At 38.1% G+C, this 144179-nt stretch overlaps 1 non-coding gene across 1 annotated transcript; it reads right to left on the reverse strand.

Annotated features, from left to right (window-relative positions):
- Positions 1-24890: 24890 nt before the first annotated feature.
- LOC143862763 (small nucleolar RNA R71) lies at positions 24891-24997 on the reverse strand. The gene has a single exon (XR_013240473.1). It is a non-coding gene; the product is annotated as a small nucleolar RNA R71 (small nucleolar RNA).
- Positions 24998-144179: the final 119182 nt, after the last annotated feature.

Raw genomic sequence — 144179 nt, forward strand, 5'->3', positions numbered from 1 at the left:
TAAAACTTTTAAGAATTTTAGTTGTTATCTGATGTCAGTAACAATTCCTCCAAAAGCTGGTAAATTTCAAAGAAAGCATAAAATAATATACCAAACAAATTCTCAAAATTCTCAAAATTTCATGGTAGAATGTACTGGTATCATATTAGTTTCCCACGAAATTTCATTAATTTTGGAATTCATTTAGTATATATTTTATTTTCGAAACACTCATGGAGATCATGATTTTGAGCATACATATTTAATTTTCAACTAAATCCAATTAAATACTAAAAATCATGCAAATATACCAAATAATTCTAGAAAAATCTAAAAATTAAGTACCTACCTGTGATCGAAATCCTCGCCGAATCCGAGAGCCGAAAAATTCGAAAATCGCACCGCCGCTTGATCCGCTTCCGCTTTCTTTCTCTTTTTCTTTGTTTTATTTTCTTTTATATTTTTTTTTATATGGAACAAGGGAGAGAGATGGGGAGAAATAAATAAGGAGAGAAAGTAGATAATGATAGTGTGAGAGTGAGAGAGTGAGAGATATTGAGGGAGAGAAAGAGAAAACTATCCAAAAACAATGTGTTGTTTTTTTTTTCTCCTCCTCTCATCACCTCTCTTTATATAGTGAAAAACTTAGTGGAGAGGTGGAAATAAACAATGAGAATGGTGGGTGTGGTGGAGAATAATGGAAATAAACAATGAGAATGGTGGGTGTGGTGGAGAATAATGGAATATATAATGGTAATGGTGGGAATTGTGGTGGGGAATAATGGAATATATAATGTGAATGGTGGGTGTGGTGGAGAATAATGGAAATAAACAATGGTAATTGTGGGAATGGTGGTGGGAATAATGGAATATATAATGGTAATGGTGGGAATGGTGGTGGGAATAATGGAATATATAATGGTAATGGTGGGAATGGTGGTGGGGATAATGGAATATATAATGATAATGGTGGGAATGGTGGTGGGAATAATGGAATATATAATGGTAATGGTGGGAATGGTGGTGGGGATAATGGAATATATAATGGTAATGGTGGGAATGGTGGTGGGGATAATGGAATATATAATGGTAATGGAGATAATGGTGTTATTTTAAAGGGAAAAATGAAGTTAGTGGAAATGGTAGAGAAAGTTAAGTCATGCTAATGGTGAGTCCCACATCAGCGGGTTCCGCACAAGCGGGTCCCACATCAGCGGGCCCTACACAAGCGGGTCCCACATCAGCGGGTCCCACACAAACGGGTCCCACACTAGCAGGTCCCACACTAGCAGGTCCCACACCAGCGGGTCCCACACAAACGGGTACAAATTCTCCCTAGTTTAGATTTTTCTGAATAATCCTTCTCAACATTTAGCGGGAAAATGCGAAACACGACGGAAATGACCAAAAATATTTAGAAATGTAACAAACGGATGCGGGAAAGAAAGACATTGGAAAACCGACGGAAAACAAACCCTAATTTCTTTATCGATTAAGGTAGAGCAAAATGGGGTGTCTACAGCATGTCTCGGAGATGAATAAGAAGCACACACAAAAGAAAATAAAAGACATGTCACCTAAGAATGGCTAGGTTATGAGTGTCATGCCTAATTGGTGTCTAAGTTCTGATGGGCAAACACATGCACACTACAACTAAAGGTATAAGGTCTGTACAGGAAAGTAAGAAAACACAACAAAACATACAATATAACAAAGACTTGACTCTAATGCGATACTTGACTCGGACCAAGATGGCCATCCATCCTAGCTGCACTACGTATCCCGGCCTCGGGAAGAATCAGAGTCAACGTAGTTCGGTGACCTATGCTAAACTACAATGCCTAACCCTCTAGGACCGCTATCCTAGACTCGATCAACTAGACCTGACTAGTTTTTAAAGCTTCTTGCGCCATTACTTAAGTTCAAGTGAACGGTAATTTTTAGGACTCCCTATATGCCCTAACTAATGCAAGCGGACCCTACACCCTATGTGTGACTAGGCTGTGCGTCCTAAGGAAAACCATGGGCTATCTAAGCGCATTCTAGTCTAGTCATCGGATCGACTAAGTGTCTAACCGATCACGACTTGAGGCCTCCTAACTCTGAGGACACTCACACGACAAGACTCAGCATATCAACACAAATAGGACAGACTCCTAACTCTAAGACACCCCAAACGCCTAAGACAGACTCCTAACTCTATGGGAAGATCTTTTGAAAATTGTTGGTAAGGTTATTTTGAAGAATTTTTGTAGTTTTGGAAGGCTTGAAAGGTTTTGAAGCTTATGGAAGTTTTGAAAGTTGTGAAGTTGTGAAAGTTGTGAAAGTTGTGACTGAACTCAGGATGCCAGCTGCACGCCTGAGCTGCCTATGTACCCCTCAGCTAGGGATCAAGCCATCCGTAGTTCGGATAGGATTTCCTAACTACTACTAATTACTCTTGATTTTTGAGATTTTTGGTTTTTCAGATGTTTTTAATATTTTTGACACAAGAGGACAGAATTCTATCATCATAAGAGTATGACAGACTCCTGATATCCCGCAAAGGTTGGACAGCATCCTATGCTTTGCAGGGGAAAATGATAGAATCACGATTCTACAAGGGTTGGACAACATCCTATACCTTGCAAGAGCGGATAAAATCACATGACATGATGAGGGGTTCGACAGAATCCTAACCCCTATGATGATAGGACAGACTCCCGAAAGACTGAAGGACTGACTCTGAAAGATGGAAGGACAGATTCCTATGCCAAAAGACTGGCTCCGAAACTAGTAATTCTAAGAGGAAGGTGCTAATGAGACAAGGCATGTCTCTTAGAAGAAAAATGAGACAAAGAAGGGGGTTAGTGAGACTAGGCAAGTCTCCTAGAAGAGAGAACACTATGAACAAAGAGACAAAGCCTGTCTCCAAAAGGCTTGGCCTTTCTGCTGAGACATAGCTTGTCTCCCTGAAGGCGAGACATTTCATGCTGAGACATAGCTTGTCTCCCTAAAAAGGCTCTAGATAACTCTTTCATTGCCCTTGCAATGAATGGGTTTCTACTGCATAAGGGATACACACCTAAGAGACTGGGCAAGTCTTTTAAGTAAAGAGGGGAGTGCTACTTGGACTGAGCAAGTCCCCTAATGATGGGCTTGGGCTAACGCCTTCATCGCCCTTGCCCTACAATGACAGGGAATCTAACGCCTAAAAGGGATGTCTAAAAGACTTAGAGAGTCTCCTAAAATGAAGAAAGAGAAATGGGTAAAGGTTAAGATCCAGGTGAGGAATGACACATTGCTCCTATCCTTCCCAAGTTGTAGGATATTTGCATCTAATATTCATCAAGTGTGATGCGCTTGATCAACAATAAGTTGCCAAATAAAATCCAATTTGGGTTTGGGGTCTAGAGAAATCAAGTACACAGTTGGGAAATTCATAAACTTATTTAATTCACAAAACAAGTACAGAGCTTTTGGGTAAATAACAGGTTCGGTATGTCATCTGAACCAGTCATGGGTAATACCAAATCAAAGGTGTTTAAAGCTAGAGGAACTGCTCATGCACCACAAAATTATCTTGACTGTGAATTTACACCAACTAGGCATTTTACACGTCTTGGCATTAGTGAGAAGAACACGGGAACCATATGCCCACACAGCACAAGGATTCCTAGATTAAAGACGATGCCTCTGTGTTCATTCGAAACACATTAGGGTGGCAGAAAATTGGAGGAACACCTTAGTTAAAATGCGACCTGATCTCATCTCAAATGTAAGCCACAAGGACTCCAATTCAAACTCATATTATAAGCGAATTCAAAAAATTGTAAATATACAACACCTGAACACACATCATCATATACCACTAACCCAAAGCAAAATGAGAAGAATGGACAACTTTTGTTACTACCCTTTCAAACAACATTGAAACTGAAGGTGGGATGTAATCGGTGACAAGATTCCGACCTTGTTTTCCCATTTGGGGTCCAAATTCCATGGCCAAGAATTAAAGAAAAATCAAATTTATCAAATCCTTTTATTCGTAATCTGAGTTTCTCTTCTTTTTAGCAAATCACATTAGCAAAAATCCCCACACTAATTCCACAAATCACCAAACGATGGCTTCCCATGAAAATCTTTTTATAGAAAGAAAAAAAAAAAACATCATTGATAATGGCGACTAAATCGGATTTTCAAGAAAGAAAGCTCACAGAGGACTATACTAGCCATCGCATATATATCAGAGGAAAGAGATATCAAATGAACAATCAGTGAGGAGAAAAAATAAAAATAAAAATAAGAATAAAATAAAATATATAAAAAAAATGAGATGATTTGTTTACCCCTTTAAAACCTTCTTCTTACAGTAACTGAGCGGGCTACGGATGAAGCCTCTTTCTCCTCCTCTTGTTCTTCCTGTTAGATTTTCTTCCAAATGAAAACCCCTCCTCCTTTCTTCCACTTCACATACCCTAAAACCACAACCCCCTTTTCTTTTCCCACTTTTTTTTTTGTGCCAAAAATCCTAATTATCCCCTTAGATATGATGAGAAAGGAACTCGAAAAAAAGATCGCGGCCAAAGGATGAAAATCGGCCGGAGCCTCAGTAATGTCACCGGAGAAGATGGAGAGCTTCTCCTCTCTCTCTCTCTCTCTCTCTCTCTCTCTCTCTCTCTCTGTGTGTGTGTGTGTGAGAAGACTTCAGATTTTTAGGGTCTGCTTGGAGTCGCAGGGAGGGAGAGTCAGAAATGGCTCACCGGAGATGGGGCGAGCTTGCCGGATTCCGGCTGGTGCTGGAGCACCTACGGTGGTTGAGATGGTTGGGTTCAAGGTGGGAGTGGAGGTGGCGGTGGGTCGGATGGTGGAGGTGATTTTTCAAAAATGGGTTTAGGCTGGCGATGGCGGCTGCAATGGTGGAGGAGAAATGGGTTTTTAATGGGGGTTTTGACAGAGGGTTTAATGGGGGTTGAAGATGATGGAGGTGGTCGGAGATGGTGGCGGTTGGAATGAAAATGAAATGGGTTTGTTGGTAGAAAATGGGGAAAATCAAAATGAAATGGGTTTTAGATCTAGGAACCAAGGAGATGGGTAAGATGGAGGAGGGTGGTTGGTGGCGGTGGAATGGGATGGGCTTGGTGGTTTCGATGGAAAACGAAAAATGGGTTTTGAGGGGAGGTGGCAGAGATGGAGATGAAGGTGAGAATGGGTTTTTGCCGACAGAGAGGGAGGTGGTTTGGCCGGGGAAAAATGGTGGAATGGAGGGTTTTGGTTCTGCAGAAATGCAGAAAACGGTGGAAAGGGTGTGGATGGGAAAGGGTTGGATGGAGAGGGGCTTGGTGGTGGTCGGTGAGGGGGCTCGGCCGGAGGAGATGGAGGAGGAGGGTGGCCCTTTTTTGCCTTTTTCTTTTTTTTTCTCTGCTTCTCTCTCTCTGTTTTTCTTTCAACAAAAATGAGCCCTCCTCTCCTTCTCTAACCCTAATCCGATGGTATATAAGAAGGAAAATGAAAATTTTTACCCCCCCCATCCTCCCTGGACAACCGCCACCTAGTGCATTTTTTGACAATTTTTAACAAAAAAAATGGGGGCCGGGTAGAAAATAGGGGGGGCAAATTCTTTTCTGTTCAAATGATCCTAATCCCTTGATTTGATCCAAGGGCCATTAGGGTTTGCTTACACCCTAAGTATTGTTGGAATTCCAAAATCGCCCCTCCAAGGATGGCAAATCACCATTTTGCCAAACAAAATATCTTGTCTTTTTTTGGAAAAAGGAGGGTGATATCCACACAACCATGCTTTGATAATTCACCCTACCACAACCCAGCTTTGATTATCGCACATACTTCGCCTGTCTTATTCTTCAGTTTTCGCCCGATTGCCCTGAAATTTTGCAGGGGGATTCTTGAGAACACCAACAATCACTTGGGGAGCTTGTACCCACAAATACGCACAATAAGATGCTCGAAACTCGCGTCTTCTTCTCACTTTGAGCCCAGTCCTTCAGGAATTAATTTCGGGACATCTTGGGACTCGGAATTTGGGAATTTTATTCAATTTTGGGGACTTTAGGGTCCGGTCAAAATGGGGTGTCTACAACCGGGAAACTCGCGCCAAAATGGGAAGGACCCTACAGGGTCGTTCGAGCACTCCGCCCCGGGGCCTATCAGCTAGAACGCCTCGACGGGACCCCAGTCCGTCGAAGTTGGAGCATGGATAACCTCCGACAATTTTACCAGTAAGAAGGTAGCGTAAGGTCCGTGTTTTTCCTTTAATATATGACGTATGTTTTGTTTGTTCTTCTTCTATCATTTCCAGAAACAAAGACATGTATTCCCCGCGGCAAATCAATGAAATGGCACTTCTATCTGAGCCATGTGTGTATCTCTACTTTCCGACCCACGATAAAACAAGGGCCGGAAAAAGACAGGGAGTGGGACAGAGGTAGCATCTGGACTGATCCCCCCGAACATACCCTAAAACGCTCCCCATGAAAAAAAGACCTCCCCTTAAAGGGCAGGCGGGACCCATTAACCCCGAACTGATCACTCGAGGGGAAGATAGTCCTTCCATAAACAAGACGCCCCACGGGGTGCACTAGAAATATTCTTGCCAATCAAATTGAAATTCAAACACCAAAAGGCTCAAGTGGCCTAGGGCACATTGTATATAAGGAAAAGGAGAACGAGAAAAGAAAGAGAATTCGAAAGTTATTACAGACCAAGCATGATAAAACTATGAAGAAGGGGCAAAACTCCAAGGCGTCCGAACCTCACTGGGCCCCTGCAGAGGGCTCAGTAACTACGGGTGCTTCTAAGGCAACCACCGGTTCCCCGACCGGAGTCGGTGTACCCACCGGCGCCTGCAAAAGATCCTCCGGAATGCCTTCCTCGGCCTCGTGCACCAACTTCTCGAGAGGGAAGGTAGGGTCAACCTGGCGAACGCGCCGCCGGCATCCAGCAAAGGCATCTATCTCAACATCCACGCTGAACAAAGCAGCGGCCTTGAGAAACTCCTTGGAGTCGCGCCATTCCTCCCGCACCTTCGCCAGTTCCTAGGCATGCGCTCGTCGAGCCACCGCCAATTTATCCTCCGCACGGCTTCTCCCATCCACGGTTGTTCGGAGGTCTATCCGAAGTTGAGCAACAGTATCATCAAGCGCCACTTTTTCCGCCCGAGCCTTGTCCAAGTCCACACTCAGCTTCCGGACTCGCTCCTCAAAAGCACCTATCTCAGACTCATCCTCGAGCAGGTACTGCACCATCTTCCTAGCATAACTTTGAGACTGCAAAAAGCGCACCATTAGGAAATTCCCGCTTACGGTCTCAAAGGCAGCAAAAAGGGAAAAGCACAAGCAGGAAAACCGGCCACCCGGTACTTATGCGGGACGTCGACTGAAAATATTGAGCCCCCAGGGCCCTGCGATCGAAGCCTTCTAGCTCAGCCTCATCGCCGGGAAGAGCGGTCGTCACCCCTAGCTCCACCGCAACCCGAGGATTCCCAAGGATGCTATCCTCAACGCCAATCCTCCAGTCGGGTTTAAACAGTTCTCCCCCCGTCCGAGAGCACTGCGGAGAAAGCTCTGTCCGCTCCAAAAGCAGCTTGGTCATAACCGCCCCTTCTAGACGACTCGGCACGTCCTCGGTAAACACAGGTGGAGGCACCGCACGGCCGGCTTTCCCCTACTTAGCGCCAGGAAAGGCAACCCTCTTGGTGGGAGGCTCCAAGTCCGGGTGAGGAGACCTAGCCGTGCCCTTTTCTCCTACCGATCGACCAGAGGAGCTAGAAGGTGCGGATGCAGGAAGCCTCGTTTGCGACAGGTCCAACCTGGGCGCGGCCATAAAATCAGAGGGAATCTTCTTACGGCTCACCAGACTCTTTGTCGCTGCCGCGATCCCCTTTCCCCTGCCAGCATCACCGGAAGAAGACATACCTGCTGCCAAAACAGAAGAACAACAACCACTCAGAGCAAAGAAAAACAACAACTCAATAAATATATGCCTAAGGCGCATATGGACAAACCCAGGAAAAAAGGCTCACCGCGATGGCTGGCGGAACTCTCCCCCGTTCCCTCGCCCGTACAACGGGCCCTCCTCTCCATAGCTCTAAGCAAACCGAGCCTCTTCAGACCCCTCTCCCATCTAAACTCGAAAACATCGATGGCCTCCCCAGAGGCGAGCTTCCCCAACTCAAACTTGGTACAATCGAACTCGTCAGGGAGGGACTTCCTTCACCACTCAACGGAGCGCCTCCAAGAACGAGGAAAACCCCAACCAGCGTCCGACAGAGGGATAATAAACACATACTCCTCCTTCCACTTCTCAATGGAAGAAGGCAAGTTCGCCGCAATTTTCACCTGCGGACGTTGAGTCAGATACAACCAGCTGTCCTCCCCTTCACCAACGGGCTAAGGGCAACACAAGCCCGGAGCAAAGGGAGGGTAGGCTGAACCTTGTGAAGACCTGCCTTGGCCACAAAGGCCAAGAGAGTACGCCAACTATTAGGCGAAATTGGGAGGGGGCCACCCGCTACTATAATACCCAATAGCGGGAACCTAATCCCTACCCGGAAAGCCTCCACGTAGAAAGCTGCTTCCTCCTCCGTGCTACCCTCACACACCCCCTCCGCAGAGGAAGGAACCCTAATCCCATAATCATCGGGAATGTGAAACTCCCTCCTAATCTTCTCCGCCGCCCCTTCTCCCACGATACTCCTATAACACGTCACCCGACCAGGACGGATAACGGCACCGGACCGAATATCCCTAATCTCCGCCTCACGAGCGGAAGAGACTCGAGCAGGAGATTCCAAGGGTGCGGCCCCCGACGACGATCCAGAAGCCCCGGAACTATCCTCCAACTCCCTGGGCAGCTGAATATCTCGAGAGCCGTCGCCCCCGCCCTTTACCAACCGCCTCCTCTTCCTTGGCGGGACCCTCCCCACTACTTCTGCTGACTCGGAAGACGGACTCCGAGAACCGGTTGCGACAGACATCGTAAAATAATGAAGTGGCGGACAGAATAAAAAGCACAGGACTCACCAGGGCAGACAAGTGAGAAAAAAAAGCAAGAAGGAAGTTGGTGAGGAGCAACACGTAGGAAAATCGCTGCAGGAGAAAGCCCGCTTCACCCGAGGAAGACGAAGAAATAAGACAAAGAATGAAATCCCCAAAAAGACTTTTAAAAGAGCTAGGGCTTCAACATGCGTCGATTGATCTCCTTTCCTTCTAATCCGATGGGACGCGCACACGTGGCGCCGATTGGGAAACTCGAGGGAACCGCCAAAAATCGAAACGCCACGCCCTCGACGGAAAAGAGGCTGCTACCCCTACCACTAAGTGACTTCCCCAGCAAGCCATCCCTAAATTCTCCCCGCTCAAGGGAGCCCAGATAGGAAATACCACGTACGGCCGGGAAAATGCTCGGGACCTATCACAAGGGCCCTGCATACAATTCCACAAGATGGAAAATACCACGTACGGCCGGAAAAAGGCTCGGGACCTATCACAAGGGCTCGACATACAATTCCACTAGATGGAAAATACTACGTACGGTCGGGAAAGGCTCGGGACCCGTCACAAGGGTCCGGCGTACAAAACCATCAGAAGAAAAATACCAAGCGCAGCAAAAAGGGCTCGGGTCGCATAGCAAAGGCCCGGTCTTACCCCTACCGCTCCGCTCAAAATATTTAAGCTACCATGCAAAGAGAAAGGAAACATAAGGCACAAGTCGTAGATACAAAAAAAGGGAGAGCCATTCATAAACTATTTCCTTCTGGCCCACGGGCCTACAAAAGGGGGGAAGGAGGGCGAAGACAAAAAAAAAAAAAAAAGGAAAACAAGAAAAAAGAAAGAAAGAGAAGGAGCACACAGGCCCGGCCCCCAAGGCCCCCAAATAAACAAAAAAGAAAAGAAAAAAGGGAAAGAGCCCCTCCAAAGTCCCCCTCAACCCCCTCGCTCCAGCTTAAAGCGACTAGCCACTGAAAGAATTTTCAGCGTCAGAGAGCTCTTTGTCACTATGCTCCGCCTCCGAAGAGCTCCCCCAACGTGGACCCTCAGCAAATCGGGTCTGGTCATTTAACCACCTCACCCGGTTCCTCAACAAATCATTCTCCGTGCGCAAGGCGTCTATCTCTCGATCCATGTCGATCATCCGGTTACAGACCTCCATTTTCCTACGAAGGACATGAGAGGAGAACGAGCGGTGGCGACGAGCAAAAGCTTCATGGGATTCCCTCTCGTAAAGGGGAGGAAGATGAGAGCGCGGGGAAAGCCCTTGACGTGGGTTCCTCTCAGGAACCGATTGCCGAGGCCCCAACCCGTCAGGGTTTGCCTCGGGACTACTGGGAGGACTCCCCTCGACAGCAACTCCCCCCTCGCCACTTATAGAGAGACCCTGGAAAGACAACGACATCTCCGACGAGCCCAAAGAAAGGCCAAAAGAAAGCGAAGAAGGAGGGAGGAATGAAAACGCAATCTGCATAAAAAGCGGAAGGACTCACCCCTTATAAACCCTACGGGAGACCCTTGGGTAGGAAATCGAATCAACTTGCCCTACGCGTGTCCGTTTCCTACTGGATGACCAGCCGGCACCGCATAATGGCACCACCATTCCTCGGGAAGGAACCGCCGAACAAAACTGCATGTCCTCTCGTACCCCAAGGCTCCCATAAATGCTGTCGTCATGATATTCCTTAACCAGGTAAACAAGCCTGCTCCCTTGGACCATTCAATGGACTAAAAGTGGTGTTATGATGAGATATAAAAACGGTGCTGCTCTCAGCTCTCGCCACGTGTCGCCCATGCATCCATACAACCTTTATAAAGAAAGGTGATGGGAAACGGCAAGACCGTACGAATTCGACACGTGTCACTTCCTCGCCGTCCAGGCCTCATCATCACAAATCACTCCCAGCTCCTCCCCACCTAATGAAGGGGAAGAGTCCGGAGGTGGGAAACCAAGCAGAGAGGTCCGACCTCAATCCCACCAGAGGAAAAATGCGCGCCCAGGCCCGGGGCCCCAGCACGAGACCACGACGCACGAACACAATAGGCGAAGGAAATTAAACGCGCTAGGAAAAGGCTCGGAATCCCGCACAGGTCCAAACAAAACGTCACCATTCCTTGCAACAAAGATAGTTTATGCCAAACAGATGGAAAAAGCAACACAAAGAGACACTGCACAAATTCATAAAGATCGTCAATTCACATCCTCCTGGCCCACAGGCCTACAAAAAGAAAGGGAAATAAGAAACAGAGCACAGGGCGCGCAGGCCCCTCCTCTTCTCAAGAGCTCTCCAGCAGGGGGTCCACCTCATATTCAAATAACTGCTCATTGAGGAAGTGAACCTTTTTCTATAAAGCCTCATTCTCCCGCTTCAAGTCCTCGATCTCCTTACCCATCTTCGAAACACGGCCGCGCAGTTCCATTCCCTGGTGATAGGCTCGGGAGAAAGAAGACCACTCCCTGGTGACCCGGGATCGAGACGCCTTGTCTCCCCTAGGCAAGGAGGAAAGGCGAAGGGGGGGAAAGCCCAAGGAAGGGCCCGAGTCCCTCCTAGTCCTCTTCCGACGAGCTACAAGGTCCTCCTCCTGATCGGGAGACAAGTCGGGGTCACTCGACGACTCCTGGGAAAGACAGTCCTTGCCCCTGACTCGCGGAGGGGAACCAGACATGTTGTTGAAGAAGGCATGGAGAAACACCTACAAAAAAAGAGAAGGAGAGGGGGAGAGAGAGCCACAACAAGGCGCCAGGGTAATTTTCCTTTTTCAAGCTCAAGAAAGAAAACCTCGTGCCTCGAAACAAGGCAATCCACATAACGACGCTACCACTTCTCGGGGATGGCCGCCGGACAAAACAGCACGTCTCCTCGTACTCCGGAGCCCCCATAAATGTCCCCATCATGACGACGCTCAAACAAAACGTTACTCCCTTGGCCCATTCAATGGACCAAAGGAGTAAGGGGGAGTTATGATGGGACACAAATACGGCGTTGCCCTCAGATATCGCCACGTGTTGTCCATGCACAAATAAAGCCTAACCATCATGAAGAAAGGCGTTGGGAAACGGCAAGACCATACGATCATGACACGTGTCGCGCTCTCGCCGTCCAGGCCTCATCATCACAAGTTATGGAAGAAAATATTCGGCAAAACCACGCGCGCCGGCAGAGCAGGGGAACGGCCCAATCCTGCAAAAGAAGATTTTCTCTCCATAATGATGAAAAGGCCCGCGCGCCTCCCTTTAAAAGGGGAGGGAAGGGAAGAAGAGAAAAAGGGGCTTTTTTTTTTAGGAAAGACATCCTTTCCTCAAGCTCCCGCATAACAACCGGAAAAAGAGGTGAGGCAACAATAGAGGAGAAAAGGAACTTAATCCTACTCTCCCTGCTAGTCCTCTCCGACCCATTCACCCCCGCACCCAGAAAACAACCCGCGCCTTTGGTCCTGGTAACGCCGATCAAACCCCTTCCTCTTTTCGCTGTCCTTTATATTGATTGGTCGAAGGATCTGACTTGGGTGTCGGAGTGATCGTCCGGGACCCACCCCTGACCCCCTGACCCCCTTTGTTTGTGATTGCAGACCCCGCGGAGGCCCTCTACCGACCGCGCGATCACAGACCCGGATTCAGACGCCATCACTAGGCCATGTCCGTTTTGGATTTTCAGAATTGATTTTGTGTCCCAAACTGATTACTGGAATCAAATTTAAACATAATTTTCGTCTAATAATCAGTTTTGGACGCAAAACCCATTCTCAAAATCCGAAACGGATAGGTCATGAGGCTAATTTTTGTGTTAAGAAAACAAAATTACTTGAAACTTATTTTCTTCCAAAAAAATTGGTTACGTATTTAAGGACCTTATGAAAATATTTTTACAACTTCTTCTTTGCCATTTCATATTTCAATAACTAATAGCAAATATTTTGCAGATTAAAGATTTATGGGCAAACAACATTTTTTGGTACAAGTTTCTAATAATTCGCTACCAATATTTACTTATCCTTTTTGTTGCGTACATCAATACTTGACGTTGACATTATTTCCATTGCGTTATCATCGTTTGGCGATGATTAATCTGAATCAATTGGATCATAGACGAACCAAACTCATATAATCTAGGATTTAAGTGATTGTATAGCTAACCTATCAAGAATTCATCACTTTTTCAACCTTTTTCTTTCGGTCATCAAAAGATATTTCTTATTCTTTTTCCATCATGGGTATTCCAAGGAGACTAAATGGTGATTGGCCTAAAACGGAAAGATAAGCCATGAAAGCGAAGTTAGAACAGCTAAAGAACTTTCAAATAACAATGATAATAATGCAACTCTACAAGAAGAGAATCTATGCACGCTTTTCGTGGAGGAAATTGTCTCGAGTGCGGTTTCTAAAAATGTAAAAAAGGTAGCTTGGGAAATAAGCAATTGTCTCAACGAGGAAAGAAAGAATCTTATATTTATGAGGTTGTAAAGAAAACAAGGTGGAATCCCTTCCATTGTCCCCACGTAAAAGCTGACAAGGAATTTGAAAATGCAAACGTTCGGATTTTTCATTCTTTCTATTTCACGATTGTCGTTTTTTATATATCTTGATTAATTAAGGGCAGTGATACCCCCCCCCCCCCCCCCTAACAGTTTTCTTTTAACTTAACGATTTCTGTTAAAGTGGTGGGGGGGTAATTAAATGTTTTATCTTTTAAAGTATAAAAGATTAAATAACACCTTCTCCAAGAGCTTCAGCTGTTGGACTAACAGGTTGTTTCACATGTTAAATATCATAGCAAATGCCTGGGTTCAAATCTCCTTGATAGCAAAACTCAACAAGCAATGGCCAAACCCAAGAAACAAGGGCCAGATGTGCCGTGTAGGCCAACCCTAAAAAGAGGGTCCACACGTGAGGGGGAGTGTTAAAGTATAAAAGATTAAATAACATCTTCTCCAACAGGGTAAGGAGGGATCCTCTGGACCTCATGCCCCAGGGCCTAGCGGGCTATCCGGTCCGGTAGGTAAAGCACCGGCCCCATATGACAATGCAATACCGCCATCCCCCAGGAGCATCGCATGGAGTGTGCAAAATCCTCCCTCAAAATCTCTGGATGGTCATCCAGAGGTCTCCACCGGACCTGTCGCGACACGGATGGTATGTCAGAGACATGAATGAAATTAAAAGCAGACGAAAGAGTACTACGCTGAAAGAAAAGCAAAATAAAATACTCACAATGTCAGGCTGAATCCGGACAATAGCTAGGCGGACCTCGTCCATCATAGGTATGGGGCGTGTCCCCGTGTGTCCTGTCCCTCATTATATTAGTATATTACCCTTAGAAATCCCTAAAATCTCTCCCTCGAACCATCAACATTAAATTCTTTGAAAATCTCCCTCCCCCAAATAAAGGCAACATCTCTCTGATGAGTGGTGAGATTTTATATGGTGTGCGCTCGTATAGTCCATTATTTTTCAAAAAGTAATGTATTGGCTACGCCATAGGATGATCCAAACCGTCCATTTGATAGGCTACAATTTAAAAGTACTTTACAGGCCACACCATAGATCATCCAAACCGTCCATTTGATGGGCCACAACGTAAATAGATTGCGGCCCAAAAATCATTTCCATAGGATGATTGCAACCCTTCGATCTATAAAAGGTACCATAATATGCAATTCCTCTATAGATCAGAGGGTTGGGATTATCCTATGGAAATGATTTTTGGGCCACAACCTATTTATGTTGTGGCCCATCAAATGGACAGTTTGGATCATCCTACAATGTGCCCATCAAGTGAAAGGTTTGGATCATCCTATGCCTATGGTAGTATGGTGTGCCCATCAAATGGACGGTTTGGATCTTCCTATGGTGTGGCACGTACAGTACTTTTTGGCAGTGGGATTGGGAATTAGGGATCTGCTAGGGACTAGTGATCAATTAAATGAATATGAGAGCAACCACCTTTGTCCCCAGGTTAATAAAATGAATAAGACAAAATCTTAGCCTATGTGGGTTGTGTGGCTACTCTCACATGCAACAGCCAAGCTGCAACATGCCTGAAGTGATTGTCCCCGAAGGATGCGGGGCGGGGAAGGGGAGGGGAGGGGATGGGGATTAGATATTCCCGGTGGGGAGGGGAGGGGGATTCCCCACCATCCCCGCAGTGGGGAGGGGAAGGGGAGGGGGGGAATTCCCCGCAGAGGGGAAGGAGTAGGGGACCCCAACATCCGGCCCCGACCCGCCCCGTTGCCAGCCCTAATTTGCATTTTAGTACTATATCTACTTAGGGATGCATTTAGCTATATAGGGGGAGAAAAGGTTTTTACAAAAAAAAAGAGGGGGATTTTCACATGTTTTATCTTTCCCCATTCCTTTTGATGTGACTAAAGGGGGAGAATAATGGTAAATTGATTATGTATGCATGTATGCTCACTTTTAAGTTCCATGCATATGATTCCCCTAGTCATCATGTTAGCTCTACCTGTGCTTATCTTGTGTTCATTGTCATATGTCATAAATGAATGCATAAATCTCTTAATCATCATACTTATGATAAGCATATATTGAGGGGGAGGCAAAATTTGCGTAATTGTTTTACTAAGGAGGAGCCTTGATGAGCACATTTATGTGTGAATGGTAGGAGCTAAAAGCATGTATTTTTCTCATTTAAAGCGGTGCTACTAGGGTATTTTGTTTGTTGTTGGTGTTCAGTGTAATTTTCAGATTTTCACAGAAAATGGAGCTAAATAGCTGAATTTTCCACGTAAAATTCCTATTTTTTTGGTATGAGGCGGCTCAACGAGAGATTAGTTTCCATTATGGATAGACATAGAATTGGGCATTATTTTTATTTTATAAATTCCTCTTTTGGCAACAAGAGAGTGCCGGGTAACTTGGAAGATTTTCTTCTTTGTATAGCAATCTAATAAGGGAAAGGTGGTGACTTTTTTGGGTGTTCGAAAATAATTTCTTCTCTTTAAAAAGAGAGAAAAACCGGCAATTGAGGGATCCATCTCGTTCTTTAAAAATTTGCTCTCTCTTCCTCTACATTCTCTTTACTCTCTTTTTACTCTCTTGTTCTCTCTTTTTCTTTTTTAAGTTCGTTTTCCATCTCTCACATCCTCTACCTCCAAGGCTATTCCAACTCCAATCAAGGGTGACACAAGAACGGAGAAAGGCTTGTCCAAGGCTTAGAAGACAAAAGAATAAGTTTTTATTTTTGTTTTATTTAATTTCCAGATTTAATTTATGTAATTTGTCTTAAATTTATTTAGTAAAAGCATCTCTCATTACTTTTCTTTTTAATTTGTGATTGATGACACTTTTTCCTCTCTCCTCGCTCTCTTTTATTTTATCTTCTTGTAGACACCCCATTTTGACCAAACCCCATTTAGTTGGTTTAACTAAAAAAATCGCTAAATAAATGAATTAGAATCCCAAATTACGCCATAAGGTAGGTTAGGATCCCATGTGGGTCCTTTTAAAATTTCGTAAAAATCCGTTGAGGTTCGCTTAACGAACTAGCGTAGTTTGTGAGCATAGTGTAAAATGGTGTAGCAGAAGGGGGGCGGTTTATCCAGTTTAGGGGTAGCCCAGTTAGTGTGTATTGCAGCATAGGGTGTCCCTGGGTAACCAGAGAAGTACGAATTTATCTGTTAATATTTCACTAAAACTTTTCCTGTAAGGCCCTCCTATTTGAACACAAACAAGTGAAAGTACATAAAGGAGGGGTGTCTTGTAACATAATGGGGGTTAAAAATCTGCTCGAAGACCTATAAATACCGATCAAGGGCTTTCATTAAAAAAAAAAAAGGAGAGAGAGAAGAAGAGAAAGAGAAATCCCCAAACCCTAACCTCAATTTTCTTCTTCTCCGGCCACAATTTCGGCCAACTTCCGGCGATTGCATCCATGGCCGACGAATCGGAGCTTCGGTGAGTGGCATCACCTCTTAGATCTGGCCATTGCATCTCTCTGTCTCATCACTAAACCCTATCTCTAGATCTAAAATCCTAGATCCAACCTCCTCTACTAGCTGGATCTCATCACTAATCCCTCTATTAATTTCTTACTTGCAAACCTTATCCTATAAAACCTGACCTCAATCTATTATCCTTTATTGCTAGCAATTCCCATCCGATCCGGCAAACTCTCATCAGATTCCAGCCATCCGCATTTAGATCCGGCAATCTACACCAAAATCCAACGATCCTGCGCACTCCAATGCTGATCTTCCATAGATCTATTTTTCCTTTGACTTGAAAAGCTCAGATCGGGCAATCTTGCCTCGTATTTGATTGAATCCTTTGAGATTTCAGCAAAGGTGTTGAAATACGATCATCCTGGAGTGGAAACAGTTGAAGCTTCTCAATTTTTCTTGAAGAATTCAGATCTGAAGAGGATTTCATTGAGTTTTTAAAAGAATTTAAGAGAAGAGAAAAGAAGCTCAAGTTCTACAGGCTCTGATAGGGAGTTTGTCTGAGGAGATCAAGTCGGTTTTTTCTCCTTGCTTCTACTTTTGTTCTTGGAGCTGGATTAAAAAAAAGAGAGGAAGAGAGGAAGTGTTGAGTTCCATTGACTCAGGTATTTTATTTTATATATATATATATATATATATATATATATATATATATATATATATATATTCGTTTCTTTTTTATCCTGTTAGGGCTAGCTTGATTCTTCCCCTTCAAGATAGTGTATACTCTATAGTATTAGTGGTTTGTTTAAAAATTGGATCTTTGAATTGATTTGGATTTTAATCCTTTGAATATTTATTATTATTATTATTATTTTATTTTGATATACGATCTTAGATTCTATTTTTATTTTATTTTTATTTTTGATCTTACAAATTGATTTCAATTTTTGTTATTCTGTTGTTACAAGAGAATTAAACCAATGTGATATGAAATTTGATTTTAATTTATATATTTGGTAATTTAGTTTCTATTGTTGATATCAGTTCCTGAAATGGATATGCTGTGTATCTTTTGGATGAAAAACCTTGCATTTTTCTTTTAATCTAGCTCAATAATTTATGGCAATGTATGGTTATATTTATTATACTTTTGATTTCTCATTATATGTTTGGAATTACGATTCAATGAAGATGTTCTGTCATAAAAAATCAGTGATCCTGTTTTTCTATTATGATTGAAGTGATTGTTAAGTCTTCAAAATATGTAAAGATAAGAAGTATATGTTCAGTTTCTTTGTTTAGTTGTCTGAGATGGTTTAATCCCTTTTGTTGACGTTGTAAACATTTAAAGCCATGATTTTTATCTTTATTACAGAATTTAAGTGTCAAAATTTCATCTTTCATTTAATTCTTTTCTTTTATATTGTTTCCATGCTTTATTATAGAATAGTTCTAGTTATAAAACTTAAGGTTTTTGCTCGGTTTTTAGTTTTGATTTTTCAGGCTGGCTGTAGTCTATTTATATCTCTCTTGAATATTTTTTTTCTGATAAAATAAAAAAAAAAAAAATTCTTTCACACAAATGGATAACTCTGCTGATTTGATTTCCTTTTGAGATGAAAATCATTGGATTTGTTAATATGAAATCTTTTGTGCAATTGAGTGCTGAAATCATGATGCTGAATCAGTTTATTGGGATCTCCTATACATGCTTGATGATAGTGGAATTGCTTTTGTCAATATTCATAGATTGAATTTTTTTTTAGATGACCCTTTTTTGTTAAGCCTCTGGTGAAACTACAGTTATTCATGTCTTCCGGCTAAAGTATGAGAGAATTCAGAGACGATTTTGGGGTCATTCAATGTATTTAAATTTTAAATTTGATAACTACTAAGTAAGGAAAAGAGGCAAATTGTTGAAATTCTTGTAGTTTTGTACGTATATGACTTACTTACTAGGGTCCCTCCTTGGATTTTCACTTTTCATTTTGTTTGGTAAAGACTTTGTCAAAGGATTTATTGCACGAATTGATGAGAATATTGTTTGGAGTTTTGGAAACGTTTATTGAAACAATTTAATATTAAAGCAATAACCTGTTATGTGTGTATAAGAAGAATCTTTATGTTAAAGGTTATTATCACGAGTCAGAATGTTTTTAGTACATTACTTTTGAGAATTTCTATGCGTTAGTATCATTAATTGTAAAGAAGAGTATTAAATCATTCATTGTATTGAATTGTTTGTTTGAGTTCTTTAAATGGATTGGGTTAATGATTTGGATATTTAGATAATTCTTAATTGTCATATTGAAACTACTATTTTGATTCTATGCATTTCCATTTTTTAGTATTGTTTAAGCTGTTATCTGTCCATGTCTGTTAAAGCTGTCCTGTAATAATACCTATACATTGCTTATGTAAGATTCTCAACCTTATGTGATTACAGATATTCTATTGTTTTTTTAATATGAATTGCCTGTTAAGTTGAATAAAAATTTGTATTCATAAATTATTCTAGTTTTAAAGGTTTGCATCCATGATTCAATTAGATAATGACTCATTATTTTTAAATCAATTTTAAGGTCAGGACCATGTAATTGGATACTACTCAGAGATTGCTTATAGTGAAGAGAGTCATCTACATCTTTGTAGTTAATTGTGGAGTTAGATTTTGCAAGTACATGGATTGAATTTAAAGTGGCCAGTTACCTTGACATTTAATTCAAAGTTAATTACTACTGACCATTTGACGGAATCTTGAAGAACATAATAGGACCTGTTGACTTCTTGTCTCATTTGAAATATTCTTTTCAGTTCTAGCCCATCTTGGACTCTTATAGCAGCCCTTTAATTTCTTCTGGTTTCGTTCCTTAATTTTTATTGGATTTGAAAATAGTGGAACTCTTGATATGTTCATTGCAAATTCAGGGACTTACAAATACTATATCTAGTTCTAAAGTAGAAAGAGTTCCTTTACTTTGTTTCTGTCAGAAATTGCCTTGAAAGCTACCTATTTCTTGTCCTCTGAACCAAGCCATAGAATTTGAGTACCCTGTGTGGCAGAATTCTACTGCAATAATGGCCATGGCTTTAATTGTTCTTGCAAACTTTACTACGTGGTTTAGAGTTAGACTTTTCAAGCTCATGCTCAGACATTGTTTCCAAAACTGCTTCGAGTTTCAACATTGAAAACAGTTCACCTAACCTGAAATCAGCTAGCCCCAAAATCTGAAATTAGTCAGTCCAAAACCTGAAAGCAGATTACTTACAACCTAAACTAGTTACTATTAACCAATAACTTGAGCAGTTAGGACTCACATTGGCTTATGTTATATGTATAAGAGGGTGTGTATGTGTATTTGTACATGTGAAAGTGATAACTATGGAGTAATAAAGGAAATATTTTCATATTATTGGATAATATGTGTAAATATGTACAGGGTGTGATGCATACATACATGTTATGCGCTGTAGGTTGTACAGGCCCTAAGGTATGTAGTATAATACATCTCAAAAATAAAATGTGATATGAAATGATTTTTGTAAAAATCTTATATGATTCTATTTGCGCAGGTCATAGTTAAAGATAAACCTTTATGCATTGATAGCTAGTGTATTGAGTGAGAATGGGGGTGTTAATAATAAAAATAAATAAATGATGATCATGTTTATCCTGGTAAGAATAAAGGTTGGAATGAAGTTTTTGTAAATACTGACATAGAAAAGCTCTCATTATTTTATTTTTTATTCAGTGGCTTGTAATTCTTTGATTAAAGTAAGTCATGAAAACTAGTTAAGAGTCATTTGAATGTTGTGGGAACAAGTTGATTAATGCTGTTATGTCAATGCCATCTCCTTGTTCAAATGAATTTATAGATGTTTGGGAGCAACAGTAGTATTTTGGCAACATATTTTTGGTTAATTAATTGTTTTCTTTTATGGTAAATCTTCCCTGATAATTTCTTCATAGAATGCTTATAGTATATGGTTTCAATAGGATAATGGTATTTTATCTGTTCCGTAAAAAAAAGGAATATATATGTAGGTATCCATTGATTTTTATTACAGCTTGAGAGTAGTCCAATAATCTCATTAGCTCATTTTTTTTATGGCTTGTTTAAACAATTGCTATACAATATCAACGTTCTGAAGGAAAGTTTCTCTTTGATTTATTTTGATAAAGTTGAATGTTTAACTGAAGTCAGTTTTAATAAATGTTGAAGAATATAGGTTTTTATACTTATGCTTTCCATTACTTCATTGAATTCAAACATAAGAGTAATTTGTAGGAAATAAGCTTCCTGTTGACAATATAATTGGTAGAAATTTCAGGACTATTTTTAATGTGATTTTATGATTATTTTGTGGCTTTGGAATTTATCTAGCAATTCATTCTTAGTTTAAAGATAGTTCATTCATTTGATTCTCATTAGGTTTGTTTGTCATATTATATAGATAGTTGTTGTTCATTTTTATAGTGTGAGGATCATGGTTCACCTATTTTTAGCTTTCATAGTGTATTCATTGCATGGGCAATGAAAGAGTTATCTAGAACCCCCATTAAGAGACACACTATGTCTCATTAGGCAATTCTCCATTGGAGACAAGCCTCATTTAAAGGTTGCCCCTAGGGAATTTATCTTGGTTTGATAAACAGTGTACCCATAGGAGATATGCCTTGCCTCATTTTAGAGTCCCTCTCTAAGTTGTACCCCTTCTTTGTATTTTAGTTAGGAGTTTCTCCTTTAGAGTCGTGGTAATTCTTCTTTGTTTAAGACTAACTCAGTCTTATTGGAGCATTGCTTGCTTGGGGCTTAGATTATTTTCACTGTTTGTGGGGCATTTGTTTACTTGTTGCGGATCGTCTCTTGGAGACGTTAATAGTTTGTTCGGGATTTTTCCCTTTAGCTTTAGGGCTTCGCCCTAGTTTGTGCTTGTGCTTGCATGTCCTCTTTAATAGTGAATTTTTTTTTTAAGATCTAAAGCATTGTAATCGTTTAAAAGTTCAAAAACATTGAAGAATTTTAAGATCCAAAAGCATTTTAATTTTGAAACATCTAAAAACATTTGAAAACATAGAAAACCTTAAAAATCTCGAGTGTTGTGTTTTTAGGAGTAGTTTGAAAAGTTTGTTCCAAACTACGTTGGCTTGATCCCTTACCACAGGGTACGTAGTGCAGCTTGGGATTTTTATCCCAGGTCCAGCCAAACCTTTAAAAATAAATATTTCAAAGTTTCCAAAAATATAAAACTTCTTCAAAACCTTTTCAAAAAGATCTTCCCCTAGAGTTAGGAGTTTGTCCTAGCTGTTTGGGGTGTTTTAGAGTTAGGAGTCTAGCTTATTTGTGTTGATTTGGTGTGTCTTGTCGTGTGAGTGTCCTTAGAGTTAGGAGGCCTCGAGTCCTGGTCGGTTAGCATTTAGTCGAACCGATGGCTAGACTAGGAAGCCCATGGTTTTCTTTATGATGCATAGCCTAGTTACACATAGGATGTAGGGCCCACCTGCATTAGCTTAAGGCTAATCAACTTGCATTAGTCAGGGCATATAGAGAGTCCTAAAAATTAGAATTCACATGAACTTAAGCAATTGTACAAAAAGCTTTAAAAATCAGTCTAAGATAGCGGTTCTAGATGGTTAGGCATCGTAGTTTAGAATATGTCATCGAACTACGTTGATTCTGATTCTTCCCGAGGCTGGGATACGTAGGGTAGCCAGGGTGGATGGCCATTCTGGTCCGAGTCAAGTATTGCATTAGAGTTTTAGGATTCGTCGTGTCGAATCGTGTATAGAATTAAATTGTGTTGTGTGTTTTGCTGTGTTTTCTTACTTTCATTCGCATACCTTATACCTTTAGTTGTAGTATGCATGTGTTTGTCCATCAGAACTTAGACACCAATTAGGCATGTCACTCATATCCTAACTGTGCTTAGGTGAAACATCTTTTATTTTTATCTTGTACGTGCTTATTATTTCATCCCTGAGTCATGCATGATTAGGTAGACGTCCACTCGGGGATATTTGTTCTCATTTGACATGATTTTGCCCAAAACTCTTTGGATTTAATAATAAATGGCATAAGAGACCAACTGCTTGCACTCGGACGAATTGGGGTGCTCTTCGGACCTTCTCCATTCGTAATCAGGCACGAGCCCATACATATTTCTAGTTATCCATTGCAAAGAGGATTTATTTTGGGGTTCCATGGCCTATCCATGGATGGCGACTCTGAGTTGTTTTAGGTGCGTCTTGGTTTCGAGCCTTGGCTCCGGATCAAGAGGTATCTCTTCCTTTTTATATCGCCACTCGTGCTATGCTATGAGGGTGGCACCGTTTCGAGAGTTCTTTGGTAGAGCTCTCTTTTATGTGGAGATCTAGAGGATGTAGGGACTCGTCTCCTCATCATCCTCGGATCGGGGTCCACACTTCTTCTTCTTTTTCCATGAACAACTAAATCTTAGTTACTTAGGGTTTAGTTGAAGCCATGGGGGAGGAGAAAAATATTCAATTAATTCCATCGAAATTTTTTGTATGAATTATGTAGGGTTTTGTTTTTGTACAAATCCCAATCATCCATGCCATTGGCTTTCTCCTTTCGTATGGATGATTGTTGATTAACCAAGATTAAATTCTATATAATTAATATAAATTAGAGGGTTAATTTGATTAAATACTCATAAATACTGAGATCTTTTAGATCTTATTATTTATTGACTGTTTAGTTGGATTTTCAACCTAATTCAAAAGATTATTTTAATTAATCAACTTTATCCAAACCCATGGTGGATACTAACCCTAAGTAATGTTTTAAGAGAGTTTTATTCATCTTCTAATCAATTTTAAGTTTCAATTTAATTTCCAATTACTACTTTCCCATTTTTAATTTTCGGCTTCATTTTTGGGTAGGTAAACGGCTAAATTAGAGAAAGTAATAAACTACAAAGTTGTAGATCTTTCGAACTTACTCAAAATCAAGTATTTAAACTTTACTTTCTGATCAGAAATGAGTGAGGTATGACTATTTTGGTAAAACTTGTCTAAATTTACAAGTTTTTGTTCAATTTTAGGTTTTCTAAATAGGATAATTAATCGAAGTTGCTAGGTATTTAAATCTGGAATTTAATTATATTTTAGGTATTTAGATCATTTAAAAAGTTGGTTCACTTTGCCTAAATATAATAATTAGAGTAGTAATTGTTTTGTGTTTTCGATTCTTGTTTTGTTTAGTTTATAAATTTATATTAAATTATTGAATCCGAGGTCTTAGTCCACGGAAATCCTGAGATCATGCCAGTCAATGATTTATTATAAGTTTATCTTCTAAATAATATAAGAATATAAAATCACAATCCTCTTCCTTGAGTTCGACCCGTTATCGCATATGATTCGTGCACTTGCGGTTATGCTAGTTTCACAATCAAGTTTTTGGTGCCGTAGCCGTGGAAGAGATTATTACTTTAATTCTTATATTATTCGGAGTGATTTCTTGTAGTTACTTCCTTTTTAAGTATTTATTTCTATTTTTGCTTCTTTTGGTAACTTGGCTCTTTTCCGTTTATGAACGTAGGTTGGGTGGAAAACTCGGCCAACCGTTTGGAGAAAGCAAACCGGTTAGAGACGGCAGACAACATTGAACCAAATTAAGTAGTCATGGCGGAACAAGAGCCGCCGAGAATTTTACGCGATCCCTTCTATCCTACCCGAACTGCACAACCCTCTTGCATTAGATTGCCAGTTGCGCAGGACAATAATTTTGAGCTTAAATCGCATTTTATTTCTATGCTTCCTCATTTTCATGCCCTCCCTTCAAAGGATGCATATTTCTTTTTGTGTGAGTTTGAAGAAGTGTGTGCGTTGATTAAACTGCAACAACTTTCCGATGATGCGGTAAAGTTGCGCTTTATTACTTTTTCACTCAAAGATGGAGCCAGAAAGTGGCTCTATGGCTTACCAACGAACTCCATCTCCACTTGGGAGGAGTTCACAGTCGTTTTCCTAAAGAATTTGTTTCTTTACATAAGACTAACAAACTTAGGAACGATATTTTGCAATTTAAACAAAAGGCATTATAGTCATTTTCTAAGTTTATGAAGAGATTCAAGGATCTACTCCAAGAGTGTCCTCACCATGGTTTAGATTTGTGGCCCCTATGCCAAATAGTATATGAGGGCATTGATTATCAAACAAAGCAATTACTTGAGTCCATGTGCATGGAATTTCTTGCTTGATTTGGCAGAGAAAACACGTGAGTGGGAATCCACTCAAGAAGGTGAGAGAGCCACTGCAGGTAAGGAATTTCTTATAGAGGGTACCGTGGCTAAGGAAGCCCACTTTGATAGCCTAATAAAAAGGCTAGAAGCGATAGTTGTCAAAAGACCTTCACAGGTCTATCAAATTGCACATAGTGTTCCCATGTGTAGTTGATGCCAAGCCACGGACCATGTCATGGAAGAGTGTCCAACTCTTACAAAGTTTGGTAGTTCTACGGAGAATGTGAGTGCTCTTTATGCTAATAATCCTTATTCTAGCACTTATCAACTTTTCTTGGAGTCAAAGTGGGCCATCCAATTTCCAAGGTCAGGGTCAATTCGGCCAACCTAGGCCCACCTAGCCTCCCACTTATGTTCGGCCACCCCCTCCCCGTCCTACCTTCCAAAACCCCATTCTAAATAGTGATTCAAATTAGCCCCACTGGGTTGTAAAAAACAAGGGGAGTCGGCCCGCATCGCTTCCTTAGAGAAGAACATGGAGCTTCTCATGAGTACCTTCATGACGGGTCAACACAATTTGGAGAAACAAATTTCTCAACTCGCTACGGCCCTAAGTAAAAGGGAAACGGGGAAGATGCCTAGCCAGCCCATTCCTAACCAAAGGAATGTGGTCATACATGGAAATCAACAACCACAGGCTAATCAGTTGAATGCCATTCAACCCAACTTACCGCAACAGGATCCTTCAAACCAATGTAATGCAGTTTATGCTTTGAGGAGTGGAAAAGAATATCACAAGGAGGAGGTCAGATCCGAACCTTCCAAAAATGCTCAAGATCCTCCAAATATGGTAGGTAAAGACCCTCCCTCCACTGGCTCAGAAGAAGAGCCCAAACAGGTAAGTACAGAAGAGATAACTTCTCCGCCTGAAAAGGATTACATTCCTAAGGCTCCTTTCCCAAGGAGACTTGCTATTAATAAAAAGTTAGACCAAATTGATAAAGTTTTGAATATTTTTAAACAAGTAAATGTGAACATACCATTTGTAAGCCCAAGGGTCTACTCTCCTATCTTGTTTTGATGATTCTAAACATAATTGATTGTGTTTTTGAATACTAATCAATTTGCTTTGAAGTGTTGTGTTTGAGATAGGATTGATCATTGAAGAAACCAACACACAACATGGTCATGCTTGGAGATATCCCATACAAGAGTCAAAGGAGCTAAGTGAAGCTCACCTCATCTCTCAAGCAAGCATACACAAGATGGAAGATCAATTGAAGACCAAGACTAAAGAGAAGTTGAAAGCTACATAGGTATCATTGTACATCATTTCTCTTTAGATCTCCAAGTCAAGGCAAAGTGTTTTCAAAATGTTTTTCAAAGAACACTTAAGAACTTAAAATGGATTAGTGAATGGTTATGTGGTGGACCAACATGTTGGGACCCTCATAAACATTCCAAAATAATCATAGGAGTTGAGTTCCAAAAGCTAAAAATCAAATAAGCAATAAAAATCAAAATCTGTGGATTTTTAGGCTTCTCGGAACTCCGAGAATTTTTCTCGGAGCTCCGAGCTCGGAACTCCGAGAGTTCCCTCGGAACTCCGAGAAAAGGTCCAGTAGCATCTGGACATTTTCTCGGAACTTCGAGAAATGGTCCAGTAGAAATTTTATTTCTTCTGGCCGTTGTCTCGGAACTCCGAGAATTCTCGGAACTCCGAGAATGGTTCTCGGAACTCCGAGAACCTTGCGACAGCTCAAAAAAGAGCCGTTGGGTTTTGAATTAAAATTTGTTTTTTGTTATCTACACCCCCAAACGGTCATATTTTGAGGAGAGACTATTTATACAATATCTAGAGGATTATTTCCTCCCTCTTGATATTTGAAAAACATCCTTAAGCATCAAAAACATTTGCAATCCATTCTAGCTTGAGTTTTTGTTTTTCATCCCAAACTTGCCTTTCACTTGTGAATCTTTTGAGTTTGGATATAGTAGTGCTTTCACTTGCAAATCACCATCTTTGAAGAGCAATCAAGGGTCTACAAAGAGCATCAAGCTTTCAAGAAGAAGCCAAGCTATTCTCTTTCAAATCTTGTATAGGTGGCTAGGGCATTCCCTTTTTAATTCCCTAGAGAGCAACCGCTTAGAACTCGGCGGAGAAGGAGAGTCTTTGTAAAGGTGTAAGGGCATCCTTGTTTAATATCCCTTGGATTTGTAACCGCCTCGGAGCCGGGCATCGTGGAGGTCTCCTATAGTGGAATCCCTCAAGTGCGACCTTGAGTAGAGTGGAGTAGGCCGTTGGCCGAACCACTATATATCGGTGTGTCATTTCTCACTCTTGCATTTCCATTATTGTCTTGGTTTGGCATTTCACTTTGTTCTTTCAATTATATTTGCACTAACCAAATATTTAATTAAGTGAAGAAAAATTCCAATTAGGGTTTATAGATAATTTTTCAAAAGGCCTAATATTGAGTTAAATTCAATTCACCCCCCCTCTTGAGTATTTCAATTGGTATCAAAGCCTCGTCTCTATTTTTTTTTGAAAACCCTAACCGGTTTAGAGTAAAGATTCAAAAATGGCAAACTACCCTCAACATCATGAAGGTTATTCAAACACTAGGCCACCCTATTTTGATGGTACAAATTATGGTTTTTGGAAAACTAAAATGAAAATCTTTTTAACTCAAGACTATCAAATGTGGAGAGCAATTAATAATGAATATATCCTACCCACAAGAAATTTAAATGATTGGACCGAAGCCGAACAACAAGCTTCGAATTATAATGCCAAAGCCATGAATTCTCTCATTTGTGCTCTATCTCCCGGAGAATTCAATAGAGTATCAAATTTGAATTCGGCTAAGGAAATTTGGGACACTCTAGAAGTCACCCATGAAGGAACCAATCAAGTTAAAGAATCTAAAATGAACCATCTTTTTCGGCAATACGAACTTTTTCAAATGACACCCGATGAAACAATTGCCGACATGTACACTAGATTCACCAATCTTGTAAATGGATTAAGGGGACTTGGAAAATAATTTTCCAATAGAGATTTAGTAACTAAAATTCTTAGGTCCCTACCTTTGTCTTGGGAATCCAAAACCTCCGCAATCACCGAAGCCAAGGACATGAACACTTTGAACCTAGATGAACTTATAGGGTCCTTGATCACACATGAAATGATTTTCAAAACAAAAGCACCCGAAATCGAAACTAAAATCGAAAAAGGAAAAGGAATTGCTTTTGCTTGTAATGTAGGTGAAAGTGAAGATGCAAAGGAAGACATCGAGGATGAAGTAGCTCTCCTAACAAGAAGGATCAAATTCTTGCAAAGAAACATGGGAGGCATGAGAAATAGAAGGACCAATCCTCCATTCAAGAAGAAAGAAGAAGTTGGTGATGGATCTTCTCAACCCCGATGTTACGGTTGCAAGAAGCTTGGACACATTCGCCCGGATTGTCCACTCAACAATGAACCTACTTCAAACAACCGCTTCAAGAGAAGAGAAGGCAAGAAAGGAATGTCCGCCACATGGGATGAGGAGATTGAAAGCGAAGGCGAACAAAATGATGGGGAAGATTGCCTATTAGCAAGAAATGTGTGCTTCATGGCCTCAACAAACGACAACAATGAGGTAAACACTTTAAATGATGTCATTATCTTACAAGAAGTTTTAGATTCCTTACAAAGTGCAAATGATGAACTTGAAATTCAATTTGATAAAATTGCATCACTTGAAAATTCTCTTGCTAACATGACAAAAGAATTTGGTTGGTTAAAAAAGGATCATGAATTCTTAGATGATGAAAATGAAAAATGCAAAGTAGAGATTCATGAGCTAAATGCTACCATTAAGACTTTGAATGAAAATCGACAAAATCTTTCTATTGAAAATAACAAACTAAAGCATGAAAACGGTAAACTATCTTTTGAATATGATGAACTCAAGAAACTCTTTGAAAAATTTGAAAATAGTTCATTAAAATTGGATAAACTTGTAAATCTTCAAAGAATGTCAAGTGACAAAAGTGGACTTGGACATAGATGGAATACCACAATATCTAACTATAAAAACAAACTTGAAAAGACTTCCTCTAGTAGTACCAAAATTTGCTTTTATTGTGGATTGTTAGGTCATTATAAAGTTGCTTGCTTGCATGCTAAACAAGATAAAATCAAATTGAACTCTAAAGTGAAAACAAATGAACATAGCAAGATTAGGAAGATTTGGGTACCTAAGGGATCTCACTTGCCTATTCCTATGTAGGTATGCCTTAAAAGCCACAACAAGAGGAACACATGGTACCTTGATAGTGGATGCTCTAGACACATGACCGGAGATCTCACTCAATTCGCATCCCTATCACTCAAGGATGGTGGAGAAGTTACCTTTGGAGATGATAAGAAAGGAAAAGTCAAAGGTGAAGGCACCATAGGTAACTCTACCTCTCCCATACATGATGTACTCTTTGTTGATGGCTTGTCCCATAATCTTATTAGCATTAGTCAATTATGTGATAATGGTTTTGAAGTTGTCTTCAATCCCGATAAATGCATTGTTAAAAATAAGATAAATGGAGAAGTCAAATTCATAGGTTTAAGAGACAATAACATTTACACAATCGGATTAGATGATCTTAGACTTCAAAATGTAACTTGTTTAAATGCCATAAGTGAGGATTCTTGGCTATGGCATAGGAGGTTGGGTCATGCCGGAATGGATCTCATTTCGACCCTCTCCTCAAAAGAAAGTGTTAGAGGATTGCCTAAGTTCAAATTCATCAAGGATCACATTTGTAGAACTTGTCAATTAGGAAAACAATTGAAAAGCTCATTTGCACCTAAAAATATGATTTCAACTTCCTACCCCTTGGAGCTACTTCATATGGATCTTTTTGGACCAATGAAGACTAGTAGCCTAGGTGGAAAGAGGTACGTGTTTGTAGTTGTGGATGACTACTCACGATTCACATGGGTCATATTTCTAGCACACAAAGATGAAACTTATGAAAACTTCCTTACATTGTGCAATCAAATACAAAATGAAAAAGGTGTTGCTATCTCTTACATTAGAAGTGATCATGGAACTGAATTTGAAAATGTACATTTTGACACTTATTGTAATAAACATGGCATAAAACATAATTTTTCGGCACCTAGAACACCTCAACAAAATGGAGTAGTAGAAAGAAAGAATCGAACTCTCCAAGAAATGGCTAGAACTATGTTGCATGAAAATGATCTCCCTAGATATTTTTGGGCGGAAGCGGTTAGCACCGCTTGCTATATCATAAACAGGGTATATCTAAGGCCAATTTCTAAGAAAACACCTTATGAGCTTTGGAAAAACTTGAAACCAAATATAAGCTACTTTAGAGTGTTTGGATGTAAATGCTTTATTTTAAACATCAAAGATAATCTACACAAATTTGATAGGAAATCGGATGATGGAATATTCTTAGGGTATTCTTCTCATAGCAAGGCATATAGAGTATTTAATAGGAGAACCCTAGTAGTAGAAGAATCCATGCATGTGACATTTGATGAAAGAGAGCCAACACCACAAGAAATGCCACATGATGAGGATGAACCCATTGAACATCTTTTTCCAAAATTGAGTGCTCCTCCTCATGCATCAACAAGTCATACATTACCTAGTGAGGAAGTAGAAAATGAAATTGATGACTCATTGCCTAGGGATAGGAGAACATTGGTAGATCATCCTGAATCCTAAATTTTAGGTGATGCCACATTGCCAGTAAGAACTAGATCATACTATCGTAGTGTGAGTAACAATTTGGCGTTCCTATCCGAATTAGAACCAAAATCCATCAAGGAAGCTGAAAAGGATGAATATTGGTTGATGGCCATGCAAGAAGAGCTAAGTCAATTCGAAAGGAACAAAGTGTGGAGGCTAGTACCTAGACCTAGTGATCATCCAGTCATTGGCACGAGATGGGTGTATAGAAATAAATTGGATGAAAATGGAACTATCACTAGGAATAAAGCTAGGCTTGTAGCCCAAGGGTACAATCAGGAGGAAGGGATAGATTATGATGAGACATTTGCTCCTGTTGCCCGTATGGAGGCTATTAGGATACTTTTGGCATATGCATCTCATAAAGGATTTAAACTATATCAAATGGATGTCAAAAGTGCCTTCCTAAATGGCTATATCCAAGAGGAAGTGTATGTTGAGCAACCTCCAGGTTTTGAAAACTTCAAACATCCAAATCATGTCTTCAGGCTTGATAAAGCTTTATATGGATTAAAGCAAGCTCCTAGAGCTTGGTATGAGAGGCTTTGCACTTTCTTAGTTGAAAAGGGATTCGAGATGGGAAAGGTGGATAAAACCTTATTTATCAAAAGAGAAAATCATGATATCCTCCTTGTCCAAATCTATGTGGATGATACCATCTGTGGCTCAACTAATCAAAAATTGTGTGATGAATTTGCAACCTTAATGAAAAATGAATTTGAAATGAGCATGATGGGAGAGTTAACCTACTTCTTAGGACTCCAAATTAAACAATACAAAAATGGAATATTTTTAAATCAAGAAAAATATACAAAGGAGTTATTAAAGAAGTATGGCATGGATAGCAGTAAGACATCAAGAATTCCCATGAGTACTACTGCTAAGCTAGAAAAAGATGAATTTGGCAAATCTGTGGATCAGAAATTGTATAGGGGTATGATAGGTAGTTTGCTCTATTTGACAGCCAGCAGACCAGACATTATGTTTACTGTCTGTCTCTGTGCTCGATTTCAATCGGATCCTAAAGAATCCCACCTATCAGCCGTTAAGAAGATCTTCAAGTACTTAAGAGGAACCCAAAGTCTAGGACTGTGGTATGAAAGATCATCTTCCTTCACTCTCATCGGATATTCAGATGCAGACTTTGCTGGATGTAGAGTAGATAGCAAAATTCCTAACTCTGTTTTTGTTTTTATTTTTGGTGGGCTAAAGAGAGTGAGAGATATGGAGAGGTGGAGAGGCTGTGTGTTAGAGATTAAAAGGAGGGTGGAGAAACAGAGAGAGGGGATCGATAGACGGCTAAGCTGTGTGAAAACAGAGATAAGGGAAATCTGAGAGAAAACAGAGGGTGAGTTAGGAAGAGGGAAAAAACAGAAAGTGGTGGGGAGAGGAAAAGACACAGAAGGTGGTGGGGAGCGTGAAAATCGTGGAGAGTGGGGGAGATGCACAGAGGAAGAGTGGGGAGAGGGAAAACTGAGTGAGAGTTTCTATGGAGAGGGTTGTAGAGGGATTACCGATACTCTGCTCTTAGTTTTTCTGTTTTTTTTTTTTATTTTTCTTTTTCTTTGTAACAGAAGGTGAGCAGAGGGCTATAGGGGATAGAGAAGAAGAATGATGGCCTAGGGAGGACTGAGAGGGATGAGAAGAGAGTATAGACAGAGTTGGGGAAAGGTTGATGGAGAGTGTGAATCGGGTTCTTCCTTCTCTTTCTTTTTTTCACAGAACTGCTCTCGAATAGCAGAAAAAAAAACCGACCCTTCTCTTCCTCTATTTTTTCTTTATATCAGATTTTCACCCTCTGCCAGTTGCCAAGAGGATTTCTTTCCTTTATGGAGTCCCGGTTCCCTTGAATAATAAGCTACTTTCTTATTATCTAGCACTCGACCATACAAAGTTGCCAAATTCATTTTTAGCATGCCAATCTTCATCCACAGCTGAACGTATTCTTCCTATGAGAAAATAATATATTTTCAAAATTTCTCTTTCTTTTTCTTTCGTTTCCAGAGAAGGCATCTGCCGAAATTGTCTTCAAATTTCCACTTAAGAGAGATATTTTTGGTTCTTTCTCCTTCCTTTCCTTCATTGCCATCATTCTTAATTCCCAAGCATATTTTTCTAATTCTTGTGGGAACCATGCCAAATATATAGAGTAAGAAACGTGAGAATTCTTTTGTTCTATACTTGGGTCCACTAATGTTACCATATCTTCATTTTTCATAAACTAAGAGAGGCCCACACAGTTTCTTTGACAACATAAAAAACAAAACAACACCCACATGGGTCCCGCCTATAGTAATCCATTGCAAATCAATTGGATCATTTTGAAGAGCGATAGGCTTATTTCTAAATGAATTCTTATGGTCAGACCCCCTTAAATTCTTTGCATTGGATGATCCGAATCGCTCGTTTGATGGGCAACAATTGATGATCTTGATCGCTCCCTTGATGGATATCTTTATGCATTAGATCGAAGTAGGCTTGAAATTCATTTTTCATTAAACAATATGCGGGCCCCCCCTGTTTGATCCAAATTTAAACAAATGTTCAATGCGGGCCTACCGACGGGTCCAAGTTCAATAAATGCTCAATGTGGGCCCACCGAATGGGTCCGAATTCTCCCCTAGCTTGGATTCTTCTGCATAACCATTCTCAACACTTAGCGAAAAGAAAAATACGGAACATTGCGGAAATGATCGGAAAGATTGAGAAAGCATAAGGGACGGACACGGGAATGGGAAACACTGAAGAAGACTAAGAACACTAACTTCTTTATTGATTACAGCAGAGCAAAATGGGGTGTCTACAGATGCCCCTCTTTGGTAGAGATGACGTAGTCATCGAATATCAAAGCAAAAATGACAGAACCATTTTGCGTGGCTTTAATCGACAAAGGACTCTCTAGACACATTGCAACTTAATATAATGCAAGACATTAGATGAAACCCTAGAACTTGAACATATATCAAAAATCTTTTATTCCAAACCACTGGAGGACTCGATTATCGGAGGATTAGAGGCTTAAGGACTTGAGAACTGAAGAGCTGAATAATCAAACAATGGGTGGACCGGAGAATTGGAAGACTAGATGACTTGGAACTGGAGAATTGAAGATTGGATGAACTGAAGAATTGGAAAACTGGAGAAGTAGAAAATTTAGGGACTGGATATTTACAGAGCTAAAACTTTGGAGAACTGGATGATTAAGAGACTCAATAGTCAGATAACCGGAGAATCAAAGAACTGAGGAGTTAAGGAGCCAGTTCACTGGGAATTGTAGAACTTGATTACTGGAAAACTGGAGAGTCAAAACTTGATAATTGGTGAACTGGGGATTAGATTAGATTGACATTTTGATTGATTCACTTGGGATTGGAATTTGATCACTGGATGTTAGGACTGAAAACTGGAGACTGGAATCTTAATCTTAGACATCGGGAACCGGAACTCTAGAACGAAGACATACCGGATACTAGAATTAGAGTACTGAAACACTAGATTTTCGGACACTGGAACTGGATGTTGGAATTGGAGTACCGAAATACTGGGAACAGGAATACAAGTACTGAAAAATGGAACACTGGAATATTGGTGATAGAGATACTGGACACTAGAACTATGATACTGGAATATTGGATATTGGAACTGGAGACTAGAACTGGCATAGTGACACACTGGAATACTGGAATTGAAACTGGATACAGGATGCTGGAACTGGAATACTAGAATTGAAACTGAATACTAGACGTTGGAACTGGAATACTGGAATTGAAACTGAATAATGGACACTGGAACTGGAATACTAGAATACTGGATACTGGAACTGGAATATTCGAATACTGGATATTGGAACTGGAATATTGGAATACTGGAATACTGGATACTGGAATATTGGGATACTGGATACTGGATACTGGAACTGGAATACTGGATAATGGAACTGGAACTGGAATACTGGATACTGGAACTGGAAAATCAGGAATTGGTAATTGATGAACTAGTAAACTGGTTTTTTACACAAGTTTATTCGCATTTTGAATTGTTTACTGGGGATGAACAAGAAAGTCTCACAGGGCTTGAAATTTCTTAGATTAAGATCTTCTTTATTGGGGATATAAACTGGGACCTTGGAATATTCGGACAATGGTACAGAGGATTCTTCTTTTGACAAGCATTCAAACAAATATTCAACTGACTGGAAGGAGATTCCGATTTTTAATGGTTCATCTTTATGAGAAACTGGCTCAACCACCATTGCATCTAAGGCTCTTCCAAGCTTAAGGTGCTTTTCTAGGGTATGATCTTCTTATGGGAACTGGTTTTTCGGATTTTTCTGCTTCTGGACTCTTCTGGAACTGACTTTGCTTAGACTGGATTTTTTTCTTAACTCCTGAAATCCTTGCCTGCGGATTAACTTAGCTTTGGAACAATTGCAGGAGGTTAGCTACACCAGGCATCTTTTACCGAGACAGTTGCAACATTTGACTAACTGGACAATGATCGGCTCTACTAAAAAAGGGAAGATGGTAAAAGACACTATTGGATGAACGGGAAGTTTCTGAAAGAATGAGCTAAAACGAACAGGAATGGACTGACTGGACTGATACACAGTGATGCTCCTGACTTAGTTATCGTTTTGTTTGGTAAGTCTAGCCTTTCAAAGAGTAGTTTCTCAATTGATAAGCACTGAAAATTTTTTTTAAACAATAATGCTCTTAGAATTTGATTACCACTCCTAGGATTGATTGGTTTCAATGCCCCCAAGTTTCTTAGATGACATTTAAGCTTGCTCGAACTTCTTTCTCTCCTTCAATCTTGATACCGGCTGTAACTTTCTTATAATGATTCTCTTACCGTGACCAAGTCACCTCTTTAGGGTTTTTAACTTGGCGGACCGTGTTAGCCTTAACTTTTGCCTGAACCGCCTTTCTAGGTTTTCGATTCAGCAGGCTGTCCCCTTAGCTTTTGCCTAAGCCGCCCTTTCGGGTTTTCAACTTAGCAGGGGAATACTCTTAAATTTTGCCTAGACCGCCCTTTCATGTTTTCAGTCTAGCAGATCTTCAAACTCCGTTCTTTTTCTTATTCATCATCATTTTTTTTTTCACTTTTTTGTGTTTCGGGACCTAGATCATTATTTCTGAACACCGAAAGGACTTTATAGGTAGGATAGGACTTTTCAAAGAATGGCTTAAGGCTCAACAAAGATTTCGACCGAACCTGTGAACAGGTTGCCTACATATCCCAAGATAGGAATGAAAATCCGATATAGGGGGTCCCAAGTTATAATAGAAATGGCAACTATGAGGAGGGAGAATACGGTTGTTTAAGAAAACTAGAATTTACCAATTTGAAAAACTTAAACCGATTAAGAGATCAAAAACAATATTTTAAGCATACAAGTTAAATCTAATGGTGCAATGCAAATGAAAGAGCAAAGAGATAGAAAGAGTGCACCCGAGATTTAAAGTGGTTCGGTCCTCAAACCCGAGGCCTACTCCACTCCACCAACCAAACCCGTTGATGGCTTCACTATTTGATCTTCTTAACCTTGGCGAAGATCGGTGCCAATTACAATTGCTTTAACCTTGGTGGCAATCCTCACCACGGAGAAAAAGGGCTCCGCTTCTCCGAATACTCGCCCGAATACAAATCTTGAAAGATGAAAGAAAGAACTAAAAGATCCCTTCACAAGGGTTACAAAAGATGTACAATTGAGAGCCTATGATCCAAATCCTAGAGTTGGTGATGAGAGGCACAATTGAAGCTTGATTCACTCTTGGGTATTCAAATGAAGTTTTAGAGTGTTAGGATTGATAGTTTGTATGTTTAGAACACTCATATTTATAGGAAAAGCAAAATATGACCGTTCATTGGCATTGAGGTAATTCCAGCAAAATTCCAAACGGCTCTTTTTCAGACCGTTGGAGTGTTCTCGGAGTTCCGAGAATTCTCGGAGTTCCGAGAAAAATTCTCGGAGTTCCGAGAAAAATTCTCGGAGTTCCGAGAAGCCTCACAGAAATTGGAAAGAGTCTACTGGACCATTTCTCGGAGTTCCGAGAAGCCTATGCAGAGCAGATTTTCAATTCTGTTTTTGGGCTTCCAGTTCTCAACCAAGATGGGATTGCTATGAGGGTTCCAAGGTGTTGGAACTCCACAAATACAATCACTTGTTTATTTAGGGTGTGTGAGATTACTTTAATTATGCCTCTAAAAACCTAATCTAGGTTTGGATCAATTACATTTAAGAAATGGTCTTCAATATTAATTTCTTCATGTCTTCAAGTCTTCATGACTTCTTGCTTGATGACTTTGGCCTTCCAATTAGTGGTCCAATGTGGGCTTCTTGGCCTTCAATCCAAGCATCCTTGATCTTACTTTATCAAGATCTACAACTTAGACAAACAAACACATTAGTGATAAATGATCACTTGTGTATTGGAATCATCAAAACAAGATGGGAATGCCAAGGTAAAAACCATTGGGCTTACAATCTCCCCCTTTTTTATGATGACAAGCACAAGAGATTTACAAATCAAAGCATATATTCTTTTCACATTTTTCTTACACTAGAGACATTGCTCTAGATTCTTCTCCCCCTTTGTCATCAACAAAAAGAAGGGGTAAGAAAAACAAGGGTTTAAAATTTTACAATTTTAAAGCTCCCCCTTTTTCAAAAAAAAATTCAATTTTAACTCCCCCTAGTTAAAATAATTTTACAATACAAGAGGGGTTATCAAACAAAACATACAAATGAAATATATTCAATTTTAAGTTCAAAAAACCCCTAATCTACACAATATGAATATCATCATATGGGGGTTTTGCGAACCCAAGATTTCTTGGTCCCACATCTAGCTCTACTCTTGGATGCACATTGGAATTGGTAATGACCATTCATTCCACAAAAATGGCATCTAACAAGAGGGTTAGATACACTAGTCCTATCATGATAAGCATGTTGAGGTCTAAGACTAGTTTTACTTAGGATTATGTCAATAATTTTATTTCCATTTAGAAATCCATGTAAACATAATCTAAGTCTTTCATTTTCATTATGAAGATGGGATGTTTGAACTAAAAGCTCATTTCTTTCATCTTCATAAGAATTGGAGGAGCTTGCCATATTTTGAAATTTTAAAAGTTGGCAAGTTTTCTCATCCAAGCTACCCTTAAGGGTATTAATCTCAAGTTTATGATTTTCAAGTGTAACTTGTTCTTGAGATATGGAAGAAGATAAATCACTTTTCAAAAATTCAAGTTCTTTTTCTAACTTTAAAATGGATTTTTTAAGAACTTTGTTTTTGGAAATTTGGGTATGCAAGGTTTCACATAATTCATCATAAGGTATACTATCACTTTTACTACTAGATGAAGAATATGAGGGGTTAGAGTTTACCTCAACTTCATGGGTGATTGTCATGAAGCAAAGATCATCTTTTTTATTTTCTTCCCCTTCACTTGAGCTTTTGCCCGATGTGCTTAACGCATCCCGACCGGCGGCAAGAGCCTTATGCTTCTTCCAATCCTTCTTACCCTTGTACTTAGAGGAAGTTGATTTTAGAAGTGGACAATCCGGTCTTTTGTGTCCAATCTTCTTGCAATCGAAGCATCTTAAGGCTCTTTCAACATCACTTTCCTCTTTCTTCTTCTTATCTTTCTTATGCTTCTTTCTCCACAAGCTCTTGAATCTTCGTAAAGCTTCTTCTTCGTCACTATCCGCTTCACTTGATGAGTCTTCCTTGGAAGCCTTGAGTGCTAGGGATCTAAATTCCCTCTCCTTCTCCTTTGGCTTCTTTTCCTCTTGTCGGCTAGTAAGGAGCATCTCATGGGTGATGAGAGATCCTACAAGCTCCTCTATGGTTAGAGTCTTGAGATTTTTTGACTCTTGAATCGCGGTCACCTTTGGATCCCAATGGGGAGGAAGAGACCTAAGTAACTTACTCACAAGCTCATCGTTAGGATAAGATTTACCAAGATTAGCTAGTTCGTTAGAAATAATAGAAAAACGAGTATACATTTCCGAAATACTCTCGTTTGGACTCATTCTAAACATTTCATACTTGCTCTTTAACAAGTTTATTTTGGAATCCTTGACTTGTGATGTTCCCTCATGGGTAGTTGCAAGGGTATCCCAAATAGTCTTGGCGGAATCAAAAAGAGCAACTCTATTAAACTCCTCGGTAGCTAAGGCACAAAACAAGGAATTTATTGCTTTGTAGTTCAAATTAGCTTGCCTTTTCTCTACCACATTCCATTCTTCAAAAGGATTGGAAGGTACATTGTATCCATTTTCAACAATGTACCAAAGTTCCACATCTATCGAAAGAAGATAGATGCGCATCCTTGTTTTCCAATGTCCATAGTTTGACCCATTGAAGAAAGGAGGTCTAGTTGTGGAATGGCCTTCCGGAAGTCCGGTTCCAATTTGGTGTGCCATTTCACAATTAGAAGTTGCCAAATAAAATCTTTCCCTAGTTAGATTTTGAAAAAACTTTCAAAAATTTTAAAATCTTTTAAGAGCCAAGGCTCTGATACCAAGTGAAAATCCGATATAGGGGGTCCCAAGTTATAATAGAAATGGCAACTATGAGGAGGGAGAATACGGTTGTTTAAGAAAACTAGAATTTACCAATTTGAAAAACTTAAACCGATTAAGAGATCAAAAACAATATTTTAAGCATACAAGTTAAATCTAATGGTGCAATGCAAATGAAAGAGCAAAGAGATAGAAAGAGTGCACCCGAGATTTAAAGTGGTTCGGTCCTCAAACCCGAGGCCTACTCCACTCCACCAACCAAACCCGTTGATGGCTTCACTATTTGATCTTCTTAACCTTGGCGAAGATCGGTGCCAATTACAATTGCTTTAACCTTGGTGGCAATCCTCACCACAGAGAAAAAGGGCTCCGCTTCTCCGAATACTCGCCCGAATACAAATCTTGAAAGATGAAAGAAAGAACTAAAAGATCCCTTCACAAGGGTTACAAAAGATGTACAATTGAGAGCCTATGATCCAAATCCTAGAGTTGGTGATGAGAGGCACAATTGAAGCTTGATTCACTCTTGGGTATTCAAATGAAGTTTTAGAGTGTTAGGATTGATAGTTTGTATGTTTAGAACACTCATATTTATAGGAAAAACAAAATATGACCGTTCAATGGCATTGAGGTAATTCCAGCAAAATTCCAAACGGCTCTTTTTCAGACCGTTGGAGTGTTCTCGGAGTTCCGAGAATAATTCTCGGAGTTCCGAGAATTCTCGGAGTTCCGAGAAAAAATCTCGGAGTTCCGAGAAGCCTCACAGAAATTGGAAAGAGTCTACTGGACCATTTCTCGGAGTTCCGAGAATAATTCTCGGAGTTCCGAGAATTTTCGGAGTTCCGAGAAAACCTCTCGGAGTTCCGAGAAGCCTATGCAGAGCAGATTTTCAATTCTGTTTTTGGGCTTCCAGTTCTCAACCAAGATGGGATTGCTATGAGGGTTCCAAGGTGTTGGAACTCCACAAATACAATCACTTGTTTATTTAGGGTGTGTGAGATTACTTTAATTATGCCTCTAAAAACCTAATCTAGGTTTGGATCAATTACATTTAAGAAATGGTCTTCAATATTAATTTCTTCATGTCTTCAAGTCTTCATGACTTCTTGCTTGATGACTTTGGCCTTCCAATTAGTGGTCCAATGTGGGCTTCTTGGCCTTCAATCCAAGCATCCTTGATCTTACTTTATCAAGATCTACAACTTAGACAAACAAACACATTAGTGATAAATGATCACTTGTGTATTGGAATCATCAAAACAAGATGGGAATGCCAAGGTAAAAACCATTGGGCTTACAAGGAATCAGGTCGTGTGTAGTTCAGGACGAATGCCCCTAGTTTGAAGATAAATTGTTTGAAGGTTAATTGGTTTTTATTTTTTCTTTTCTTTCTGGAATAATTGATTTCTCTTCTTTTGGAGCTTGTCCCTCCTTTTTTTTTTTGAAATGATTGAATTTCTTTTCTTTTTTTGAATCGACCGAACTCGGTTTAACCGAGCTGCCTACGTACCCCAGTGTAGGGATCAAGTCTCGCGTAGTTCGGGGCGAATGCCTCTAGTTTGATGGGTTTTCAAGAAAATTTTATTCAAGCTCGAAGGGTTTGCAAACCGGTATTCTTTTGACATTGGGTTCTGATTTTGGGATTTATTCGGCCAAATGAGGCCTTCCGATGTTCAGATTGGGAATCGATATAGGTTACTAGAGTCCCTCTGGTACTGATTATTTATTTCTTTTTTTTTTTTTTTCACGGAGTTTGACGGCATTTCCCGGTAAGAGATAATGATTCTTCTTCCTTCTGGATATTGATAAGTAATTTGACCTTGAGGGTGCATACCGGTTTTTGGACATCATTTCATCCTTGAATCGGTGGCCCTTGATATTTTGATGATTGCTCTGAGATGATTGCTCTTGCACTTTTCATATTGAATTTGATGGCTTTACATTGTCACCGGTGAAACCTGTGACCAGGGCCATTGACTGGAGATATGAAAGTTGTTTCGAATCCATGTCCCTTGTATAGCATGTGACATTTACTTCATTCTTTCTTGAACCTTCTATCTGGGTCTTTCTCCGCACTAATGATAGCGCTTACTAGACCATCTCTTTATTCTCGAAATAGGTTTATCAATTCCTCACATTCTTCTGAGGGTAATGTATTTTCAATCGGTATTCACTGAAACAAAGTTTCAGTGCCAGTGCTTACCATTTCAATTTTCTCTTTGAGAGGTTGAGCTCGGCGCTCCTCCTCTTGTTTGAGCATAGGCTGCAACTCAAGCGGAGTTTCGTCGGCATCTTCTTCCTCATTTGAGGAGGGAGTATTATTCTCATTGGTTATTAAAGTTAGAAGCACACGTTGGAATGTATAGAGAAAGCAAGTTTCATTGAATTGAAAAAAGGAAAAAAAAAAAACCCATATCTAATAAGACTTATCCTGAACAAACTCAGAATTCACACTCTTGACTCAAAAATAAAAGTAAGAAACGACTCAACTGGACTAGAAATTTATTCAAACTTTTAGAAGACTGCACTTAGTAACTGGACTTGACATCATGACTGGACTTAATTAAAATAACAAAAGGACTAAGACTGCTGCAATTGTCTGGCTTTAGAGGCTCGGCGAAAACTGAATCATCATCATAACAAGTGCCTTTTAACTTCTGGTTCTTCTCTATCACTGCAACTGAACCTGAGCTTCTCAAACCTCAAGTGCCTAAACATCATCCAGCGGCGGTACAACCTGGTTTTGTATAGGACTGTCAGCAATATTTGGCGCTTGCTGAAATGGTAGCTTGCGCTCATCGATCAACTTCTGGATCACATGCCTCAGAGTTATGCACTGATCAGTACTATGCCCCGATCCTCGATGAAAATCGCAGTGTTCTTCCGCTCTCCATGTCCTGGGGAGCGGATTAGGAGGTTCCTTAATGCGAGGCAAGTAGATATCGCCGGATTCCAATCCTTGCTACAATATGACAGATGGTGGAAACAGGAGATGGGTGAATTCCCTATTAGGCTTTTGCTGAGCTGCAATCTCTGATTGAGTATATTTGAATACCATAGAGTTCCGTGACGGGTTAGCCATTGATACATTATCAACCTCAGAGATCTTAGCTAGAGTCTGTGTCTTAACTTCTTTTGAATTGGGGTTTCCTCTATTGTAAATTCCTTGTGCCATTGCTTCCTCAATTTGCATACCAGCATTGATGAAGTGTTTAAAATCTGGATAATACTGAAGAGACATGTGATATTAAAGCTGAGAGGATATATTCTTCATAATCATCTGGACTTGGTCCTCTTTTGAGGGACGCTGCATCATTTGAGCCGCTAACCTTCTCCATCTCTTGACGAAAGTTAAGAATGACTCTTTTGAGTCCTGCTTGGTTCTCTCAAGATCTTTCCTAGTGACTTCGGTCCCATCATCATATTTGAACTGCCTGATGAATTGCTCACCGATATCCTTCCATGTCCTGTAACGAGTCTTGTCCAAGACCATGAACCATCTCCTAGCAACCTTGGTTAGGGAAACCGGGAACAATTGAGCCATTTGCTCAGGAGATAAGCCTTGAGGCTGACACATGATGGTGAAAATTTGCAAATGTGTGATTGGACAACCCACACCATCATATTTGTCGAAATCGGGCATTTGAAAATTGGCAGGAAGGCGGATTTCGGGAAATAGAGTAAGGTCACTTGGATTAAAACCACCCTGGTCTTGAAACTGGATGTCCTGAACCTTCCTGGTAAGAGTTTCTAATTTTTCCATAACTGCCTTGTCTATCATGGACTGAGAATGTCTACTGCGATCCTCGCTATACTGCTCTTTTTCCAAATCTTCTTCGGCTTTATCAGGGATAGTGATGAACACTAGCTGGGCAGGTGCTGCTGAAGTAGCTGCTTGGTGCATAGGCCCTTTATCCTTGGACAACGACGATCCCAACTTTTCAGAAAGCTGAGCCTTGATAACTCGGTTCTCTTCTTTGAGTTCTTGAAGCTGTTGGAGAATCAAGGTAAGAGTATCGGTAATAGTAGCGGGTGGAAGGCCATCTTGGTTGTCTGCCATTGGTGAGGATGAGAAAGAAGGTGATGATGGGGTTCTTAGAGAAGGTGGCGGGGATACAGATTTCCTCTCCAATCGCGAAGAGACCCGAACCCAAGGAGTAGTAGGGTTAGCTATGGTGTTTACTGCCCTGAAATATTTGAAAAACATATTTTAAGATCACAGAGAAGAACAGACGATGATACACACATAGACGAAGATAATGAAAGAGAAAGATGGACTTTATTGATTAATCATTAAAGCTTGAGTACATGATTCATTCTTTCAGAGATAAACGGATAAGATTTAACATGGAACTAAGCATTCTTTTTAGACTTTTTCTTTGGACGACAATCTTGCTCAGCTAACTCTTTTAGAGGTTTGATGATCCTGACATCCCAAGCAGATGAAACGGCTTTGACAATCTTGGGCTTGAGATCCTCAGGCGGATAGAAATGACGAAGGGGAGGCACAATAGATTGCTCCCTTCCATACTGACGCAGGATCCTAGCAAGAACATAAAAGGAAGTCTTTTTTAGACCAAGAAGGCGAACGTAGTTAGCTTCTCCAGTGTTGAAGACGGCTTCTTGGATTCCAGGAATTTGCCAATAAATCTGATCTTGTCGGCGAGAATTTAACCATTCAACCCAATCGCTTTTATGATCGAAAGAAACATCATGACACCATTCGCTGAAGGTGTAGAATGTATGATCGAAATGCACAGGAGCTGCGATTTTTAGTTTGTGGCACAACCACACCTGAAGTAAAGCAGGACATCCTGAGAAAGAACCAGCGAAGGAGCGAACATAAGAGCCTGGACCTGAGCTGGCACGAAGACGAGCCATATCATCCAATCCATTGAAGGTTTCTGCAAGCATAGTAGGAATTGGATTGGCACCACGATCCATTTGATCGACGAGGTCTAAGAGAACAGCTGACGCAAAGCGAGAAGGCTGGACAGTGAGGAACCTAGCAAAAGAGCAGAATCTCAGAGCACGACGTCGGGCTTTCTGAATATCAACAGCACCAATGTGTCCAACAGGAGGGTAAATGTCAATCAGTTGTTGCATGGACACTTCTTGGCCTTTCATGAAAGAGTCCATGGATTCATCTGGATTATTCATTAAGCGAAGGAACAAAGGACGATAGTCTGGAACACAGGATGGCTTCACTAGAGGGCCATCCACATGATATTCCAATAAGGCACACCATTCTTCAAAGGTGGGACACATCTCTTGGTTGCCAAAACGGAAGACATGATGATCGGGATCCCAACACTCTGATGCGGCATAGAGTAATCCCCAATCGAGCTTAATGGTCGCCACATAGCCGAAGAGATTTTTCTCTTGCTCACTTATGGCATAGATATGGGATTCTCTTAATGTACCACGGATCCAATCAAGAATTGTACGAGTAGACATGATGCCTGTAATCCAAGAGAAAGAATAGAAGAATGATCAGGGTTATATGAACACGAGATTGGGATAAGTTCCTGCCAGTAAAAGAAAGTATGAATACATGATCGAATCACATGATGGAAGATTGACAGACTTACGATCAAGAGATGAGATGAGATAGCATAAGATTGCTTTCAACGGATAGATCATTAATGACTAATCCTATGAGATCTTTGGAAATGATGGGATTTATATCCTAACCCCAAAGGGAAAGTTTTTTAATCTTCGCATATTTTAACAGTGTTACTTGAAGGCATCAACCCTAATCCTAATCTATCGGAGTGGAGAGAGAATCTCTACTCATGACTTTGTTCGTGTATCTAAGGACCGATCGTAGCCATTGGAAGATGGACTACGGCCTAATCTAGACACAAATGGGTAAGATATCCTAAACTAGTCTCACACACGTGATGCACATGTGTTCGCATACTACATGCATGTGTGGGTTAATCTAGGGGTAAGGCCAAGAGTTCCCTTAGCGCGAATCCATGTTCGATATACTGTACCAGTGTCCGGCGTATCAGTACGTGAACAAGAGATCCGTTTACGCACCATAAGGTGCTAGGCTAAGGGTGGAATGCTTCTCTAGCACAGAGGCATCAGGTGATGAAATCCCAGTCAACCATGCTAGATAACACTCCGGGTTCCTAAAATAGGACGTGTGTGCACGTGAGATGCAAGGGTTTAGATGCAAGTGATGTAACTGTGTGCAATAAGTTTGCGCAATCTATGATGCCTTCAGCTTTTGTTAGATTAAGTTAAAGTAAAATGTGATGAGAAGATAAAACAAGACAAACTAATCTAACAAGTATAGAGTTTTTATGAGCCAGTTAAATTAAATTCAAATGAATTAGCCTTTGGAATTGTAATGAAGTTAGGTGGTCCCCAGCAGAGTCACCAAACTGTGGGACCCGATCCCGCGAGAGGGGTGGGGCGCGAGCCGCCACGCTCTCTCTTGGTCTCTCGTACCCACGCGATTGGCGTGTGCATTTTAATTATTGATTTTAATTCATCTTTTATGTGAACTTGGGATCACTAAGGCAATCCGAATTCCACACAAAAGAGACTAACAGAGTCGCCACCTAGATGTGAGATCTAGGACTCGTAATTAACCAGAAATCTAGACTCGCTACCTGGTTGCTAGAATGGAAGGTATGGGGATTTATCCACCACATGCACCATTCCTGCCCGATAATCGGTCTTCAATTCCAAAAGCTAACTCTTTTAAATTTATTTTAAATGGCTCATTCAACTCTCTATTAATGTGCTAACTACGGGACATGCATCCTATGATCTAATTTCAATGTGAATCCTAGATGTGTATCGTGATTTCTTAATTGGTTTGAATTCAATCTAAGTGAAAGTTCTCCTAAAATTCTAATTTCATGGAAAATCCTAAGTGATTTAATTAAGCATTTACAAGAAAATTAATATACAAAACCCCACAATTTGTTGTGGAGCCGACTCGCAGTTGGTATGCCATCAGACATCCAAGCTGCCTACGTACCCAAGCCTCACTGGGATCAGAGTCGACGTAGTTCGGTGCACCTCGGCTAAGCTACTTATGCCTAACTCAACTAAGACACCGACCTAAACGGGATTGACTGTTTCAACAGTTTTAAGAGAAGTTATTTAATTCAAGTTGAGGATTTTATTATCCTAGGATTTCATCTAAGATGCTATATGATTCTTATCTAAATGCAAGTTGTTCCTTAGACTAATGCAGGTTAGCCTACATCCTAGTTTACTAGGCTTGTCCTAAGGAAAGATTGGGTGACTAGTGTAACTAAACCTATGGCACGGTTGCTATCCATAGCAAACGTACGTGATGAGGCTGGACTCCTAACTCTAGGACTCCCTAAAACCTAGGACACGACCTGACACAAGTGTTCCTAAATTGGGATCTAATGGTTCTTGCGACGGAAACCATAATCCAATGGTTCCGAGAGACACCAGATGAGTCGATTTCAGTTCTTGAAGTTAATTAATTTCAGATTTCGAGGATTTTCGGTTTCTGGACATTTAAGGAATACCAATGGTTCTAGGGTTCACCAATTTCGGCCCAGAATAACATCCAAGGAACGGAATCGTGCGCTCTTTCCTTGCGCAATTTAATACCTAGATTATAACATCTTATTGTCTGGCATATCTCAGGATTTCCGTGGACAGTAACCTCGGAGCCAACAACATGTTATAGCTTAAATATTCAAATCGTCAAAGATCGAGTGCAATTGGGATACGATTATGGATGCACTGGCCATTTTTCCAGGGAAATCTAAAGATCCTAAGATTTATGTTTTAATAGATTAATGAGTTAATATGTGACAGAGATTTAAGGTTCTTTAGAGATTTTCAGATGAATTTCAATTAATTTCGATATTTTAATGGATTTTATCAATTTTAAACATATGAGTGATTTTACAAGTGAAACTGTTGCAAACGAATTTGAAATGAGTTGAAACTTCTACAGCAGCAAGATATGATGAAATGTAACTTACTGAAAGATTTTTACAGATTTTTACATTAAGCTCAGATTTAATTTAGATTTAACAATTAATTGATCAGATTGCAAAAATAACACGGAAACTACTAGAAATAGAAATCTAAATTCAATGAAATTTCTACAGCAGTAAGATATAAGTGAAAATAGCATGCTGTGAGATTTTCATGAATTGTAGAAACTATTTACTATCAATTTCCAATTTTTCAATTTTCAAACCAGATTATGAATTAACACTATATCTCATATGAAACAAGATCTAAATCACTTGAAAATTTTACAGCAACTTGAAACATGGAATATAAGACTACTGTAAAAATGTTAGGAATTTTATCTGTGAGCTGATGTCTGTAAAAATTCTCCTAAAATCTGATAAGTTTCAAAGAAAGCATAAAATAATATACCAAACCAAACCCAAAAATTCTCAAAATTTCGTGGTAGAACGCATCGGCATTATATTAATTTTGTGGTAGCACGCATTGGCATTATATTAATTTCCCACTAAATTTCATTAATTTTGGAATTCGTTTAGTATATATTTTATTTATCTTCGTCGAAAAGATATTTTTGAAGAGTTTTCTATTTTTAAAACACGCTTTTCGAGAAAATTATGATTCCGGAAAACGTCCTCCAACCTTCTTCTGATGTGATGAACACAAGAAAAATTTTAAATTCCAAAAAATAGATCATTCTGAGATGGCTATTTTTTCGAATTTCGTAATTTCTCAGCCAATATTTTAAATAAAATTCTACTCTTCACTCAAATTCTAAAAAACCGTTGATCCAATGTCCGATCCGATTAGATAGTTATTTTAGTCTATTTAAGTAGATCATTGTATTAAATTTCGAGACGAAACGGAATTGAAACACTCATGCAGATCATGATTTTAAGCACACACATTTAATATTCAATTAAAATCATTTAAATGCTAAAAACCATGCAAAATACGTAAAAAAATACCAGATGATTCGGGAAAAATCCGAGAATATGGTACCGACCTGTGATAGAGTTCCTCGCCGAATCCACAAGCCTCAGAGTCCGAAAAATCCCGCCGACGTACGAGCCGCTCCGTTCTCTTTCCCTTTTTCTTTCTCTTCTTTTTTTTTCTCTCACGGCTGGGAGAGGGAGTGATTAGGAGGAGAATGTGAGAATAGCAGAGAATGAGTGAGAGTGGTCGGCAGAGAGGGGAGTGAGGGTGAGAGAGAAGCCGAGAGAGAGGCCGAGAGAGTGGGAGAGAGTGATGGAGAATGAGAGAGAATTGAGAGATCGAGAGAAGAGATCGAGAGTGGGAGAGGCAGAGAGATTGTGAGTGAACGCGAGAGAGACAGAGAGTGGAGTGAGAGTGAAATGAGATTGAGAGAGATAAAGAGAGAACGAGAATGAGAGAGATAGAGCGAGAATGAGAACGAGATATGTGGAGAATAAGACTAAAAACGATACTCTGTTTTTGTTTTTATTTTTGGTGGGCTAAAGAGAGTGAGAGATATGGAGAGGTGGAGAGGCTGTGTGTTAGAGATTAAAAGGAGGGTGGAGAAACAGAGAGAGGGGATCGATAGACGGCTAAGCTGTGTGAAAACAGAGATAAGGGAAATCTGAGAGAAAACAGAGGGTGAGTTAGGAAGAGGGAAAAAACAGAAAGTGGTGGGGAGAGGGAAAGACACAGAAGGTGGTGGGGAGCGTGAAAATCGTGGAGAGTGGGGGAGATGCACAGAGGAAGAGTGGGGAGAGGGAAAACTGAGTGAGAGTTTCTATGGAGAGGGATGTAGAGGGATTACCGATACTCTGCTCTTAGTTTTTCTGTTTTTTTTTTTAATTTTTCTTTTTCTTTGTAACAGAAGGTGAGCGGAGGGCTACAGGGGATAGAGAAGAAGAATGATGGCGTAGGGAGGATTGAGAGGGATGAGAAGAGAGTATAGACAGAGTTGGGGAAAGGTTGATGGAGAGTGTGAATCGGGTTCTTCCTTCTCTTTCTTTTTTTCACAGAACTGCTCTCGAATAGCAGAAAAAAAACCGACCCTTCTCTTCCTCTGTTTTTTCTTTTTATCGGATTTTCACACTCTGCAGTTGCCAAGAGGATTTCTTTCCTTTATGGACTCCCGGTTCTCTTGAATAATAAGCTACTTTCTTATTATCTAGCACTCGACCATACAAATTTCCGAATTCATTTTTACCATGCCAATCTTCATCCACAGCTGAACGTATTCTTCCTATGAGAAAATAACATATTTCCAAAATTTCTCTTTCTTTTTCTTTCGTTTCCAGAGAAGGCATCTGTCGAAATTGTCTTAAAATTTCCACTTAAGAGGGATATTTTTTGTTCTTTCTCCTTCCTTTCCTTCATTGCCATCATTCTTAATTCCCAAGCATATTTTTCTAATTCTCGTGGGAACCATGCCAAATATATAGAGTAAGAAACGTGAGAATTCTTTTGTTCTATACTTGGGTCCACTAATGTTACCATATCTTCATTTTTCATAAACTAAGAGAGGCCCACACAGTTTCTTTGACAACATAAAAAACAAAACAACACCTACATGGGTCCCATCTATAGTAATCCATTGCAAATCAATTGGATCATTTTGAAGAGCGATAGGCTTATTTCTAAATGAATTCTTATGGTCAGACCCCCTTAAATTCTTTGCATTGGATGATCCGAATCGCTCATTTGATGGGCGACAATTGATGATTTTGATCGCTCCCTTGATGAATATCTTTATGCATTAGATCGAAGTAGGCTTGAAATTCATTTTTCATTAAACAATATGCGGGCCCCCCTGTTTGATCCAAATTTAACAAATGTTCAATGCGGGCCTACCGACGGGTCCAAGTTCAATAAATGCTCAATGCGGGCCCACCGAATGGGTCCGAATTCTCCCCTGGCTTGGATTCTTCGGCATAACCATTCTCAACACTTAACGAAAAGAAAAATACGGAACATTGTGGAAATGATCGGAAAGATTGAGAAAGCATAAGGGACGGACACTGGAATGGGAAACACTGAAGAAGACTAAGAACACTAACTTCTTTATTGATTACAGCAGAGCAAAATGGGGTGTCTACACTTGGCAGAGCTCTCTTTCATGTGGAGATCATAGAGGATGTAGGGACTCATTTCCTCACCATCCTCGGATCGGGGTCCACACGTAGGTGCCCTAAAACCCAGTACATTTTACATGTTAATCAATAAAAGTTTCTTCGCCATGACACTTATGGGTCCTAAAAGTTAAATAAGTGTGATATGTTACTTGTTAATTACACGTATTTGTCCTTAGGTAGCAAAGTAAGAAACCCATGCTCATGGATTCACAGATCCTAGGGAGGCAAGGAGATATGGGATTCCGGTTCTTTGCAAACCTTAGTAGTTCCTAGTTAGGGTTGAGGTTGGACACCTCCTCCTGTATAGAACTAGCATCTATCTTGCCTACACGCACGAGATGTGGAGTGACTTATCTCAATCACTTGGATAGTGGACCCTAAGCAAGATAGAATGGGTATGAAAATGAGATTGCGTACTAAACATGATCACATTAGAATAGCTTGTGGACGTGAGACAGTTGAACTATTCTACCAGAGAGGACCCTTTACATGTCCTTTAACCTGAGGGGTCATATTGGTCTGTTGGCGAGTCTCTCATTTTTTATCTATCAAACTGTGATTCTCTTGGAGTTACAAGAGGATAGTACTGAAGTGTTGGACAAACCTTCGAGGTCAATAGTGATACCCGACATGGAATTCTCCACCCATTTAATAGGATAACATCTACGGTTTTGGTCAGAGCAGTAGGCCTAGAAAAATACCAGGTTAGGTGGATTTGATAAGATGTTTATCAAAAGGATTTCACAAAATAAGTTTTGAAATGGTTTTAACAAATGCATTTGTGTGTCGACACTGCTTGACTGAAAGGTATACCATGAGTGAGCCCAGGGGGTAGTAAATGTCCACTTAGGACTCAACTCGGTAGATGTGGACATGGAGAAAGAACTCGCTCATTTGATGTGATTAGGGGTATGATGATTTCATGGTTATCTTCAGGGTTATGTCTCGATGGAGGGCACTGACTCAATGCGATTTTAGCATTAGCTACGGAGTAATAATCGCAGAGGGGCCCACTTGTGGGTTCGGCAGGATCTACTGTTAAATACCTGTTATGATCCCACTCACTACTCGATTGACCTATTATAATCTATTGGATAAAGGTCCCGCATTTATTTAGTTGCTTACACGGACTAGTTTTCTGGCATTGGATGCATTGAAATGATATATACAATGTATATAGTGTATATGCACTATGTGACACATTGGGAATACCAAATTGGTTAAGTATTAACCATAAGGGTATTTTGGGAATATCATAAATTATATTGGAGCTTTAATCCTATTTGATAGGATTGGATTGGATTAACTTAATTGGAAATTAAATCTAAAATGCAATGAGAATTTGAATTGGATAAGTGGACCCACATGGGACAAAATTCGGTGGGACCCATGTCCACATGCCCCATGTTGTGTGCCATTATCAATTTTGAATTCAAATAATATTTGGAATATTATTGCTAGATTTGTTTTTACAAATTAAAGTAACACATGTGATGAAATTGGAAAGAGATAAACAAGGAAACAATGTGTAAAACAAAATTGGAAACAAAGGCACCACACAAGGCAACCCAAGGTTGCTTGGGTAGTAAGCAATCCCCCCTTGGACACCCCATGTGGGTTTCCAATTGTGGGGTGGCTTGTTTCTCCAATTGGAGCTTCCAATTGTGACTTGTTTCCTTAGTTTTGGGATTTCTCTACAAACTTTGGATTGTGCATATGGAAATTGAAAACCATAAATACAAGACATATTACTAGAGTTTTCTACAGCTCTTCCATAATTCGATGTGGTGAAAATTGGTAGAGACACCCCAAAGTCTTTCTCTTCCTCTTCTTCTTCAATTCCATCAACTAGTTTCGTCTCTTCTAGGTCAAAGACAACCATCCAACCAAGCTCCGTTGATCTAAACATATATTCTCATATTCTAATCTAATTTAGATTAGATTATAAACTGAACGAAGATTTGTACACAAGATCCTTTGTGCAACAAAAGGAGTCCATCGATTCAACTTTCGGTTTCGCGTCGATTAAATCGCCGGCGGATTTTCGAACTGCAGATCAAGCGGACGATTTATTCTCTACAATAAGTAAAGGTATTTGATTTATATTTGTGTTTATTAAATCACTACAAAATCAATTAGTCCCTAAGAATCATTGGTTAGAGCAAATTTTTTGTTCTACACGGTTTATTCTTCCGCTACGTGTTGCAATTTTGAACGGGTTTTTTCAATGTTTCTAACAGCTAGCTGAAAGCGGAAGAAAGCTCAAAAAGGTGCAACTGAGAACTCAAAATCACAGAGCGAAAACGAACGAGAAATGAATAGAAAAAAATGGGATACATATATATATATATATATATATACCCCATTTTCGCGGACCACAAAAATTTATCGTGGTCTACGAAATTTTTTCTCAGACTGCGAAATTCATTTTTGCAGTGTGCGAAAATTATGGGCTTTTGCCCCATTTCTGTCCCGTTCTCTCACTTTTTCGGCCTGTTTCACCGTTATTTCCTCCCTTGATTCCCAAAATCTCTCACCATCGGGTCGAGAAGCTCTCTTGTCACTCCCCAAGGCTTCCTAACACAGCTCTTCGGTCTCCTCCCCGTAGAGTTAAACTCTGAATCATCAAGGATTGTCCATCCTTCCTCTTAGAGTCTGCATAGCACCCTCCCAATCATTTTCAAGACATCCAATGCCTATAAGAAAAGCCTCTGAGGCAATCTAACACCTTTCCAATCATCCCCAATGGGGCCCAGACTATTCCAAATAGTCTATCTGCCATAGCAAATTCAATCCAAGGCATCCGATTACCCTTAGGGATCTTTCCCAGCTGAGTGCCTAAGCCAACCCAATGCCTGTCCAATCACCCACAACAGGAAACTGAGTACTTTCTAAGCGTCCATGGCAAATTTGCCACGCAACTGAAATGCTCTCCCATTGAGTCCATACAACTCATCAAATCACGAGGCCCTCCCTTTTCAAACCTTTGATCAAGATTATGGCCTTAACTCGCTATCAAGGTTCTTCCGTCCCCAATGGAATTTTCAAGGCAACCCAATGCCACCTCAAATCCTCCTCAGCAGAGTCCAAGCTTTTCAAATTAAACTCTTCGTCATAACAGAGTCACTCCCCACCTTTATGACGTGGGATGAACTCTGGTTTACTCTTGGCAAAAATCAATGCAATCCATGATTGACTATTCCTCCCCCGTAGAGTCGAAGCAAACAAATGCCTCTCGATAATTCCCTGATAATGATCTTTGCCTGTACAATTATGCAGTCAACGAACCTATCAATCTTGGTTTGTCTCCTACCCATCGCGATTGGCCAGTGTCTGCCATCCCCTTTAGAGTCAATTGTGCTCACGTGGTCGATAGAACATTGACTCTCCAATATTGTCAGACACTCTTTAGCAGTGTCAACCCCAGTTGACTCTTAGCTGAATCAATGCAACCAAAGGACCTTTCCAGCTACGTCAGCTCCTACAGTTTTCCTCACAAGAGTTGACACAACAAACTGTCTCTTTAAGGTTGCCAGACAGCCAAGCATCTCTCAAAGAGAGTCAGGGGCCCGCTCCCACTCCCCGAAGTCTTTATTGATAGCCTGGTCGTCGAGACTGGGTCTCCCGCAAAGATACCTCACCAATCAAATCAGAAAATCCCTCGGATCCCATGTCAAGGATCCCTCCTAGGTCAGCTAATGTAAACACCCCCATTTTGCTACACTTTAAAAAGCAAAAGATTCGGTAGTATCATCGAGTTTTGAATCCGTATTCAGCATTAAATTAGGCTTCCATGCATTTTAGGGTAGATTTCATTTCATTATGGGAGTTTTGAAGTTGATTCGCGATCCTGAAGGTCTCTAGGGGGTTCCTTTGGCCTCTGGAAGATGAAAGTTAAAGTTTCCAAGCAAATGAAAAACCTGCTATTTTTAAAATTTTCAGAGTTTCTCTCATTTTTACCTATTTTGCACTGCAGGGGTATTTTGGTCATTTCCAATGTGTCTCGTTTGACCCCCGAGTTATAATTGAGAAATCTTGAGTGATTTTATAAATTTTGAAAAAGCTGCTATTTTTAGAAACTCATGGGACTTCCACATTTTCATCATCTTATAGATATTTCAATCATTTCTCATATGTCCAAAACCATCTCGAGGGTACGGCTGATGGAGTAGGAGTAATTTCGTAAGATTTGGGAAACCTGCTAAATTTAGATCTCTCAAGATTTTCTCTTAGTCTTGCACTTCGGGGGTATTTTAGACATTTCCAAACATATCATATTTGGTCCCTAAGTTGTGTCTAAGAAATCTTGAGTCCGTTCATAAATTTTTGAAAATCTGCTATTTTTAGAATTTCTCAGGGTTTTCCCTAGTCTTGCCAAATTCTAGCACCTCGGGTAATTTGGTCTTTTCCTGTGTAATTCTTTTGATCCCCGAAATATGTCTGAGAAATTATGAATAATTTCCTAAATTTTGGAGAACCTGCTAAATTTAGAATTTCTCAGGAGTTTCGCTTAATTTGGAAATTCTAAGTGTTGAGGGCATTTTGGGTATTTTCAGGGGATACCAAATGATCCTGTTTAATATTGCTCACCGAAAGGACCCAATTTTAAAAGTTTCTATTTTTGAAGTTTGACCACAAAGACTTTCCATTTTTAATTTTTTCCTTTAGGGGTGAATCAATCTGAGGGTATTTTGGTCGCATTTGGAGGTTTAACAGTCAAATAGGGGCATTTTGGTCCGAAAAGTTATTTTCTAAAACAGATGGTCCGATCATGTGTGAGGGATGCACCATAAATGTCAAATGGGTTGGGTCCATTTATAGAATGTTGAATTTAGAAAGATTTTATTGATTTTTTATGGAAAAACCCGAAACCCGTGTGAAATGGCCCATTGGGCTAAAGCCCGCAAAGATGGAGCTCATGTGGGTTCACCCATATGGGTCGACCACCATGGTAGGCGGCCCACATGGTTGACCCACATGAGTTGAGCACCCAACCTTGATGATGTCACAATGGTGACATCATATTTGTTAAAAAAAAAATAAAAAGAATAAAAAGTGAAAAGAAGGAAAGAAGGAAAAGAGGAATAATTACTTAAAAAGGTTTTCTTCCAAAGAAGTAATGTGGAATGAGAATAGCATGTCTTGATTGACAAGAAATTAAGATTGGAATCAAATCCAATTTGGAAACAAGAAAGAGAGAAAGCAAGAGGGGAAAATTGGAAACAAGCCAAAAAAGGAGCTCTCACATTGGAAATTACTATTTCTTTCTTAACCCTAGCTTTTTTTGTATTAAAATCAAAGAAAACAATCCTTGAAAAGATGGAAAAAAATCCAAATTCGTCCTTTTTCTCTCTCCTTTAAAGAAAAAAAAACCTCTTCTCTCTTGAAGTGTGTTCATATCTCTCAAGGATTCTTCACAAAAGGGATTCTTAAAATCCCTTTTCTTCTTCAACAAATCACACATCAAGGATCTTTAGGGTGTCCTTTGGGTCTTCTTCATCATATAAAAGGGTGCGACAAAGCGTATACCTCGGATCTACGCACCCTAGAGACAAGGAGCACGATCAATAGTATGATCTTTATCTTTGTAATATCAAAAGTAGAAAAACATGCTAGGGTTTTACTTTTGATAGATCAAATCAATGAATTTTTCCTTGAAAGTCCAGTATGTTATAATATAGATTATAAGTTTTCAAAATTCAAATTTCACCAAAAAATTAAATTTCCTCCGTTTAAAAATGATTTTCTTTCGTTTTTTATTCAGTATGGATTTAAATCGGATTATCAAAGCAAGTGTTAGAAAATGTGGGTTTCTTTAAAAACTGATATTTTTTGAGATTTATATAAAATAAAATACTACTGGAAACTTAATTTTCAATTGCGGTTTGGCCGTTTTAATTATCATTCTATTTTTCAAACAATAACCCCGAAATGGGTTATTTCTTGATGAACGAATCCAAAAGTATATCAAACCATGTCCAAAATTTGTGAAATCTTGTTTCCAAACCAATGTTCTGATTTTCAGAACAACCAAAAAATTTTGGATTTATTTGAATTTGTTTTAATCCGGTTTTAAATTATTTTAAATTTTGGCCATTTTTAATAAATATCAGAATGTTTTACAAATTGATGAAACTCTCCAGAATTAATGTTCAATAATAAATTGAATTTCTCATGATATTTTATTTTCGAAAAAGGTTTTTTTATTTATTTTCTAATCACTTCTTCGTTTTACGTGCCGTAATTCATTTTCGTATTAAATTAGTAAATTTTTGAAATTTTTCTATACAAACCAGTAACTTTAGTTATTGGAATGTTAGATAAAAAATTTCAACTGGTTTTGCAAAGTTTTAATATGGTTTTGTAATTTATTTTAATAAATGGGTTTCAATTCCTAGGAAACAAATTTTCCTTTTCTAATTAAAAATTGATTTCATGGAGGAGATTTAATTTTTAAGTGTTGAAATTTTGATAGCAAATTTTATAATCTATTATATATCTACTGAAATTTTTTATTTGATTTTAGGATACAGTTAGGTTTGTGTGAATTTCAATTGACATCAAATAGTAATAAAAGTCCATGAAATTCATACCGTAGTCTAATCTCATGATTATCTTTATTCTGTGAAAGTTTGAATTCATTTGAAATTGATATGCTATAAGTTACTGTGATAATCTATGAACTGATTTGAATTTTGAGAAATTGGAAATTGATATCAAATCTTAATGAAAATTCATATAAGTTTTCCAATAAGCTATAATAATCTAGATCTCTATTCTGTGAAAATTTGGATTAATTTGAAATTGATATGCTATAAGTTGCTGTGTTAATATATAATATGATTTAAATTTTGGAAAATCGAAAATTGATATCAAATCTTAATGATAATTCATGAAAATTTTCGAGTAAGCCACAATCATCCATATCTTGTTACTGGAAACATTTCAGCTCATTTGGGGTTTAATTGCTTAGGGTTTCCGTGTAATCCTAGCAATCTTGTCTTAATGTTAATAAATCATAATTTAATAGCAAATCAACACAAAAGTCAGTAAAAACCTCAAAAAAATCTTAACTTTACATCATGAATTTAATCCCTAACTTGTTTGAAACAGAAACCTTAGGGTTCATAGATCTCCATTGTAAATTCGCTATACCGCGATAGTCTAACTGCCGAGATCGCAACCGTAATCGTATACTAATTGCGATTAATCCTGCATAATTGGAGTGTGTAAATTATAGTATGATATTGGCTCCGAGGTCCACTGTCTACAAAAATCCTGAGAAATATGCCAGGCAATAAGATACTATAATTTACGTGCTAAATTATACAAGTGTTGAGAGCACGATTCCCTTCCATGGTTGCGAGTAGAGGCCGAAACTTGCGAACCATAGAACCTTTGATATTCCTTAGATGTTTAGGAATCGAAAATCCTCAAAAATCGAAAATCATTAAGTTTAACAAATCGAATTAACTCGATCCGCGTCTTAGGAGCCGTTGGATTACGGTCTCCTATCGTAGGAACCTTTAGGGCCCCTTAGGAACACTTACGTCTCGTTGTGTCCTAGGTTGTAGGGAGTCCTAGAGTTAGGAGTCCAGCCTCATCACGGTCGTTTGCTATGGATAGCAACCTTGCCAATATATCTAGTTACACTAGTCACCCCTTTTTCCCATAGGACAAGCCTAGTTACCTAGGATGTAGGTTCACCTGCATTAGTCAAAGGGATGTCTTGCACTTAGATAGGACTATATAGCATCTTAGATGAAGTCCTAGGATAATAAAATCTTCAACTTGAACTAAATAATTTCTCTTAAACTGTTAAAACAGTAAATCCAGTCTAGATCGGTGTCCTAGATGAGTTACGCATAAGTAGCTTAGTTCAGGTGCACCAAACTACGATCGACTCTGATTCCAGTGAGGCTGGGATACGTAGGCAACTTGGATACTTGAGTGGCATACCAAGCCCGAGTCGGCTCCACACATAAGTGGTGGGGTTTTGTACATTAATCATTAAATTAAAAGTAATTAAATCACTTGGGACTTTCCATGAAATTAGAATTTTAGGAGAACTTTCACTTAGATTGAATTCAAACAAATTAAGAAAATCAAGATTCACATTTAGGAATTACACTGAAATTAGATCTTAGGATGCATGTCATGTAGTTCTCACATTAATATAGAGTTAAATGAGCCATTTAAAAGAAATTGAAAAGAGTTAACTTTTAGAATTAAAGACCGATTATCGGGCAGGAGGAATGGTACATGTGGTGGTAACTCCCCATACCTTCCATTCTCGTAACCAGGTAACGAGTCTAGATTTCTGGTCAATTATGGGTCCTAGATCCCTCATCTAGGTGGCGACTCTGTCACTCTCTTTTGTGTGGAATTCGGATTGCCTTAGTGATCCCAAGTTCACGAAAAAGATGAATTAAACCATACCTTGCTAGGCTCGGCGGCTTACCCCTGCCCTTATGGGTACTGGGTTGCACGTTTGTTTGCACCCTATGGCTTGGTTTCTGCCGCTTGGTTGGGTAATTAAAATCAATAATAAAAATCACACGCCATTCGCGTGGGTACGAGAGACTAAGAGAGAGTGTAGCGCCTCGCGCGCTCGCAACCCTCTCGCGGGATCGGGTCCAACAGTTTGGCGACTCTGCTGGGGACCACCTAACTTCGTTAAAACTTCAAAGGATAAATTATTTGAATTTAATTTAACTTGCTCATAAAAACTCTATCTCTTATATGCTTGGTAGATTAGTTTGTTTACTTTCTCATCACATAATACTCAAACTTAATCTAACAAAACCTGAAGGCATCATAGATTGTGCAAACATATTGCACACACTTACATCACTTGCATCTAAACTCTTGCATCTCACATGCACATACATCCTATTTTAGGAACCCGGAGTGTTATCTAGCATGGTTGACTGGGATTTCATCACCTGGTGCCTCGGTGCTAGAGAAGCATTCCACTCTTAGCCTAGTACCTTTATGGTATGTAAACGGATCTCTTGTTCACGTACTGATACGCCGGACACTGGTACAGTATATTGAGCATGGATTCGCGCTAAGAGTACTCTTGGCCTTACCCCTAGATTAACCCACACATGCATGTAGTATACGAACACACGTGTGTGAGCCTAGTTTAGGATATCCTACCCATTTGTGTCTAGATTAGGCCGTAGTCCATCTTCCAATGGCTACGATCGGTCCTTAGGCACACAAACAAAGTCATGAGTCGAGATCCTCTCTCCACTCTGTTAGATTAGGATTATGATTGATGCCCTCAGGTAACCCTTGTTAAAATATAAAAAGATTAAAAAAAACTTTCCTTTTGGGATTATGATATAAATCCCATCTTTCCTAAGATCTCATAGAATTAGTTATTCTTGATCTACCCGTTGAAAGTAATCTTATGTAATCTCATCTAATCTTTTAATCAGGTGTCTTTCATTCATACGATTCAATCATGTCTTCATACTTTCTTTAAACTGGCAGGAACTTGTCCCAATCTCATATTTATGTAATCTTGATCCTTCTTGTATCCCTCCTCTTGGCTTACAGGCACCATGTCTACTCGTAAAATTCTTGATAGGATCCGTGGTACATTAAAGGAATCACACATCTATGCCGTAAGTGAGCAAGAGAAAAATCTCTTCGGCTACGTGGCAACCATTAAGCTTGATTGGGGATTACTCTATGCCGCATCAGAGTGTTGGGATCCTGATCATCTTGTCTTCCATTTTGGCGACCAAGAAATGTGTCCTACTTTTGAAGAATGGTGTACCTCGTTGGAATATCCTGTGGGTGGCCCTCTGGTGAAGCCATCCTGTGTGCCGGATTATCGTCCTTTGTTCCTTCACTTAATGAATAATCCAGACGAATCCATGGACTCTTTCATAAAAGGCCAAGAAGTATCCATGCAGCAACTGATTGACATTTACCCTCCTGTTGGACACTATGGCCAGGTCGATGTTCAAAAAGCCCGACGTCCCGCTCTGAGATTCTGCTCCTTCGCTAGGTTCTTCACTGTCCAGCCATCTCGCTTGGCGTCAGCTGTTCTTTTAGATCTCGTTGATCAAATGGATCGTGGCGCCAATCCAATTCCTACTATACTTGCAGAAACCTTCAATGGGTTAAATCATATGGCTCGCCTTTGTGCTAGCTCAGATCCAGGTCGTTATGTTCGCTCTTTCAATGGGTCCTTCTCAGGATGTCCTGCATTACTCCAGGTGTGGTTGTGCCACAAGCTAAAAATTGCAGCTCCTGTCCATTTTGATCATACATTGTATACCTTTAACGAGTGGTGTCATGATGTTTCCTTTGATCATAAAACCAATTGGGCTGATTGGTTAAGTTCTCGTCAATAAAATCAGATTTGTTGGCAAATTCCTGGAATCCAAGAAGCTGTCTTCAACACTGGAGAAGCTAACTACGTTCGCCTTCTTGGTCTAAAAAAGACTTCCTTTTATGTTCCTGCCAGGATTCTGCGTCAGTATGGAAGGGAGCAATCTATTGTGCCTCCCCTTAGTCATTTTTATCTGCCTGAGGATCTCAAGCCCAAGATCGTCAGAACCGTTTCATCTGCTTGGGATGTCAAAATCATCAAACCTTTAAAGAAGTCAGTTGAGGAAGATTATCGTCCGAAGAAAAAGTCTAGAAAGAATGTTTAGTCTTTTTAGTCCTGTCAGTTTATCTGTTATTTAATAAGAGTAAACCATGTACTCAAGCTTTAATGATTGATCAATAAAGTTCATCTTTCTCTCTCATTATCCTGGTCTATGTATGTATCATTGTCTGCTTCCTTCTGTGATTTTAAAATATGTCTTTCAAATATTTCAGGGCAGTAACACCATAGCTAAACCTACTACTCCTTGGGTTCGGATTTCTTCACGGTTAGAGAGGAAATCTGTCTCTCCACCACCTTCTCTGAGGACCCCGTCATCTGCTTCTTTCTCACCCTCATCCTCGCCAATGGCAGAAAACCAAGATAATCCTCCACCCGTTGCTATTACTGATACTCTCACCCTAATTCTCCAGCAACTTCAAGAACTCAAAGAGGAAAACTGAGTTATCAAGGCTCAGCTTTCTGAGAAGTTGGGGCCGTCGTCTTCCAAAGATAAATGGCCTATGCACCATACAGCTACTTCAGCAGCACCTGCCTAGCCAGTGTTCATCCCTATCCCTGATAAAACCGAAGAAGACTTAGAAAAAGAACAGTACAGCGAGGATCGCAGTAAGCCTTCTCGGTCCACGGTTGATAAGACAGTTATGGAGAAATTAGAAAGTCTTACCAGGAAAGTTCAAGACATCCAGCTTCAGGACCAGGGTGGTTTCAACCCAAGTGATCTTACATTGTTTCCAGAAATCCGTCTCCCTGCCAATTTTCAAATGCCGGATTTGTATAAATATGATGGTGTGGGTTGTCCAATCACCCATTTACAGATGTTTACCATCATGTGTCAGCCTCAAGGCTTATCTCCTGAGCAGATGGCTCAACTGTTCCCTGTTTCACTTACTAAAGTTGCTAGGAGATGGTTCATGGTCCTAGACAAAACCCGTTATAAGACATGGAAGGACATTGGTGAACAATTCATTAAGCAGTTCAAATACGATGATGGGACAGAAATCACTAGAAAAGATTTGGAAAGAACCAAGCAAGACTCAAAGGAATCTTTTCTAACCTTCGTAAAAAGATGGAGGAAACTGGCAGCGCAAATGATGGAGCGCCCTTCTGAGGAAGAGCAGGTCCAAATAATTATGAAGAATATTTCCCCCCAACTCCAGTATCACATGTCTCTACAATATTATCCAGATTTCAAACATTTCATCGTGGCAGGCACCCAAATAGAGGAGGCTATGGCTCAAGGTGTATTCAACCTTAGTAACCCAAACACCAGGGATTTCAAAAAGTCTCCCCCAGCCCAAGTTAGTAATATTTCTCGTTCCAATGCTCAGTCATCTAGGTCTCAGGAACCTTTAGTGATGGACTATGCCCAACCCGTGGCTGCACCTCGACAACGAACCTAGGTAGAATTTACCCCTCTTCCTATTCTAGCTTCAGAGGTACTTAAGCAGTGTCTTGCCTCAGGTCGCATAACCCTACCTGCCATCCGGCCTCTCCCCAATCCTCTACCTGCAAATTGGCGAGCTGACCAACACTGTGAGTATCACAGGGGTCCTGGTAATCTTTCTGACAACTGCATTGCCTTGAAATTTAGAATTTAGAAACTCATTGATGAGAAAGGCATTGCATTCCAGCCAAGACCCAATGTTACCCAAAACCCGCTACCTGGTCATGCCAATCCTTCTGCTGCCATTAACGCCATAACCATAGGAGATTCTGAGTTTGACCCTCTCACCCTCATCTGTGCCTTAGAATCCGTTTCTGAACCTCAAATCATCTTCTGTGATGAGTCATACCTAAGAGAGTCTGTATCTCCCTTGGTGATCACCTATGAGCCACAAGTTCCTCAAGTTATTACTTATGACGAGCCGGAGCTAGATGAGGTCAGACATGTTACTAAGGGGCGGAAGAATTTTCAAGCCTGCTGAATTGAGAGTTGAAAATCCAGGGGCATTAGCTCGAGGAGAAGAAGCGCAGTATGTGAAAGACCTAGACGATGAGGTTGTGCAGCAGTTGAAGAAAACTCAGGCTGTTATATCTATTTGGGGATTGTTGATAGCGTCAAAGAAACACAGAGAAACCGTGTTAAAAGAATTGGATACTACACAGGTATCCTCAGAAATATCTCCAGAGCAACTGGCTGAAGTTGTTGCTCTAACCCAGGCCGCCAGAGTCATTAGTTTCTTAGATCAGGAGCTGCCTCCTCAAGGTCGGAATCATGCTAGAGCTCTTCATGTCACTATTGTCTGTGAAGGCAAGAAAGTACCATCTGTGTTAGTAGATAACGGATCTGCATTGAATGTGTGTCCGTTGAGAACTGCCATTACCTTGGGTTTCGGCCCCACTGATTTTGCCGAATCAACCCTTGGAATCCTCGCATACGACAACACCTGCAGAAATGTAGTCGGGGTCCTTACCACCAAGATTGTTGTAGGTGGTCAAGAATTTGAAGTTGAGTTTCAGGTTATTGACATCAAGGCCTCATTTAATATGCTTCTGGGACGTCCCTAGTTGCATAAGGAAGGCACTGTTGCTTCAACCCTTCATCAAAAATTGAAGTTCATCAAAGATGGAAAGTTGATCATTGTCAGAGGTGACGATGAGCCAGAAATAGGACAAATAACAGGAGAAACTCTGATCCTCCCAGTTGCAAAAGCAGAAGACTACAACTTGAATGGTTTCGTGTTCGACATTGCTGCTATTTCCTATGAAGAGGCCTCTCAGGAGGAGTTGTGTTTACTTTTGCCATCAATCATGTGGTTGCCAAGATAATGAGAAAAATGAAATATTTCCTGGCATGAATTTGGGCCATGATCCAAGCAAGGCGTCTCACTGGCGCCCAATCAAAGCAAACCATGAAACTTTCGGTCTCAGATATATACCTACTGAGGACTAGTTAGTCTACCTTGAGCCAGATATGTTGGGGTCCTTGTTTGAAGAAGATGAGCCTGATGTTGCTTGGCAGGAGTTGCCAGTTTTATACCATTCTGAAGAACAAGAAGAGACAGACCGTGAAGATGTGCTAGTAGCGGTTATTCAGAGCGATGCTACCTTTACTGAACCTCAGAGTCAAATTGCACCTGCAACAGAAAATCTTTCAAACTAGAGTTCTGATGTTTTTCCTACTTATCTTATTACTAAGTCGAGTCCAGTCAAATCTGTTAAGTCTGTGTCGATGACTAGTCCAGGCGAGTCATTTTCTGATTTTATTTTCAATATGAAACCTGAGCCTGTTCAGGATGAGTCTGATGATGATGATGTAATTTCTTTTAATCCAATGAAATCTGATTCTCAGTATGTCTCTGTGTTTGCTTCTGACTTTAATAATAATAACACTCCCTCCTCAGACGAGGAAGAAGAGATCGACAAAACTCCCCTTGAATTACAGCATATGCTCAAACAAGAGGAGGAGCGCCGAGCCCAGCCTCTTAAAGATGAAATCGATATTATAAACATCGGAACAGAAGATTTAATACAGGAAATACGAATTGGAAATACTCTATCTCCTGAAGAGCGCGATGAATTAATAAACCTACTTAGGGAATATAAAGAAGTTTTTGCCTGGTCCTACAAAGATATGCTCGGGTTGAGCGAAGACATTGTTCAGCACAAGCTACCTTTGTTACCAGGAATTAAACCTAAAAAGCAGAAGCTAAGGAGAATGAAGCCCGAGTGGGTCTTGAAAATAGAGGAAGAGATTACTAAGCAGTTGAATGCTGGGTTTCTGCAAGTAGTGGAATATCCAGAATGGCTCGCAAAATATAGTACCTGTACCAAAGAAAGATGGAAAGGTGAGAATGTGTGTAGATTTCAGGGATTTGAACAAGGCAAGTCCAAAAGATGATTTTCCTCTACCACATATCGATATCCTGGTGGACAATACGGCCGGGGATGAATTACTATCTTTCATGGATGGTCTCTCTGATTACAATCAAATTAAAATGGCACCTGCGGACATGACTAAGACCTTGTTCATTACATAATGGGGGACTTATTGCTATCGGGTAATGCCATTTGGTCTTAAGAATGCCGGTGCGACATACCAAAGAGTAGCTACAGCCTTACTCTATGACATGATACACAGGGAAGTTGAAGTCTATGTCGATGATATGATTGTGAAAGCCAAAGAAAGGAGCGATCATATCCCGAACCTTAAGAAGTTCTTTGAAAGAATACTCAAATATCAGTTGCGTTTGAATCCGAGTAAGTGTGTATTCAGGGTTACCTCTGGTAAGTTGCTAGGATTCACGGTGAGCCAAAGGGGCATAGAGGTAGATCCTTAGAAGATTAAGGCTATCCAGGAGATGTCGCCGCCTAAAACTGAGAAGGAAATTCGAGGATTCCTAGGAAGGATACAGTTCCTAAGACGATTCATTGCTCATCTTACATCAACTTGCGAACCTATCTTTAAGCTCTTAAAGAAAAATACTTCCAAAGAATGGACAGAGGAATGTCAACAGGCATTTGAGAAGATAAAGCAAAGTTTGTCTGAACCACCGATAGTAGCACCAGTAATACCGGGACATCCATTGATGCTTTACTTGTCAGTAACAGAAACCACCATGGGTTGTTTGTTAGCACAGCAAGATCTAGAAATCAAGCATGAAAGGGCTGTATATTATCTTAGTAAGAAGATGTTGGAGTATGAACAGAAGTACACTGTCCTAGAAAAAACCTGCTTAGCCTTGGTTTGGGCTACTCAACGACTTAGTCATTATCTTTTATCACATAAGGTTCTGCTTTTGTCAAGGATGGATCCTCTGAAGTATCTCTTTGAAAAACCAGCCCTGACAGGCAGGACCGCTAGATGGTTATTGTTGTTATCTGAGTTTGACATCAGCCATGTAACCCAAAAATCAGTAAAGGGTCGAGCCATTGCTGAACAATTGGCAGAAGCACCCCGAGAAGAAAGTCAGCATTTCAAGCCAATGTTCCCAGATGAAGAGATCATGATGGTAGAAGATGAATATCCGAAAACTGGTTGGACCCTCTATTTTGATGGTGCAGGAAACCAAACAGGGCAAGGAGTAGGGGTATTGCTTGTGTCATCCCGAAATGAGCATGTTCCCCTTGCCGTTAAGTTACAATTTAATTGCACCAACAATATGGCAGAGTATGAAGCATGCATTGTTGGGCTTGAGGCCGCATTGGCCTTAGGCATAGAGAATCTTGACGTATATGGAGATTCGAAGTTAATCATTTGCCAAACTCAGGGAGAGTGGAGAACCAGAGAAGAAAAGCTACACTCATATCATGAATACTTGGACGTTCTTGTTCAACAATTCCGGTGCATCACTTTCAGTTATTTACCAAGATTGAAGAATAGATTCGCCGATGCCTTAGCGACGTTAGCTTCAATGATTGACATACCTCACAATATGAAGATGAGACCCATCACAGTTCAAGAGCAATGGGCTCCTGCATATGTTGATGCTATAGAAATAGCTGCAAGATGTCCTGATGGTAAGCCATGTTACACAGACATAAAGAATTACATCTCAGGCCATGAGCATCCCGACGAGGCCTCGAATAAAGAAAGGAGGACTTTGCAGAGATTGGCAGCTAATTTTGTCATTTGTGGAGGAGAGTTTGTAAGCCCAATGGTTTTTACCTTGGCATTCCCATCTTGTTTTGATGATTCCAATACACAAGTGATCATTTATCACTAATGTGTTTGATTGTCTAAGTTGTAGATCATGATAAAGTAAGATCAATGATGCTTGGATTGAAGGCCAGGAAGCCCACATTGGACCATTAATTGGAAGGCCAAAGTCATCAAGCAAGAAGTCATGAAGACTTGAAGACATGAAGAAATTCATATTGAAGACCATTTTTTGTCTTTTAGAATGTAATTGATCCAAACCTAGATTAGGTTTTTAGAGGCATAATTAAGTTAATCTCACACACCCTAAATAAACAAGTGATTGTAATTGTGGAGTTCCAACACTTTGGAACCCTCATAGCAATCCCATCTTGGTTGAGAATTGGAAGCCCAAACAGAATTGAAAATCTGCTATTCATAGGCTTCTCGGAACTCCGAGAGTTTTTCTCGGAACTCCGAGAATTCTCGGAACTCCGAGAATTATTCTCGGAACTCCGAGAAATGGTCCAGTAGACATTTTTAAGATTCTGTTAGAATTCCCGGAACTCCGAGATTCTTTCTCGGAACTCCGAGAATTCTCGGAACTCTGAGAATTATTCTCGGAACTCCGAGAACACTAATAACGGCTAGATTTATATCCGTTGGTGTTTTTCCAGAAATTACCGTAATGCCACTGAACGGTCATATTTTGTTTTTCCTATAAATATGGGTGTTCTAAACATTCAAACTATCAATCCTAACACTCTAAAATTTCATTTGAATATCCAAGAGTGAATCAAACTTCAATTGTGCCTCTCATTACCATCTTTAGGATTTGGATCATAGGCTCAAATTTGTACATCCATTTTGTAACCCTTGTGAGGGATTTTTCATTTCTTTCTTTCAAACCTTCGAGTGTTGTATTCGGGGGAGTATTCGGAGAAGCGTAGCCTATTCTCCGTGGTGAGGATAGCCACCGAGGTTAAAGCTATTGGGGTGAGGATAGCCACCAAAGTTAAAGCTATTGTAATTGGCATTCGATCTTCGCCAAGGTTAAGAAGATCAAATAGTGAAGCCATCAACGGGTTTGGTTGGTGGAGTGGAGTAGGCCTCGGATTTGAGGACCGAACCACTTTAAATCTCGGGTGCACTCTTTCTATCTCTTTGCTCTTTTATTTGCATTGCACCATTAGATTTAACTTGTATGCTTGAATATTGATTCTTGATCTCTTAATCTTTAAAATAATTTTAAAGGTATTAAAATTGGTAGATTCTATTTCTTAAACAACCATATTCTCCCTCCTCATTGTGTTGCCAATCTAGTATAACTTGGGACCCCCCTACATCGGATTTTCACTTGGTATCAGAGCCTTGGCTCTTAAAAGATTTTAAAATTTTTGTGAAAGTTATTCCAAAATCTAACTAGGAAAAGATTTTATTTGGCAACTTCTAATTGTGAAATGGCACACCAAATTGGAACCGGACTTCCGGAAGGCCATTCCACAACTAGACCTCCTTTCTTCAATGGGTCAAACTATGGACATTAGAAAACAAGGATGCGCATCTATCTTCTTTCAATAGATGTGGAACTTTGGTACATTGTTGAAAATGGATACAATGTACCTTCCAAACCATTTGAAGAATGGAATGTGGTAGAGAAAAGGCAAGCTAATTTGAACTACAAAGCAATAAATTCTTTGTTTTGTGCCTTAGCTACCGAGGAGTTCAATCGAGTTGCTCTTTTTGATTCCGCCAAGACTATTTGGGATACCCTTGCGACTACCCATGAGGGAACATCACAAGTCAAGGATTCCAAAATAAACTTGTTAAAGAGCAAGTATGAAATGTTTAGAATGAGTCCAAACGAGAGTATTTCGGAAATGTATACTCATTTTTCTATTATTTCTAACGAACTGGCTAATCTTGGTAAATCTTATCCTACTGATGAGCTTGTAAGTAAGCTGCTTAGGTCTCTTCCTCCACATTGGGATCCAAAGGTGACCGCGATTCAAGAGTCAAAAAATCTCAAGACGCTAACCATAGAGGAGCTTGTAGGATCTCTCATCACCCATGAGATGCTCCTTACTAGCCGACAAGAGGAAAAGAATCCAAAGGAGAAGGAGAGGGAATTTAGATCCCTAGCACTCAAGGCTTCCAAGGAAGACTCATCAAGTGAAGCGGATAGTGACGAAGAAGAAGCTTTACGAAGATTCAAGAGCTTGTGGAGAAAGAAGCATAAGAAAGATAAGAAGAAGAAAGAAGAAAGTGATGTTGATGGAGCCTTAAGATGCTTCAATTGCAAGAAGATTGGACACAAAAGACCGGATTGTCCACTTCTAAAATCAACTTCCTCTAAGCACAAGGGTAAGAAGGATTGGAAGAAGCATAAGGCTCTTGCCGCCGGTTGGGATGCGTTAAGCACATCGGGCAAAAGCTCAAGTGAAGGGGAAGACAGTAAAAAAGATGATCTTTGCTTCATGACATTCACCCATGAAGTTGAGGTAAACTCTAACCCCTCATATTCTTCATCTAGTAGTAAAAGTGAGAGCATACCTTATGATGAATTGTGTGAAACCTTGCATACCCAAATTTCCAAAAACAAGGTTCTTAAAAAATCCATTTTAAAATTAGAAAAAGAACTTGAATTTTTGCAAATTAATTTATCTTCTTCAAAATCTCAAGAACAAGTTACACTTGAAAATCATAAACTTGAGATTAATACCCTTAAGGGTAGTTTGGATGAGAAAACTTGCCAACTTTTAAAATTTCAAAATATGGCAAGCTCCTCCAATTCTTATGAAGATGAAAGAAATGAGCTTTTAGTTCAAACATCCCATCTTCATAATGAAAATGAAAGACTTAGATTATGTTTACATGGATTTCTAAATGGAAATAAAATTATTGACATAATCCTAAGTAAAACTAGTCTTAGACCACAACATGCTTATCATGATAGGACTAGTGTATCTAACCCTCTTGTTAGATGCCATTTTTGTGGAATGAATGGTCATTACCAATTCCAATGTGCATCCAAGAGTAGGGCTAGATGTGGGACCAAGAAATCTTGGGTTCCCAAAACCCCCATATGATGTTATTCATATTGTGTAGATTAGGGGTTTTTGAACTTAAAATTGAATATATTTCATTTGTATGGTTTTTTGATAACCCCTCTTGTATTGTAAAATTATTTTAACTAGGGGGAGTTAAAATTGAATTTTTCTTTCAAAAAGGGGGAGCTTTAAAATTGTAAATTTTAAACCCTTTGTTTTTCTTACCCCTTCTTTTTGTTGATGACAAAGGGGGAGAAGAATCTAGAGTAAAAACTCTAGAGTAAGAAAAATGTGAAAAGAGTATATGCTTTGATTTGTAAATCTCTTGTGCTTGTCATCATCAAAAAGGGGGAGATTGTAAGCCCAATGGTTTTTAACTTGGCATTCCCATCTTGTTTTGATGATTCCAATACACAAGTGATCATTTATCACTAATGTGTTTGATTGTCTAAGTTGTAGATCATGATAAAGTAAGATCAAGGATGCTTGGATTGAAGGCCAGGAAGCCCACATTGGACCACTAATTGGAAGGCCAAAGTCATCAAGCAAGAAGTCATGAAGACTTGAAGACATGAAGAAATTCATATTGAAGACCATTTTTTGTCTTTTAGAATGTAATTGATCCAAACCTAGATTAGGTTTTTAGAGGCATAATTAAGTTAATCTCACACACCCTAAATAAACAAGTGATTGTAATTGTGGAGTTCCAACACTTTGGAACCCTCATAGCAATCCCATCTTGGTTGAGAATTGGAAGCCCAAACAGAATTGAAAATCTGCTCTTCATAGGCTTCTCGGAACTCCGAGAGTTTTTCTCGGAACTCCGAGAATTTTTCTCGGAACTCCGAGAATTCTCGGAACTCCAAGAATTATTCTCGGAACTCCGAGAAATGGTCCAGTAGACATTTTTAAGATTCTGTTAGAATTCCCGGAACTCCGAGATTCTTTCTCGGAACTCTGAGAATTATTCTCGGAACTCCGAGAACACTAATAACGGCTAGATTTATATCCGTTGGTGTTTTTCCAGAAATTACCGTAATGCCACTGAAAGGTCATATTTTGTTTTTCCTATAAATATGGGTGTTCTAAACATTCAAACTATCAATCCTAACACTCTAAAATTTCATTTGAATATCCAAGAGTGAATCAAACTTCAATTGTGCCTCTCATCACCATCTTTAGGATTTGGATCATAGGCTCAAATTTGTACATCCATTTTGTAACCCTTGTGAGGGATTTTTCATTTCTTTCTTTCAAACCTTCGAGTGTTGTATTCGGGCGAGTATTCGGAGAAGCGTAGCCTATTCTCCGTGGTGAGGATAGCCACCGAGGTTAAGGCTATTGGGGTGAGGATAGCCACCAAAGTTAAAGCTATTGTAATTGGCATTCGATCTTCGCCAAGGTTAAGAAGATCAAATAGTGAAGCCATCAACGGGTTTGGTTGGTGGAGTGGAGTAGGCCTCGGATTTGAGGACCGAACCACTTTAAATCTCGGGTGCACTCTTTCTATCTCTTTGCTCTTTTATTTGCATTGCACCATTAGATTTAACTTGTATGCTTGAATATTGACTCTTGATCTCTTAATCTTTAAAATAATTTTAAAGGTATTAAAATTGGTAGATTCTATTTCTTAAACAACCATATTCTCCCTCCTCATTGTGTTGCCAATCTAGTATAACTTGGGACCCCCCTACATCGGATTTTTAGAGTTATATCGACGGTCTTTTGACGGAATTCAACTCTTATGTGTCACTGAAGATCAAGCAGAAGAAATTCTCGCAGATATTCATGAAGGGGTGTGTGGACCTCATATGAATGGAAAGATGTTGGCAAGGAAGATCCTACTTCTAGGGTACTATTGGCCAACGTTGGAAGCAGATTGTCACACGTTTGTGAAGAAATGCTATAAATGTCAAATACATGCAAATCTTATCCATGTACCACCCACCGAATTGCATTCTCTTACTTCTCCTTGGCCGTTTTCGGTGTAGGGAATTGACATTATTGGCAAGATTTCTCCCAAATCGTCTAATGGTCACGAGTACATACTCGTTGCAATTGACTACTTCACCAAGTGGGTTGAGGCCGCTTCTTACACAAAGCTTACATCCGCATCAGTTGCTAAATTCATACGCACCAATATCATATACAGATATGAAATTCCCCATGAACTTATCTCAGATAATGGATCTCATTTCAAGAAGGAAGTAATCACTCTTTGCCAAGAGTTCAAGATTAAACATCATAAATCTTCACCTTATCGACCACAGACAAATGGAACGGTAGAAGCTGCATACAAAAATGTCAAGACTATCATTAGCAAAATGTCAGAAACTTATAAGGATTGGTCGAATAAGCTACCGTACGCCTTGTGGGCTTACAAGACATCAATTAGAACTTCAACTGGGGCAACCCCCTATTCTCTTGTTTATGGGATGGAAGCAGTGCTACCTGTTGAGATCCGTGTACCTTCTCTCCGAGTGTTGAGTGAGGCTAAGTTGCCAGAAAATGAATGGGCAGATGCCAGATATAAAGAGTTGAACATGCTAGATGAGAAGAGGTTAAGGGCGCTTTACCATGTACAGGGTTACCAGCGCAGAATAACCCGGGCTTTTAATAAAAAGGTTAAGATCAGAGATTTAGAAGAAGGCAATCTTGTTCTGAAAGAGAACCGAGCACCAGTGTTTGACCCAAGGGGCAAGTTCAAACCTAATTGGTCAGGACCATACATGGTGGACCAAATCTTACCTGAAAAAGTCGTCAAGCTCCGTAATTTAAATGAAGAAATATTACCAGAACTAATAAACATTGATCAACTCAAGAGGTTCTATGCTTGAACACCAGAAGGCCGTCTTTTGGCCAAATAAATTCCAAATTCATAGCCCAAAATAAATAAATAAATGAATTATATATACATATATATATATATATGTATATATAACCTTTTACGAACCCTTTTGAGCCTAAGTAACATTTTCCTTCGAAAACCCAATATACTAGGGGCATCCGTCCTGAACTACGCCAGACCTGATCCCTACACTGGGGTACGTAGACAGCTCAGTCAAAATGAGTTCTGTCATGATAAAAGAAAAAATTCATGCAATCTGAAAAGAAAAGAAAATCAATTTACCTTCAAACTAGGGGCATTCGCCCTGAACTACGCACGATCTGATTCCTACCCTGGAATACGTAGGCAACCGTTCACAGGTTCGGTCGAAATTCTTGCAAAACCTTAAGACATTCTTTGAAAAGCCCTACCTCACCTATAAAGTTCTTTTGGTGGTCAACTAAAAAAAAATGAAAAAAATGAAAAAAAAGAAAAAGAAATGGAGCTTGAAGATCTGCTAGATTGAAAACCTGAAAAGGCGATCTAGGCAAAATTTAGGATCATTCCCCTGCTAAGTTGAAAACCTGAAAGGGCAGCTTAGGCAAAAGTTAAGAGGGTAGCCTGCTGATTCGAAAAACCTGAAAAGGAGATTCAAGCAAAAGTTAAGGCCGAGCGGTCCGCCAAGTTGAAAACCCAAAAAAAGGGGACTTAGCCGTGATAAGATTAGGTTCACGCCAGAAGAATTACATCGATCTCTAAAATCACAATATGTTAGGCAAAAATAGCAATGATTCTTGAAACTAGGGGCATTAATTTCTAGTAATCAGAAGGTCGACAAAAAAATACATTCTGTTTTAAATAATAAGTGAAGATGTTTATCAATGGAGAAACATTCTTTAAAAGAGGCTAAGCCTAACCCAAAAGAAAATACTGATAAGTCAGAAGCATCACGGGATTACTTGAGTAATCTTTCTTATTTTGTCATTTCATTACAAATGTCTGTGGTTTTATTTAAAAAAAAAATTAAAATATTTTACAAAATTCCATTTTAAGAATTGTTGTAGGGTGCAATCACTCTGAAAACGGTTTCATCAACAGGTTCTGAGAAACTTGAAAAAAGAAGGACTGTCATGAATGGCGAAAGATCTTTGAAGATTGACCTCTGATGAAAGAATAGAAGGAGGTCAGAATGCCTCAAGTTGGGGCTGGTTGCTAATGAAGTAGCGACTCAAATTCAGGCCTTGAAAGTCCTTTATCATATGATCCTTTACTTCTAAAGTTCTTAAATGGAGAATTCAATTTCCTTTTTCTGAAAACCTCAGTCAAAACTCAAATTATGGTATCTCTTTGAACATCATACAAATATGATGTCTCATCTCCTTGGAATTTGTAAAAATACGGTATTTCATTTTATCTGATGTTGTGGGACCCGATCCCGCGAGAGGGAGTGGGGCGCGAGTCGCCACGCTCTCTCTTGGTCTCTCGTACCCACGCGATTGGCGTGTGCATTTTATGATTGATTTTAATTCATCTTTTATGTGAACTTGGGATCACTAAGGCAATCCGAATCCCACACAAAAGAGACTGACATAGTCGCCACCTAGATGTGGGATCTAGGACCCGTAATTAACCAGAAATCTAGACTCGCTACCTGGTTACGAGAATTGAAGGTATGGGGAGTTATCCACCACATGCACCATTCCTGCCCGATAATCGGTCTTCGATTCCAAAAGCTAACTCTTTTAAATTTATTTTAAATGGCTCATTCAACTCTATGTTAGTGTGCGAACTAAGTGACATGCATCCTATGATCTAATTTCAATGTAGATCCTAAGTGTGTCTCTTGATTTTTTTATTTGTTTGAATTCAATCTAAGTGAAAGTTCTCCTAAAATTCTAATTTCATGGAAAATCCTAAGTGATTTGATTAAGCATTTACAAGAAAATTAATATACAAAACACCACAATTTATTGTAGTGCCGACTCGCGGTTGGTATGCCATCAGACATCCAAGCTGCCTACGTACCCAAGCCTCACTGGGATCAGAGTCGACGTAGTTCGGTGCACCTGAGCTAAGCTATTTATGCCTAACTCAACTAAGACACCGACCTAGACTGATTTGACTGTTTCAACAGTTTTAAGAGGAGTTATTTAATTCAAGTTGAGGATTTTATTATCCTAGGATTTCATCTAACATTCTATATGATTCTTATCTAAATGCAAGTTGTTCCTTAGACTAATGCAGGTTAGCCTACATCCTAGTTTACTTGGCTTGTCCTAGGGAAAGATTGGGTGACTAGTGTAACTAGACCTATGGTACGGTTGCTATCCATAGCAAGCGTCCGTGATGAGGCTGGACTCCTAACTCTAGGACTCCCTAAAACCTAAGACTCCCTAAAACCTAGGACACGACCTGACACCAGTGTTCCTAAATTGGGCTCTAATGGTTCTTATATCGGAAACCATAATCCAATGGTTCTGAAAGACTCGAGACAAATCGATTCAAGTTCTTGAAGTTAATGAATTTCAGATTTCAAGGATTTTTAGTTTCTGGACATTTAAGGATTACCAATGGCTCTAGGGTTCACCAATTTCGGCCTAGAATAACATCCAAGGAAGGGAATCGTGCGCTCTTTCCTTGTGCAATTTAATACTTAAGTTATAGCATCTTATTGCGTGGCATATCTCAGGATTTTCGTGGACAGTAACCTCGGAGCCAACAACATGCTATAGCTTAAATGTTCAAATTGTCAAAGATCGAGTGCAATAGGGATACGATTATGGATGCACTGGGCATTTTTCCAGGGAAATCTGAAGATCCTAAAATTTCTGTTTCAATGGATTTAAGAATTAATATGTAACAAAAATTCAAGGTTCTTTAGAAACTTTATGATGATTTTTAATTAATTTCGAATTTTCAATGGATTTTATCAATTTTAAACCATATGAGTGATTTTACAAGTGAAATTATTGCAAATGAATTTGAAATGAATTGAAACTTCTACAGCAGCAAGACATGATGGGATGTAGCTTACTGGAAGATTTTTACAGATTTTTACATTCAGCTCATATTTAATTTTGATTTAACAATAACGAGACCAGATTGCAAAAATAACACAGAAACTACTAGAAATGGAAATCTAAATTCATTAAAATTTCTACACTAGTAAGATATAAGTAAATTTAGCATGCTGTGAGATTTTCATGAATTTTAGAAACTATTTACTATCAATTTCGGATTTTTCAATTTTCAGACAAGATTATGAATTAACACTACATCCCATAGGAAACAAGATCCAAATAAATTGAAACTTTTACAGCCGCAAGAAATATGAAATATAAGACTACTGTAAAAATTTTGTGAATTTTAATGGTGATCGGATGTCAATAAAAAGTCTCACAAAATCTGATAATTTTCAAAGAAAGCATAAAATAATATACCAAAAAAAATCCAAAAATTCTCAAATATTCAAGGTAGAATGTATCAGCATCATATTATTTTCCGACAAAATTTCATTATTTTGGAATTCGTTTAGTATATATTTTATTTTTCTTCGTCGAAAAGATATTTTTGAAGATTTTTCTATTTTTAAAACACGAGAAAATTACGATTCCGGAAAACATCCTCCAACCTTATCCTGATCTGATGAACACATGAAAACTTTAAAATTCCAAAAAATAGATCATCCTGAGATGGCTATTTTTTCGAATTTCGTAATTTCTCAGCCAATATTTTAAATAAAATTCTCCTCTTCACTCAAATTCTAAAAAACCGTTGATCCAATGTCCGATCCGATCCGATAGTTATTTTACTCTATTTAAGTAGAACATCGTATTAAATTTTGGGACGAAACGGATTTGAAACACTCATGCAGATCATGATTTTTAGTTCACACATTTAATATTGAATTAAATTTAATTAAATGCTAAAAACCATGCAAAATTCATAAAAAATGCCAAATCATCTGGGAAAATCTGAGAATAGTGTACTAACCTGTAGGCGAGATCTCTGCCGAGTCCAAGAACCGAAGAATCCGAAAAATCCCGCCGACGTGTACTCCAATATGCTTTCTTTCTATTCTTTTTTTTTCTTGTTTTTTTATTTTATTTTGCTCACTGTTGAGAGAGAGAGAGTGAGTGATAGATGAGGATGAGTGAAACCGAAAGAGAATGAGCAGAGGTTGAGGGTGATAGAGAGAGCGAAAGAACGAGATAGATATAGATAGAGAGAATGAGAGAGTGAGATAGAAGTAGAAAGACCGAGAGAGAGAGAGTGATCGTGAGAGAATTGGTTAGAGAAAACCGAGATAGATGGATCGAGGAAGGGGAAGAGAGGAGAGTGATGAAGTGGAATGAAAGACAGAGAAAAATGGAAATCACAGAGGGATACTCTGTTTTTTTCTCGTTTTTTGTTTCTTTTCAAAAAACAAAACACTCTGTTTTTTATAGAAATGCAAGAAGAAAAACAGAGGATGAAGAGAGATGATAAAAACACAGAGATGGAGGGCGGCTATATTAGGACAGAGGGATAGGGATCAAGGGAGTGTGAGATGCCGTGGGATGGTGGGAGATTGAGATGAAAATAACGAAGAATCCGATGCTCTGTTTTTGCTGTGGAACATGAGAGAATATGAAGTGGAGATAGATGGCTCGAGAAACAGAGAGATATAGAGAGAGTGTGAGGAACAGAGGGTGGTGAGTGAGGTAAATGGAGAGATGAGGGTGGGATGAATAGAGTGAGAGGAGGATCGTGAAAACAGATGGAGCAGAGAACCGAGTAGGCTGTGTAAAAATCTCTAAGAGATGTAAAGACGAGAGTGTTTTTATCCCACCATGAAATCCGACTATCTTACTCTGTTTTTCTCTCTTTTTACTGTGAAGAGTGTAGGTGAGAGAGATGAGAGATGAGGGATAGAGAGAGCTGCGCCAACCAAAATGTGAGATGGGAGAGAGGAATCCCCAAGAAAAACCGAGAGATCTTTTTCGAGATGGCTTGAATCGGCTCTTTTTTCTCCACTTTCTTTCTTTTTTTTTTTTTTTTTTTTGGCCACGGCAGATCTTTTCCTTTTAGCATCCAAAACCCATCTTGTCTCTTTTTTGGAAATAAAATCTGTGAGCTCTTTCCTTTTTACCGTAACCTTTCATCTCTTCTTAGTAAAAAAAAAAAAAAAAAATCCATATCCCTCGACGCACGTAGTTGCTGTTTTTTTGCCGGATGAATGCATTCTTCCCAAATTTAAAGATTGCCTCAAATTTTATAAAAAGAAAGAAGTGCTTTTATTTATTTAGTAGGATGAGTGTCAACCTTACCATTCAAGAAAGTTCCTTTTTCTTACCACTGCCCATGTTAGCAACAAAAATATTGCTCTTGGGTAATCTTTATCAACCAATGAACCCTCATGACATACCTTACACTTCAAAATTGAAAACGTGCCGGTCGAAAGTAGCCACCATGATATGATCCGCACAGTCCATTTGGATTACCCCAATTTGAATTGGTTGCTCCTCCATAAATCGTTCCATGGGATGATCCAAACCGTACAATCAATGGATCGCATCACAAATTTGTTGCTCCCCCAAAATCGCTTTCATGGGATGATCTATACCGCTCATTTGATAGGTTACAGTGTGAATTGGCTATGCCCCGCCAATTATTTTCATAGGATGATCCAAACCGTCTAGAAAAATGTAAGTTTAGCGATGCTCCCTTTATCCAATCCCGCAAGATGATCCAAACCTCCCGTTGATGGTCCATATTGCCCCAACAATGGCGATTCCCTAGATGGATCCAAACCGTTCAATTGATGGGCTACGGCGTAAATATGTTGCACCCGTGAAATTATCTCCATAAGATGATCCGAATCGCTTAATTGGATGGGCCGCAATGAGAACGGGCTGGGCCCACAAACCATTTTCATGAGAAGATCTAAACCGTACCATTGATGGGTGAAATTGGATAAGCTAAAATGCGGCCGAATCCTTCTTAGATTTTCATTTAGAACTCTATACGATCCGAACCGTTCCCTATGGCAGGCCATGGCATGGGCAACCTGTATCCTCCAAATATCACCGGCATGGGATAATCCAAACCAATAATTCATAAAGTTATGCCTCAAAATTATTTTCGAGAATTATCCGAATAATTCAACTTGATGGTCGCAACAAAATTGGTTGTTAAAACGACATCTCTGAGATCATGACTGCTCCCTTGATGGGCATCTTTATGCATTAGATCGAAGTCGGCTCAATACTCATTTTTCATTAAAACCATATGCGGGCCCCCTAGTTGGTCCAAATTTAAGCAAATGTTTAATGCGGGCCCACCGACGGGTCCAAGTTCTCCCTTGCTATGATTCTCGTGAATAACCCTTCTCAACACTCAGCGAAAAAATGCGAAACATGGCAGAAATGATCGGAAAGATTAAGGAAATATAAGAGACGGACACGGGAATGAAAAATACCGAAGAACCGATAGAAAAACACTAACTTCTCTGTTGACTAAGGCGGAGCAAAATGGGGGTGTCTACAGATGTCTGTTAAAAAATGGTCTCTTGTTTCTCTTTGACCATCGTACAATTAGGATGTCTCATTTCCTTGGAATCTGTAAAAATACGGTATTTCATTCTCTCTGAGTCCATTCAAAGATGGTCTCTTATTATCTTTGAACATCATATTAATATGATGTCTCATTTCCTTGGAATCCGTATAAATACGGTATTTCATTCTCTCTGAGTCCATGCAATTATGGTCTTTCATCCCTTTTGAACCTGTATACATACGGTATCTCATTCTTTCCAAGCCCATTTGAAAATTATTTCTCATTCTCTTCGAGTCCATACAACTATGGTCTCTTATTCTCTTTGAGCATCTTACAAATGTGATGTCTCATTTCCTTGGAATCCGTATAAATACGGTATTTCATTGTCTCTGAGTCCATTAAAAAATGGTCCCTTATTCTCCTTGAGCATCATACAAATATGACGTCTCATTTCCTTGGAATTCATATAAATACAATATTTCGTTATCTCTGAGTCCATTAAAAAATGGTCTCTTAATTATCTTTGAACATCATACAATTATGATGTCTCGTTTTCTTAGAATCCGTAAAAATACGGTATTTTATTTTATCTGAGTCCATTAAAAATGATCTCATAATTCTCTTTGAACATCATACAAATATGATATCTCATTTCCTTGGAATCCGTAAAAATACTGTATTTCATTCTATCTGAGTCCATTCAAAAATGGTCTCTTGTTTCTCTTTGAGATCCATATGATGTCTCATTTCCTTAGAATCTGTATAAATATGGCATTTCATTTTATCTAAGTCGATTCGAAAATGATCTATCTCTTATTTCCCTTTGGCCTGTACAATTACAGTACCCCTTTTCTGTTGAGCCTGTTTGAAAGCAGTATCCATTTGAAAATGATCTCTCATTTCCTCATTGCCCGTTTGAAAATGGCACTGCCTCATAATTATCTTTCATTCTGAGTTCCAAAATTTTTGCAAATCAGATTAGATCAATTTATCCATTATTCTGAACCACCAAGTCACGGTGTTTAGAATAAATGATCTTGAATATGTTCTAGGACTTCATCTAGGGTCTTGCATTAGGTTAGGTTGCATTGTCTAGTGAATCCATTGTTGATTAAAGCTACGCAAAACGGTTCTGTCATTTTTTGCTTTGGTATTCGATGACTACGTCGCCTCTACCAAAGAGGGGCATCTGTAGACACCCCCATTTTGCTACGCTTTAAAAAGCAAAAGATTCGGTAGTATCATCGAGTTTTGAATTCGTATTCAACATTAGATTAGGCATCCATGCATTTTAGGGTAGATTTCATTTCATTATGAGAGTTTTGAAGTTGATTCGTTATCCTGAAGGTCTCTAGGGGGTTCCTTTGGCCTCTGGAAGATGAAAGTTTAAGTTTCCAAGCAAATGAAAAAACCTGTTATTTTTAGAATTTTCAGGGTTTCCCTCATTTTCGCCTATTTTGCATTGCAGGGGCATTTTGGTCATTCCCGATGTGTCTCGTTTGACCCCCGAGTTATATTTGAGAAATCTTGAGAGATTTTACAAATTTTGAAAAAGCTGCTATTTTTAGAAACTCATGGGGCTTCAACATTTTCATCATCTTATTGATATTTCAATCATTTCTCATATGGAACCATCTCGAGGGTACAGCTGATGGATTAGGAGTACTTTTGTAAGATTTGGGAAACCTGGTAAATTTAGATCTCTCAAGATTTTCTCTTAGTCTTGCACTTCGGGGGTATTTTAGACATTTCCAAATATATCATATTTGGTCCCTAAATTGTGTCTAAGAAATCTTGAGCCGTTCATAAATTTTCGAAAATCTGCTAGTTTTAGAATTTCTCAGGGTTTTCCCTAGTCTCGCCAAATTCTAGCACCTCGGGGTAATTTGGTCTTTTCCTGTGTAATTCTTTTGATCCCCGAAATATGTCTGAGAGATTATGAATGATTTCCTGAATTTTGGAAAACCTGCTAAATTTAGAATTTCTCAGGAGTTTCGCTTAATTTGGAAATTCTAAGTGTTGATGGCATTTTGGGTATTTTCAGGGGATACCAAATGATCCTGTTTAATATTGCTCACCGAAAGGACCCAATTTTAAAAGTTTCTATTTTTGAAGTTTGACCACAAAGAGTTTCCATTTTTAATTTTTTCCTTTAGGGGTGAATCAATCTGAGGGTATTTTGGTCGCATTTGGATGTCTAACAGTCAAATAGGAGCATTTTGGTCCGAAAAGTTATTTTCTAAAAAAGATGGTCCGATCATGTGTGAGGGATGCACCATAAATGTCAAATGGGTTTGGTCCATATATAAAATGTTGAATTTAGAAAGATTTTATTGATTTTTTACGGAAAAACCCGAAACCCGTGTGAAATGGCCCATTGGGTTAAAGCCCGCAAAGATGGAGCTCATGTGGGTTCACCCATATGGGTCAACCACCATGATGGGCGGCCCACATGGTTGACCCACATGAGTTGAGCACCCAACCTTGATGATGTCACAATGGTGACATCATATTTGTTAAAAGAATAAAAAATAAAAAGAAGGAAAGAAGGAAAAGATGAATGATTGCTTAAAAAGGTTTTCTTCCAAAAAAGCAATGTGGAATGAGAATAGCATGTCTTGATTGACAATAAATTAAGATTGGAATCAAATCCAATTTAGAAACAAGAAAGAAAGCAAGAGAGGAAAATTGGAAACAAGCCAAAAAGGGAGCTATTACATTGGAAATTACTATTTCTCTCTAAACCCTAGCTTTTTTTGTATAAAAATCAAAGCAAACAATCCTAGAAAAAATGGAAAAAAATCCAAATTCGTCCTTTTCCTCACTCCTCCCAAGAAATAAAAATAAATAAAAAATAAAAAACCCTCTTCTCTCTTGAAGTGTGTTCATATCTCTCAAGGGTTCTTCACAAAAGGGATTCTTAAAATCCCTTTTCTTCTTCAACAAATCATACATCAAGGATCTTTGGGTCTTCTTCATCATATAAAAGGGTGCGACAAAGCGTATACCTCGGATCTACGCACCCTAGAAACAAGGAGCGCGATCAACGGTAGGATCTTTATAATATCAAAAGTAGAAAAACATGCTAGAGTTTTACTTTTGATAGATCAAATCAAAGAATTTTTCCTTGAAATTCTAGTATGTTATAATATAGATTATAAGTTTTCAAAAATCAAAATTTCACCAAAATATTAAATTTCCTCCATTTAATAATGATTTTCTTTCATTTTTTATTCAATATGGATTTAAATCGGATTATCAAAGCAAGTGTTAGAAAATGTGGGTTTCATTAAAAAAATGATATTTTTTGGGATTTATATAAAATAAAATACAACTGGAAACTTAATTTCCAATCGCGGTTTGGCCGTTTTAATTTTCATTCTATTTTTCAAACAATAACCCCGTAATGAGTTATTTCTTGATGAATGAATCCAAAAGTATATCAAACCATGTCCAAAATTTGTTAAATCTTGTTTCGAGACCAATATTTTGATTTCCAGAACACCTAAAAATTTTTGGATTTTTTTGAATTTTGTTAATCCAGTTTTAATTTATTTTAAATTTCGGCAATTTTTAATAAATATCAGAATATTTTACAAATTGATGAAACTCTCCAGAATTAATGTTCAATAATAAATTGAATTTCTCATGAAATTTTTTTTTCGAAAAAAGGTTTTTTATTTGTTTTCTAATCGCTTCTTCGTTTTACGTGCCGTAATTCGTTTTCGTATTAAATTAGTAAATTTTTGAAATTTTTCTTTACAAACCAGTAACTTTGGTTACTGGAATTTTAGATAAAAATTCTCAATTGGTTTTTCAAAGTTTTAATAAGGTTTTATAATTTATTTTAATAAATGGGTTTCAATTCCTAGGAAACAAATTCCTCTTTTCTATTTAAAAATCAATTTTATGGAGCAGATTTAATTTTTAACTTTTGAAATTTCGATAGAACATATTATAATCTATTATATATCTACTAGAATTTTTTATTTGATTTTATGATACTATTAAGTTTGCTTTTTAAGTAATTCTTTAGTTTCATCCGATTTTTGTGTGAATTTCAATTGACATCAAATCGTAATAAAAGTCCATGAAATTCATATCGTAGTCTAATATCATGATTATCTTTATTCTGTGAAAGTTTGGATTAATTTGAAATTGATATAGTATAAGTTACTGTGTTAATCTATGAACTGATTTGAATTTTGAGAAATTGGAACTTGATATCAAATATTAATGCAAATTCATATAAGTTTTCCAATAAGCTATAATAATCTAGATCTCTATTCTATGAAAGTTTAGATTAATTTGAAATTGATATGCTATAAGTTGTTGTGTTAATCTATAATCTGATTTAAATTTTAAAAAATCAGAAATTGATATCAAATCTTAATGATAATTCATGAAATTTTTCCAGTAAGCCACAATCATCCATATCTTGTTACTGGAAAAGTTTCAGCTGATTTGGGGTTTGATTGCTTAGGGTTTCTGTGTAATCCTAACAATCTGGTCTTAATGTTAATAAATCATAATTTAATAGCAAATCAACACAAAAGTCAGTAAAAACCTCAAACAAATCTTAACTTTACATCATGAATTCGCTAGGGTTCATAGATCTCCACTGTAAATTTGCTATACCGCGATAGTCTAACTGTCGAGATCGCAACCGTAATCATATACTAATTGCGATTAATCCTGCATAATTGGAGTGCGTAAATTATAGTATGATATTGGCTCCGAGGTCCACTGTCTACGAAAATCCTGAGAAATATGCCAGGCAATAAGATACTATAATTTACGTGCTAAATTATACAAGTGTTGAGAGCACGATTCCCTTCCATGGTTGCGATTCGAGGCCGAAACTTGCGAACCATAGAACCTTTGATATTCCTTAGATGTTTAGGAGTCGAAAATCCTCAAAAATTGAAAATCATTAAATTTAACAAATTGAATTAACTCGTCCGCATCTTAGGAGCCGTTGGATTACGGTCTGCTATCGTAGGAACCTTTAGGGCCCCTTAGAAACTCTTACGTCTCGTTATGTCCTAGGTTTTATGGAGTCCTAAAGTTAGGAGTCCAGCCTCATCACGGTCGTTTGCTATGGATAGCAACCGTGCCAATAGATCTAGTTACACTAGTCACCTCTTTTTCCCATAGGACAAGCCTAGTTACCTAGGATGTAGGTTCACCTGCATTAGTCAAAGGATGTCTTGCACTTAGATAGGACCATCTAGCATCTTAGATGAACTCCTAGGATAATAAAATCTTCAAGTTGAAATAAATAATTTCTCTTAAACTGTTAAAATAGTAAATCCAGTCTAGATCGGTGTCCTAGATGAGTTAGGCATAAGTAGCTTAGTTCAGGTGCACCGAACGATTCCAGTGAGGCTGGGATACGTAGGCAACTTGGATACTTGAGTGGCATACCAAGCCCGAGTAAGCTCCACACATAAGTGATAGGGTTTTGTACATTAATCCTTAAATTAAAAGTAATTAAATCACTTAGGACTTTCCATGAAATTAGAATTTTAGGAGAACTTTCACTTAGATTGAATTCAAACAAATTAAGAAAATTAAGATACACATTTATGAATTATACTGAAATTAGATCGTAGGATGCATGTCATGTAGTTCGCACATTAATATAGAGTGAAATGAGCAATTTAAAAGAAATTAAAAAGAGTTAACTTTTGGAATTGAAGACCGATTATCGGGCAGGAATGGTGCATGTGGTGGTAACTCCCCATACTTTCCATTCTCGTAACCAGGTAACGAGTCTAGATTTCTGGTCAATTATGGGTCCTAGATCCCTCATCTAGGTGGCGACTCTGTCACTTTCTTTTGCGTGGAATTCGGATTGCCTTAGTGATCCTAAGTTCACAGAAAAGATGAATTAAATCATACCTTGCTAGGCTCGGCGGCTTACCCCTGCCCTTATGGGTACTGGTTTGCACGTTTGTTCGTACCCTATGGCTTGGTTGCTTCCTGCTTGGTTGGGTAATTAAAATCAATAATAAAAAGCACACGCCATTCGCGTGGGTACGAGAGACCAAGAGACAGTGTAGCGCCTCGCGCGCTCGCGACCCTCTCGCGGGATCGGGTCCCACAGCTAATCAGTACCTATCGTCACAGATTCCATGATCTAAACATAACAACAACTCATATCCTCAGAGAGTCATCTGTGTCTAGTTCTCAGCAGAGGACACACTCATCCAGATTCCCCAGCATAGGGTAGTTAATCCCCAGCGGAGTCTGTGGGACCCGATCCCGCGAGAGGGAAATGACCAGCCTCTTTTAGTCTCTCGATACCCACGCGAACGGCGTGCACTTTTGATATTGATATGAATCATCTTTTCCGTGAACTTGGGATCACTAAAGAAATTCAAATTTTACTCAAAAGAGAATGATCAGAGTCGTCACTTAGGTAAGGGACCTAGGACCCATAAATGACACTGTAATGATCTATGATCATAGAGTCTAAATCCGTTACCTGATTACGAGAATGTAAGGTGTTAGGCACCATTCTCGCCCGGTAAACCGGTCTTCAATTTCAAAGGTTAACTCATTTAAATTTCTTTAAAAGGGTCATTTAAACTCTCTTAATGTAATCTACTGGACATGCACCCTAAAAATCTAATTTCAATGTAGTTTCTAGATGTATCTTTTGATTCTCTTAATTTGGTTTGATTCAATCTATGTGAAAGTTCACCTAAAATCTAATTTGTGAGAAATCCTAAGTGATTTAATCGATTTATATTATTTAATTTGGGGTCTGAAAATGATAAGGAAATGTTAGGGAAATGTTAGCCCAAGGGTGCAACAAGTTCTCCCATTGACATGTTTTGATTATTAACAAACTCAATTTGTTATAAAAAAAGATTTTATGTACTAATGATCTCCATTGGCTAAGTAAATGTGTTCAAAGCATTAGTACCTTCAAGATTGCACAAGAAATGGCAAATCAAAGACATGAGGAAATCATCATCAACACAAATGGCGAATCAAAGCAAGATGAGACCAATACGAAGGCAAGACAAGGTCATTCAAAGACAAGGTTGAATTCATGTCCAACAAGGATGAACATCAACTTAAAGGCTCAAGCTAGGCTCAAGCATCAATGGGGTTGATTGAAGACAAGCCAAAGCCTCTTCAAAGTGCCAACAAGATTGAAGACCAAGCTATTTTAGAATGTATATGGTCTATCATGTATAGTCTAGGTCAAAGGCACAAAAAGGAGTTAAAACCAACCTAAAATCAAACTTAAATGGTTAGTGAATGATCATGGTGAATTCCTCACATATTTGGGCCCACATGACATTCCATTTAACATGCTTAAATTGAGCTCCAAAAGCCCAAAACAAATCAGCACGAAAACATAGGAAAATCTGCTGAAAATAGGCCTCTCGGAGTTTCGAGCTCTGAACTCCGAGAAAAGCTCCAGGTTCAAAAAAAATATACGTAACGGTCCACTCGGAGCTCCGAGCGCAGACTCCGAGAAGACCATTGGGGAGTCTAAAAAAAGGCATATTTGACTCTCCTCTATTTATATGAACCTTGGGAGCTTTGGGAACTCACTTAATTAACCTAACATTCCAAGAACATTAAAAAGCATATTTACTCATTTCCATTAAGATTTTCACTCTCCCTCTCTCTCTTGTGCTTTGACCTTAGATTATTCTTGAGAGACCTTAGGCTTTTTATTTGTTCATCCTTTTCTTGTGAGAGTGAGTGTATTTTACTTGTAATCAGCCTACTAAGAGGCAAGCTGAAATAAACAAGAGGGGGGTGAATTAGTTTTAACACTAAATTATGCCTTTTTAAATTTAAGTATTGAACCTAATTTGAATTTTCTTCTCTTGATTAGATTTTGGTTAGTTCAAATGAGATCAAAACAAAATGAAATGCCAAACCAAAATCAAGAATGAAAGTGCAAGAAAAAGAAAGAACACACCGATATACAGTGGTTCGGGGAAAGCCCTACTCCACTCTTCTTAAGATCGTCCTTAAGGATTTCCACTATGCGAGACCTCCACGATGCCCAGCTCCGAGGCGATTACACTTCCGAGGGATATTAAATGAGGATGCCCTTGACACCTTTACACCGACTCTCCTTCTTCGCCGAGTCCTAAGCGATACTCCCTAGGGTATTAAGATAGGATGCCCTAGCCACCTTTACAAGAAAATAAGATGAATAGCTTGGCTTCTCTTGAAAGCTTGATGCACGTTGTAGTCCCTTAAATGCTTGTCCAAAGTAGGTTGCAAGTTGAAAGCCCTAAATCCAAACTCAAAAGATTTGCAAGTGTAAGGCAAGTTTGGGGAGAAAACAAATTCTTAAGCTCAAATGGGTTGTAAGTTTGTTTGAATGCTTAAGGAGGTTTTTCCAATTGTTAAAGAGTGGAAAATAATCCTCTTGAAGGTGTATATATATCCTCTTGACAAAATATGACCGTTTGGGGTTAAAGAAATCAAAAACCAACGGCTATATTTTGAGCTGTCGCGACGTTTTCGGAGTTCCGAGAACCATTCTCGGAGCTCCGAGAAGCTCCGAGAAATTCTCGGAGTTCCGAGAGAACGGCCAGAAAATGAAAAAATTCTACTGGACTATTTCTCGGAGTTCCGAGAAAATGGCCAGAAGTTGAAAAATACTACTGGACCATCTCTCGGAGTTCCGAGCTCAGAGCTCCGAGAAAAATCTCGGAGTTCCGAGAAGCCTAAAATCAGCAGATTTTTTATATTTTTGTTGCTATTTGATTTTGGGCTTTTGGAACTCTATTCCTAAGATAATTTGGAATGTTATGAAGGTCCCAACATGTTGGTCCACCACATAACCAATCACTAAACCATTTAAGTTCTTAAGTGTTTTTTAAAACTCTTTTGAAAAACCTTGCCTTGACTTAGAAATCTAAAGAGAAAAGATGTACAATGAAATCTATGTAACCTTCAACTTCTCTTTAGTCTTGGTCTTCAATTGATCTTCCATTTTGTGTATGCTTGCTTTAGAGATGATGTGAGCTCCACTTAGATCCTTTGACTCTTGTGTGGTACATCTTCAAGCATGACCATGTGGTGTGTTGGTTCCTTTAATGATCAACCTATCTTAACACAACACTTCAAGGTAAATTGATTAGTATTCAAGAACATAATCAATTATGTTTAGAATCATCAAAACAAAATAGGAGAGTAGACTCTTGGGCTTACAATCTCCCCCTTTTTTATGATGACAAACAAAATTGATTACGAGGTGTGTGTGGAATGACATAATATGCAAGTGAATGCAGGAACTCTCCCTCAATATATGCACAGTGATAAATGATAACAATTAAAAGCATATGGTGCATATAGGCAATTAGATAGATAATCAATTTAAAACTTCTCCCCCTTTTGTCATCGACAGAAAGGGGGAACTAAAATGTACAGCAATTTATGAGTAAATGAAGATTGAGTTAGGTACTCCCCCTAAATCAATGCTTATGGTATAAAAATATGTAGCCAAGTAATACACATATACCTGTTCATGATCGAGATGTTGACATATTGTCAAATTATTAGGTATTTTGATTAAGGTGAAGGTACCTCTCCATCTTAGAGAACTAAGAGGGCTAAGAGTACCAATTGAGTGACTTTTAAAATTAATGTTTGACATCTCATTCATGCAGATACTACCAAACAAGGATGATATGTATATACTTTATAGATAAGCTGGTGAAAGACAAAGTATTTATTTGGCAATTTCTTTGACTTGATCCGCACTCCAAATGTTCAAGGCACTTCGGATATAACATATTCTATCATCACTAAGGGGTTTTGTAAAGATATCTGCCAATTGTTCCTCAGTGTTGATATATTTTAAGCAAATATCCCCTTTTTGTGAGTGATCTCTAATGAAGTGGTACCTAATCTCAATATGTTTTGTTCTAGAGTGTTGTATGGGGTTCTTTTTCAAGCTTATAGCACTAGTATTGTCACATTGGATGAGAATATTTTCCATTTTAATTTCATAGTCCATCAATGTGCTTTTCATCCATAGGACTTGTGCACAGCAAGCTTCAGCTGCCACATATTCTACTTCTTTTGTGGACAGAACTACTGAATTTTGTTTCTTGCTAAACCAAGAAACAAGTGATTTGCCCAAGAATTGACAAGTCCCACTAGTGCTTTTCCTATCCACTCTACATCCAGCGAAGTCTGCATCTAAATATCCAATGAGAGTGAAGGCAGTAGATCTTTCATACCATAGTCCCAGACTTTGGGTTCCTCTTAAGTACTTGAAGATCTTCTTGAATGCCGATAGGTGAGACTCATTTGGATCCGATTGAAATCGAGCACAGAGACAGACAGTAAACATAATGTATGGTCTGCTGGCTATCAAATAGAGTAGGCTACCTATCATACCCCTATACATCTTTTGGTCCACAGATTTGCCAAATTCATCATTTTCTAGCTTAGTAGTAATACTCATGGGAATTCTTGATGTCTTACTGCTATCCATGCTATACTTCTTTAATAACTCCTTTGTATATTTTTCTTGATTTATAAATATCCCATTTTGGTATTGTTTAATTTGGAGTTCTAAGAAGTAGGTTAACTCACCCATCATGCTCATTTCAAATTCATTTTTCATTAGAGTTGCAAATTCATCACACATTTTTTGATTTGTTGAGCACAGATGGTGTCATCCACATAAATCTGGACAAGGAGGATATCTTGATTTTCTCTTTTGATAAATAATGTTTTATCCACCTTTCCCATCTAAAAACCTTTTTCCACTAGGAATGTGCAAAGCCTCTCATACCAAACTCTAGGAGCTTGCTTTAATCCATATAAAGCTTTATCAAGCCTGAAGACATGATTTTGATGTTTATAGTCTTCAAAACCTAGAGGTTGCTCAACATACACTTCCTCTTGGATATAGCCATTTAGGAAGGCACTTTTGACATCCATTTGATATAGTTTAAATCCTTTATGAGATGCATATGCCAAGAGTATCCTAATAGCTTCCATACGGGCAACAGGAGCAAATGTCTCATCATAGTCTATTCCTTCCTCCTGATTGTACCCTTGGGCTATAAGCCTAGCTTTATTTCTAGTGATAATTCCTTTTTCATCCATTTTGTTTCTATGCACCCATCTCGTACCAATGACTGGATGATTACAAGGCCTAGGCACTAGCCTCCACACCTTGTTCCTTTCGAATTGACTTAACTCTTCTTGCATAGCCATCAACCGATATTCATCCTTTTCTGCTTCCTTGATGGATTTAGGTTCTAATTCGGATAGGAATGCCAAATTGTTACTCACACTTCGATAGTATGATCTAGTTCTTAGTGGCGATGTGGCATCACCTAAGATTTGGGATTCAGGATGATCTACCAATATTCTCCTATCCCTAGGTAATGAGTCATCATCTACACTCCCAACTTCCTCAATAGGCAATGTATTACTTGTAGATGCATGGGGAGGAGCATTTGTCTTAGGTAAGAGATGTTCAATAGGTTCATCTTCATCATGTGACATTTCTTGAGGTGTTGGCTCTCTCTCATCAAATGTCACATGCATGGATTCATCTACAACTAGGGTTCTTCTATTAAATACTCTATATGCCTTGCTATGTGTAGAATACCCTAAGAATATGCCATCATCCAACTTCTTATCAAATTTGTGTAAGTTATCTTTAATGTTCAAGATGTAGCACTTACAACCAAACACTCTAAAATAGCTTATATTTGGTTTCAAGTTTTTCCAAAGCTCATAAGGTATTTTCTTAGAAATTGGCCTCATATATATCCTGTTTATGATATAGCAAGTGGTGATAACCGCCTCTGCCCAAAAGTATCTAGGGAGATCATTCTCATGCAACATAGTTCTAGCCATTTCTTAGAGGGTTTGATTATTTCTTTCTACAACCCCATTTTGTTGAGGTGTTATAGGTGCAGAAAAATTGTGTTTGATGCCATGTTCATTACAGTAAGTGTCAAATTCTACATTTTCAAATTTCGTTCTATGGTCACTCCTAATGTAAGATATGGAAATACCTTTCTCATTTTGGACTTGATTACACAACTTAAGAAAATTTTCATAGGTTTCATCTTTATGTGCTAAAAATATAACCCATGTATATCATGAGTAGTCATCCACAATGACAAACACGTACCTCTTTCCACCTAGGCTACTTGTCTTCATTGGTCCAAAAAGATCCATATGAAGTAGTTGCAAGGGGTAGGTGGTTGAGATCATATTTTTAGGGGTAAATGAGCTCTTCAATTGTTTGCCTAATTGACAAGTTCTACAAATGTGATCTTTGGTGTATTTGAACTTAGGCAATCCTCTAACAATGTCTTTTGAGGAGAGGGTTGAAATGAGATCCATTCCGGCATGACCCAATCTCCTATGCCATAACCAAGAATCTTCACTAATGGCATTAAGACAAGTTACATTTTGGAGTCTAAGATCATCTAGCCCAATAGTGTAAATGTTATTGTCTCTAGAACCTATGAATTTCACTTTTCCATCTATCTTATTTTTAACAATGCATTCGTCGGGATTGAAGACTACTTCAAAACCATTGTCACACAATTGACTAATGCTAATAAGATTATGAGATAAGCCATCAACATAAAGTACATCATGTATGGGAGAGGTAGAGTTACCTATGGTGCCTTCTCCTTTGACTTTTTCTTTCTTATCATCTCCAAAGGTAACATCTCTAACATCCTTGAGTGATAGGGATGCAAATTGAGTGAGATCTCCAGTCATGTGTCTGGAGCATCCACTATCAAGATACCATGTGTTCTTCTTGTTATGGCTTTTAAGGCATACCTACATATGAATAGGCAAGTGAGATCCTTTAGGTACCCAAATTTTCCTAATCTTGCTAAGTTTATTTATTTTCACTTTAGAGTGCAATTTGATTTTATCTTATTTAGCATACATGCAAGCAACTTTATAATGTCCTTCTAGACCACAATAAAAGCAAGTTTTAGTACTACTAGAAGAAGCCTTTACAAATTTACTTTTATAGTTTGACATTGTAGTATTCCATTTATGTCCAAGTCCACTTTTATCATGTGACAATCTTTGAATATCAACAAGCCTACCCAATTTTAGTGAACCATGTTCAAATTTTTCAAAGAGTTTCTTTAACTCATCATGTTCATGAGATAGTTTGCGATTTTCATGCTTTAGCTTGTTGTTTTCAATAGATAGTGCTTGTCGATTTTTATTTAAAATCTTGATGGTAGCATTTAAATCATGAATTTCAACTTTATATTTTTCATTTTCATCATCTAAAAATTCATGATCTTTCTTTAACCAACCAAATTCTTTTGTCGTGTTAGAAAGAGAATTTTCAAGTGATGTATTTTTATCAATTTCAATTTCAAGTTCATCATGTGCATTTTGCAAGGAATCTTCTTTTAAAATAATGACATCATTTAAAGTGCTTACCTCTTGATTGTCATTTGTTGAGGCCATGAAGCAAACATTTGTTGCTATCAAGCAATCTTCTCCATCATTTGGTTCGCCTTCACTTTCATTTTTCTCATCCCATGTGGCGGTCATTCCTTTCTTGCCTTCTCTTCTCTTGAAACGATTGTTTGAGGTAGGCTCATTGTTGAGTAGACAATCCGGGCGAATGTGTCCAAGTTTCTTGCATCCATAGTATCGGGGTTGAGATGGTCCGTTACCGAGCTCTTCTTTCTTCTTGAATGGAGGATTGGTCCTTCTATTTCTCATGCCTCCTATATTCCTTTGCACGAACTTGATCCTTCTTGTTAGGAGGGCTACTTCATCTTCCATGTCTTCCTTTGCCTCTGCGTTATCACCTACATTGCAAGCAAATGCAACACCTTTTCCTTTTTCAATTTTATTTTCAATTTCGAGTGCTTTTGTTTTGAAAATCATCTCATGGGTTATCAAGGACCCTATTAGTTCATCTAGGTTTAATATGTTCATGTCCTTGGCTTCGGGGATTGCGGAAGTTTTGGATTCCCATGATAAAGGTAGAGATCTAAGGATTTTGGTCACTAAATCTCTACTTGAAAATTGTTTTCCAAGTCCCCTTAGTCCATTAACTAGGGTAGTGAATCTAGTGTACATGTCGGCAATGGTTTCATCGGTTGACATTTGAAAGAGTTCATATTGCCTAAATAGATGATTCATTTTAAATTCCTTAACTTGGTTAGTTCCCTCATGTGTAACTTCTAGGGTGTCCCAAATTTCCTTTGCCGAATTCAAATTTGACACTCTATTGAATTCTCCGGGTGACAAAGCACAAATTAGGGAATTCATGGCTTTGGCATTATAGTTTGAGGCTTGTTGTTCAGCTTTGGTCCAATCATTTAGATTTCTAGTGGGTAATGTATCTTCATTATGAATGGCTCTCCACATTTGGTAATCTTGGGTTAAAAATATTTTCATTTTAGTTTTCCAAAATCCATAATTTGTTCCATCAAAATAGGGTGGCCTAGTGTTTGAGTAACCTTCATGGTGTTGAGGGTAGTTTACCATTTTTAGAATCTTTTCTCTAGACCGGTTAGGGTTTTTAAATAAAGTAGAGACGAGGCTTTGATACCAATTGAAATAAACAAGAGGAGGGTGAATTGGTTTTAACACTAAATTATGCCTTTTTAAATTTAAGTATTGAACCTAATTTGAATTTTCTTCTCTTGATTAGATTTTGGTTAGTTCAAATGAGATCAAAACAAAATGAAATGCCAAACCAAAATTAAGAATGAAAGTGCAAGAAAAAAAAAGAACACACCGATATATAGTGGTTCGGGCAAAGCCCTACTCCACTCTTCTTAAGATCGTCCTTAAGGATTTTCACTATGCGAGACCTCCACGATGCCCTGCTCCGAGGCAATTACACTTCCAAGAGATATTAAATGAGGATGCCCTTGACACCTTTACACCGACTCTCCTTCTTCGCCGAGTTCTAAGCGATACTCCCTAGGGTATTAAGATAGGATGCCCTAGCCACCTTTACAAGAAAATAAGATGAATAGCTTGGCTTCTCTTGAAAGCTTGATGCACGTTGTAGTCCCTTAAATGCTTCTTCAAAGTAGGTTGCAAGTTGAAAGCCCTAAATCCAAACTCAAAAGATTTGCAAGTGCAAGGCAAGTTTGGGGAGAAAACAAATTCTTAAGCTCAAATGGGTTGCAAGTTTGTTTGAATGCTTAAGGAGGTTTTTTCAATTGTTCAAGAGTGCAAAATAATCCTCTTGAAGGTGTATATATATCGTCTTGACAAAATATGATCGTTTGGGGATAAAGAAATCAAAAACTAATTTTTAATTCAAAAGCCAACGGCTATATTTTGAGCTGTCGCGACGTTCTCGGAGTTCCGAGACAATTTCTCGGAGTTCCGAGAGAACGGCCAGAAAATGGAAAAATTCTACTGGACCATCTCTCGGAGTTCCGAGAAAATGGCCAAAAGTTGAAAAATACTACTGGACCATTTCTCGGAGTTTTGAGCTCGGAGCTCCGAGAAAAATCTCGGAGTTCTGAGCTCGGAGCTCCGAGAAAAATCTCGGAGTTCCGTGAAGCCTAAAATCAGCAGACTTTTTATATTTTTGTTGCTATTTGATTTTGGGCTTTTGGAACTCAATTTCTAAGATAATTTAGAATGTTATGAGGGTCCCAAACATGTTGGTCCACCACATAACCATTCACTAAACCATTTATGTTCTTAAGTGTTTTTGAAAACTCTTTTGAAAAAGCTTGCCTTGACTTAGAAATCTAAAGAGAAAAGATGTACAATGAAATCTATGTAACCTTCAACTTCTCTTTAGTCTTGGTCTTCAATTGATCTTCCATTTTGTGTATGCTTGCTTTAGAGATGATGTGAGCTACACTTAGCTCCTTTGACTCTTGTGTGGTACATCTTCAAGCATGACCATGTCGTGTGTTGGTTCTTTCAATGATTAACCTATCTTAACACAACACTTCAAGGTAAATTGATTAGTATTCAAGAACATAATCAATTATGTTTAGAATCATCAAAACAAGATAGGAGAGTAGACCCTTGGGCTTACACAAGCAAGCTACATCTTGAACTCTTCATTGTATTTGGCAAACAAAGGGCGCCGTAGAAGACCCTTGAAGCTTGGACGCTCGAATTGTATTTGGCGAAAGGAACGCCGTATTTAAGTTCCTTGGGAAGAAGATAGTGGATACCTCAAAAAGACAAACTTGAGAAGAGTGGAATAGGTCTCGGGTTTAAGACCGAACCACTATAAAAACCCTTATGTCAATCTTCTTGTCTCTTCTTCTCTTCCCTTGTGGTAAGTGCTTAACTCTTGTCTTTGAACTTTAGTTTTAATTTTCTAATCAAATTAAAACTAGTTTAAACAAAGTTTCTAAATCCTTAAAATTTTAAAAGACACCCAATTCACCCCCCTCTTGGGTTGCTAAGTGAAATTTCACTTGGTATCAGAGCTTAGGCTCTTACATAGGATTTCTCTTGGAAACCTACAAGGGAAAGATCCAAATGGCAACATTTTCTCAAAGTAGTGAGGGGCAATCCACTACTAGGCCTCCCTTCTTCAATGGCTCAAATTACCCCTATTAGAAAGCTAGGATGAAAGTGTTTATAAAATCTTTGGATTTTGATGTATGAAAAATCATTAATAATGGATATAAAGAACCCACAAGTGACATGAGCCTTTGGGATGATAATGAAAAGAAAGAATCAACTATTAATGCAAAAGCCATGAATGCCTTGATTTGTGCCTTTTCTCCCGAGGAGTTCAACCGAGTTTCGACTCTTGAATCCACTAAGGGGATTTAGGATATGCTTGAAGTAGCACAAGAAGGAACAAATCAAGTCAAAGAGTCCAAGATGAATCTTCTCTTTAGAGAATATGAGCTCTTCATGATGGACCCAAATGAAACAATAACCGAAATGCACACTACGTTTACCAATATAACAAATGGCTTAACATAATTAGGTGAAGAAATGTCCAACAAGGAATTAGTCATTAAAATTCTTAGATCTTTACCTAAAGAATGGGACCTTAAAGTCACCGCCATTGAAGAAGCAAAAGATGTGTCTAAAATGGGATTAGAAGACTTGATAGGATCATTAATCACTTTTGAAATGGTTCAAAAAGGAAGAGACGTATTAACCAAACATAAAGAAGATATTAAAAAGAAAAGTATAGCTTTCAAAGCAAGAGTTGAAAATGAAGAGGAGAGTGAAGAAGACATACAAGATGATGATCTTGCTCTCTTCACTAAGAGGTTCAAAAAATTATTCAAGTTCAAGAGAGGAGGAAGCACAAGCCAAGGTAGAAATATGCCTACAACCAAAGAAGAGATGCGTTGCTACAATTGTAGGAAGATTGGGCATATTAGGCCAAATTGTCCACTCAACCAAAATGATAACAAGAACAAGAAGAAGAAAAGAGTTGGCAAGAAGGCTTTATGTGCGGCTTAGGATGAAGGGTGTGCTTCATCCGGAAATGAATCCAGCGAAAATGATGAAGATGACCTTTGCTTCATGGAACTAGCCGAAGTGACACATGATATCTCCATTTCTAAGGTAAATGATCTTGATGATATTTCCCATGAATTTTCTAATGATGAATTATTGATTACTTGTGAAAAACTTTATGAAAATTTGAATTTGCAACTTGCCAAAAACAAAACCATGAAAAAATCCTTGCAAGATATAAATAAGAATTTCGGTTTCTTGAAAAATGAACTTGATTTGCAAACCAATACAAGTGAAAGATTGATTTTGGAAAACAAGGCTTTAAATGAAGAAGTTGATAAATTAATTTTTGAAAACAAAAGCTTGAAAGAGGAAAATGAAAAATTTATTTTGAAATGCAAGGAACTAGATCTATTTTTTAGAAAATTCTCATGTGGAAAGAACAAGTTAGATGAGATTCTTGAAAATAAGCTTGTTTCCTTAGAAAAAGTTGGTCTTGGATACCAACCATTTTTCAAAGGAGAAGCCCCATTCAGGAATAAGTTTGTAGAATATTCTTCCCACTTGCATGCTAGTTCTAGCTCATATGTTCCTACTTGTCACTATTGTGGTAGAGTAGGACACTTAAGATTTGCATGTAATGTTAAGAAATCAAAAGGATCTAAGTTTATTTGGGTTAGAAAAGATAAACTTGATGATGTTTCTAACCTTGAAGGACCTAAGAAAAAGTGGGTACCTAAAGCTGCAACATGAGTTTTGATTCTTGTAGGTATGCTTAAAAGGCAAGCCATCAAAAGACAAATGGTTCTTAGATAGTGGTTGTTCAAGGCATATGACGGGAGACGTTACCAAGTTCGCCTCCGTCACCATGAGCCACCAAAGAAATGTCACATTTGGAGACGACACAAGAAGCAATATTATTGGTGAAGGTACCATTACAATTAAAGATATTAAAGTCGAACATGTTTTGCTTGTTGATGGTCTTTCATTTAATTTGATAAGCATTAGTCAACTATGTGATCTTGGTCACAAAGTTCTTTTTGAAAAAGATATATATAAGATTTCGAATGCTAAGAATAATGAGGTAGAATTTGTTGCATATAGAGATGGTAACATGTACTCATTGGCCTTAGAGGACCTTGAGAATAAAAAACATCCAATGTCTCTCCGCCATGGAAGATAACCCATCGCTATGGCATAAAAGACTTGGTCATGCTCATATGGATTTGATCACAAGATTGTTTTCTAAGAACCTAGTGAGAGAGCTACCCAAGCTCAAGTGTGTTAAAGATAAAGTTTGTACTGCATGCATACATGAAAAATATACTAAAGACTATCAAACTCTTGTCCACTACAACTTCTTCACATGGACCTATTTGGTCCCATGAAGACTCGTGTAGAGGTGGAAGTAGATATTTGTATGTAATTGTTGATGATTATTCTAGATTTACTTGGGTGTTGTTTTTAACTTGTAAAGATGAAACCTTCAAAAAGTTTGTCAACTTGTGTAAAAGAATTCAAAATGAACAAGAGGTTTTCATAAATGAAATTAGAATTGATCATGGAACCGAGTTTGTGAACATTGAGTTTGATACCTTTTGTAATGAAAATGGAATCAAACACAATTTATCGGTTATAAGAATTTTCCAAAAAAATGGGGTAGTTGAAAGAAAAAATAGATCACTTATTGAAATGGCTAGAACAATGTTAAATGAGCACAATGTTCCAAGAAATGTTTCATATCATAGAAATCTAGAATCATATTTGGGCATTTACTCACTTGAGTAAAATTAAAATTCAGTAAGGTGGTTATATACATCAGATTGTGATGGGAACATGTGCCTCCCACACATTTTTGGTTTTCAATGGGCTTATGCACCTTGTGCCTAATGCCTTGTCATTTTACATGTGGTTGTGGATGTAGATGTAATGTTTGGACCATGCACATTATGTGTCATGCCCTTTGTGTCAAAACATGGTAGATTATCCATGAAAACCTTGATGATTATATCTTCTCATAAGGTATACTCTCACCTTCATGAATCATGGATGTCTCTCTAAGACATGGTATTTTATTGACCATTCTCACTATGTCTTAGTCTTATAGAATTGAACTCAAATTGGTATAAACATATTCTATAGTTATCACCCCTTGTTTGATTATATTTACACATATGAGATGTTAAACCTTAATCTTAAAAGTCACTCAATTGGTGCCCTTAGCCTTCTTAGATTCTAAGAGGGAGATGGTACATTCACCTTAATTAAAATATCTAACAAATTGGGCTTATGCCAATATGTCAAACATGAATAGGTATACATTTATATGTGATCTCCCTAGTAGTTATGTATGTTAGATACTTAGGGACGTAAAGCTTGAATTAAAAAAATTATTATATCACATTTAGGGGGACCATCAGCCAAAGATTGAAAATCTTTTGTGCTATGCTTGTTTATCATGATGAGCTAGACTATGGCTATCATTTTATCATGATAAACCAACACTTGGAGAGTAAGTGTCATTGTAACCCAAGGGTTGAGTTTAACTTGGTATCTTTTGGAAAATATATCCAAAAAACCTTTGGAATCTATGCAAAGATATCCCTTTGGATTCATGCATTGCATGATTCATTTTCAAAGGGGGATCTTAAAGGTAAATTTGTCCTTAGTTACTCATCATATGATATCTAATGTGGTTATCAGCTCACATATGATAAGTACACTCATTTGGAGCATGATTGCTCCACATGGGTTGTTTGGGCTTGTCTTGTGCTTTTATGTGTGTTTTAGAGTTTAAGACAAGAAGCCCATAGCCTAGGTCTTAGTGACATATTCTTCTAGGCTTTTTGACTTATTTTGGATGATCAAATATGATATCATCTATTCCAAGAATAAGTTTTGGTGGCCAAGTATTCCATTGTCATATCTTTGGCCTATTATGTCATGTCATGCCTTAAATCTTAGGTTTATCTAAGGTCATTGACAAATACTAAGGGGGAGAGCTAATTGTTGCTATCTTTATGTTTATATGGATCATTGTAAGATGCTAACACTATCCATTCAAACATTTCCTCACTAATTATGCTAAAAATTGCATATCATTAGATTTGTTTTTTAAAATGGGCTTATCATGCTAAACTTTAAACTTGCTTATTTTCTTTCATGATAAGTAAAATATAAGCTTTAACTTGCCAATCTATTATTATATCACGGTCATAGGGTGGAATTATATTTGAGTTATATATATACTAAGATATACCGTAAGAATTTGTGCTAAAATTGTAATGTTTCTTTGTTTTTCTAACATAGGCTTGATTGATCTTAATCGATTCGTTTCCTATGTTGATATGCTCTTATCATGCCAATATACTTTGGATTATTCTTTGATTTTAATTGGTAACTCATGATAAGAAGTTAGGGGGAGCATCATATTCTCATTGAATATCTTTGATGCTTTATGTAATTGTGCTTAAATGCTTAATCCTTCCTTTTTTGCTAATGCCAAAAGGGGGAGAATTTGTGTAATTGATTAGATCCATAAGCATATGCATTCTTGTACAATAATTTGTTAAATATAACTTATGCATATGTTGACGGGGAGTAGTCGCACTCATCTTGCTTATCTAATCCGCATAAGAGGATCCTCCCACCTCTCTAATCAATTTGGTTTGTCATCATCAAAAAGGGGGAGATTGTTAGCCCAAGGGTTCCCCATGGGTTCACTCAATCACCTTGTTTTGATGATTAACAAATACAAATTGATTAGTCATTTATGGACTAATTGTTTGCCTTGAGTGTTGTGCTATACACAGGAAATTCACATGTCAATCCATGCTAGCACACACCATTGATGGCCTATGCTTGAAGATGAACTAAACAAATGACAAAGGAGTTAGAGCATATTTAGACAAACCACACCTTAGAGGATCTACCAAGGAGAAGCTCAACATTATCCATATCAAATATTGAACAGACAGAGAAGATCATGAAGGCCAAAGCTGGAGGACCAAGAAGCTTGTACCACAACTTGAAGATGTCAAGCATGGAAGCTCAACCATAGAAGATCACAGCTCAAGAGAAGAGTTCAAGAAAGTGATAGAAAGGGTAGAATGTATTCCTATCTCTCTTGCATTTTCTCTTGTCAAGGCACATTGTTTAAACCCCTAAAAATATATTTTTCAAAGAGATTAACACACGCTTTAAGGACTTAAATGGATAAGTGAATGGCCATGGTGGTTTACTAACATGTTGGGACCCATATGACATTCAGTACAAGAATGAACAAAACAGAGTTCCGAAGCAACAACCTGGACCAGCAACTAAATCCTATCAAAACTTCTTTAAAACATTTTCAAATATTTTTAAAACTATTTTTAACAGATAGCTCTCATTTTTCTTATATCCGTAGAGTATAAGAACATCGAAATCCGATGAGAAACGAAGGAGATATGAATTTTTCAAATGGGACACTGTTTGCTGGAAATCTAGTCTCGGAACTCCGAGAACATTCTCGGAGCTCCGAGAAATGATCCAGGTTCTAAAATTAAAAGCTCTGTTTGAATTCTCGGAACTCCAAGAATTTGCTCGGAACTCCGAGAAATTTTTCAGAACTCCGAGAAATTTCTCAGAACTCCGAGAAATGTTTTTGTTCAAAAAAATATAGCCGTTGTGGTCCAACAGCTAGTTGACTATTTGACCCAGTTTTGACTGTTTTGCCCCCCCAAACGGTCACATGGAGTTGGGACTTCATATATACTCATTCAAAGGGTCCAAAACACCAGATGAACATTGTCCAACTTCAAAAACCCCTAGAAAATCATTTGTGAACTATTTTTGGGTAATTTCTCTCACCAACCTCTTGTGCCTTGATTTGAGAAAATCATTTGAGATTGGTTTAGGCTTAAACTTGTTTATTCTTCAGAGCATCCTTGGAGCTTCAACTTGCATTGTAGCCTACATAGAGGCAAAGCTTTTATCTTCTTCTTTATTCGATCGGTGGCAAGGGCATCTGTTGTTTTTAATTCCCTTGGGTGAAGCGCTTAGAACTCGGCAGAGAAAGAGAGTCATTGTAAAGGTGGAAGAGCATCCTTATTTAATTCCCTTGGATTGTAAAAGCCTTGGAGCCGGGCGTCGTGGAGGTCTCAATAGTGGAAATCCTCAAGTGCGACCTTGAGAAGAGTGGAGTAGGCCATTTGCCGAACCACTATAAATCTTTGTGTCACTTGTGTGATTGGTATTTCTCACTCCCTCTCACTCTCTTATTTGATTATTTGTGCTTAGAATTGAGTGAGTAGTTAGCATTGATAATCAACCTAAATATCTTAACCTTGTTAACTAGGCTATTAAAATTACCTAATTAAGTTTGCTAATCAACAAGGGTTTTGAACTTATATTAATTTGTAATATTGTTTAAGTTCAACTATTTCAAATTTAATTAAACAAGGGATAAGTCTTGGGTGAAATCTTAGAAATTGTTTTTTAAAGGTAAAGGTTTTATAAACATCCTATTCACCCCCCCCTCTAGGTTGCCAAACCAAGTCACTACATGGATTTCAAAATGTGTTTGCCAAAATGGCATTCATATCCCAATTAGAACCGAAGTCCATAAAAGAGGCCGGAAATGATGAATTTTGGATGGTTACTATGCAAGAGGAAATCTAATTTGGAAAAAATAAAGTGTGGAGGTTAGTTCCTAGGCTTAGTGATCACCCGGTTATTGGAACTAAATGGATGTTTAGAAAGAAACTAGATGAGCATGGAGATATTCAAAGGAATAAAGCTAGGTGAGTAGCCCAAGGTTACAACCAAGAGAAAGGCATCGATTATGATGAAACCTTTGGTCCGGTTGCTAGATTGGAAGCCATAAGGATGCTTCTTGCATCTGCATGCCATAAGAAATTCAAGTTATATCAAATGGATGTAAAGAGCGCATTCCTTAATGGGTATATCATGGAGGAAGTTTATGTTGAACAACCTCCCGGTTTTGAAGATTTCAAATACCCTAATCATGTCTATAGGTTGGATAAAGTCTTGTATGGTCTAAAGCAAGCTCCTAGAGCTTGGTATGAGAGGCTTAGCTCTTTCCTATTATAGAGTGACTTTCAAATGGGCAAGGTTAACAAAATCATGTTCATTAAAAGAAAATGAAAAGATATGCTTATTGTTCAAATTTATGTGGACGATATCATATTTGGAGCTACTAATGATAAGATGTGTGAATAATTTGTTCAATCCATGCAAAAAGAGTTTGAGACGAGTATGATGAGAGAGCCCACCTATTTTCTTGGACTTCAAATTAAACAATGTAAGAATGGAATTTTCATCAACAAAGAGAAGTACACTAGAGAACTCCTTCAGAAATTTGGAATAGATAGCTCTCAAATCAAGCCAACTCCCATGAGCACATCCACCAAATTAGAAAAGGATGAAGTTGGTAAACTGGTTGATGAGAAGAAGTTTAGAGGAATGATAGGTAGCCTATTACATTTGACCGTTAGTAGGCTGGATATAATGTTTAGTATGTGCATTTGTGCTAGGTTTCAATCGGCTCCTAAAGAGTCCCATTTGAGTGCCGTTAAGAGAATATTCAAGTATCTCAAAGGAACTCCCTCTCTAGGTTTAAGGTATGAAAGATAACATGAGTTCAACCTAGTAGGGTACTCCGATGCCGACTTTGCCGGTTGTAGAATAGATAGAAAAAGCACAAGTGGCACATGTCATTTCCTAGGTAGGTCTCTTGTGTCTTGGTTTAGAAAGAAATAAAACTCCGTAGCCTTGTTGTGGACCCCGATCTGAGAGAGAGGTGGGGGACAAGCCCCCAACGGCCTCTAGATCCTCCACGTGTGAAAGAGAGCTCTACTAAGGAACTCTCGAAACGGATGCCACCCTCATAGCATAGCACGAGTAGCGATATAAACTAGATACCTCTTGACCCAAGGATAAATCCTCAAACCAAGACGTACCTAAAACAAACTTCGAGTCGCCATCCATGGATAGGCCATGGAACCCCAAAAATAAATCCTCTGTGCAATGGATAACCAGAAATATATATGGGCTCGTGCCTGATTACGAATGAAGAAGGCTCGAAGAGCACCCCTAATTCATTCGAGTGCAAGCACTTGGTCTCTTATGCCATTTATTATTAACCTTGAAGAATTTTGGGTGAAAACATGTAAAATAGGAACAAATATCCCCGAATGGACGTCTATCTAAACATACATGACCCAAGGATAAAATAATAAGCATGCACAAAATAAATGGAAGAAGTGTCGCCTAATCACAGCTAGGTTATGAGTGACATGCCTAATTGGTGTCTAAGTTCCGGTGGGCAAACACATGCATGTGTGGACCCCGATCCGGGAGAGAGGTGGGGGACGAGCCCCCAGCGGCCTCTTGGATCATCCACGTGTGAAGGAGAGCTCTACCGATGAACTCTCGAAACGGATGCCACCCTCATAGCATAGCACGAGCGGCGATATAAAAGGGATACCTCTCGATTCGGGAACAAGTCCGGATTCGAAACGTACCTAAATAAACTCAGAGTCGCCATCCATGGTATACGGCTATGGATCCTCAAACAAAATATGCTCCGTATACCACGGATAACCAGAAATATGTATGGGTCCGTGCCTGATTATGAATGGAGAAGGTCTGAGAGCACCCCCAATTCGTCTGAGTGCAAGCACTTGGTCTCTTATGCTATTCATTATTAACCTCAAAGAGTTTCGGGTGAAAATCATATGAAATAGGAACAATTCTCAGGAATCGTCTACCTAAGCATGCATTTCCTGAGGATAAAGAAATAAGCATACACAAAATAAAATGAAAAAAAATGTGTCACCTAAGCAAAGCTAGGTTAGGAGTGACATGCCTAATGGGTGTCTAAGTTCTGGTGGACATACACATGCAAGCTACAGCTAAAGGTATAGTATCAGTACAAGAAAGTAAAAAACACATCAAAACATAAAACACAAATCAATCCTATATATGACAGGACAAGACAAATCCTAACTCTAATGCGACTTGACTCGGACCAAGATGGCCGTCCATCCCAGCTGCTCTACGTATTCCGGTCTCGAGAAGAATCGGAGTCAACGTAGTTCGATGACCTATTCTAACTACGATGCCTAACCATCTAGAACCGCTATCCCAGACTCGATCCACTAGACTCGACTGATTTTTAAAGCTTTTTGCACGATTACTTAAGTTCAGGTGAACTACAATTTTCAGGACTCTCTATATGCCCTAACTAATGCAAGTTTGATTAGCCTTAAGCTAATGCAGGTGGGCCCTATATCCTATGTGTAACTAGGCTGTGCATCCTAAAGAAAACCATGGGCTGACTATATGCTTCCTAGTCTAGCCATCGGTTCGACTAAGTGTCTAACCGATCAACGTGAGGCCTCCTAACTCTAGGGACACTCACATGATAGGACACACCATATCAATACAAATCAGGACAGACTCCTAACTCTAAAACACCCCAAACAGCTAAGACAGACTCTTAACTCTAGGGGAAGATCTTTTTGAAAAGGTTTTAAAGTATTTTTGAATTTTTGGAAGGTTTGAAAAGTTTATTTTTAAAGGTTTGGCTGGACTTGGGATGTGGATCCCAAGCTGCACTACGTACCTCGTGGAATAGGATCAAGCCAACGTAGTTCGAAACGAACTCTTCTAATATGTTAAAAAGCTTAACATTCCAAATGATTTAAAGAATTTGATATTTTTTAAAGTTTTCATATGTTTTTGAATTTTAAGATATTTCAAATGTTTCTGTTTTGAATTTTTAAAATGTTCAAATGTTTTTTAGATTTTTAAAACGTTTTCGCTCTTTTGGTCAAAGACCCAAAGAGAACACTAAAAAGTAACAAACTAGGGCAAAACCCTAAAAGCTACGGGAAAACCCCGAACAAGCAATCTAGTGTCAAAGACACTTGAACTAAATCACAAACGAGTAACTAAAATCCAAAGTAAAAGAGAAAGAATAAGATCTCTAACAAACCAAACTCAAATAAGACTAAGCTAGTCTCTAAGGATAAACCTCTAAACCGGACAACACTAAAGAGGGGTTACAAATATCTAAGAGGCGTCTAAAAGACTAAGCAAGTCTACTATACAAAGAGGGGAACGCTACTTGGACTGAACAAGTCGCCTAAAGATGGGCTTGGATTGACACCTTCATCACCCTTGCAATGATGAAAAGAATAGGCAACTAATAGACCGAGGTGGTCTCTAACCTAAAAGGCTGGGATAGCCTCCTATGGATTGACTCATTAAGGAGACAAAGCTTGTCTCCAAGAGACTTCAGCTTTTCGGCCGAGACATAGCTTGTCTCCCTAATGGCTGGCTTCAACTAGTGCTATTATTGCCCTTGTAATGAGGGAAAAACTCTATCTAAAGGTATTTGAAAGACTTTGAAAGTCTACCAAATAAAGAGGAGAGCATTACTTAGACTGAGCAAGTCTCCTAAGGATGGGCTTGGGTTAGCGCCTTCATCGCCCTTGCAAAGGGGGAAAGATTACATCTAATGATATCTAAAAAGACTTAGAAAGTCTACTAGAATAAAGAGGGGAGTGCCATATGGACTAAGACAGTCTCCTAAAGATGGGCTCTTCTAACGAGACAATATTAGTCTCCCTATAAAGAATTGGATTGCTCAACTACACATCACTTTCAACAATAGACGAAATTTCTATTAATAAAACACATGATATTTTCAATTAACACTAATGTCCTCTACAAATGCCATAAATTTTAGCACAAGCAAATCTAGTGTCACTGATTATATCATGAGATGCCAACTAATATATTGCAAGCAATTCAAATTCTTATATATAAAAGAAACAAAGCTTGTGAAATTAGACATATTAGAAACCCGAATCAAATTTAAGGATTAAATTCTTCTTTTTCCTACACCCTGTGTAGACCTCCTGACTACATTACTCTAAGTAAAAGAGTGTTTCTAAATGACAAAATAAAATGCGGGCTGCACATATTCAAATTGAAAGAGTGGCTGCCAAGAGCCAAATTAAAGTGCACAAAGTCTACAGGGCAGCAACTATGCTACAATTATGAAGATTATAATATTAGAATGCATGGGTATATAAGGCAGCAATGAGTGTACAAGGTAGAAACGGGGCTATAATTATGAGCATACAATACAATGAGTAGATAGTATTGAATCATGATTGCACTTTATGCTAACAAAGAACAATTCATTCAAATATGGAATCATATCTAAGCAATTTCAAAAGCCGAAGAAGTTTCCCAAGTTTTATGCTTAAATTCAGCTTAATAAGCCACAACATTATCAAGGATTTTGTACAAGTCTTAATATGTCATTTGTTATACAAGTCACACTCTTAGACATACAGACATATATGTGACCGCACTTATGCACATTCACATATACATGTTCTTTCATACATACATCAACACACATTTGATACACATAGACACTCTCACGTACACATACCTGTGTATGCTCAACCACATTCACAACTATTCATCTATTGACAAGAAACCCAATGAATAGAATTGAATAAAACAGGGATTAAGTTATGAATTTGAACTCTACAAAACAGGGTTGAAAACAAAGTGAAATAATTGCCCTTGCAGTTTACCAAACAAGAGGGGAAATATTGTGCAGAAATTGAGCCAAACTTGGACAGCAGATATACTTTTTAACTCAAAAAAATCTCAAATTCAAAGTGATGAAATTATGGGACAGCAGATATGTGATTTGTGGACAGCAGATATGTGAGTTGTGGACAGCAATTATGTAGTGGTAGACAGCAGGTATGTACATCCAAATAAACAAAAGCCATAGCTAAAAAATGACATCCTTCCGGAGTAGCAACTACAACCACACAATTCCTTTGAGACCCTAAACTCATGAGAAATCCAGCCTACCCAACCTTTGCACATTATTTGTCAAGTAGAAACAGTATGAACCTCAATATGAATGAAAAATAGCACAGTTACAATTCCAGGAAAAAGGGGGAACATGTTATGTGAAAAACCAACAAAGGGAATCATACAGGAGTTAAGCAAGATCATACATTCATTCTTTCCTAAGACAATAGACAGCAGTACTATGGATTTGTAAACTAGAGATTAATATTGTAAGGCAGCTTAAAATTCTGATACTCACAGATAACATAACCATGGGACCATCAATCAAACAATAAGAAATGGAGTGGATAGAAGCAAAGCAATTATACACAAGACAAGCAAAGTTTGTATAATCTATTTATATGAACTCCAATGACAAATCAATCAACTAGGATAATATAGATATCAAAATATGAGCCTATCCCATCTCATCTCAACCAGTAATGAAAAACGAGCGCAGTGCCTTAAAAGAATGGCATCAAAGCAAAGCCATAATGAAAAACGAAACTCTGTTCCCATCTTCCTCATGCTAGAAGATATATACGTCTAGTACTAAATGTGTGATCAACAACAAGTTGACATACCAGATACTATTTAAGCCCAAGCTTTGTGAGTTCAAACAGATGATAAGGAGACTTAAGAACCTATTTAATTCATAAGGCAATTGCGAGACTTATATGAAGAAAAGAAGCTGCCAATGTGCCAAATCCCGTATATAACGAAGGATATGTGTGTGCGTGTACTGCTATTAGAACAAAATGAGCCTACCCATACAATCTTAAGGATGATAGTAGAAATCTCAATGACATGAATGACAATAATCTTATTAACTCTAATACCAACGGCATGAAAACTGAAATGAGGAATAAACCAAAAGACTACATACAAAAGGATTTGATCACTCAGCTATCTCTTGCTTCTATTCTCCATGAACAAAGCTCATTAACATGCATTGCCTCATCCTAGTCTTAATAAAGAATCCTAACAATAACAAAATGAAAGATCTCAACCAAAACATAACACCACACTAATCAAGTGATCATCAAAGCAACAGTTATCACAGCCACACATATCTGATGCATTTAACACTTTGATTTTCTAATCACTTAAACTTCATAGATTAAACTACAAGTGAATAGGTAGACTTGGAAATATAGAAAACAGGGCTGAACCATAGGCGAGGAGGCTGAATCATGGCTGAATTGTGAGTAGAAATGTACAGAATTTGTGCCCAAAAATAAGACTGATTTGCAGGCTAAAACTGTGCTGAAAAACTGGGGCAGCAATGGGGCTAAATCTGTGCGCGAAACTGCGCTGAAATGGACAAAAACTGTGTTGAAACAGGGGGGCCGAAATGTACAGAAACTGTGTTGAAACAGTGGGCTGAAACATTGACAGGATTGTGCTAAATATGTGCAGAAAACAAGCTAATCCTGTCAAAAACAAAGCAAAATTTTGGGTTGAATTGTGCCTGTTCCACCACAGACTAGCACTAACATATTTATACACACTCTCTCATATACTTATTCATATTCACACATAGAAACACATATAACAACTCATTTATAACAAGTGAACAGACCATTCAATAATTTAAGTTGGAGACTAATCTCATTTTGACATAATATCAAAAGCCCCTGCCCAATAAGCTTAGTGAATCAATCATTATTTTAACAGGTTATGCAGAGCTAAGGGCTAGCAGCCCTCTGACGATAAAAATTATTAAACAGATTAGAGAAATTTCCAAATTCAAATGTAAACGACAAATTTTTGTTTACAACAAAATTGAATGGGCAGAAATCTGTACAGAAAATTAGCCAAACAAAGAGACACTTAAGATTCAATTACATTATTATTACCATTACAAACAAAGAAAGTTGAATGTGGTGGTCCTTTATCTGTGAAATATCATAGTACGCATACCATTACCACCCTATGGGCTTCATAGCTTTCATTTTATCAAGCAAATATGAGATCATGATTTGAGTGCTAATATATAATCTGATTCCCTAAAATAATTCATTTGGACATACAATTTCTTTATATTCAATACTACTCAAAGAAAAATCCTATATATGACCACAAGACAATCAAGCTTTATCAAAAGCCAAACTCAATTGATCACCACAAACTAAGTCATTGCAAGCATAATAACTAACCAATGAAAGCCCCAATATATAAAAAAATAGAAAAGGAACAGGAACTATCCTTTTCTTAAAATTAATTCAATTTTGCAAGTACATAGCCACGTCATGCTAGAAAATAGGGCTATTTTCATATTATATATTTATGCTAAGAGCTAGCAAAGTCATAAAAAAAATCATTGAGGATAAATAAATGAACAGATGCAAGGATTAAAGCTAGCACCAAGTTTAGGAAATATTCTGTTTCATAAGGTCCTCAAGCTCTCTTTCAACGATATCACCAAGTTTACATAGACATTATACACCAAAATTAATCATACCCACAGCAGTTACAAAAATTTTAGATGATCAATCATGGTGGCCACTTCAAAACTATAAAAATAAAGTACCAATTTCAAATGAAACAGGTTAGAGAAATATTAGCTGGATTCATCTACTTTTTATCTTTATCTATCATATAAGTATAACCACCACACTATTCTCACACAAATCAACTCAATCCCATTTAAAACTTTGATCTCCGTTTGAAAACCATTAGGCTATTTTGAAAATCAATCAAAAAGACAAAAAATTTATAATATAATGAAACAAACTGCAATTTATTCTAAGATTTTTCTTTAAAATCAACCAAGAAAAATAAGAAAACAAACCTTGACACTTTTTTAAGACATGAGCACTTCTATGTAAATAAAATCAAAATATCCCTACAGGCACATATTTTGTTCATGACAACCATATCCAACTTTGCCTCACACTTCCAAACAAATCAGAATATGCTACAAGAAAATAAAAAAATTTCAAATATCAGCCAGGTTTTATTCTTAATTTACTTTAGGAATAAAATCGAGAGTCATGTATACGCATATTTCATTCTTCTTCAAAAAGAAATGACTCAGAACAGAGCATAGTATTTGATGAGCTTTAAATGAACTCTCTCTTCTTCTTTTTTTTTAAAGATTTTTCAAATACAAAATTTAAAACTTATTACAAAGCACAACAACCCATCTTCCATGTTTTATAACTATTAAAAAATTTTCATCAAAAATAATTTCTAAAGCTAATGCTCTGTTTCAAACTTCTTCCAACACAAACACGAATTTCTAATTGGATTTCCGAAAATCAAGATCACATGATAGGGATTCATAAATCATTCATCAAACTATGAACAGACAAATCATTATAATATGTAAAACACACAATCAAATATAAATGAGCAGATCTCAGGATTTTCCTAAAGAAATGATGATGAAACATTAAAATTTTAGAAATTATATATAGATTACAATATCATATTATCAAATTCTTTCAAAATAACATAATTCAATCAAGCGATCACAAGAAACTAAAATAAATTAGCAAAAACAAAGTAGCAATCAGCAAAGAAATGATCTATTAAGCCTAAGAACAATAGATCGACATGAATTTATAATAACTTACCTGATATTAGAGCTTGAGTTAAATTTCTTGAACTAATGGAATACGAAAATCTTCACCGATCCAATTCGTGAGATCATATTTTAAACTTATGTCATGATCTCCTCAAATCTGAGGATTAGAGCTCCAGTGAAAAGATCAGAGAAAAGGACCAAATCCGAAAGAAAATAGCTAAATCTACGATTTCAGCTAGAAATATAGAGCTCTTATGACTAAACAATCATGGATCTAAGGTTAAAGGAAGAAAAAATTACAGATCTACGAATTCCTAGTTTAGAAAAGGAAAAAAAAACAATTAACAGAGGATGAAGATCTGTACAAAAAATTGGTTTAAGGCTGGCCGGAGTTTGCTAGAGATCAGCTGAAACTTGATCGGAGAAGATGATGAGATGAAGAGATTAGAATTTGGATCTAAGGTTTCTAAGTCTAATAAAAGAGTCTTAAAGAGAAATAGAATTCAAAACTCAGGCTTTTCAAACACTCAATCGGCAAAAAGAGCTAGTAAATGAGAGGATCTAATAGAGAACTACTCAGCCGGAACTTTGCCGGAGATCGGCCGGAGAAAATGGATCGGGGAAGAAGAAGACAAAGAAAACTAGGGTTTGGGGATTTGGGGATTTTGTATTTCTCTTTTTCTCTTATGAAAATGAAATTCTTCCTTCTTTTTTTTCTTTCGTGATTTTTCTTATATATTAAAATAAAAGCTGTTGATATTGGCACACCCTAAATTAATGGACGCACAGAAATGGTGGGTGCCAATATTTGATAAGCGCGCGAATCAAGCGCGGCCCCAGACGGGATTGTGCACCCCCCCCTCTTATATGAAAATGATATTTTTATCTCTTTTTCCCCCATGGATAGCCTCTTTCCTGATTAATTCAACCCCTCTCTTTCATGCTTACACTACGATCCTCTCCTGGCTCGTTCGCTAGGCAAACGTGCTCAGATTTTGACGAAATTTAGAGGGGACCTCGGTGAGACTCTAATCTAGCTTAGGGTGAAGTTTGGGACCCTACCTAGTTGATTTGATGGGGTTTCACACAAAATTGGAAGGTTTAGGCCACGGTCAAAATGGGGTGTCTACAGCATGCTACAGCTAAAGGTATAAGGTCAGCATAGGAAATTAAGAAAACACAACAAAACATACAACACAAGTCGAGATCACATACGATACAACAAGACAAAACCCTAAACTCTAAACATACTCCTCGACTCTTGGATGGTCTTATGTTCATCCAAGCCGCCTACGCATCCCCGCCTCCACGAGAATCAGAGTCACGTAGTTCTTCGTACCTATTCTAAGCTATGATGCCTAAGACCTAAGACATCTAGACCTCTATCCTAGACTTGACCTAAAAGACCGGACTAGTTATTAAAGCTTCTTGCGCGATTATTTAAATTCTAGTGGAATGTGGATTTTAGGACACCCTATATGCCCTAACTAAATGCAGGTTTGCCCCAAGCTAATGCAGGTGGGCCCTACAATATATGTGTAACTAGGTTGTGTGTCCTAAGAAAAATAATGGGATCACTAACGCATCCTAGACCTAGTCATCAGTCGGTGATGTGAATCGCTAACTGACTGGACGGAGGCGTAACAAACTGCTAACTCTAACACAAACACACAACAACCACATAAATCAAATAACATATCAAGGACAAACTCCTAACTCTGAAACTCTCTATCTAGAACAAACTCCTAACTCTAGAGTAAGAGCCTTTTGAAAATAAGGTTTTAAAGTTGTTTATTCAAAAAGATTTAAAATGTTATTTTCAAAAGTTTGGCTGGACTTGAGATAAAGATCCCAAGCTGCACTACGTACCTCGTGAAAGAGGATCAGGCCAACATTGTTCGGAATCAAACTCTCCTACTACACTCCTAAAACTATAAAATCTTTTGACTTTTTTCACATATTTCAGTGTTTTTGATATTTTTAAAGTTTTCAAATGTTTCTGACTTTTAAATGTTTCAATGTTTTTTAGATTTTAAAGCTTTTCCAATATTTTTAGATTTTTAAAATGTTTTAGATATGTTTTGAATTTTTAAATATTTTAGATGTTTTTAGATTTTTAAATATTTTCACCCTTTTAGTCAAAGACCTAAGGGAAGACAGAAAGCAACACCCTAGGGCCAAACCCTAGGGCTAACAAGGGAAACACCTAAACCTGGTAACCTAATGTCCAAGACAAGAAAATGATCTAAGATCCCAAACAAGCAATGCTCTAGTAAGACTATGCTAGTCTCTAATAAAGAAGAGTGACAACAACATTAAGGAGAAACTCCTAACTAAAAATATTAAAGAAGGGGTGTGAATGAGTCAGAGACTCTTTAATATCGCAACCAAAATAAGGAGGTAAATAAGTCAAAGAATGACTCCTATATAACAAGAACCAAAGTAAATGAGACAAGGCATGTCTCCTATAAAGGAGGAGCAACTACCGCTAATGAGACAGTGTATATCTCCTAAGAAAGGCTCCAAGTATCCTTATCATCGCCTTTGCAATCAATAAGGCTAAGACAACTAACAGACCAAGTTGGTCTCCAACTAGTAGGGGGTACGAGTTGGGGTACAACTTAGAGAGGGACCCTATAAATGAGGCAAGGCATGCCTCCTATGGATACACCATCTATCAAAATCAAGGTTGACTCCCTAAAGGGGGAGGCTCTAAGCAAGGAGGCTTGTCCCCAGAGGAGGGCTGCCTGGTGAGATAAATCATGTCTCTTAAAATGGAGGGCTCTAGATAACTCTTTCATTGCCCTAGCAATGAGAAGGGTTCTATTATCTAAAAGGTGTATAAAAGACTGTGTTAGTCTACTAAATAAAGAGAGGAACACTACATGGACTGAGCAAGTCCCCTAAGGATGGGCTTGGGCTAGCACCTTCATTGCCCTTGTAATGAAGAACTAGTGAGCATATTCCTAAAGTTAAAACTCCCAACAATTGGCATCCATCTGAGATAATCTGACAACTAAGATTGATCATTACTATCAAGGGACCTAAAATGATTTACTGTGACCAGGAGAGCTTTCACCAGATTTTAAAGTCTAAGACAAACAATGCCTAAACAAATTGGGTCAACACAACTCTAAAGTATGGTAATACAAATATCAATCAGCAACAGTGTGTTTTGATCATCATCTGGAACCTCATTTATTCCCTTATCAGATGAAGGTCTGCCCTACTCGAATTACTTCGTCTTAGAAATAAAGTGTTCAGAAGAAATGGAAACCCTCAACAGGAAGAATCTTCAAAATTGCAATGACCAGGGAAGGGTTATCATTCATTTTCCTTTTATCCTTTAATTGGTTTTGCAAGTGAATCAAGAGTTTTATGCCTCAAATTTTCATATATACTTCAAATAAAAAATATGTAAACATTTTCTAGGCATGCAAATACACATGGTAACCCAACAGATTCAATGAACATATTCACAACACTACTTTAGTTCTCAGTTCAGTACAATGGAAATGGACTACATGCAGTTCAAAATACTAATGTATCATCACACTCTGTCTAATCTCTAAGATACAAAGCTAATTTCTTCCACTCAATTTCCCACTGAAATCTTCCATAAGAAGACATTCCAAATAATACCAATATGCACATTCGAAGAAAGTTCCTTTAATGCAACTGTAATAACGCAATAAAGCCTAAAACAAATTACCATTTAAAACCTGATGAAGATGGAAAACGATAGGGTAAATAAATCAAATGACATAGTTAACTAAAAAATCACAAGCAAGATGAACCTGTCCCTTAAGTTTCCTTGAACACCAAATTGCAAATTGACCTGGACATTTTCTTTTAAAGTGAGCAATTAACTGGTAATAAGAACATGTAAAATTTGATGCAATCAACTGTGACATTTTACCTATGCATACATCAATAAAAAAAATCACTTGGAACCTGCTCGTTAAAAAAATTGAACTCAAAATTGTACCACATGCTAATACCTTATGGATAACTACATTTTAAGACCAAAGAAACAACAAATATTCTAAAATGCTTTTAGCTATGAACTAGAAGCCAAAAATCATTGTGATGCTAACATCTGCTAGGGATCATTACGATAATAAAAAAAAAAACTCATGTGAAAGTAATCAACAAAGAAGACACTTTGAGTATATGAGCATGGTGATATGGTTATCCTTTTCAGTGGACTCTTAGCAACAAAGAGACTCCCTAAGACCATGTATGATGAAAATTACCTATTAGACCAAGCAAATGAAGTAATAGAAGTTGCTCCTTTCAAGGCCATTGAGTACCATGTGAGTGCTACGCCATGGCACCCACACGTACTCACACATACACAGACCCACACACACATATACATGTACACACACATACACATATTCACATTCACAGCCGCACACATACCTTTTACATTCACACAAACGTATACTAACATGTACACTTATGGACATATAAAAACACATTACAACCAACACACCTATTCACTCACACATCCATTCAGCCATATGCATTCACACAAACATGTGTTTACACACACAACCATTCATACACTCAAATACACATGTATTCAACACTCATTCTCATACATATCACTGCCCTGTTTGGGCACAAAGAAAATCTTAAGTTGCTGCCTCGTTTGGGATAGGAAAATATCCACATAAAACACCATTGCCCCTCTGTTTTTGGGTCACAGGAATGCCCCCAATGATAAAGGCGCAGCTGAACTGAGATGAGGTCACACCTAGCATACACATGGCGATAAATACATAGCTGAACTGAAAATAAACAAAATGTAATAACGGAGTCGCACAATTCTTTCCTCTCTTCTAAGAGTAATAATGATGGCTGATGATAATAGGAAAGAAAGATGAGAATCGAAGACTAGGATGTACAATGATGGCTGTTAGAATTTCTAATCCAACTACAAGGCATCAGTCTTGAAAATTTGGATTCTATAATCCTTGAAAACAGGGACCAAGCCAAAATATACATGCTAATGCCTTTAGCGACCAAGCTACTCAAATTAAAACTTCAGTCTGAGCAACAAGTAGAACTAAAACAATAATATCATCATTTCCACCATCGAAAGGAATTTTTAATGCAACAAGGGACACAAAACATATTCATGAACTCTTCTACTTTTTTTCTTTCTTAAACCCTTTTTTTTCAATCTCATGAACTACTGGATCTCTTATTTTCTAAATAAAATCGATAAGGTAGCACAAAATTTCAAAGATGATGTAATCTGGCGTCATTAGAGAGCACACAATAATCATGTAAACAAACATGTTTTAATCATTTTGTGAAAAAAAGCAAATGAAGAGATATAAAATTTCAAAGGTCATACGATGCAACTCCACAAAAACTCATAGCAGACCTATGGACAAGCATATTTTACAGCCTTCTTAAACCAAATGATGAGGAAATACAAAAGCTTCAAAAATTATGTGATGTACATCCATGAAAATTCATAACAGATCTATGGACAAGCAGGTTTTGCAACCTTCTAAAAATGAAAAGGACATTAAAAATGCAAAGATTTCCAAAATCAAATGATCTTTGTCCACAAAGAGACACAGCAGATCTATAAACAAGAAGACCTGAGATTTTTCTTTACTTTATAATTCACAATATCTGCAAATCAATCATACGTATGCTCAAAACATTGAATAAATCTGGCAATATGATCAGATATCAAATTTAGAACAGGGCATGATCCTATAGGTTTAAATTTTTTTAAGTCTTTTTAAAACAAGAAACTCAATACTAACCAAATTGAAGGCAAGACTTGCAACAGCCGAGGTTGAATTCGTGCCAGCCGGAGAATTTCAAATCTGAGATCGCAAAAGAAGAAATCATCAAAGATAGGTTGAATCACTAGAATCCATGGAATTTCAACGGAAAAAATGAAGAAGAAGGGATGGATCTACTCTCGAGACGATGGATCTAAAGGTTAGGGTTTGAAAACAGTTAGATGATGGTGTCTCAAAAAAAATGAGGAATGAATTGACAAGGAAAGAGGTGATGATTGGAGAATCCACCAGAGAAAAAAAAAATTGGAGATAGAAAAAAAAGACTAGGGTTAGATCTTTGGTTTGGATCTAGGATTTCAAGTGAGGAAACAAAGAGAAAATGATGGCTTGGATGAAAACTAGAGTGGATTAGAGGTAGAAGATGATGAAATCATGGGGTGGAATATGCCGTCGGAGCTCCGGCAAGCCTAGCCGGAGTGGGAGACTTAGAAACCCCTTTTGCTCTTCCTCTCTCTCTCTCTCTCTTTTCTCCCCAAATTTTTAGACAAAAATGAGAAGCCCCTTGTTTTTTTTTATTTAGGTTTTTTATACTAAAAAAGGGGGAATTGATATTAGCACTACAGCATTTGATGGGCGCGTGGTTTGATTAGTAAGCCCGTCCGCTTTGTCCTATTAGCAAGAAAAACAAACTCAAATACCTGTATTTTCATAAGCACATCCCCACTTCAGGATAAACGACCCCCCTTCTGGACTTGCACTGCGACACTTATCCTGGCTCGTTCGCTGGGCAAACCAATTCGGATTTCGATGAAATTTTAAAAGGACCTCGGTAGGAACCTAACCTAGCTTAGGGTGGAATTTGAGGTCTTAATTCACTGATTTGGTGGGGTTTTGTACAAACAAATGCAAACTTGGGTCCGGTCAAAATGGGGTGTCTATAGATGCCCCTTCTTTGGTAGAGCGTGTGTAACGCGCGAATGCCAAAGCTAAAGAGACAACATATTTTGATCGACCCGAAAATAAAACAAAGCAAATTTTTGGGTTTTGGGTTCTAAAAATGGTATTTACAAAGGTAAAACAATAAAGTGACTTGACAACAAGACTCAAAATTCGAAAACAAATAGGGAGATGGCCTCTCACTGACTCTTGACATAAAACTATAACCTCTCAAAGAGATGGCCTGTCTCTAATACTCATGACTCAACTATCCATATCAGCTAACAAAAACTTACGAGCAATCGTAAAACACAAACACACTTTTTTTTATTTCACAATCCTTTCAAAAACCACAGTGTAACTTGTCTAAGACAAGCACAAATCCAAACACTCAAAGATTTTTTCTTTTTCTTTTTTATCTTGTCGATCAGTCCAAAACTTACTCAACCACTTATTGGGGTATCCGAATATTTGAGCCAAAGTCAAACATCTAATACCGAGGCAAAACTAGGTCTCACCGGGCGATAGCTATACAGATCATTGTTGAAAATACATCTGTTTAACTATCCGAGTAACTCTGACTCCTCTCTTTCAAGGTAGCGAATCACTCCGGCTTACGTGGTTCTGTTAAACAATTTCACATAAACCTAGATTCGTATGTCCTGCTAAATAGTCCCACACAAACCTCTTCGCAGATATGCATGGCTCCTAACTCGTTAGGAAGCTGCACATTGCGGAACGATGATTAGGCAAGTTACTAATTGACGTTGCATTACTAATCATCTGGGTATTAAATACCCGGGCAAAGGAAGAAAAGACCAATCCGTATAACACATGATCCGGTGATTTCTTACTTCTTTCTCTATTAAAACCTTTCAAAATGATCGAATAAAAGACCAAACCGTGTAACACAAGTTCGATGATTCCCCCTATTAAAACCTTTCAAAATGATTGAAGAAAAGACCAAACCGTGTAACACAGGTTCGGTGATTGTCCCTATTAAAATCTTTCAAAATGATCGAAGAAAAGATCAAACCGTGTAACACGAGTTTGGTGATTCCCCCTATTAATGATCTTAGAAAATACCAAACCGTGTAATACAGGTTCGGTGATTCCCCCTATTAAAACCTTTCAAATAGATCAAACCGTGCAACACAGATTCGATGATTTTCCCCTATTAAAACCTTTCAGAAAGACCAAACCATGCAACATAGGTTCGGTAATTTCCCCCTATTAAAACCTTTCAAAAAGACCAAATTGTGTAACACAGGTTCAGTAATTTCTTCCTATTAAAACCTTTCAAAAAGACCAAACCGTGTAACACAGGTTTGGTAATTTCTTACTCTGTTAAAACTTTTTTGAAAAAAGATTGAAGAAACAACCAGATAGTGCAACACTAAATCTAGTAATTTCTTATTCTATTAAAACACTCTTCAAAACACTTGAAGAAAAAACCAGACCGTGTACCACAAATTCTGGTTATTTTCTCTTTCCATTAAACCCTTTTTCCAAAATTTGAAGAAAATACCAGGCGGTGCAACACAGGTTCTGGTAATTTCTTACCTTATTAAAATCACTTTTTCAAAACAAATGAAGGACCAGACTATGTAACACAAAGTCCAGTAATTTATTTTCTTATTAAAATCTTTAAAGCAACGGAAGAAAAGGCCAGACCATGGAACACGGAATCTGTCAATTTCTATCCTAATTAAAATCTTTCAAGACAACAGAAGAAAAGGCCAAATTGTGGAACAGGGAATCTGTCAATTTCTATCCTTATTAAAATCTTCAAAATAAATGGAAACTAAGAAACTCCAAATGACTGAAAGAAGAGATCAACTCTTAATGATTTCACTGATGAACCAGTAATCTCTTTGCAAAGAGTAACTGAAATCCATGATTTTGGTCAAAGACCAGACTCCAGTAATCTTGAAAGAATTTTAGAGTGGCAACCCCTTTTCAAAGATGCAAAGCATTCTACTGAAGTTTAAAGATTACTGGAGTAGATTCTAGACTCCGCTGGGATAAGAATTTTTTAAAGAAATTCAACTCCAAAGAAAAACAACTTGACTAAGAAGCTCAATACAAAGAGTGTTCAAACTTCTCTAGTCTTTATTTGATGAGAATATCCAGTCTTAAGTATCAATGATTGCTTGACATCTTTTATGACGTAAGTAATAAAAGATGCCCCTAGTATGATTACTTCCATGGCAAAATTCATTGGAAAGCAACACAAAAGAATGGGCTAAAGGCTTTTATTAATGCACACTTGAGATTACAACAAATTCTTCTCATTAACACTTGGGTTTACAAGGCTTTTCACAAGTACCAGAAACTTGTTCTGTTCAAAATTTTCTTTCATCTCTGCCATTTGCTGATACTGGAATTGAGCTAAAAGCTTGTCAACCTCTGAACATTGCTCTTTCACATTATCCACAGGAGCCACAAATTCTCTGCTTCTCTGAGTCTCTGAGTTTTTATCACCCCGGCTTTGGGAGGAATACTAACTAAACAGGACTTTGAAAACTGACCTCGACTCTGCAAAAGAAAGACTTTGACAATTAGCGAATGAGGACATTAACAAACACATGACTCAATTACTAAGAGAGACTAGAATCTGCTTCTTAGTCTGATAAATGTTTTAAAATGGTTAAAAATCACCACTCTTAGAACCTTTTGAATACCATGTTTAAAAGTGTTTCAATCCCTTTTTAGGATTTCCATCATGGTTATTATCCCTTCGGAGTGCTTAGTTTCAATCTCTCTAACTCAAAGAGTAACAAAAGAAGCTCCATTGGTGCTTACTCAGACATTAAAGAAGAGCCAAAGAGAAAATGAAAGTTCAACTGGCTTTCAGAAAGCTCTATCCTTCATGAAGTCCTTGCCCTGACCAAATCGCCATTTTAAGTTTTCGATTTAGCGGATCGCATGTCTTAATTTTTGCCTGGATTGTCTGCCCTTGCATATTTTCCATCCAGCAGGCTCAGCACCCTGATTTTTGCCTAGGCCGCGCTTTCGGGTTTTCAGCTTAGCAGGTGAATGACCCTAACTTTTGCCTAGACCACCCTTGCGGGTTTTCAGTCTAGCGAGTCTAAGACACCATCAGTTTTTTTTCTTTCTTTCTGTTTTTCTACAAACCCGGGCCTAAAATACACCAGAAGGACTTTCAGGTAGGCTTAGGTTCAAACAAGTCAAACTTTGGTTTGTTTGTGTGTATTTAAACTGAATCTGGACCCTCCAGATTACCTACATATCCATGGAGAAATCGGAATCAGGTGTGCATAGTTTGCCCATTTGGGTTTCAAGGAATTTTTTTTTTCAAAATGTTACAAAAGATGTGAAAGGTTGTAAAAGATAACAACTGAACCTGAATTGATCAAGTTGCCTACGTACCCTTAAAAAGGGATCAAGTCATAACGTAGTTCAAACCACTCTTTTTTTTTACTAAAAAAAAATTCCCCTAGTTTGGGTATATAAAAAAAATAAGTTTTTTTTTGTATTGGCCCAAAGGGTTTGCAAACAGTTTTAAAACATGCAGGTTGTTGGCTCAAAGCTCTAATCGGTCAAAAAATGGCCTTCTGGTGTACTTAAGCGTAATACTTTTTTAACTGATCCAGGTTTGTAGGGTCATTTAATTTTTCTACATTTTCATCGAGGAGTCTTACGGCTTTTCTAGGCAGGACTTCATCAAGGATATAAGGACCAGACCAGTTTGGCCTGAATTTCCCTTGAGGATCAAATAACTGCGCCCTGTAGGACTTCAAAACAAGATCTCCAGGCTTCAAATCTCGGACTCAGACTTTCTTGTTGAAAGCTCTCTGAATTCGTCTTTGATATCCCTGGATATGGTACAAGGCTCTCAGCCTCTTCTCATCTATCATCTGCAGCTCATCATGTCTGGCTCTAGCCTATTCAGACTCCGGTAAGTCAGCTTCCATCATCATTCTCAAAGATGGAATCTATAGCTGAACAAGGAGAGCAGCTTCCATTCCGTACACCAAAGAATACGGAGTTACACCTGTTGAAGATCTGATCGATGTCCAATAAGCCCATAAGGCATATGGAAGTTTATTCGACCAATCCTTATAACTCGCAGTCATCTTACTGATAATGACTTTGATGTTTTTGTTTGCTGCCTCTACAGCCCCGTTTGTTTGAGGTCTGTAAGGAGATGACTTGTGATGTTTTATCTTAAACTCTTCACACAGGTGTAAAACCTCCTTTTTTGAAATGCGACCCATTATCTGAAATCAACTCGTGAGGTACTCCGTATCTACAAATAATGTTTGTACGGATAAACTTCGCAACTGTGTTCGAAGTTATGGAAGCATATGATGCAGCCTCGATCTACTTTGTAAAATAATCAATAGCTACCAAAATGTACTCATGTCCGCTTGAGGATCTTGGATAAATCTTTCCAATTATATCAATCCCCATACTGAAAACGGCCATGGCGAAGTCAAAGAATGCAATTCCGAAGGAGGAACATGAATGAGATTTGCATAGACTTGACTTGTGGCACTTCTTCACGAATGCGAAGCAATCTGCTTCCATTGTGGGCAAATAGAATCCAAGTCTTAAAATCTTTCTAGACAACATTTTCCTATTCATATGAGGTTCACAAACTCCCTCATGAGTCTGCTCAATAAGTTCTGCAGCTTTATCTTCATCAACACAAAGGAGTTGTATGCCATCAAATGACCTTTTGTATAGCTCTTCACCGTAAATAATAAAGTTAGCAGCTAACTGTAGACACTCCCATTTTGCTACGCTTTAAAAAGCAAAAGATTCGGTAGTATCATCGAGTTTTGAATCCGTATTCAGCATTAGATTAGGCATCCATGCATTTTAGGGTAGATTTCATTTCATTATGGGAGTTTTGAAGTTGATTCGTGATCCTGAAGGTCTCTAGGGGGTTCCTTTGGCCTCTGGAAGATGAAAGTTCAAGTGTCCAAGCAAATGAAAAAAACCTGCTATTTTTACAATTTTCAGGGTTTCCCTCATTTTTGCCTATTTTGCACTGTAGGGGTATTTTGGTCATTCCCAATGTGTCTCGTTTGACCCCCGAGTTATATTTGAGAAATCTTGAGTGATTTTACAAATTTTGAAAAAGCTGCTATTTTAGAAACTCATGGGGCTTCTACATATTCATCATCTTATGGATATTTCAATCATTTCTCATATGTCCAAAACCATCTCGAGGGTACGGCTGATGAATTAAGAGTAATTTCGTAAGATTTGGAAAACCTGCTAAATTTAGATCTCTCAAGATTTTCTCGTAGTCTTGCACTTCGGGAGTATTTTAGACATTTCCAAATATATCATATTTGGTCCCTAAGTTGTGTCTAAGAAATCTTAAGTCCGTTCATAAATTTTCGAAAATCTGCTGTTTTTAGAATTTCTCAGGGTTTTCCCTAGTCTCGCCAAGTTCAAGCACCTCGGGGTAATTTGGTCTTTTCCTGTGTAATTCTTTTGATCCCCGAAATATGTCTGAGAGATTATTAATGATTTCCGGAATTTTTGAAAACCTGCTAAATTTAGAATTTCTCAGGAGTTTCGCTTAATTTGGAAATTCTAAGTGTTGAGGGCATTTTGGGTATTTTCAGGGGATACCAAATGATCCTGTTTAATATTGCTCACCGAAAGGACCCAATTTTAAAAGTTTCTATTTTTAAAGTTTGACCACAAAGACTTTCCATTTTTAATTTTTCCCTTTAGGGGTGAATCAATCTGAGGGTATTTTGGTCGCATTTGGATTTCTAACAGTCAAATAGGGGCATCTTGGTCCGAAAAGTTATTTTCCAAAAAAGATGGTCCGATCATGTGTGAGGGATGCACCATAAATATCAAATGGGTTGGGTCCATATATAGAATATTTAATTTAGAAAGATTTTATTGATTTTTTACGGAAAAACACGAAACCCGTGTGAAATGGCCCATTGGGCTAAAGCCCGCAAAGATGGAGCTCGGTGGGTGGCCCACATGGTTGACCCACATGAGTTGAGCACCCAACCTTGATGATGTCACCATTTGTTAAAAGAAAAATAAAAAGAATAAAAAATAAAAAGAAGGAAAGAAGGAAAAGATGAATGATTGCTTAAAAAGGTTTTCTTCCAAAGAAGCAATATGGAATGAGAATAGCATGTCTTGATTGACAAGAAATTAAGATTGGAATCAAATCCAATTTGGAAACAAGAAAGAAAGAAAGTAAGAGGGGAAAATTGGAAACAAGCTAAAAAGGGAGCTCTCACATTGGAAATTACTATTTCTCTCTTAACCCTAGCTTTTTTTTGTATAAAAATCAAAGCCAACAATCCTAGAAAAGATTGAAAAAAATCCAAATTCGTCATTTTTCTCTCTCCTCTTGAAAAAAAAAAAAACCTCTTCTCTCTTGAAGTGTGTTCATATCTCTCAAGGGTTCTTCACAAAAGGGATTCTTAAAATCCCTTCTCTTCTTCAACAAATCACACATCAAGGATCTTTGGGGTGTTCTTTGGGTCTTCTTCATCATATAAAAGGGTGCGACAAAGCGTATACCTCGGATCTACGCACGCTAGAGACAAGGAGCGCGATCAACGGTAGGATCTTTATCTTTGTAATATCAAAAGTAGAAAAACATGCTAGGGTTTTACTTTTGATAGATCAAATCAATGAATTTTTCCTTGAAATTCCAGTATGTTATAATATAGATTATAAGTTTTCAAAATTCAAAATTTCACCAAAAAATTAAATTTCCTTCATTTAATAATGATTTCTTTCATTTTTTATTCAATATGGATTTAAATCGGATTATCAAAGCAAGTGTTAGAAAATGTGGGTTTCTTTAAAAACTGATATTTTTTGGGATTTATATAAAATAAAATACTACTGGAAACTTAATTTCTAATAGCGGTTTGGCCATTTGAATTTTCATTCTATTTTTTACTGATCTAAATCAGTTGATTAGAGAGGGAATACTTTTTCTTTTATTTAAGCTTTAGAGTAGGTGAAACTAACTTTAAGTGGTAATTGAGAATTTGAAGCGGAGAGAGAGAATAATGGACGAATTATGCATGGGATTACTTTTCTCAAAAAAATTCCAGCAACTTTTTTTGGTTGATGTAAAATTGTCCTTTACTTTTTTTATAAAGAGAATTTTTATTACTCAAAACCCCAACTTGGTTTCCATATTTTTACCATGCAAAATTAGTAAACGATTTAACTTTTACATATGCCATGGAAAAAGTAATGATTACCTTTTGGAAACTCCTTTTAATAACGTTGGAATTTCCTCAACCATGCTTAGCATGAATCCCAAGAAAGGAATAAGCCAAGTAGCCATAATGGCAAGTGCCATAAAAGTCAAGCTTCCAATATTTTATTAATAGATCCTTCTCTTTCTTTCCATGCACATATACTTACCATGCATATATATATATATATATACTATAATAAGCTGGATGGAGAAGACGAGAATTTTTTGAAAATTCTATGAGAATCACACATCACTTTTTTTGACTTTTTTTAACAAATGCACCCATTCAACACACATATTTTCAATCCTACCCCCTCCTTTATGCTTTTAACAAAGGCACCCATTAAAGCCATATAATTTCAGTCTTACCCCCGTCCTTTATGGTTTTTTAATAAAAAATCTATAAGGTGATTTTAACCATCCGATTTAAGAGGAATTATGGAAACATCTATAGATTGGAGGGCTAGGCTCAACCTAAGGAAATGATTTTTGGGGCACAACCTATTTATGTTGTGTTCCATCACATGGACGGTTTGGATCAACCTATGACGTGGTTCGTACAGTTCTTTGTCGGCCCGTGCATCGCACGGGGTTTTTTACTAGTATACTATATAGCAGAAGAGAAAAGAAGAGAATTTTTTGAATTTTTTGAAAATTCTATGAGAATTACACATCACTTTTTTTGACTTTTTTTAACAAATACACCCATTCAACTCACATATTTTCAATCCTACCCCCTCCTTTATACTTTTTAACAAAGGCACCCATTAAAGCCACATAATTTCAATCTTACCCCCCTCCTTTATGGTTTTTTAATAAAAAATCTATAGGGTGATCTTAACCATCCGATTTAAGAGGAATTATGGAAACCTCTATAGATTGGAGGGCTAGGGTCAGCCTATGGAAATGATTTTTGGGGCACAACCTATTTATGTTGTGTTCCATCACATGGACTGTCTGGATCAACCTATGACGTGGTCCGTATCCTTTATGGTTTTTTAATAAAAAATCTATAGGGTGATCTAAACCATCCGATTTAAGAGGAATTATGGAAACCTCTATAGATTGGAGTGCTAGGATCAACCTATGGAAATGATTTTTGGGGCACAACCTATTTATGTTGTGTTCCATCACATGGACGGTTTGGATCAACCTATGGCATGGTCCGTACAGTTCTTTGTTGGCCCGTGCATCGCACGGGGTTTTTAACTAGTATATATATATATACACATACACCCTTTCCTATCTGATCCATGCAAAAAATCAACAGACTTTGTAATGTATATATTCGCACTAAAAGCAAAATTGTGTTGGACGTATATGTGGATCGGTCCCACCCAATTCATCACTTTATTTTATACACAAATAGTGACCGTCTTTTATGCAAAGAACCGGAATTCCATATCTCCTTACTTCTTGAGATCTGTGAATCTCTAAGCATAGCATTTATACTTTGCTACCTAAGGACAAATATGTGTCAATATCATAAGCACATCTCACATATTCAAATAATAATACCCAATATTGTCATGAAATAAAAACTTTATTGATATCTAATCAATTTACACTGGTTTTTAGGGCACTAACTCTAACAGTATTCTATTTGGTACATGGTAAAGATGGTAAACTTAAATTTAAAAATTACTCAATTGGTACTCTTAGTCCTCTTACCTAGTAAGATGGAGAGTGTACACTCACCTTTAATTAAAACACTAATTTCTTTGGCTTTTAGCCAACATCTTAACCATGATTAGCCATTTGTATGCCGTGTGTGTTATACATATATATATATATATATATATATATATATATATATATATATTATATGCACATATTTAGGGGAAGCATGGTAGGGGGAGCATGGTATGCTAGGTTGATACCTTCAACCTTAGCAAATCATGCATTACTGGCCCAAGGGTGGTTTGAAAATCATTAACCTTTAAATCCCTCGGTGTCGTTATGGTTGGAGAACCCTTTGGATTCATACACTATATGAATCACCTCAAAGGGAGAGCTATACATGCTCAATGTCTGTCCATCCATGTTATCATATGATGTTTGATGTGCATCACATATGATAAGTACACTCATGTGGAGCCACATTGCTCCATATGTGTTGTTGTTGGGTCTTGTCCTATTCTGAAAATTTGAGATCATCTCTCATCTTTTGACAAGATCCATTTGCCTGTGCCTCAGTGTCATATCTTCTCAGGTCTTATACTTATCTTGAATAGACTTATATGTTTATATCTCTGCCAATGATAAGTATCTTGTTCTAGAGTTTGAAAAATCTCTAGAAGCCTTCTTCATTAAACAATGCTTGAAATGGTCATTTCATTGTCTATGAAGTAATCTTTTATTATCTATTTTTGAATGAAAATATATTATCATGATAAGGTCCAATGGTTGTGCTTTTTACATTTATATATAAGCCATTGTATATTGTCAGGCCTTACATTATAAGAATTATCAAAGGCCAATGACAATTTCTTGGAAGATGGATGATTTAAAAATATTTTTAAGTTTGTCATGTCCCATCATCTCTTCCAAGATTCTAGCTTCGGAGGACTCCACTCAAATCATATGTCCTCCGTAGCTTGTCTGTGGTACTTGTCTCCTTCCATTATGCCAGATGTAATGAGATGGTAGATGTACTCAACATTTCTCTGTCCATCTCTACATTCTTCCACTGTGATGGATGAACAGAGACTAAGGAAATTAAAGATGTATGTCTTAAGGCTGGCATGTGCACGTCATACTCATTCTCTCAAGGATGACCTTTTGACGAAGGAGAAGAGTTAAAACAAGTACCCAATCTCTTAATCAAAAATAAAAAATTGGGAAATTGATCACTGTCAGAGGTGATGAAGAGCGAGAAATAGGGCAGATAAGAGGGGAAATTCTGATTCTCACTGTGGCAAAAGCAGGAGAATACAACCTGAATGGCTTTGCGTTTGACGTTGCCACTATTTCATATGAAAAGGCCTCCTGTGAGGAGTTGTGTTTGCCTTATGCCATCAATCCCGTTGTTGCGAAAATGATGAGAAGAATGAATTATTTTCCTGGCATGAGTTTTGGCCGTGTTCCCAGCAAGGCGTCTAACTGGCGCCCAATCAAGGCAAACCATGGAACCTTCGGTCTTGGATATATACCTACTGAGGAAGAGGAAGAAGCCATGGAAGAAATGTTAAAATTAAGAGATGAAATTCGCCGCATTGGAGGGGTAATCCCAATGGCCCCATACTCTTTATCGATGAATGGTCACTTTGTTAGAGAAGGCGAGACTTCACCATACTATAGGTATTCCGAACCATGGTATGATTCAGTGACAGTAATCATGTGCCTGGTTTTGAAATATTCAATGGCCTTGCTCTCTCAGAAATAGAACCGCCGGTACTTTATGTTGAGAAAGCGTTGGAGGACTGGTTGTCTATCTTGAGCCTAGTTTACTGGAGTCCTTGTTCGAAGAAGAAGAAGATATAGACAGTGAAGATGTTCTAGTGGCTCCTATTCAAAGTGATTCTACCTTGGCCAAATCTCAGAGTCAGATTGCACCTGCAACAAAAAGTCTTTCAAATTGGAGTCTTAATATTATTCCTACCAATCTTATTGCTAAATCGAGTCTAGTTAAGTCAGTAACGTCAGTGTCAGTGACTAGTCCCGGAGAGTCATTTTTTTATTTTATTTATAATGTGAATCCTGAGACTATTTAGGATGAGTCTGATGATGATGTAATTTCTTTCAATTCAATGAAATCTGATTCTCAGTATGTGTCTGTGTTTGCTTCTGACTTTAATAACAATAACACTCCCTCCTTAGACGAGGAAGAAGGGATCGACGAAACTCCCCTTCAGTTGCAACATATGTTCAAATAAGAGGAGGAGCGCCGGGCCCAGCCTCTTAAAGATGAAATCAAAATTATAAACATTGGAACAGAAGATTTAATACAGGAAATACAAATTGGAAGTACTCTATCTCCTGAAGAGAGCGACAAATTAATAAACCTACTTAGGGAATACAAAGAAGCTTTTACCTGGTCTTACAAAGATATGCCGGGGTTGAGTGAAGACATCGTTCAACACAAGCTGCATTTGTTACCAAGAATTAAGCCTAAAAAGCAGAAACTAAGGCGAAAGAAGCCCGAGTGGGTTTTAAAAATAGAGGAAGAAGTTACTAAACAATTGAATGCTGGATTTCTACAAGTAGTGGAATATCTAGAATAGCTCGCAAACATTGTGCCTGTACTAAAGAAGGATGGGAAAGTAAGAATGTGTGTAGATTTCATGGATCTGAACAAGACAAGTCCGAAAGATGATTTTCCTCTAGCACATATCGATATCTTGGTGGACAATACGGCTGGGCATGAGTTACTATCTTTCATGGATGGTTTCTCTGGTTATAATCAAATCAAATGGCACCTAAGAATATCACTAAAACCTTGTTCATTACACAATGGGGGACCTACTGTTATCGTGTAATGCCATTTGGTCTCAAGAATGCCGGAGCAACATACCAAAGAGCAGCTACAACCTTACTCCATGACATGATACACAGGGAAGTTGAAGTTTATGTTGACGATATGATTGTGAAGGCCAAAGAAAGGAGAGATCATATCCCGAATCTCAGAAAATTCTTTGAAAGAATACTCAAATACCAGTTGTGCCTGAATCCGAGAAAATGTGTGTTCGGGGTTACCTCCGGTAAATTGCTAGGATTTATGGTGAGTCAAAGGAGCATAGAAGTAGATCCTCAAAAGATTAAGGCCATCCAAGAGATGCCACCAGCCAAAACCGAGAAAGAAATTCAAGGATTTTTAGGAAGGATACAGTTCCTAAGTCGATTCATTGCTCATCTTACATCAACTTGCGAACCTATCTTTAAGCTATTGAAGAAGAATGCTTCTAAAGAATGGACAGAGCGATGTCAGCAGGCTTTTGAGAAGATAAAGCGGAGTCTGTCCGAACCACCAGTGTTAGCACCTGTAATACCGGGGCACCCATTGCTGGTCTACTTGTCAGTAACAGAAACCACCATGGGGTGTATGTTAGCGCAACAAGATCTAGAAACCAAACATGAGAAAGGTGTGTATTATCTCAGCAAGAAGATGTTGGAATACGAATAGAAGTACACTGTCCTAAAAAAAACCTGCTTAGCCTTGGTTTGGGCCATTCAGCGACTCAGACATTACCTTTTATCACAAAAAGTTCTTCTATGGTCAAGGTTGGATCCTTTAAAATATCTCTTTGAAAAACCAGCCTTGACAGGTAGGACAGCCAGATGGTTACTATTGTTGTTTGAGTTTGACATCACTCATGTAACCCAAAAGTCGGTAAAAGGTCGAGCCATTGCTGAACAATTGGCAGAAGCACCCCAAGAAGAAAGTCGGCCTTTCAAACCTATGTTCCCGATGAAGAGATTATGATGGTAGAAGATGAATATCCAGAAACTGGTTGGACCCTCTATTTCGATGGAGCAGCAAAACAAAAAGGGCAAGGAGTAGGGGCGTTGCTCATTTCTCCCCGGAATGAGCATTTCCCTCTTGCTGTTAAATTACAATTTTATTGCACCAACAATATTGGCAGAATATGAGGCATGAATTGTTGAGCTTGAGGCCGCATTGGCTTTAGGCATAGAAGATCGCGATGTATATGGAGATTCGAAGTTAATCATTTGCGAAACTCAGGGAGAATCGAGAACCAGAGAGGAAAGGTTACAATCGTATCATGAATACTTGGATGTTCTTGTTCAACAGTTCCGGCGCATCAGTTTTAGTTATTTACCAAGGTTGAAGAATAAGTTCGCTGATGCCTTAGCTACATTAGCTTCTATGATCGACATACCTCACAATATGAAGATGAGACCCATCACGGTTCAGGAGCAATGGGCTCCTGCATATGTAGATGCTATAGAAATAGCTGCAAGATGTCCCGATGGTAAGCCATTGTACACAGACATAAAGAATTATATCTTAGGGGAGGGGCATCCTGATGAGGCCTCGAATAAAGAAAAGCGGACTTTGCAGAAGTTGGCCGCTAATTTTGTTATTTGTGGAGGAAAGTTGTATCAACGGTCTTTCGACGGAATTCAACTCTTATGCGCCACTGAGGATCAAGCAGAGAAAATTCTCGCAAATGTTCATGAAGGATTGTGTGGACCACACATGAATGGAAAGATGTTTGCTAAGAAATTTTTGCGCCTAGGATATTATTTGCCGACATTAGAAACAGATTGCCATGCATTTGTCAAAAAGTGCTATAAATGTCAGATACATGCAAATCTTATCCATGTGCTACCCACTAAATAAATTGCACTATCTCACATCCCCTTGGCCATTCTCGGTGTGGGGTATAGATATTATTGGCAAGATTTCTCCCAAGTCATCTAATGGTCATGAGTACATCCTCGTTGCCAATGATTACTTCACAAAGTGGGTTGAGGCTGCTTCTTACGCGTCGCTCACATCCGCATCAGTTGCTAAATTTATACGCACCAATATCATATGCAGATACGTGTTTCCTCATGAACTTATCTCATATAATGGATCTCATCTCAAGAAGGAGGTAATAACTCTTTGCCAACATTCAAGATTAAACATCATAAATCCTCACCCTACAGGCCCCCAAACCAACAGAGCGGTAGAAGCTGCAAACAAAAATATCAAGGCCATCATTAGCGAAATGTCAGAAACCTATAAGGATTGGTCGAATAAGCTGTCGTACGCCTTGTGGGCCTACAGAACATCAATTCGAACTTCAACTAGGGCAACTCCCTATTCTCTTGTTTATGGGATGGAAGCAGTATTACCTATTGAGATCTGTGTACCTTCGCTCCGAATGTTGACTGAGGCAAAGTTGCCAGCGGTAGAAGCTCCGAATGGGCAGACACCAGATATAAAGAGTTGAACATGCTAGATGAAAAAAGGTTAAAGGTGCTTTACCATGTGCAGGGTTACCAACGTAAAATAGCCCGGGCATTCAATAAAAAGGTTAAGATCAGAGATTTAGAAGAAGACAATCTTGTTCTGAAAGAGAATCGAGCACCAGTGTTTGACCCGAGGGGCAAGTCCAAACCGAATTGGTCAGGACCGTACATTGTGGATCAAATCTTACCCGGAAAAGCCGTCAAGCTCCGTAATTTAAATGGATAAATATTGCTATAACCTACAAGTCTTGATCAACTGAAGAGGTTCTATGCTTGAACACCAGAAGGCCTTCTTTTGACCCAACAAATCCCAAATTCATGACCCAGTATCAAAAAGAATATCTTGTTCGCAAACCCTTTGAGCCTAAATAATATTTTCCTTTAAAAACCCAGTATACTAGGGGCTTCTACCCTGAACTACGTGAGACCTAATCCCTACACTGGGGTACATAGGCTGTTCGGTCAAACCGAGTTCGGTCGTTTCAAAAGAAAAAATTCAATCGTTCCAAAAAAGAAGAAAATAGTCAAACAATTAGAGAGAAATAAGTCAATTTAAAAAAGAAAAAAAGAGTCAATCAATCAGAGAAAGAGAAGCCAATTGTTCCAAAAATAAAAAGAAAACAGAGTGAATCAAGAAAGAAGAAAAAGATAAATTAATTTACCTTCAAACTAGGGGCATCTGCCCTGAACTACGCACGACCTGATTCCTACACTGGGATACATAGGCAACCTGTTTCCAGGTTCGGTTAAAATCTTTACAAAGCCTTAAGCCTTTCTTTGAAAAGGCAGTCTAGGCCAAATTCAGGATCATTCCCCTGCTAAGTTGAAAACCTGAAAGGGCGGCTTAGGCAAAAGTTAAGGGGATGGTCTGCTGAGTCGAAAACTAAAAAGGCGATTCAGGCAAAAGTTAAGGTTGAGCGGTCCGCCAAGTTAAAAATATGAAAAATGAGACTTGGTCGATGTAAGAGTTATTACGCTGATCTTTGAAATTGCAGTAGGTCAGGCAAAGCTAACCATTATTCCCGAAACTAGGGGCATTAATTACTAGCAATAGGAAGGTTGATAGAAAAATACTTGAAGTATCACTGTTTTAAATAATAAGTGAAGGTGTTTATCAATAGAGAAACATTTTTTAAAAAGTGGCTAGACTAACCCAAAACAAAATATTTATAAGTCAGAAGCATCACGAGATTACTTGAGTAATCTTTCTTATATTGTCATTTCATTGTAAATGTTTGTGGCTTTTAATTTTTGAAATGAAAAAGTGCACCTTATAAGTTCAGTATGAAGAATTGTTGTAGGGTATAATCGCTTTGAAAACAGGTTCATCAGCAGGCTTTAAGAAACTTGGAAAAAGCAAGACTGTCATGAATGGCGAAAGATCTTTGAGAAGAATAATCTCCGGCAAAAGAATAGAATAAAGGGGGAATACCTCAGGCGTGGACAGGTGGCTAATTAAGTAGCATCTCAAATTCGGGTCTTGAAAGTCCTTTCTTATGTGGCATTTTAAATCCCTTGCTTTCGAATGGTCAAATTGGAATTTTGATTTCCTTTTCTGACATTCTCCGTCAAAATTCAAGTCATCTTATTTCTCATTTCATTAAATCTCTTGGAATTTCTTACTCTCTGTGAGCCCATTTGTGAACTATGTCTCATTTTCCAAGTTCATTTAAGAATGATCTCTTATCCTATTTGAGCCCGTTTGTGAACGGTGTCTCATTTTCTGAGTCCATTTGAGAATGGTCTCTTATCCTATTTGAGCCCGTTTGTGAGCGATGTCTCATTTTCCTAGTCCATTTGAGAATGGTCTCTTATCCACTGTGAGCCCGTTTGTGAATGGTGTCTCATTTTCCGAGTCCATTTGAGAATGGTCTCTTATCCACTGTGAGCCCGTTTGTGAATGGTGTCTCATTTTCCGAGTCCATTTGAGAATGATCTCTTATCCGCAGTGAGCCCATTTGTGAACGATTTCTCGTTTTCCGAGTTCATTTGAGAATGATCTCTTATCTTATTCGAGCCCATTTGTGAACGGTGTCTCATTTTTCTGAGTCCATTTGGCAATGGTCTCTCATCCTCTAAAATCCTTTTTGAATGATGTCTTATTTTTCGAGTCCATTTGGGAATGGTCTTTTATCCTCTTCAAAGCATGGTATCTCATTTTCTCTAAAATCTATTCATAGTCTTCCATATGAATACGATGTCTCATGCCCCGAGTCCATTTGAGAATGGTCTCTCATTCCTTTGAGCCCGTTTGACTACGGTGTCTCATCTCTTCTAAATCCGTTTGAGAACGGTGTTTATTCCCTTCCCTCCAAAATCCATTCGAAAATGATATCTCATTCCCTCATTGCCGGTTTGAAAACGGCACTGCATCTTGATTATCTTTCATTCTAAGTTGTGTGATTTTTGCTCTTAGATTGAATTTAGATCTTTGTTATTCTAGACTACCAGGTCATGGTGTTTAGAGTAAATGATTTTTTATAAAATTTCAATTCTAGGACTTCGTCTAGGGTCTTGCATTTCTAATAGGTATGAAGTGAGCTGACTTGGTCAATCGATCAACTATGACCCACACGGTATCATTGCCTGAGGGAGTACAGGGTAATGCTGTCACAAAGTCCATTGTAATTTCCTCCCACTTCCACTCAGGAATAGGAAGCGGTTGCAACGTTCCTGGGTCTCTGATGCTTGGCCTTTATCACTGGGCAAGTTAAACATTGCGATACATATTGGGCTGTTTCTCTCTTCATATTATTCCACCAAAAATTTTCCTTCAAATCTTTATACATCTTTGTGCTTCCTGGGTGCACTGAACAATTAGTGCTGTGAGCCTCTTTCATAATTTCTCTCTTTAATTCTGCATTATCTGGAACACAAAGACGATTGCCAAATCTCAAAGTACCATCCTGATGGACACGAAATTATGACTCCTTTCCCTCATCCAACTTCCTTCAGATCTTACACAACTCTTTGTCAGATTCTTGAGCGTTTCTTATATTTTCTTGCAATGTAGGTCGAAGCTGTAGTGCAGCAATTTGGGCTCCAATACCTAGTACGTAAATTTTGATTTCTGCTCTTCGCAGATCTTCCAAAATATTCCTTTGTGATGTAATTAAAGATGCCAAATTAACTGACGACTTCCGACTGAATGCATCGGCTACCACATTGGCTTTACCAGGGTGATAGCATATAGTCAGGTCATAGTCTTTTAAAAGTTCTAACCAACGCCTTTGCCTCATATTCAGTTCTTTTTGCGTGAAAATATATTTCAGACTTTTATGATTAGTAAATATCTCGCCTGACTCCCCCAATACAAATAATGTCTCTAGATTTTTAATGCAAATATCACAGCTACTAATTCCAAATCATGTGTCTGGTAATTCTCTTCATATGGTCTCAACTGACGGAAGCTATGACCTTCCCGTTCTGCATCAATACACATCCGAGTCCCTTCTTTGAAGCATCACTGTAAATGATAAATCCTACTCCGATAACAGACAGAGTTAGGATAGGAGCTGAAACAAGTCGATGCTTCAAATCGAGGAAACTCTTCTCACATTTTTCGGACCAAACAAATCTGATCCCTTTCCGGGTCAAGCGGGTTAGAGGTGCCGCTATGCGTGAAAAATCCTCCACAAATCTACAGTAGTAGCCCGCTAAACCCAAGAAACTTCGAACTTCAACCACACTGTTCGGTCTATTCCAATCTACCATTGCTTCCATCTTCTTTGGGTCTACAGAAACTCCTTCCTTGGAGATCCAATGTCCAAGGAAAGAAATCTAGTTCAACCAAAACTCACTCCTTAAACTTTACGAAAAGATCTCCTTCCTCAAGGTTTCTAACACAATTCTTAAATGATTCTCATGACTACTGGAATATACCAATATGTCGTCGATAAAGCCTACTACAAACTCATCCAAGAATGGTCAAAACAGTCGATTCATAAGGTCCCTGAAGGCTGCTGGGGCATTAGTTAAACCGAATGGCATAACCAAAAACTCATAGTGCCCATATCGGGTACAAAAAGCCGTCTTGGGCAAATCTTCAGGTTTGATTCTCAACTGGTGATTTCCTGATCGGAGATCAATCTTTAAGAATACACATGCCCCTTGCAACTGATCGAACAGATCATCTATCCGAGGTAGAGGCTACTTATTCTTCACTGTCACTTTATTCAATTCTCGGTAATCTATGCAAAGCCGCATACTACAATCTTTCTTTTTTACAAACAAGACTCGTGCTCCCCAGGGCGAAACACTAGGTCACACAAAACCTTTCTCTAGAAGTTCTTCTAATTGTTCTCTCAACTCCCTCATTTCCACAGGAGCCATCCGGTACGGGGCCTTAGAAATTAGTGACGTACCCGGTGCCAAATCCACTGTAAACTCTACCTCTCTATTTGGTGGAAGACCTAGAAGGTCTTTAGAAAAAACATCTACAAATTCATTCACCACAGGGATATTTTCAACCCTTACATCATTACTCTCAACTTCCACTACTGATGCTAGAAAGGCTTCACAGCCTTGTCTAAGCAATCGACATGCCTGCATGGCAGATAGAAGTGTAGGGGTAGAGCGAGCTCCACTCCCTTTAAAACAGAATCTTTCCTCTTCAGGAATTTCAAAGTTCACTATTTTCTTATTGCAGTCCACAACGGCATGATGGGCTGACAGCCGATCCATACCCAGAATCGCATCAAAAGCATAGAGGTCTAAAAGTATCAAGTCTGCCACTAACTCCCTGTCACAAATCCTGATAGGACACATCTTGCTGACACTATTGGCTACAAGGTCACTTCCTACTGGTGTACTGACACACAAATCATGGTTCATAGGCATAACAGGAACTTCATTCTGATTTTCACCAACAATCTCAATTATGGATCGAGTGTGATCCCTACGGGCTCCTCGTCTTGCCATTCTACTATTCCACATAACACTCAATTAATCATTTGTCACATGTTTCACAATTCATAAATATCCATACTATATATTAAAGTACCCCATGGACCTATTATCTATCACTTGAGTTTTTTACGATTCTTACCGAATTACAAACTGGCATGCTTCTCAAGCGTCCCCAGGTGCATTTGAATTTATAATTAGGCTCTGGTCGCGCGATTGACTTATGTGTTCTCAGGCGTCCCTAGAACACACAAATCTATCAAGCGCTTCTTAAATTCCTCCTTTCCTAAGTCCCCAAATCTCACAATCAAAGTCTTTGTTCAAATATTTTACCTAGGACCTAAAACCTGGCTCGATACCACTTTTCTGTCACGCCCCCAAGCCACACACATACACATACATTCCCAACACCGGGCTTAAGGGTGCAACAACGCCGTACACCTGCAAAATCAAGCTTCACAAGCATACAAGGCTAGCAAAGCAAATATAAAACCATCTGCAATAATCTAAATAACTAAATTTAAAAGTCTTACATCAATCCATTATTAAAATCCCAAATTCTCTCGTCTAACCCATAATCCCAAGATAATCAAAGTAACGGAATCAAATTCCACAGTCTCAATAAGTCCTAAACAATACTCAGTGTCTAACCAAAGTAAAAGTACTGAAAGATAACAATAATCAGAAATCAGGGTCACTCCTGCGCCTCCTCCCCGGTTCCACGAGGATCAAACTCTGAAAATATTAATATAACCACAGTCAGCTGAAAAGCTCAGTACATAATAACGCGCTACAAATGTGGGATCATTGCATGCTACAAAAGGAATGTTCACAACTGAATAAAAGGTGTAAGCCACAAGTGATTATGAAAACACCAATTCACCCCCCTCTTGGTTGTTGCCCTTTGGGATTTCACTTGGTATCAAAGCTAAAGGCTCTTATAGAGTTTTTAGATCCTAAAATCTACAAGAGAAAGATTTATGGCAACCGATCCTCCCCCATCCTCATCTAATCCTCTTCCTCCTCCGGTAGCTCCCTCGGGGTATATTGAGGGTCACGTCTCAAATAGACCTCTGTATTTTAATGGACTAAACTACGGGTATTCAAAAATTAGAATGGCCTTTTATTTAAAATTCATAGATTTTGAAATTTGGGAGTTAGTCCAAGATGGGTACATTGAACCCACAAATGATAGGAAGGAATGGAGTCCCGCCGACAAGAGAAAGTCTACATTGGATGCAAAGGGAGTAACACTACTATTTTGTGCTCTTTTTCTTGTGGACTTCAATAGAGTCTCGACTTGTAAGAGGGCAAGGGAAATTTGGACCTCACTTGAGACAACCCATGAAGGGACAACTCAAGTAAAGAAATCTAAAGTAAATATGCTTATTAGTGATTTTGAAGCTTCTGAGATGAATGAAGGAGAATCTATCTCCAACATGTTCACAAGGTTTACTAATATTGTAAATGAGTTGAATGCTTTAGGAAAAACCTATACAAATTATGAACTGGTCCAAAGGCTCCTAAGATGTTTCCCTGACTCATGGGATCCAATGATCACAACAGTAGAGCAATCAAAAGACTTGGATACCTTTGAACTAAATGACCTCATGGGTAACCTCATCACTCATGAGATGAAGCTGAATAAGAGGAAAAGCAAAGGAAAAGGAAGAATCTAGGAAGAAGGATGTGGCTTTCAAAGCCAGGGTGGAAAGTGAAGAAGATGATAGTGAGAGAAAGCTAAGTATGGAAAACCTAACTTCGAAAATGGCTATCCTCTCCAAACGAATCTCGAGGTTTGGAAAATTCAATTGCAAAAATAGGAGCTCAAGAAGAAGCGCCTCCCCAAAGAGAGATAAAGATAGAAAAAGAAGAGATAATGATGATTATCCTATTTGGTGTTTCGAATGTGATAAAGAGGGACACATTCGTACTCACTGTCCATCATTACAGAAGAAGGAAGATAGAAGAAAAGGAAAATATGACAAGAAGAAGAAGATTTTTAGTGCTAATTGGGATGGCCTGAGCGACACATCAGATAGCAAATCAAGTGGAGACGAGAAATCTAATTTTGTGTGCTACATGCCAAATAATTCCTCCAAAACTCAATGTAACTCAAATCTTAGACTCTTTTGTTCAAAGTAGTGATAGTGATTATAGTTGTGGTAGTAAAGTGATAATGAAAATGAACAACCTATCATGAATTAATTAATAGATACCTATCAAAAAGTCAACAAAGCACTACTTCTTGAAGTTTCCAAGAACCAAAAATTCAAGAAGTCAGTTGAAAATATAACCAAGGACTTTGGGAACTTGAAGAATGAGCTTGATGAAAAATCTTCTCTAAATGATAAACTTTCATGAAAAACACCCTGCTTAAAGGAAAACATAAAAACTTGGAAGTTTACGTTTGATCATTTAAAAGAAGAAAATAAAAAATTGTATATTCATATTGAAGAAATATGTGATGAGAACAAGAAACTTATATATGAAAATGATAAACTTGTTCTTAGACATGCATGTGGAAAGGACAAACTTGATGAGTGAAATCCCACTAGACAACCCAAGAGGGAGGTGAATTGGGTGTCTTTAAAAAAATTTATCCTCTTTAAAAACTTTTGTAAGATTAGTTTCAAAATCTTAAATGAATATCCTCTCTTAGACCTTTTGTCAAACACTTGTTAGATGGCTTTTGAAAACCCTAGTTGATTATTTCCTTTTTAATCTTTCTATGAAAATACTTGGTGGTTGATTAAAGATTGTAAATCTTACAACAAGGTAAAGGAATTAGATGAATGGTTTCTTTTAGGCCTTTTATCAAACACTTGGTGGAAGGCTCATGCAAACTTAATTAACAAGATTAAATGGGCTAATTAGCAACGTACTAGATAAGCAAGTTAATTACCATTGCTAACTACTCACTCAATTATAAGTGTATAAATGCAAGCACAAATAAGAGTGAGGGTGAGAGAGATAAATACCACACAAGAGACGCGAAGATTTATAGTGGTTCGGTCTTAACCCCAAGACCTACTCCGCCCTTTTCAAGTTTTGTCTCCTTGAGGAATCCACTATCTTCCAAGGAACTTAAATACGGCGTTCCTTTCGCCTTGTACAATCCGAGCGTCCAAACTCCAAGGGTCTTAAATACGGTGCTTTTTGTTGCCAAGTTTACAATGAAGAAGAAGATTGAAGCACACTCTTTAGCCTCTTGAAGGCTTGATATATGTAAAGCTCACAAGAGTCTCTCAAAGATAAGTACAAAGATAAGCCTAGGTCTAATCCCTTTAGATATTCCCAAATTGAGGCACAAGGGTGTTTTCCACTCTCTAATATGTTTGCAACAAGTTTAGGAATGAGAGAGATTGGCTCACATGCTTAGGGAACCCATATATATAGAGAAAACTCAAAACTAGCCGTTACAAGGGCATTTCTGTAATTCTGGGCAACTTCCCAACGGATCTATTTCAGGGCATTTTTGACATTTTCCAGATTTCAGACTCGGTTTTGTAAAATTCATATCTCACTCGTTTCTCGTCGAATTTCGACGTTCTTATACTCGATTTGAACAAAAATGTTGAGCGTTTTCTGTTAAAAATATTTTCAAAAATATTTAAAAATATTTATGATCAGTTATGATAGGATTTATAACCTGATCTCAAAATTCAAGTGCTAAGTGTGCCGATTTGAATCTTTTACAATTCTAAGCTATCTATGGCACTAGGGCTTTGGTCAACGGGTCTTTTCCTTATATTCTAATATTGTTTGGGACCTTATTAGTGACTTGATTATGCCTAAACAAGGGATACCTAAGTGGGATTAAATTATACAATCTAACACAAGACTCATTACTCACATCTTCAACTTTAAAGCTCATCTTCAAGTCTTGGTCTCTTGCATGGATCACTCCTTCAAGTTGCTGATCTCCAAGCTTTGGCCTTCATCGATCTTTCTTTATTTGTTTAATGCTTTGAGATGACTAATGTTGAGCTTCTCCTTGGTTGATCCTCCAAGGTATAATTGATCATTTGTATGCTCTAGCTCCTTTGACACGCGTTTGGTTTATCTTCAAGCATAGGCCATCAATGGTGTGTGCTAGCATGGATTAACCTGTGAATTTCCTGTCCATACCACAACACTCAAGGCAAATAATTAGTCCATAAAAGACTAATCAATTTGCGTTTGTTAATCATCAAAATAAGGTGATTGATTGAACCCATGGGGAACCCTTGGGCTAACAATCTCCCCCCTTTTTGATGATGACAAACCAAATTGATTAGAGAGGTGGGAGGATCATGTTATGAGGATTAGATAAGAAAAATGAGTGTGACTACTCCCCCTCTACATATGCATAAGATAAATTTAACAAGTTTTAGCATACATGCATATGGATTATGGACAATCTAATCAATTTCATACTTCTCCCCCTTTTAGCATAAGCAAAAAGGAAGGATACACAATTAACTACAAAATTATTGCATCAAAGATTTTTAATCAAACTAGATGCTTCCGTAGCTTCTTATCATGATTTACCAATTAAAATCAAAGTACATATGGCATGATAAGAGCATAACAACATAAGAGATGAATAAACTAATACAAATCAAGCCTATGTTAGAAAAACAAAGAGACATACCAATTTAGGACAAATTTTAGGATATATCTTGGTATATATATAAATCCAATATAAATCTATCATATGACTCATTATACAATATTAGATTAGCAAGTTAAGGCTTATATTTTACTTATCATGAAAGAAAAATAGCAAGATTTAGATCTAGCATGATAAGCCCCCGAATTTTTTGAATTCCTATTAGAATCTTATCATGAAGAGATGGATGAAATAATGTTGAACCCATCATGATAAGCAAGAATAGATATTTTCAAGTTAAAAACATTCTCTGAAATTGACATGCATAGAAATGAACTTTTCATCATAATATAGCATGACAGACAAACTTATCATGAAGTGAAATGACACATGATAAGCAATCAAATCCATAGGAACTAAGATTAGCAATTTCAGTTCACTCCTATGAATGAATATATAAAATGATACGCAATTCTTAGCTCAATTAGAGGGGATATGTTTGAATGGACAATGTGAGCATCACACAATGACCCATATAAACATGAAGATAGCAAAGATTAGCTCTCCCCCTAGGTCTATGTCATTGGCCTTAGGTGAAACTTATATGGCAAGGCATGATATGACACAATAGGCCAAAGGAATGAAAGTGAGTACATGGCCAACAAAACTTATCCTTGGAATAGATGATAGCACATTCGATTATCCACAATAAGTATGAAGCCTAATAGGATATGACCTTAAAATCTAGGCAATGGGCTTACTTTTCTTAAACTCAAAATACATATACAAGCACAAGACAATGCCAAAACAACCCATATGGAGCAACCATGCTCCAAATGAGTGCACTTATCATATGTAATGAAGTATACATATTAAACAACATATGATAAGATGAGAAGGACATATATTACATATATAGTACCCCCTTTGTTAGAGACTCATACAAAGTATAAATCCAAAGGGCTGTCCAATACATAGTTACCAAGGATTTTTGGATATATTTTCCAAAAGATACAAAGTTAGACCCAACTCTTGGGCTACAATGACAGTTACTCTCTAAGTGTCGGTTTATCATGATCAAAATGATAGCCATAGTGTAGCTCATCATGATAAACAAGCATAGCAAAAAAGATTTACAATTTTGGCTCATGCTCCCCCTAAGTGTGATATTATTTTCTACAATTTGAAATTTTCTTCCCTAAGTATATAGCATACAAACAAGTTAGGGAGATCACACAAATACATATACCTATTCATGATTGAGATGGTGGCACAAGGCCAATTGATTAAGTATTTTAATTATTGTGAAGGTATCGACTCCCTCTTTGGTCAAAGTGGGCTATGGGCTCCAATTGAGTAGTTTTTAAGGTTAAGGTTTGACATCTCAATTATGTAGTTACTACCAACCAGGGGTGATAACTATAGATTATTTAAATATACCAATTTGGATCAATTCTATAGGATTTAGACATAAAAGAAAATGGACAATAAAGTACAATGTCTAAGAGAGACATCCATGGCTCATGAGTGAGAGTATACCACTATGGGTAATCATGAGAAAGATATAATTTATATCAAAACATCCATGGATAGTCTACCATGTTTGGACATAAAGAACATGACATATAAGGTGCATGGTCCAAATATTTGCATTTACATCCACAAACCACCAATAAAAAGACAAGGCATTAGGCACAAAGTGCATAAGCCCATAGGAAAACCAAAATGCGTGGGAGACACATGTTCACATCACAAGGTATAGGGTATCAACCACCAAGGTGAAATATGCCAAAATAGGATAATAGATTCACAACATGTTTTCAATTTTACTTAAATACATTGAATCTAGACCATTTTTAATTTTCCCTACAAAATATATTCTATAAGATTCTAGGGATGGATCCAAGAACTCTAAGGATAAATATCAAGTTAATACCTTGGACATATGCATTCCAAAAAGGATTTTCAAGATTATATGAATAATTTATATTACTTGTGAAAAGCAAGATTCACATTAGTCATGAAAAAATATCCAATTAAAACCTTTGGAAATACATATACTTACAATTCATCAAAGACTTTACATATAATGATAACCATTTAGGTATAATAGGAAAGTCTAGTGATAGTGTAAAGGATAACTAGGTGCACAGAGATTTTGAAATATATTTTCTCACCTAGGGCATAAAAAGTTGTCTAAGAAAGGATTTGAAATAATTTCCCTAGACATGACATTTAAGCACATAATTTTGCTAGAAGAAATAAATAAATCAATTCCAGTATATACTAATCTAGCAAATGCCATTTTTATCCAAATTAGAGTTCAAATATGAAAGATTTACTCTTATGAGTTTAACTTTAACTCATGGGCAATGAAGAGGATGATATTCATATAAGATCAATCATGGTTTTCACATTAACTGCCCTGTTGTGGTTTTACATGTGGATGACTACTAAGTGAAAAATGATCTAAGTCTTAGTGAGTGCACTTAGAGTAGTATATATAGATACACAAGAATCAAACAATATAAGTCTAATGTATCTATAAGTTGTTTCTTTAAAACAAATGTGATCTTTAAAACACATATGAGGTTAGATGCAAGAAAATATTAATGTGACATCTAGTACCCAAATAAACTCAAGGTATATGGCATTTAAGCCCAAGATTAACTAGATATATGGGAATCAAGCATATTGTATCTAGAAGTATACATTCCATGGGATTTGACAATTTTAGCTCAAACATAAACTAGACATCAAGTGAGATATCTAGGGAACATTTTCCAATAGATATAACAATTTAGTGCAATGTGTCAAAGTCTAATACAAATAAAGTTTTAAGCATATAGACTTTGGATTTTCAAAAAGATA

Source organism: Tasmannia lanceolata, unplaced genomic scaffold, assembly GCF_043159265.1.
Source record: "Tasmannia lanceolata isolate RefF3 unplaced genomic scaffold, GAP_Taslan_0.1 ptg000037l, whole genome shotgun sequence".
Classification (NCBI taxonomy): Eukaryota; Viridiplantae; Streptophyta; class Magnoliopsida; order Canellales; family Winteraceae; genus Tasmannia; species Tasmannia lanceolata.